Source organism: Miscanthus floridulus, chromosome 18 (assembly GCF_019320115.1).
Source record: "Miscanthus floridulus cultivar M001 chromosome 18, ASM1932011v1, whole genome shotgun sequence".
In the NCBI taxonomy this organism is placed as follows: domain Eukaryota; kingdom Viridiplantae; phylum Streptophyta; class Magnoliopsida; order Poales; family Poaceae; genus Miscanthus; species Miscanthus floridulus.
In genome coordinates this window covers 118,405,653-118,549,831 of record NC_089597.1, presented here as the reverse complement: position 1 = coordinate 118,549,831, position 144,179 = coordinate 118,405,653, and the positions used below count along the sequence as shown (strand labels likewise).

Sequence of the window (144,179 nt, the reverse complement as noted above, 5' to 3'; positions counted from 1 at the left end):
GAAAGACTGGCACATCTCTTAATTTGCACTGAATACGGTTAATACCAAACTAAATACTCTTTTGTAGATGGCGTCGTGAGAGGCAATCAAAGTACGCACTGTCAGGCCTACCCACAAAGGTAGCATTACCGGCGAATGCTGCTTGCAGCGACGTTGGAATCGGCGGCACGTCCAGGATCACGACCCCCTCCAGCGCCTGGACCACCTGCTCCATCGACGGCCGGTGAGCCTCGTCGTCCTGCACGCACCAGCAGGCCACCCTGCACGCGCGTTCCAGCTCCCGAGCGTCCGCGTCGCCGTGCAGGCGCTCGTCCAGCAGCCCAACGAGCGCCTCCCCTTCGTTGACCTTACTCGAGGCCACCAGCGGGAAGTACCCCGACAGCGACGCCTCCTGCTCTGTAGTCGCCCAGCCTCGTGCGTTTCTCCGGCCTGAAATGATCTCCAGCAGCACCATGCCGTAGCTGTACACGTCGGCCTTGGCGGTGATGGGCACGCCGGAGATCCACTCCGGCGCGAGGTACCCGATGGTGCCCCGCACCGTCGTCAGGACCCTGCTGAAGTCCCTCCCCAGCAGCTTCGCCATGCCGAAGTCGGCGACCTTGGGCACGAGGTTGACGTCGAGCAGGATGTTCTCCGGCTTGATGTCGCAGTGGATGATGCAGTCCCGGCACCCCTCGTGAAGGTACAGCAAGCCCCGGGCGGCGCCCAGCGCGATCTGGAACCTCACGCGCCAGCTCAGCGCCGGCGCCGCCGTGAAGAGCGCCCTGTCCAGCGAGCCGTTGGGCATGTAGTCGTAGACGAGCAGCCGCTCGCTGCCGTGGGAGGAGAAGCCGCGGAGCCGGACGAGGTTGATGTGCTGGATCATGCCGATGGTGCGCACCTCGTTCCTGAACTGCTTGTCCCCAACGCAGAGGACGCCTTCCAGCTTCTTCACGGCGACGGCGGCGCCGACACCGGACAACGTACCTTTGTACACTGAGCCGAAGCTGCCACCGCCGAGCTTCTCCGAGAAGTTCTTGGTCGCCCTCCTCATGTCGCTGTACTTGAACGCCACGAGGTTACCGCCTTCTGCTGCAGCTTGCATGAATCTTATGTTCCTCTGTCTTCTCCTAAACATCTTAACAAGCACGGTCACGATGACAGACAAGCAGGCTAGGATCGACGCAGCTGAGGCAACAGAAACGAAGACGACGACCGTTCTTTTACGACAGCCATTCGAGGGCACATCCATGGCAGACAGCCGGAGGTAAAGGTCATCCGTGCTTGCCGTGTCCATGGCAGACAAGCCGAGCAGGTCACCGTACCAGAGAGCACAGCGACTGCCGTAGGAGTAAGCGTTGCAGTCACAACTCCTCAAGCACGCTGACCTGCAGTCTTCAGCGCTTGATGATGGTGATGCTGCTGCAGCTGCAGGCGACGAGTTCCTCGGCAGGGAAATACCTGGCGCCAGCAAGAAGGCGTCGCCGCCGTCCTTATCGCGCACCGAACTGTTGTGACACTGCAAGGGATTGTTCCGGCGGCAGCCATGGGAGTGGTCTCCGAGCTCCCAGTCCTCCACGGAGGAGGGATGGAAGCCGGCGGGGCAACTGCAGAAGGGCTCGCTCTTCTCGTCGCAGACGCCGAACGCACCGCAGGTAGCGTAGACGTCGCAGAGCTTGTGCGGCTCCTCCCATATGATCATCCACTCCTCGGTGGACGGCATCCACATGATCTGCCTCGCCTGGCCGGAGACGTCCACGACTAACCTGGAGATGACCGTGGGATCTTGCTGGGAGTAGTAGAAGTAGCTGGCGTTCGCGGTTGCCACGAACTCGAAGTTGTACTTGTCGTGCGACGTCATCTCCGGGACATTGGCAAATATGCTGCCTGTCCACTCTCCAGTGCTCCAGAAGTTCACGGTCCTGTTCCAGGACAGGAAGAACTGGCTGGTCCCGTTGGGATCGATTCCCAGGGAGTACATGCCGGGAGCCGGGTCACTGGAGCTCCTCCAAGAAGTCACAGCCTGCACGTGGCCGGTGATCTTGTTCATGCCGAGACGGGCTCCCGGGAGCCACGTGTCGGTGGGGTGCTCGATGCTCTGCCATACGACCTCGCCGTCGTCGCGCCGGAGGACGAGGTTTCCGCTGTCCAAGAGGACAGCCACGGTGCCGTTGAGGCTGCTGCCGGAGATGACGACGTTCGAGGACCAGACGAGCTCTCCGGCCTCGTTGGTGAGCACGAGGTTGCCGTCCGCCGCAACGGCGAGCTGAGAGGACGCGGGGTCGGAGACCGGTGCGGCTCTGTTCGCGACCCACACGGGCGTGCACGGCTTCACGGCTTTCTTGTACCAGATTCCCACGTAGTAATTATGAGAAGAAGCCGTGTTGCTGTCACCACCTCCACCTGGTGCTGCTGGACGGAAGAAGCCCAGCTCAAAGTTGCCGCCTCTGGACACGACGGTCCGGCCGCCGGAGATGGCGGAGTTGGCGGTGATGGTGTCCGCTGCGAAGCACCTTGCACTGCCGATGATGGCCACGGCCGTGACAAGTAGTAGCGTTGTTGAAGCCATCGGTGAGATGAAGATGGAGGGGAGAGCAGCTGTATGTGTACGTACTGATGATCGCTACTGAGTTGGGAGTGAACTCATCTGGTACCTACCTATTCGTTGATAGCAAGTTATTACATATACAACAACTAAACTAGCCCACGAAAACCGCCCTGAACCGGTTTTGACAATCCGATGCTAATTCAATAATTTTTTAAGCTCAATCGATCTTATGGAAACGTATAAATTATGTGCGAAATAAGTTTTATTTTCAGATAACACCATAGCCCGTCTACTCACCGCTCGGGTGTTGTAGGGGCACGTGACAACAGTGTTGGAAGCCACCTAAAACACCCGATTGACAACAGAAACAAAAATCGAGTGTTTCTTATCAATGCAACACTCAGTTGTCATGACCATGGGATCTGTGGGGGTACGCCCCTAAGACATGGGCCGCGCCGCAAGGCATTATACAGTACCAAATAGACTACTTTACATATAACCATACCTTCTCCAAAGTATATAAGAAGAGGTAGGGGTCCCCTAACGGATATGATCTATCAGATCGGATCTACATATAGATCAATATAATACACCAAAGACACAGGACGTAGGGTATTACGTCGATCAGACGGCCCGAACCTGTCTAAATCGCTGTCTCTGCGCCTTGTCACCATCTGGTTCCTGATTACACGTATCCCCACCGACAAATCTACCATCGCGGGATACCCCTCGGTGGACTGTCGAGCATATTCTGTCGACAGTTGGCGCGCTAGCTAGGGGTGTGCGCTTGATCCATGGCGAGCCAGATGGACCTCAAATCAACAACGCGTTCTCGTCGTCAATCTCGTGGAGATCCATGCTGGTCCACGATGATGATTCATCGCTGGCTACATCAGCCCCCACGACAGCAGATCCGATCTCGAAACCACCTCCGAGGTTGTCTTCACCAACAACTCACCGCCCGCCAGCTGCTCGTCGTCAACGCCGACCAGATAACGTCATACGTCGCCAACCAGACGCTCCGTCTAAAGCTAAGTCACGCTTTAATATTCTTCTAAATATTCTCCAATCTTCGTATATCGCCATAATGTTTCTCTGAACTATTTTCTCCATATTTGCTCTCCAAACGATTTTCCGAACCCCCGAACAGTCCTGCTGATGCTCGGACGCCTCCAAAGACGGCCCTGTCTCCGGCTCCTCCCTACACGTGCTACGGGCTCCGCGCTCTGCGTTATGGGTGGTCGGCAGTGGCTCCTTGGTCACGCCTATTCCTCCTACACGTGCACGGGCTCCGCGCTCGACGTTATGGACTATGGGCTAGTAAGGGCTGAAGACTCAGCTACACACTAACTGTTCGGACGGTTTATATTAAACATAAATATATTTTCACGCCAACTGATCACCGAACTGCATACGTCGTTTCATCACCAATGCTGGTTTTTCTCCAGAGTTCATTTATTTTTACATCATGTACTACCCGTTCTTCATGTTTATATTGCAGGATCATCGTCCAGGTGATCGAATCACCTGGTGCTCGGGCTTTCCCACCGATCAACTAGTTGGACCGCTCGGTTCATGGACTCCGTCGCCGATCAGTTGATCGGACTGTTCGCCGGTCGCTTCTACTTAATGCTCACTTCGCCGCCGACCAGTTGACCAGACTGTTCGCCACTCGTGCTTCGTCGCCAGCTACGCCGGGGACTCCTCGGCGCTCGGTTTCTTCGTGCTCGAGGAGTAAGTGGGCACACTTCACTGCACGGACGTCGCCAGCTACGTCGGGGACTCCTCGGTGCTCAGACCTCGCCAGCTTTGCCTGGGACTCCTCGGTGCTCGAACATCGCCGCCTACATCAGGGACTCCTCGGTGCTCGGTCATCGCCAGCTTCACTGGGACTCCTCGGTGCTCGGACATCGCCGCCTACGCCGGGACTCCTCGGTGCTCGGTCATCGCCAGTGACGCCGCGGACTCCTCGCTCCTCAGTGCTCGGATATCACCAGCGACACCGAGGACTCCTCGCCCCTCGGTGCTCGGTAATCATCAGCGTCGCCTATGACTCCTCGCTCTTCGGTGCTCGGTCATCGCTAGCGACGCTGGGGACTCGTCGCTCCTCGGTGCTCGGTCATCGCCAGCGACGCCGGGGGCTCCTCGCTCCTCGGTGCTCGGTCATCGCCAGCGACGCCGGGGACTCCTCGCTCCTCGGTGCTCGGACATCGCCGCCTATGTCGGGGCCTCCTCGCTCCTCGGTGCTCGGTCATCGCCAGCGACGCCGGCGACTCCTCGCTCCTCGGTGCTCGGATATCACTAGTGACACTGGGGACTCCTCGCTCCTCGGTGCTCGGATATCACTAGTGACACTAGGGACTCCTCGCTCCTCGGTGCTCGGTAATCGCCAGCGCCGCCTACGACTCCTCGCTCTTCGGTGCTCGGTCATCGCCAGCGACGCCGGGGACTCCTCGCTCCTCGGTGCTCGGTCATCGCTAGCGATGCCGGGGGCTCCTCGCTCCTCGGTGCTTGGTCATCGCCAGCGACGCCGGGGACTCCTCGCTCCTCGGTGCTCGGACATCACCGCCTACGTCGGGGACTCCTCGCTCCTCGGTGCTCGGTCATCGCCAGCGACACCGGGGACTCCTCGCTCCTCGGTGCTCGGAATCGCCAGCGACGCCGGGGACTCCTCGCTCCTCGGTGCTCGGTCATCGCCAGCGACGCCGGGGACTCCTAGCTCCTCGGTGCTCGGACATCACCAGCGACGCCGGGGACTCCTCGCTCCTCGGTGCTCGGTCATCACCAACGACGCCGGGGACTCCTCGCTCCTCGATGCTCGGACATCGCCAGCGACACCGGGGACTCCTCTCTCCTCAATGCTCGGACATCGCCAGCGACGTCGGGGACTCCTCGCTCCTCGGTGCTCGGACATCGCCAGGGACGTCGGGGACTCCTCGCTCCTCGATGCTCGGACATCGCCAGCGACGTCAGGGACTCCTCGCTCCTTGGTGCTCGGACATCACCAGCGACGCCGGGGACTCCTTGCTCCTCGGTGCTCGGTCATCGCTAGCGATGCCGAGGACTCCTTGGTGCTCCCTTGGTGGTCGGATCTTGCTACGTCTTATCGGTGTGCTATCAAGCTGCTCCATGTTGTTCGGACCAGGATGCTGATCTTGGGCAGCACGTCTGGGGTCTTGATACGCGCATGTCAGACGACGTCGGTAAGCTTTCAGACTTCTTTGACCCTGCTACAAGATTCATTCTTCATCTTCCAGCAGGCTCGGGGACTAAGTGGGCACACTTCACCTTGCGGTGAATGTGCTTGTTCTCATCTCGAGGCTACGCTTGGGGACTGGCTGCCTGCTTGGCTGGTCTTCTACTTTATGACTCTGGCACCACGTGACTACATCACATACTGTCAGGCTCGAGGACTAGCTGTGGGGGTATGGCCCCCAAGACATGTGCCGTACCATCGGAGGTGGCCCAGCTCATAAGATCAAGGCGTGCACGGCGCTGCTCGGCGTGCACCACAAGACATTGTATAGTACCAAATAGGCTACTTTACTTGTAACCCTATCTCCTCCAGAGTATATAAGGAGAGGTAGGGGTCCCCTAGCGGATAGGATCTATCAGATCGGATCTACATACAGATCAATACAATACACCAAAGACACAGGACGTAGGGTATTACGTCGATCAGACGGCCCGAACCTATCTAAATCGTTGTCTCTGCGCCTTGTGTCACCATCTGGTTCCTGATTACGCGCATCCCCACCGACAAATCTACCATCGCGGGATACCCCTCGGTGGACTGCCGAGCATATTCTGTCGACAGGATCCAAAGCAAATGAACCAAAAAAATTATCGAAATAATATAAAAATATTAAACAAACAAAAAAATTAGCCACATTATTTCTATGAGAGCCAAATTGAAAAAATTCAAAGGGGAACCAAATAAAACATAGAGAAAATAAAAAACCCCAAAAATGATCAAATGACTGTTCAGATAATTCTAACAATTCTCATTTATAAATAATCAATTTATATCCATTGAACATAAAACTTACACCAACCGAAATAGTAAAATATGGTATAATGAGATGTAACGTGCACATGCTAAAGGAATGAATCTGCATGGGTGCATGCAAGGGGCGAGGTGATGCGAGGGCGACGGGTCAGCAGGTCCGTGCACCTGCACCTGCAGCAGGCGATCGACGCTCTATATCTTTGGGCTTGTTTAGCTGATAAATCATGACTAAAAGTACTGTTGATTGATGTGATAAAAAATACTATTTATTAACTGATAAGTCATGACTTATAAGCTAAATACGACCCAGGAACCATGCTGCTAACTCGCAGCAGCATGCACATGTACCTGCTGTCCGCGTCTCCACCGGCCGTCCCGGGTACGCGCCCGACGGCGACCACCCTGGCCCCCGCGACCGCTTACTGCGCTTCACCGGCCATCGCCTCCGTTGAAAGCGCATCATCCGATGGCCACAAAATCAAGCGCAGGCGGATGCTGGAACACTCGAGTGTCCTTTAGCTTTACCGTATATTTAATTACATGAGAGAATAATGACCGGTTGAAAGAGATCCATCTCTCTAACCGATCAAAAACTAATCTATTTAACATTTTACCTCCAAATGTTAGCTGTTTCAACTCTCTTGCTGTCCAACATGTTTATTGACTAGATTTGTCAATATTTTAAGTGGCATTATTGATCATATATCACCTTTGTTGTGCATCTCCCTCCTAAAACTTCGTGGGAGGCACTCGTGAGTGTTTTAGGTGAACGAGGAGGGTCAAATCAGCCTCGTTGTTTTTTCTGCTGCGTGTAACGACCGCGCGCGTGAGATTCAGACGTTCAGGTTGTAACTAGTGCGTGACCGGAACAGAAATATAATGGCCCTTCTCCGTCACCGATGGGTTGACGAACCAGTCTATACGGCATCGAAGCACATCACATCAATCGCACCGGCTACCAAAAAAAAGGTGCTACAAGAAGATGCATACAAGAAAACGAGTGAACCAGAGCAGTAGAACACTACCGCTACCATGCCTGACCCGTGCGGCAGTCCACGACCCTGGTCCATTGCGACGCCGACCCGCGGGAGCTGGAACGCGCGTGCAGGGTGGCCTACTGGTGCGTGCAGGACGACGTGGCGCACCGGCCGACGATGGAGCAGGTGGTCCAGGCACTGGAAGGGATCGTTTCGCGGATTGATAGAACAAACGAGTGAACGACATACATGTACTTGTCCGCTAACTTATCCTATCCGCAAAGCTCACTCAACTCCGCGCTGAACTATGCTTGGGGCGTGAGGGCCATCTACCGGCGTCAAATGCTCCCTTGCCGTCACCCCGTGTGGTACCCCGTCGGCCCTGAACTTGGCCGACCGTATCAGCCCGGTCTAAAAATTAGAAAATATACTATCATTTCAAGGTACGGGAACATGTCACGGGCGGCAAGACGTGGCTAGTGAACTTAGTCTCTCGTTAGGGCGCTAGTGAACTTAGAGTAAAGTCGTTGCTAGACGTTAGTTAAACTCCACATTTAAATTGGCTTAGCATTCGCGATTAACTCTTGTAAACGACTATGCACCCCCTCTAATCTGCCTACTTGATCCTTACAAACGTCAATGAGAACACAACCTCTGACGAGCCACATTTTAGCCTCTTCGCGAGCGCGCGGTTAAAACATGGAAGAAGAGGCGGCAGGATCTCTGTATCCACCTGCAGGAAAGGAGAGGAACATGTGTGCAAACCCTACCTAGTGGTGCGCGCAAATGCTCCGAATTAAGAAGAATCAATTCTCTCAATGTCATTAGAAATTTTACCTCTTCTCTCATTGTCATTGAAATTTTCAAACTTTCCTCACTGCCATCGGAATAATTCACACTTTCCTTATTACCATTTCCGTCAACATCTGTTAAGTTGTTGTGGAAATGACCATTTTACCCCTCCTAAACAAATGATGTGAAAATTACCCTTCTTCTTCCTTCCCAGTTCCCCCTCCCGCGCCTGACGGTTGCGCAGCGCCCACCCGCGGCCAAGCGGCCGGGCCACCCGCACCTCGCTCATCCGCATGCGCGCTGACGAGCCGCCACCCGCACGTGCCGCTCCCGCCCGCCGGTGAGCCATCTCCCGCCCATGCCGCTCCCTCTCGCGCCGCAAATCGCCGCCTTCCGGTCACTAGGGTTCGGGTCAGCGTGCGAGCTCGAGCTCATGATTCTAGCCTGCGAGGCCAGCATGGTGTCACCGGTGGTGGTCGCAGAATCACCCATGCAGCAGCTCCCGGACAGCTTTGCCGGCTTCGGCCCCACGGACGCCGAGCTCAGAGAGTTCCCCGACGACTTGGAAGCCCTTCTTGGCCAGCGCCTGGAGATTGTCTTGCCGGAGCTCGCTCCGCCCCACCCCTTCTCACAACCACGGTGCCCCCTGGGCGCGCAGCCTCGCTCGGCCAAGCTGCTCAGACGAGACAGATACGTCACATTCTGTGGACTGCCTTTAGACATTGAAAGGTGGGGCCATGGTGTCACTGGAAGAGGGCAAGGGAGGTCATTTTGTAGTTTACAAAAATACACTGTTCATGTGAGTCCCACTAGTCAGCGAAAGAAACTTAACAGGTGTTGATGGAAAATGGCAATGAGGGAAGTGTGAATTATTCCGATGGCAGTGAGGAATGTTTGAAATTTTCAATGGCAATGAGAGAAGAGGTAAAATTTCCAACGGTGCTGAGGGAATTGACTCAATTAAGAAGGGGCACGGGGTTTGGGCGGTAACCCAATCAATGGGGCGCCTACAAAGCAGGTCTAGACTCAGCTGGTGCAAGGAACTAGGTCGTGACTTCGAGTGCGGATGCAAGCCTCCTTGCATAGTTGGATGCGCCAATTTTCATCGAGTAGTGGGATGCAGGTCCAGGATGCTTTGAGAATAGTGCTACGTTGCATAAAGACTTAGGTAACTAAGCATATCCCATTTACATTACAAAGGTTTGGATAAGGAGTTGTACAGGTTACCAAATAGACCCACTTGATAATGAATAATGGGAGAGCGCTAAAAATGAGCTGAGCAGTAAAGTCATAGGCACATTATTCTGAACTACTTCTGGATGCTATTCTCAATACATGAGAATAAGTTTACCATATGCAAGAACGTATTGTACACTACTACAGATTGAGCAATCACCATCGCTAGTTTCATTGCCCTAGCATACAGAAGCGACAGTGTGCTACTTCCACCGTCGGTTGCTCGATAGCAAGGCCTGGAAAGAAATCAAACCGGCAGATGAAACTTCTAGCACCGACGGTTCAACCGTAGATGCGGCGGTGCTAGTGGGGTTGCATTTACTCAGTCGTATGGAACGCCGAGACATATGTGATACGTGTTATGGCCGCCGGCCCTACACGATCGTTTGGTCTACCGGCAGTAAATGTAGCGCCGGTGTTGAATGTCCCATCTACCTACAGAGTTCCGCTTCTCCATCTTCAATGTTGGCCTAAATAACCCGGGTCTGGGTGCACCTCTTGGGCAATCCATGCACTCCTTCCTCCTTAAACACAGACAAAGCTCTTCAGCCAACCATCTTTATTTTCCTCATCACCATGGCACTCCTTCTGCAACTCCTCCTGTGGCAGCATTGGCGTTAGGAGAAGGCCTTCAAGATTGGGTACTACCGGCATCTAGGCGCAACAGGGGCTGCTCGATCTAGGTGCTAGTGGAAATTTTACGATTAAGGGGGGTCGCTGCTGGTGCCGGTTCATCAGTTCTAGCGCCCTGGCGATCCTCCTTCCTCTGGAGCAGCGCAGCGCTTCTCTCCCATGCCTACTCCTCTTCTTGCCTCTCTTGACCATGAGTGCAAGGAAGATAAAGCATCTCACTGAGATGCAAGTGGAAGTTTTGTGAGGTGCTGCCTCGTCCTTGTTCTCCCTGTCTGCGGCCTAGTACTTGATAGGTCTTTGTTATTGTACACCCAGTAGTCTTCAATAGGTCTTTGTTATTGTACAACCGTGGAATGTAACTGAAGTTATCAATGAAATTTTTCCTCATGTGGTTATGATGCTTGTTACTGTTTTGTTTATATATAGTTTGTGCCTTAATAAAATAATTAATAACTGAATGGGTGTGATGCTTGTTACTCCTTTCGTATTTTGGAAGTGTCATATTTGCCTTGGCTACACAGACGTGAGTGTTGAATGTCCCAACTCCCAACTACCTACACAGTTCCGCTTCTCCATCTTCAAGGTTGTCCTATTTAAGCCGAGTCTGGATGCACCTCTTGGGCTCATTCCACACACTCTTCCTCCTTCAATCCTTTAGAATAGATACTCTCTTCCTCTAAGGCTTGAGATGCTAAACAGGAGAGCAACCTTGATGATTGCAGATCTTCTCTTAACAGAAGATCAGAAGATCTGCAATCATTAAGGTGCTCTCCTATTCAGGGGCTCCGATCCATACTCGACAGGTCATCAATCGACTAAGATTGGATGCTTTATATTCCATCTTGGTGCCTTTAAGGTTGGAGATGCAGATCTGCATCCCTCACTGAGATGCTAGTTCAAGTTTGCGAGGCGCTCCTTCAAGATTAGGTGCTTTATATTCCATCTCTCCTCTCATGGTCAAGAAGTAGATCTGCATCCCTCGACCGTGAGGGGTGCGAGATGGAAGGTAGAGCACCTCACTAAGATGTTGCTCAAAGTTTTGTGAGGTGCTGCCTCATTCTTGCTCTCCAGGTCCGCGGCCTAGTCCTTGTTGAGTTTGCTGGTGGAGTGTTTCTTTGTATCTGCAAACAGCCGTATGATACGGCTTTGTTACCGTGTAGACCTAGAATCATCGCGGCGGTTCCTCCCACAAGAAAACTTAATTGACGAATAAAGAAAGACAAGAACGAAGAGATCCATGCGTCGATACAGTTACAGGGGCACACATACGATAACTAAAATGATAGTAAAGCAATGGACATGCATGATTATTAAGAAAATTCTCACTATCATAATAATTAACATAACAAAACATAATTACATGTCTGCTACTCAGGCTCCCTTCTTGTCAGTGACATCCTTGGAGGCGGCCTTCGTCTTGGAGGCGGCATTCAGGGGCACACATACGATAACTGTCATATTTATCACCATGTTTGTTTAGGCCTAGTGTTTAGTGAGGTTTGCATACCTCTTACCACTCGGTGCTTGCACGCACCATTGTTGTACATTGGATGGGCTTGTAGTCTTACGAGATCACACCAACCGTGTTTGTGGTGTGGCCGCCACCGTATACCGGAGGGAACAAGGCCCGCGGCGTTTCGGCTGGAAGCTTGATAGTGAAGACATCGGGGAGCATCCGGGAGAGGCTTGCTGGAAGGCACGTTGAAGATCCACTTGCGCATGGGGAAGGCCCGAGGCTATCCATGAAGTTACCCGACCGGGAGCTTGGCCCTTACGAGGGATTCCTTGCGAGGGGCTCCAACAAGGACTAGGAGGAAGCTTGTGTGCTTCTCGATACCTCGGTAAAAATACTGGAGTCATCGATGAGAGTTTGTATATCTCTACCTTACTCTTTAGCTTCCGCATTTACATTAATTGTATTACTCCTTTTAAGGTAGAGATAGCAACACACTAGCAAAACCATAGTTGCACATTTACATAGTTTATCTTTTGCATAGGTTTTGTTAAGGTTAGAAAAGGAGGCCATTGTTTAGAGTTAGAATTTTAAGTTGCCTAATTCACCCCCCTCTTAGGCGTTACAGTCCCCTACAAGTGGTATCAGAGCCGGTTGGCTCAATTTGAACCTTTGGCTTAACCGTCGTTGAGCCGATGCTATTTAGAGTGGTTGGGATGGATACCTCTAGGCCTTCGCACTTTGATGGCACTAACTTCCCTTATTATAAAGCTAGAATGGCTTGCCACCTTGAGGCGGTTGATTTGGGTGTTTGGAGAGTCACTCATGACAGGATGAAACCCATTAAGAATCCAGATAAACCCACAAAGAGTGAAGAAAAGGAAATGCATTTCAATGCTAGAGCTAAGAATTGCTTGTTTGAATCTTTTAGCATGGATGTGTTTAACCAAGTGTTCACTCTAAATACGACACATGAAATTTGGTTAAAACTTCAAGAGCTCCATGACGGCACATCTAATGTTCGTGAGCAAAAACATTGTCTAGCTAAACAAAATTATGATTCCTTTACAATGAATGATGATGAGCTTATTCGTGATATGTATTCTCATTTGAATCTAATTATCAATGAGCTCCATTCAATAGGATTAACAAAGCTAGATGATGCGGACATCGTGAGGAAGATCATCTCCGTGCTACCACAAAAGAAATATGCAAGCATCATCACCATCCTTCACAACATGGAGAACTTGAGCACCATGACCCTGGGCATAGTCATTGGCAAGATAGTGGCATTTGAAATGTCACGTAAGATGGGTCAAGACGAAGCCTCTTCATCAAGCAAAGGCAAAGCTCTCACATGTAGCGAGAAAAAGAAGATGAAGGGCAAGCAAGTTGAGACAAGCTCAAGCTCAAGCTCCTCAAGTGAAGATGAAGATTCAAATGAAGATGATCAATCCTCCTCCTCCACCTCCGACCTTGATAAAGAATCAATCAAACTAATCAACAAGGTGGAGAAGATGATCCAAAGGCTCAATGTTAAGGATGTGCCCATCCAAATCCAAGATCTCATTTTCAGCAATCAAAGAAATGAGCAAAGAAAGAGAGGATGCTATGATGCGGCAAGTTGGGACACTTTGTGGAAGTTTGTCCAAATAATCCCACACCCAAGACAAAGAAGAAGGCATGCAAGAACCAAGCCCTCACATCAATAAGGTCATGGGATGATTCTTCAAGTGAAGAAGAACACCATCACAAGAGGCGAGGGCACAAGCACTCGTTATCAAGCTCTTCTCGTATGTGCCTTATGGCACGAGGTAACGAAAGCTCATCCTCTAGTGAGAGTGATAGTGATGATGAAATGCCTTCTTATGATGAAATTGTGCAACAAAATCTTAATTATGCTAAAGTTTGCACTAGTCAACAAAAGAAGCTCAAAAAATTAAAAGAAAAGCTAGATAGTTCACAAGAAGCATACAAAATCTTGCTTGAATAATATGAGAACTTTGCTAATCTCAATGTTGAACTATCTACTAAAATTGAGCAACTTGAGGCTAGTGCAACAACAAATGCGTGCACAATCAATGATGAGCGACTTGTAAAGAAAAATAAAAAATTAAAAGAAAAGTTAGCTAGCTCACAAGATGCTTATAAAAGTTTGCTTGCTAAAATAGAAACCATGTGCAAACATTGTGATGAGCTAACTAATAAAGTTGCTAATCTTGAAGCCGCTAGTACAACCCCCACCAAGGCATCTAAAAAGAAAAGTTCTATCTTTAACATGTCCAAAAAGGATGCCTCTACTTCTTGTAATGATTTATGTTTAGACTCATCTTTGTGCAACCAAGTTTGTGTTGAGAAAGTTGTTGTAGATACATGCACACAAGTGGTTACAAATGGAGAATGAGCAACTCAAGCAAGAAGTAGCTCGCCTCACCAAGGACTTGACTCAAGTGAAAGGCAAGGTGAAGCAAGCCCAACTTCATCAAGATAACACCGTTAAGGGAGTGAAGAAGCTTGATGAAGGACAAACTGTGGTTTGCTACGTGTGCCATAAGGAAGGTCACAAGTCCTATGACTGCAAGGTGAAGAATGGGGGAGGAGCAAAGAAGAAACAGAAGAAGCAAACAAGCAAGCTCTCCAACACCTACACCAACAAGGTGGACAAGAAGGCCTCCACACCATACTTGTTAAAGAAGAAGAAAAATGATAAGGTGGTGGCCATCAAGGTGAACAAGCAAGCCAACAATGGGGTCAAATGCTTTTGGGTGCCAAAAGAAATCATTTTCAACATGAAGAGCACTAAGAAGGTTTGGATTCCAAAAGGAAAGTGAGAAGTCCGATGGACTTTCGGGGAATTTGGAGACTTGGCAAAGTGTGGATGCATTTCATGGGGTGCATCATGATGGACAAAAATATTACCAAGTGGGTTAGCGAATACTAAGGACCCAAATACTCCTTTCCATGTTAGGTAACTAGATTCAATTTGCTTCCAATGGTACTAGATTTAATTTCCTACGAGTGGCATCTTTAAGCATCTAGTTACTCTTCATGTCTAGGTTTGTATTTGCATGCTTATATCTTTTGACATGTATACACTAGGTATATCTTATGGTAGGCTTGCTCGGTTTCATTCTTAACCCTTGGAGCAAACCTACATGGTTTAAAATTGTTTAGGAGCACGGCACATAGCTTGTCTTTCGATTGTTCATCTAATATGTGCCAAAGTCCAAATTGTAGATAATTTCTCCTGAATATCGCCTTCGAAAATGACTCTCACATTCATGTGATGTCATCTTTCAAGTGGTATCTTTGATTCTAAAATCAATGTGCATGTTTTCTACAAGTACTCCATACTTGTGTGCACAAATTTAGGGAGAGGTTACTCTACAAGTTGGATGCCTTGAGACAAACACCTTTTTAAGCTTATTATGTGTAGAGTAGTCTCATTGCAAGGAAAATGGAGTCCCCGGAGTTAAGCATCATACTTCAAATATCCACCACCTATTGCAAGTGGTAGAAATCAAATTGGTTTCCACATGTGGTATTTCTAAACCAATATCATCATGTTGATTTCATTTTGATATTTATATGCTTTCTCCATGCATTATATAGATTAAATTTCCTTGAGCAAAAGTTTGCCAACTATGCATACGCTTTGCCTTCTACCATATGTATGCATATATTTAGGGGGAGCTTAGTCTATATAATGTGAGAGTCAAATTTTGTGACCTATTTCACTCTACATACAAAGGATCACAAAGTTTGACCCTCCCTTGTGCTACTAATGTCTTCCTTTTCAGTGTTTGATTCCAAAGGGAAAGAATTTAGAGGACCAAAAGCAAGCATTAATTTGTAGGACCAAAAGCTAGATCATAATAATTTATAAGTGGTAATGGTCTACAAGTGGTAATGGTCCGAGAAAGTGAGGATAGTGGATTATGGATTAGCCTATGTAATGGGGTAAATTTATAGGAAGCAAGGCTTATATCCATAATACCACATGGGGATTTTTGCAAGGGCAAGATAAGTGTTCAAGTGGTATCTTCTAGTCTTACAGGTAGTATCTTTAAGCATCATATAACCTTGTCCCTTGCATTGCATCCTAGCAAGCAGGTACTTTTTAAATTTGAAATTTTTATTATTTGCTTGCTTTGGTCGTGTTGTCATCAATCAGCAAAAAGGAAGAGATTGTAAGGAAAATGGACCCTAGGCCCATTTACTTTGGATTTTGGTGTTTGATGACTAACACAATCAAATTGGACTAATGAATTTGCAAGTGATTGTTTTGTAGTTCAATAGGGTGTAAGACATGACTTGGACGAAGGCGACGTGATGATCCAATGATCAACACCATAAGCAAGACCTTAGAAGCACAAGAGAAGACCCAAGATATCAAGCAAAGTCCAAGCATGAAGATAGGAACCAAGCCGGACGCAAGATTGCGAAGAAACAAGCTCATAGAGGTGACCGGACGCTGGACCAAACGCTGATAGCACAGTGACCGGACGCCCCGATCAAGAGACTCGACAGCAGCAGCGACCAACACTGAACAAGCAAATCGACCGGACACAGGACAACAGAGTTCGATCGAGTACAGAGAGGTTCCAGAGCGGTGAAATTGCGACCAGACGCGTCCAGAGGCATGTGACCGGATGCTGCAGCGTCCGATCAGTTGATCGCGGCTCTAACGGTCGGGACGACTAGACGCGTCCGATCAGGACGACCTGAGTGTCCGGTCAGTAGCAGAAAAGATGGATTTCGTCCCCAACGACTACTTTCTTAGTGGGGCTTATAAATACAACCCCCAACCGGCTAAATGAGCAGAGTGGAGCTGAGTAAACATATCAAGGGTGTTGATACACTATTTAGTGATCTCCACTTGCATAGTACTTAGTGATTCATTAGGTGATTAGCGTAGGTGCTTTGTGAAGTGCTTAGGTTGATTAAACCACCGCTTATGCGCTTGCTCTAGGTTTAGGCCTAGTGTTTAGTGAGATTTGCATATCTCTTACCACTCGATGCTTGCGCGCACCATTGTTGTACATCAGAGGGGCTTGTAGTCTTGCGAGATCACACCAACCGCGATTGTGGTGTGGCCGCCACCATGTACCGGAGGGAACAAGGCCCGCGACGTTTCCTACCGGAAGCTTGATAGTAAAGACGGCGGGGAGCATCCGGGAGAGGCTTACCGGAAGGCACGCCGGAGACCCACTTGCGCGTGGGGAAGGTCCGAGGCTATCCACGGAGTTACCCGACCGGGAGCTTGGCCCTTGCGAGGGGCTCTAACGAGGACTAGGGGGAAGCTTGCGTGCTTCTCGATACCTCGGTAAAAATACCGTAGTCATCGATGGGAGTTTGCATATCTCTACCTTGCCCTTTAGCTTCCGCATTTACATTGATTATATTACTTCTTTTGCGGTAGAGATAGCAACACACTAGCAAAATCGTAGTTGCACATTTAGATAGTTTATCTTTTGCATAGGTTTTGTTAAGATTAGAAAAAGAGTCCATTGTTTAGAGTTAGAATTTTAAGTTGCCTAATTCACCCCCCCCCCTCTTAGGCGTCACGGTCCCCTACAATCGACATGCTTAATGGCTAAGGCCACTAAGATACAATCCGATGATGAGAGTGAGAGTGATAGTGAGGATGAGGAAGAGTACTCTAAGGAGGAACTCTTCGAGATGTTGCAAGAGGCTCATTCTCTCATGAACAAGAAGAGAGAAGAATACAAGGAATTGTGCAAGAGAAACAAATTTCTTAGTGTTTACCATTTTCTCACTAGTATGCATAGGAGCTCCCTCGTGCTTGCTTGAGTTCTACTTGCTTAGGTTTGTGTGACCACTCATACTAGCTAGACTTGCATACGTGAGCTCTCACTGGCTCGGCACCCTAGTTGCTATATTGTGTAGGATCTTTGTAGGGTGCTTGAATTTAGATAGAGGAGTATAGTCGTGGCTAGACGATTGATTAGTTTAGTTTCATATTTGTTTCATCTAGCCTTAGCACTTAAGTTTTAAAAATGACTATTCACCTCTCTCTCTACCTGGGCAGGAGCGAAACGTTGCGTGTCTGTGGCGCCGAACGCCATGGGAAGATGAGCGCGGGCTGCCATAGAGGAGGGTAGACGCGTCGCCACCAGTTCCCACCACACGTGCAGCTGCGCTTGAGGAGTTGACGTACGGTCGATTTATTTGTTCCCTAGTCCCCACCTCATAATCCACAACGTGTTCTGTTCCGATTGTGGCAGGAGCAGAGTAGCCTGTCTTAGTGCCCATTTGGTACAACTTTTTCTACTTTCGGCTGCTGGACCAGGTTTACTGTTAGAGCTAGAGCTGTTTTAGAAATATGTTTGGTAAAAATTAGCTTCTTCTTGTTATTGAAAACAAAGAAATGACTATAATACCCTTTTATTTTTTTTGTTTCCTTTTTCTTGCCTAGCCTATTAAAATAAACCCATCTTCTTGGTCAGCCCACCATCCGTTTCTTGCTCATCTTCATCCGACCACCACCATCCGTTCTTCCACCCCGCTTATACCACGACAGCCGACTACTCTGCCCTCACGTGCCTTGCCCCCGCTACTTCGCCCCGACAACTCCCGACACCACGCCTCGCCTGCAGAGTCGACAACTCATCTCCGGCCCATCCGCACCCACCCCGACGACTCCTGGCGCTTCCCCTCCACCGCACAGCCCGGCAACTATGGCCTTGTTTAGTTCCAAAAAGTTTTCCCAAAAAGAGATACAGTAGCCATCACATCGAATCTTACGCTACGTGTATGGAGCATTAAATATAGACAAAAAAAACTAATTACATAGTTTAGTTGAAAATCGCGAGACGAACGTTTTGAGCCTAATTAGTCTATGATTGAATACTAGTTGCCAAATAAAAATGATGCTATAATAGCCAAATTCCTAAATTTCACCCAACTAAACACAGCCGCTCTAGTTCGTGCATGCCGCGATTCAGGTCAATGCTGGGGGCTTTGGCCCACCTCTGCTACTCCGACCACGCGCCGCCACCCTACCATGTTTGCCTACGAGCTCATTGCAGGAGGGCAAAAGGGGATCGTCTGACACCAGCGTGATTGAGAGCGTGATTTCAGGAGCTCCTCGCGAGGAGCACTTCCTGTTTTGACCCGTTTGGTAAAGAAAGCCGCAAAATAGCTCCAGGAGCTGCTGAAGAATCTCTACCAAATGGGAGGGTCTGTGATCGAACTAGCCTACAATCAAGGAACAGTAAAAGCACAGATAATGAATGTCTCGTGTGTGCGCGACAATCTTAATTAATACCGTAGATATAGGATCGATCATTCTTTTAGCTTATGTGCGCGGCAATCTTAATTGATACTGTAGACATAGGATCGATCTTTCTTTTAGCTTGATGACTTGATGGCATTATGATTTTCTCTGGCGTATTTCTGACTTGATGACTTGCAGTTTTCTGCATCAAACACAGCCCTTTTCACTGACACTGACAGTTGTCCGTTGGACCGAATTTACACGGCATTAAGAAATTTTGGGGAACTTGTGAGAGACTGAGTTGATGCATCGGTCAACAGACTAGGCTGGCATGAAAATGAGTTGATAAAGACTCAAATAAATTTGCCAGTGATAAGCAACCATGACTTTTCCAAGTTTCATGGTTGTGCACAAATACTTTGAATGAAGGTCACTTTGAGTGACTGTGGAATCAAGTTCAAAAAGGTGCCATTGCTATGTGACAATGGGAGTGCAATCAAATTGACCAACAATCCGGTTCAACATACAAGAACAAAGCACATTGATGTCCGCCACCATTTCATAAGAGATCACCAATAAAAAAGGGATATTTGCATTGAGAGTGTAGGCACCGAAGATCAACTTGCCGATATATTCACCAAGTCATTGGATAAGAAAATGTTTTGCAAGCTAAGGAATGAGTTGAATATATTGAATTTCTCAAATATGTGTTGATGCACCCCCACTCATATAACATGCCTCTCCTTCGAGCAATCCAAGATAAAAGTTGATTGACATGGCATATATCCTTGATAAGGACATGTTTAGTGCATCTAGACATCTTTCATATTTAATAGGCTCATTCATGAATATCAAATGAATTTGATGATTGTATGGTACCACTATTGCTTCTATGCTTATTTTGATCTAGTGGTAGCATATGACATGTTTGTGGGCTTGTAAACTTAGTGTTTGATCTAGAAAATGAGCTCTAAGTGTTTAACTCAACATGGTACAATATAACCCTTATTTGGAGGTGTGAAGAAGCTTGTCCTTGGATCAAACCGAGTTAAATATCTTTGGTAAATGATCTAGATTGGACCAAATTTGAGAAAATGATTCTCACCCCATTGATTGACATTGGTAATCTCAACCTATCTATAATTTAAGCCTTTGTAGTCATTAATGACAAAGGAGGAGAAATAGTGCACAAATATAGTGAAAAAACAACACAAAGGGTAGAGAAATAAAGATACAAGTGATGGGAGGAGAACTTGACATAAGGGGAGAGACATAACAGAGGAAAGGGATCAAGAAAGGGATCAATTAACAATTAAAATTTTGAGCACACAAGTAGGGGGAGCAAGCTCATGAACTTATATGATGCATTTGAATGTGCATTTCATATGTTTGCTTGCATGGCACAAGTTTTAAATTTCAATATTCATGCTTGTGTGGTGTATGCTAGTTGTAGGTTTGAATGATAAAATGAAAAACTAGCATGCATAGGATATCTAATGATTTCATTTCCAAGTATTTCCAAGTGGTATCAAGCTAACCATGGTGCTAAGGATGGTATAATGGTGCACTCCGATTCGTATCACGCTTCAAAGGTCCATCTTTTACACCTTAGTATCATTTGGTAGACATTGTCTCCTATATTTCCCATCTAAGCATATGTGCAAGCTACAATCCAAACTCTTAGCACATATATAGGGGGAGCAATTGCTACCATTTGGGATTCATGAAACTTGTCCATATCCTTTTACAAATGGTAAAAATGCTTGGGCAAGCAACATGGATTCAATTGAATTTCAATTCATATCTTTGTGAAAGTGTTGTCATCAATTACTAAAAAGAGGGAGATTGAAAGCTCTAGTTTGGTTTTGGTGAATTGATGAAACCCTAAGTGCTAACCTAGTTTATCAAGTGATCATGAGATAGGTAGCACATTCTAAGTGGTGAAGCAAATAAAGATCATGACATGATGATGGTGGTGCCATGGTGATGATCAAATGCTTGGACTCGAAAAGAAGAAAGAGAAAAACAAAAGGCTCAAGGCAAAGGTATAAATGGTAGGAGCTATTTTGTTTTGGTGATCAAGACACTTAGTGAGTGTGATCACATTTAGGATCGATAGCCATATTATTAAGAGGGGTGAAACTCGTATTGAAATGCGGTTATCAAAGTACCACTAGATGTTCTAACTCATTGCATATGCATTTAAGATCTAGTGGAGTGCTAACACCCTTGAAAAATGTTTGTGAAAATATGCTAACACATGTGCACAAGGTGTTACACTTGGTGGTTGGCACATTTGAGCAAGGGTTAGGAACTTCACCGGCGGAGTGTCTGCCCGTAGAGTGTGGACAGTCCGACGGTGCCACCGGCGCCCTAGATAGAAAAGATGGAGGACACTGTAAGTGACCGGACACTGGTCTCTGAAGGACCGACGCGTCCGGTCAGTAGCAGCAGAAAAAGCGCAGCATCGGTCATCGACCGGACACTGGCGCTGAAACGACCAGACGCTGGCTGGCTGCGTCCGGTCACACTGACATGGTCACGCACAGAGGAGTCGTTGAGTGACCGGACGCTGGGTGTGTCTAGTCGAGCATGACCGGACGTGTCCGGTCGTGAAAAGTCGTCTCTGGATGCTTACTGGAAACGACCGGACGCTGGGGTTCAGCGTCCGGTCTCTTTGAGCTGCTGCGTCCGATCATCACTTGACCGTTGAAATCGGGCTATCAACATTTGAAGAGAGGGGACACGTGGCATGCATGTGTGATCGGACGCTGAGGTCCAGCGTTCGATCAATATGACCAGAGCGTCCGGTCACCCCGTGTTGTGTCCAGTGAAGTTGTACAACGGCTCTATTTCGTGGGGGCTTCTATTTAAGCCCCATGGCCGACTCAAGCTCACTCTCTTGGCTATTTGTATTGACATAGCAACCTTGTGAGCTTAGCCAAAGCCCTCCCACTCATCTCCATCATTGATTTATCATCTTTGTGAGATTGGGAGAGAATCCAAGTGCATTGCTTGAGTGTTTGCATCTAGAGGCACTTGGTGTTCGTGTTTCGCTGCGAGATTCGCTTGTTACTCTTGGTGGTTGACGCCACCTAGATGGCTTGGAGCAGCGAGGATCATCGAGCAGAGGGTGGTGATTGTCTCTGGCTCCGATCGTGGTGATTGTGAGGGTCTTGACCTTTCCCCGGCGGAGAGCCAAAATGTACTCTAGCAGATTGCTCGTGGCTTGTGTGATCCTCATCTTGTGTTGGTTGTGCGGCACCCTATTGAGGGTTTGGCGTGTGATGCCAATTAGTGCGTGAACCTCCAAGTGAATGAATCACCACAACGAGTAGCTTGCCGGCTAGCAAGTGAACCTCGGTAAAAAATCATTGTGTTCATCATTTGATTCCGAGGTGATTGGTCTTCATTGATATTTATTCTTGTGATTGATTGGCTCCTTCCTCGACACGGCGGTATAAACAAATTGCTCACTCTCTTTACATTACTGCAAACTAGTTGTCAAGCTCTTTAGTGTAGCTAGTTGTGAGAGCTTGTTAGTTTGGTTAGTGTGACTCTTTAGTTAGCCTTTGAGAGCACGCTAACTTAGTGTAGTGACATAGTTATTGTGTGGATAGAAACTACATAAACTAGAATTGTGGTAGGTGGCTTGCATTTTTAGTAGGCTAGCGCAACACTCGCTTCGTCTCATAATTGTCTAACCGGTTTGTTAAGTGTTGTTGTAGAAATTTTTAAATAGGCTATTCACCCCCCGTCTAGCCATTAGGACCTTTCAATATCACAGTTTCAATGATCTATTGCGTCTCTTGTCATGGTTGCTCCCATAGCTGAACTTTGTTCCCGCCAACACACACAAAAAGAAGTAGGTTATAATTCCATTGACAATATTGAAAAAAATCCATGCATGCCCAAACAACTATATCCTTTACCGTGGCGTTCAAGTCATTAGATAAATGCCCTAGATGTGGCGCCAGTCGGTACAAGAACAATGACCTTTACACCAGGGATAAACCCGACGGTATTTCCTCCGCTGGGAATAAGAGGAAGAAGAGTGGGCAAAAGGTGGCACATGATTCTCAACCCCAAAAGGACACTCCTTTAGGCAACGATGCGAAGCAGAGGAGAATTCCTATGTTGGTAATGTGATACCTACCAATCGTCGATCTCTTGAGGCGTATGTTCCTAAACCCTAAACAAGCTGCACTCATGACAGGTGGGTAAGATTCGACACCTAACTGATGTTGCCCAATGGCAATTGTTCGATGCGAAGCACACCAAATTTTGTTCTGACCAAAGGATGTATGGTTCGGCTTGAGCACCAATAGAATGAATCTCTTCAACGAGAGGACCAATGACCACAGCACATGACTAGTGATCTTACCATGTACAACATCCCCATGTGGCAGTGACAGAAGCAAAAGTACCTTATGTTCACTATTCTCATTCAATGTCCCAAACAACAAGGCATTGATATAGATATGTTCCCTTGAGGCATTGATGCAACAAATGGAGATGCTAGGGAGGAATGGGGTACCGATGTTTGACGGTATAGTCCTGTGTTGTTTGCTTTGTCGAGACAGATCAAAGGGAAGACGGGATGCTTAGTATAGTTGCATGCTACTTCATGGGTGTACCTGGATGCATCCAAGAAGACTATTTACCTAAGAAACCGACGCTTCTTAAAGATAACTCACAGATACCACAGCAAGATGTCAGTGGGGAGAGCACGCTGATGAGGTAGCAACATGATCAGGGATGGACATGAGCATGGGATCTCGTCACGCAGGCACAACTGGGAGGAGATGTTATCGGCCTTTAGGGTTTTGTAAGAGAATGGCAGAACGAAAATGAGTTGGATTGGAGAGACCGATACCAAAGGATTTTTTTAATTTAATATGGTGCTGAAAATTTATAGTATCTTTTGAGCATGTTAATGACCCCAACTAATAAACCTCAAAAACTAGAAAGCTGTAGATCTCATCGATTGCTAAAATTTTCATCTATAACCATCTTCATCCGAGGTTGTGTGGAAACTATACGATTTTTCTAAGGTGGCGCATTGTCGCGCCAGTCCAGATGGTGTGGTGCTACAGTACTACTGCACCAATGGGAGGCACGACAAGGATTTCCACATGGAAATTGCTATCCAGCATGGCAGATCGTACCACACTAATGCATGGATGTGCCAACTTTTTTTTGCCATGGCGCTGCCAAAAGGTTAGAAACAAAAATAAAAAAAGTGGGTGGGGTTATTTCTAATTTAAGATATTAAAAATAAAAAAATCATGAGATACTAGTACTGTTTTGTAATACTCCATATTCCAAATTATAAATCGTTTTGGATTTTCTATAAACATAGCTTTTGATATGCACTTAGATAGACACTATGTCTACATACATAGTAAAATTAATATATCTAGAAAAGACAAAACATCTTAGGGAGGAAGTAGTTACTAAGCAGCCAAAGTTGACCAGTACAAAAGTATGCTTATAGAAAAAAATAATTTGACAACAACCTTTGCCTAAATCCGGTCCGACCATGTAGTCACTGGAATTGACTTAGGGCTTGTTTGGTTGCATACAAATACACCCCAATCCACGTGGTTTGGGAGGGATTGAGATGTGTTTTAAACTAAATTCTATCCCAATCCCTCCCAAACCACGTGAATTGAAGTGAATTTATGTGCAGCCAAACAAAGCCTTAGTTGGCCCGATTAGTCCTATATGTAAAGGCAGAGAAGTTCATTCGTTCGGACTGCAGACCACACATTTCATAGAAAAAGTTATAATCCAAGCCTAGAGAGAAGAGCACCGGTGGCGGTGGAGCTCATGTTTCCATTGCTGCTGCGTGCACTGCTCGGCATTCAATTGGTGGCGGCAGCATCCTCGGAAGTCGTCCATGGAAGCCCCTCCATCGCCACCCTCGCCGGTTGCAAGACGAGCTGTGGTGACATGACCTTCACCTATCCCTTTGGCATCGGTAGTCATTGTTCCCGGGGTCCGGATTTTGCGCTCACCTGCAACGAGTCCGCTCAACCCCCAATACTCCTCTTGCGTGATGGAACCCAGGTTGCAGAAAATATTGGCATACCTACGTACGACTATTATGGGGGAGGCACCCAATTTTTGTATATCAATATCCAATCGACTATCCCCGTGAGTTACGGTGTCAATGTTTACAATATGGCATGGAGTTCTGGGAATTCATTTGTGCTTGCAGCCATCTCGCTAAATGTCACTGGTTGCAACGCGCAGGTCAGAATAGCAATGGGTGGTAATTGTACATCATTACATGCCTTTGTATCCTATTGTTGGTTAAGATTCGAGGATCGTAAAAGCTTCAAGTTACGTGACTGTTATGTCCAAAAAGAGCAGATGTAAGTGTGCAGAACAGCAATATATTGTTGGAAGGTCACCTGTAAATGAGTCAAAAGTAGATAGTGTTAGCTTGGTGCACAGCACAATGCTTCACGGTTTAACACTAAATTTCACGGTGACGTGAGGTAGCACACTAAATAAAGATTATATTTACTAAAAGTAACTAAGCTGAACAGGATGAGAGTTCACCGGATCATTTTGACAGTGGTCTAAGGCTTTGGAAATTAAATTTGTATAATAAATGATGAGGTATGTACTGATTCAATGTTTAGCAAGCGAAAGTGATAAAAAACAGAGCAAAATTGGTCACATCATAGGATCATGGCAGCTCAATGTAGCAGGCTACCTTTTTAAGAGCACATCTTATGGTGGTACAATTCCATTTCCTTTAAATTTGAGATAGAAGCCTTCATACTGCACACTAAAAGTAGAGATACCGATCTTTTATAAAAAGTTTATTTACGGAGTGCAAAGGAAGGAAATATTCAGTACTAATCGGCAAGCACGGACATGAACCTTTTACCTGGATTCTAGATACTATGGAATATACGTTGCCCTTCCATGTTTGTGACCATTTTGTCCAAGGAATCCTGCATAGAAATGACACATATTAGTTGTATCGGGGACCTAATATCGGGGTACTCAATGAGGTGAAACTAATAATCATCGAACGTTGACGCTTTCGGTCAGACAAGAACGCTACTACGCTTCTTGCCCGAACGACGGAAGACTGGCTCCGCCTCGCCCGACCCCCGAGGGCTAGCTCCTCCTCGCCCGACCCCCCCACCCCCGGGGCTGGCTCCACCTCGCCCGACGTCTGAGGACAGGCTCCGTCCCGACCGATGGCTGAGGGCTGGCTCCACCTAGCCCGATGACTGCACCCTGCACCTTCATGCTGACAAGCACAGGTGTTGTAGGCGTCGACTTTTGTCCCACAGTGTTGTAGGCGTCGCCATCAGCCCTCGGGTGCGGATACTAGCACAGGCATACGACAACCGCTACGGTCCAGGAAGAGACTCGCGCCATCTACAGTGATGGACGTACAGTCACCGCGCCGTCCGCTCCCCACAGGGCCATAGGCCAACACCCTTGTCCGACACGCCACCCGGAGGGGCGGGACGGGACACGGCCACTTGCTGATCCGGTAAGGGCATGGCATCGCCAGGACACGGGCACCCGGCGAACGTGCCACTCCCTGACACCGTCTGGCCGTGTCAGCAAGGCTGGCTCAACGGAAAAGGAGGGCTCAACACCTTCGGAGGGGCTTCTTGGCCCCTGGTTTTTCTCCTTTCTCTCATCTGCAACCTCTGCTCCCCCCCTTGGTCTATAAAAGGGAGGGCAGGGCCCCCCACTAAGGGGAGCGACTCTTGACGCATAAGTTAAACACACATAACACTTCACACACAGCTGAGCAGCGACCCAAGCTCTCGGCAACCCTTTCGACCATTCCATCAGAGACTTGGGACCTGTCCCTCTCTCGATCGTTTGTACCCCCTGCTACGAATCTTTTTTCGGTGCTAATAACACAAGCAGCAACAGACTGGACGTAGGGACATTCAGCCCGAACCAGTATAAACCTTGTGTCCTTTAGCGCACCATCCGGGCCTAACGCGCATCATTTATAAATTTACTAGCCGGTGTTTGTTCGAAACACCGACAGTTGGCGTATCAAGTAGGGGACCTTTGCGCGTTCCAAATCAGGCCTCGGATGGCTAACCATGCAATCAGCTGGGTCCCGGGCGCACACGTGCGTTTCGGTGACCTAGACTTCATTGTCACACTAGGAGGAGAGTTGGCGCTGGCCCACGCGGCCGTCGAGTCTTCCCCATCCGCCAACTTTAGCTACCGGAGGCTTGAGGGCTAGCCGGGCATCTCCCTTGGACCCCAGCCGTCCAGGGAGGCCCCACGTCGCATCACCCTCTCTCCGGAATGCTCCACTCGGTGCGCCTCGACGGCATTTCCATTCGGTCTCCGCAACGCCGCGGCGACCGTAAGCCACCTTGTGGCCCAGCGCGCGATCCCGTTTCTCACGAACGAGTTCGTGGGAATGATCGAAAGCGTCACTGAATCCCTCCACGGCCTCCTCGCAGAAGGCCTAGGGTTGGACTCTGGTTCTGACTCCAGTAGGGGGAGCCATCATCCCTCCTGGAAATGCTTCATGGCAGAAACCTCCAAGGGACGCGTCGAAAGCGCCTCCGAGGAGGAGGTTACCCCGGCGACGGAGCCAAAGGGGGAGCAGCGACCCCACCTCACGTAGGGGTGGAGCAGCTGAAAGCCCAAAAGTGGGAAATAGATGAGGCCGGACAGCAGCTTGTTTGGGAGTACAAAAAGATTGACGAGGAGATCAGGCGCCGCGGAGATGGAGGGCACGCATGCGTCATGGCCCACGACGTGAACCAAAGGATCATCGCCGATGATGAAACCCTTCCCCGCTTTGCTTGTGCAAGCCAGAACATCACCGCCACGATGGCCCTACTTCATGGCCTTCCAGAGGCCGCGACGCCCGAAGATCGCTGGGTCCACCGCGAGATTCGCACGCTACTTGAGCGTGCGGAAGCACAGCAGGCAGAAAGCTCGATGTCTCGACGACACGAGCCCAATGCCAGCCAGCGTACCCCCTCAGTGCGTCCCATTGGGGACGCGTTGGTCCACCAAGCGCCATAAGGCGGTGGGCAGCGCGCTGCGATCCCAGTACATCAACATCTCGCCCACAACCGCGACGCGCGCAGCACCATTGACGCTCGTAGGCACACCTACGATGACCCAAGGGAAGGGGCCCGCCATGGCTATCATCCTCGATGCAACGGACGCTACGACAGCGGCGAGGACCGGAGCCCGAGCCCTGGCCTGCCGGGCCCTCAGGCCTTCGGCCATCACATCCTCAACGCGGCATTCCCACCAAGGTATCGACCACCTACCAACATCCCTAAGTACTCCAGGGAGACAAACCCTAGACTTTGGCTTGAAGACTATCGGCTTGCGTGTCAAGCCAGTGGTGCGGATAATGACAACTTCATTATCCGCAACCTTCCACTATTCCTCACTGATTCGGCACGAGCGTGGTTGGAACACCTTTCGTCTGACGCCATCCAGGGTTGGGCGGACATGAGGGAGATCTTTGTGGGGAACTTCTAGGGCATGTACAAACGTCCTGGAAACCCCTGGGACCTCAAGAACTATCGCTAGAAGGCCGGCGAAACCCTTTGCGGGTACATCCGGCGCTTCTCCCAATAGTGCAACGAGCTCCCTAACATCGCCGACGCCGACGTGATAGGAGCCTTCCTGTCCAGGACAACCTGCGAGTCTTTGGTCCACAAGCTAGGACGTAAGGGCCCGCGAACCACCAAGGAGCTCCTGGACATCGCCACCAGCCATGCCTCCGAAGAGGAGGCGGTCGGAGCGATCTTCGATCGCCTCGAGGGCAAGGCAAGGCGGGACGAGGGTGCCGGCGAAGGCACCTCCAATCGTTCCGCCAAAAGGAAAAACAAGAAGCAACGGCGTGAGGACCCACTCATGGCTGCTGCTGACCGCAAGGGTGGTCGGAAGCCCACGGAGGGCGCTCCGAACCACTTCGAGAAAATGCTCGAGGGGCCAAGCCCGAACCATGCCTTCCCCATAAAGCATCTGCTCAAGGACTGCGGCCTCATGCGCAAGTTCTTGGCCAAAAGCACCAACAAGGGGGAGCAGGGGAAGGAACCTGCCCCCGCCGCCGATGATGTCGAGGAGAAGGATGATGGCTTTCCAACGCCGGATGGCTGTCTCATGATCTTAGGAGGATCAACGGCCTATGACTCCAAACGTCGTCAGAAGGTCGCACGCCGTCAAGTCTACACGGCCCAATCGGCCACACCTCTCTTCCTCCGGTGGTCAGAGTCCGTCATAACCTTCGATCGAACCGACCATCCGAATGCCATCCCACATCCGAGAAGGTATCCGCTTGTCGCCGACCCGATCGTTGGCCCAAAGCGCCTCACCAAAGTCCTGATGGACGGAGGCAACGGACTCAACATCATGTACGCAAAGACGCTCGACGTAATGGGCATCAACCGAACACACCTTCGCCCAGTCCAAGCGCCTTTCCACGGCGTCATCCCTGGAAAACAGGCCACGCCACTCGAACAGATCGATCTACCCGTTACCTTTGGGAATCAGTCCAAACACAGGACTGAGACCCTCACCTTCGATGTGGTAGGGTTCCCCAGAACCTTCCACACCATCTTGGGACGACCATGCTACGCGAAGTTCATGGCCGTCCCCAACTACACATACCTCAAGCTGAAGATGTCGGGCCCACACGGGGTCATCATAGTCAGCACCTCCTTCCAATGGGCCTATGAGTGCGAAGTCGAGTGCTGCGGCCATGCCACAACAATCGTCGTCTTTAGGGAACTCGCCGCCCTCAGGGAGGAGGTCGTCGAAGAAGCGCCCGACGCAAAGAAATTGGTCAGGTCGTTCAAATCGGCAGGGGGCTCCAAAGAGGTCCTCATAGACCCCAGCAGCTCCGAGGGTAAAACGGTACGCATAGGTACCGCGCTCTCCTCCAAATAGGAAAGTGCACTCGTTGACTTCCTTCACGACAACAAAGACATCTTTGCGTGGAAACCTTCGGATATGCTAGGCATCCCGAGGGAGGTCGCCGAGCATACCTTGAAAATTCACCCAGGCTCCAAGTCGGTGAAGCAACGCCTGCATCGCTTCAACGAGGAAAAGCGCAAGGCCATCGGTGAACAGATAGCAAAACTACTTGCCGCCGGATTCATCAGGGAAGTACACCACCCAGAGTGGTTAGCAAATCCCGTTCTTGTATGAAAAAAGAGCAGGAAATGGAGGATGTGTGTCGACTACATGGGTCTCAACAAGGCGTGCCCAAAAGACCCGTTTCCTTTACCACGCATCGACCAAATAGTCGATTCCACCTCAGGGTGCGAAACCCTCTGCTTCCTTGACGCGTACTTCGGCTACCACCAAATCACAATAAAAGAGTCCGACCAACTCGCGACATCTTTTATCACCCCTTCGAATCGTTCTGCTACGTCTCAATGTCGTTCGGTCTGAAAAAACGATGGGGCCACTTACCAGCGCTGTATGCTCAATTACTTTGGGGACCTCATTGGGCGTACCATTGAGGCCTACATCGACGACATCGTAGTTAAGTCCAAATGGGCTGATCGCCTTGTCGATGATCTTGAGCAAACCTTTGTGAAACTCCGAGCAAATTGCATCAAACTCAATCCCGAGAAATATGTTTTCAGGGTCCCGAGGGGCATGCTGCTCGGCTTTATCATCTCTGAGCGTGGCATCGAAGCCAACCCAAAGAAAATCTCAGCCATTACAAGGATGGGTCCGATCCAGAACATAAAAGGGGTTCAACAGGTCGCAGGGTGCCTCGCCGCCCTCAGCCGATTCATCTCACGCCTCGACGAACGAGGACTCCCCCTTTATCGACTCCTAAAGAAAGCCGACCGCTTTGAGTGGATAGCCAAGGCCAAGGAGGCACTTGACATGGTCAAGCTACTTCTAACAAAACCCTCGGTCCTAGTCCCTCCAAGCGATGGAGAATCTCTCCTGCTATACATAGCGGCCACCACGCAAGTGGTTAGCGCCGCCCTAGTAGTAGAATGGGAAGAAGAGGGGCACGCCCTCAAGGTACAGTGCCCAGTGTACTTCATCAGCGAGCTACTATCCGACTCCAAAACCCGCTACTCCCAAATCCAGAAGCTCCTATACGCCGTCCTCATCACCAAAAGGAAGCTACGCCATTACTTCGAGTCACACCATGTGACAGTAGTGATGTCGTTCCCCCTTGGCGAGGTCGTCCATAGCCAAGATGCCACAGGAAGAACCGCAAAGTGGGCACTTGAGCTAATGGATCAAGGCATCGGGGATGCCCCTCGAACAGCGATCAAGTCCCAGGTGCTGGCTAACTTCATCGCGGAGTGGACCGAGGTCTAGATGCCACTAGCGGTCGTTGATCAAGAGTGCTGGATGATGTATTTCTATGGGTCGCTGATGAAGAAGGGTGTCGGTGCAGGGCTGGTCTTCGTATCACCCCTCAGGGTCTGCATGAGGTACATGGTTTGGCTCCATTTTCCCTCATCAAATAATGTGGCCGAATACAAGGCACTCGTCAACGGCCAACGCATCACCATCGAGCTGGGCATCCGATGCCTCGACATTCGGGGTGACTCTCAGCTGGTCGTTAACCAAGTCATGAAGGAGTCTAGATGCCACGACGCTAAGATGGCTGCGTACTGCCAAGATGTCCGACGGCTGGAGGACAAGTTCGATGGCCTCAAACTTAATCACGTCCCAAGGCGCCTCAACGAGGCGGCCGACGCACTCGTGAAGGCAACGTCCGGTCGAGAGCCAGTGCCAATAGGTGTCTTCGCTAGTGACCAACACAAACCCTCGGTGTGCTACAAAGGGTCGAAATGGGCCGAGGATGGCCCGTCTGATCTGGCCCCGAGGGCTGACCCGCTGACTATTCTGTCCAATCCCAAGGTCACGGAGCTTGAAGAGGATCTGGCTGCAAAGCCCGACCCTCTAGATGACTAGAGAATGCCCTACCTCGACTACCTCCTCCGTGACACACTGCCAACGGACAAGACGGAAGCTCGACGGCTCACACGACGCGCCAAGTCCTTTGTTCTTGTAGAGGGCGAACTATACAGACGGAGCCACATCGGGATCCTGCAGCTCTGCATCCCCGGTGAATAGGGAAGACTTTTGCTGAGCAACATCCACGATGGGGTCTGTGGTCACCATGCCATGCCGAGGACCTTGGTTCGAAATGCATTCCAATAGGGCTTCTACTGGCCCACTACAGTAACCGACGCTGAGCAAATCATACGCACCTACGAAGGGTGTCAGTACTACGCTTGGTAGACTCACATCCTGGCCTAGGCACTCCAGATGATCCCCGTCACATGGCCCTTCGTGGTCTGGGGGCTCGATCTAGTTGGGCCACTCAAAAAGGCGCCCGGGGGCTTCACCCACCCACTTGTCACCATAGACAAGTTTATGAAATGGATCGAAGCTCGACCGATCTCCACAATCAAATCCAAGCAAGCTATGTTGTTCTTCCTCGACATCATCCATCGCTTTGAAGTACTGAACTCCATCATCACAAACAACGGCATGCAGTTCACCGGTAGGAAATTCATTCGATTCTACGATGAACAACACATCCGGATCGATTGGGCGGCCGTCACGCACCCTAGACGAACGGGTAGGTCGAGCACACAAATAGAATGCTCCTGCAGGGCCTTAAGCCTAGGATCTTCAACCGGTTGAATAAGTTCAGCGCGCGCTGGGTCACCAAGCTCCCGGCGGTGCTCTATAGCCTAAGGACAACTCCCAACCGGGCCACGGGCTATACACCTTTCTTCATGGTCTACGGTTCTGAGGCTGTTCTCCTAACGGACCTTGACTATGGAGCGCTAAGAATCAGAGCATACGACGAACAGGGGGCCAAGGCATCCCACCAATACACCATGGACTAGCTAGACAAAGCCCACGACATCGCCCTCCTCCGTTCAGCCATGTACCAGCAGGTGTTGCGATGGTACCCCGGCCGACGGGTGCGGGACCGAGCCTTCAACGTCGGAGACCTTGTCCTCCGCCTCGTGCAGAGCAACAAGGACCGCCACAAGCTCTCCCCACCCTGGGAGGGGCCATACGTCGTCGCGGAAGTACTCTACTCAGGCGCCTACAAGTTGAAAACCATCAACGGCAAGGTCTTCTCCAACGCCTGGAACATCGAGCAGCTACGTCATTTTTACCCTTAAATAAACACATACTTCTTCTTATCAGTTCATGCCTTTACAAATCCCCAATCTTTAGTGACATCCGACCCCTGCAAATTGCGAGGGGGCGGACCTCACTCGAGGGCTGATACAAATGATACAAGTATGTTTATCTTGCAAACACTTCATGTGTTACCTCTACAAACATTCTCTAAGTTTTCCACTCTTCCCGTAACAAGTCCTAAGGGCTAGGATTTCGGGAGCAAATTCTGAGTACAACTGGTAGGACTGTGGGAAACCCACGCCCCAGCGGCTACGACCTCCTTGCTCACCAGCGTAATCAGAATTAGTTCACCCACACTCCTAGTTTTTTGCAACTTGAGCCATGGGAAGGGTCGGAGAGCATCAAAACCTCTTCTACAAAAAGAGGAAGTTGAAAAACTGTTTGCCGTAACAAAAGATGAAAATTTGTTCATTCTTTGCACAAATTCGCCACTTACAAAGTGATTTCATCACAAAAAGGACTAATGTGCTCTTAAAATTCAAAGGACTATTCACTCGGGGGCTCCCCCACAAACTTATTCAATTACAGTCTCTACCTAGCTTTGCTATGAGTACTATTACGGCCGCCGCGCCACGCTCTCCATCGGCAACGTCTGGCCATGTACATAGGCCAGTTCGTCTACTGTGGCCGCTGCACCATGCTCTCCATCGACGACGTCCTACCGCTCCATGAGATCCTCGAAGGCGCCGTCACCTGCAACATCGAGCACCACACCGGCGACTGCGGTGCCCCTCCGCTGGGGCGTCCAGGGACTACGCCATCGTCATCAGCCACAACCATGACAACAGCATCTAGGCGGGGGCGCCTCCCGCCGAAGGAAGGCCGCAACACACAATGGCAAAACCGATGACATTCGGCACCCTCCAGTGCTCCTCCTCCTTCGGCAGCAGCAAACCCCTAATCAACACAGGCGACCCACACCATCTCATCTATGTTGGATGACCTCTAGCTTGACATCACGCTCTAGATTCATGAGCGGATCTGTGAGTTTTTCTCTCCCTGGCATTACCCTCTCTTACATAGGAACTGATGCATTTGGTGGAAAGGAAGGAGAAGAGGTGATGGCTCAGAGGCTGGCAAGGAGGTGGGACGAGAATTCCTCTTCCCCCCTATTTAAAGAGGGGGCTCAGCAGCTAAGGAAAGGCGAAAGGTTGGGATGAAAAACTCTCTGTCTTCCCCTATTCAATGCAAATGCGAAATCAATGCTGACAGAAATCTGAGGGAATGTGACGGAGCCGGAGGGACGCGCTCTGGTCGACAAGACGTCGCCTGGTTAGACAGAACGTCGCCTGGGCATGGCCCGCCGCTAATGCGCCCCGGGCATGAGGACCGGGGCACGCTCGCATGCAGGCAACTCTCCGCTTCCCCTAGGCAGGACCGTGGAACGACCTAACAACGGAACCCCCCTCTAGGGGGAGCCCAATGGGCCACCTGGGTCGATCGGGCGGCCCAGGCAAAACAACGAACGGACGACCATTGAAAGATAAGCACCTCTATTTACATACTTTGAGTGTTAATTTCTTTACCGAGCCTCCGACCCCAGCAATAGCAAAGGCACGGACATTGCTCGAGGGCTGTCGAGGGTGTCTATCGCCCTCTTCACCCGACCCCTCCTTACGTTTAAAACCAGAAGCACGGTGTGTGGGTATAAAACTATGAATACAACTGGACGAACCATCGAACCCTACGCCTCAACAGCTACGGTGTTTTTTGTTCACCAGCATAAATCGAACTCACAGTTCCCCGCACCGCAAGCCTCGACTCCCACCTTCCCGAGAAGGGTTTGGAGGGGTCCCCCTGTAGAACCTCCTTCGAGGAGAAGCTGTCAGGTCGACTAAATCAATTGAGTGGCTCGAATTACCGCCGAGAGACAAAAACAAAAAATAGCGACTCTTATGCAGGTTACACCAACCTCGTCGCAAACATCGGGCCCAAACCCAGCACGAACACATATGGTAGGAGCTTCCCATCGCTCATATCACAAAGGTAACGTTACCAAACCCCACTTTCATTTCAATTTAGTGATACATTAAAACCATACATCCAAGCATTGCATATGCAAATCTCTGCATCTCAACGCTTTGTGTCGCGTCACAAAGTGGCAGTCGCCTCATTCAATATGAGCGGCGACCGACCGAGGTTTGAAGGCTAGCCCATGAAGGGCTCGAGGCTGCCTTGCATCAAACAGAGCTAGGGGAGAAAAACATAGACGAGCCCCAGTAGCCTTGCCCGACCTCACTCAGAAGCGGACAGGGACGCCTCGACCTTTCTTGTTCGATTCTAACCCCGAGCCAACCCCACAGAATCTCCGTCGAGGAGAGGCCAACGGGCCACCTAAGCCTATCGAACAACTCGAGCATCTGTCGCGAGGCGGGTTAAGAAGTAGTGAAATGCCACATGAGGGCTCTACCGATCCCGTCAACGAATGATGGACCCGGATTTCACATGAACATACTCGATAGTGAGCTCATTAAGCGCGACACTCGAGCCATCGAGGCAAGTGTCATCAACTCAGCCCCTCTGATTGTGGAAATCGAGGACGGGGTAACGCGCAAAAACATGGCTGACCCCTATTAGACCCTAAAGGGCTCAGGGGTTCGAGCCGGACCGACAGACCAAGGTTCGAAGGCTAACCCGCGAAGGGTCCAGAGCTGCCCTGCGTCGAACAAGAGCCAGGGAAGAAAACGCAGATGAGCCTCAACGGCCTTTGCCCAACCCACATTAAGGCGAATAGGGTCATCTCAACCTTCTTGTTCAATCTAGCCTCTAGCCGAGCCCATAGAAACCCCATTGAGGGGGAATCTGTTGGAAGGCGGGCCAAGGAGCAACGGAACGCCACCCGAGGGCTTTGTCGACCCTGTCACGAAGCAAACAGGATCAGATTCCATCCGAACATCCCTGTTAGCGAGCTTATAAAGCTCGTCACTCGAGCCATCGAGGCAAGTGACGTCGCCTTAACCCCTCTGGTTGTGAAAAACCAATGATGGGGCGACAGTCACGAATGAGACGGCCCTTGACTGAATCCCCACCATGCGTGGGGGCTCGAGAAAGGCCAGACCATCAATGAGACCGAACGTACAGTCACGCAGCGATCGCCAAGTAAGGGAAACGTGTGAATACAAAACATAAGTTTGTTTCTCTCGCTCTGGTCTCTAGTAACATCCGACCCCAGCAACCACAAGGGATCGGATCTCACTTGGGGGCTGATAAAGGTACGGGTACCACCTTTCCTTTTTTGAAAAAGTCTTTACAGCAGACCTCTTCCTCGCACTAAGACTAGCGGCAAAATTCAGGGGAACAGATTGGTAAGACTATAAAAAGCCCATGCCTAGATGGCTATGGTAATTTTTGCTCATAGCACAATCAAAATCTCCCCTAAATACCTCGGGCCCTACAGTCTTAAACAAACGGAAGGGTCAGATCACGTAAATCTTTTCTCATTGTAAAAAAGGAAGAAGGTAGGATCAAACAAATAAAACAAAAGTGCGAAACAAAGTCATGAATCCGCTTTCGGACACAAAAGTACCGACACTTGTTCACATATTATAGATAAGTGTTTATCAAACTTATTCAACTAACTACTTCCGCGGAGGGAGAACCGATTCTTTCAGCCTGTTCGACAGGTCCCGCGCAAGAGCAGTCACCGCCTTCTCCATCTCGTCCCGCTCAGCATCTTCATAGACAGGCGTGAAGCCTTGGCTCATTACCTCCAGGTTGATCTCCCGATCATAATGGGAATGGACAATAGCGAAGGCTTGGGTGATCCTAGTGTGAAAGGCGTCCTCCTCAAGTTGTCCCACCCGCGCCGTGATACCCGCGGCACGAGCCGTGAGCGAGCTGGTTTCCACCAGCTGCGCCACCCTCAGGGCATCGATGACCACCCTGATAGTGGCTTGCAGAAGGTTGTGCTCATCACTCTCGGTCTAAAGGATCCCTCGCACTTCAGTAAGCTCCTTGTCCAGCCTAGCAGCGACGCTCTCGGCATCCAACCTTCGGTTCATCACGGCTCCAAGATCTGCCTAGAGGGACTCGACCACCCGACGCTCCACGTCGTGCTCCCGGATGGCTCAGTCATGATCCTCATGGGCTGTGCCACACTCCGAACGAAGTCTTTCCTCGGTCCGGTGTAGCTCATCGCTCCTTGCGCAACCGGGAGATCACCTTGGCCTCCCGGTCCACCCTCTGCTGCAACACCATGGACCTCTCCTCAGCCTTCAGCTTGAGGTCCCGCTCTGTCTCCAGCTCCGCTAGGAGCTCAACGACCTGCACACTAGCCGCGACATCCTTCTGTAGCAACTCATCCTGCTCCTTTCGAAGCCTGGAGGCCGCCTCCTTGTCTAGCTTCACCCTCACCGATAAGTCCTCGAACATCCCATGGATCTCCTCCGCGTCACAACACGCCTTGGCCTCCCGCTGCTGGGCGACAGCCAGCTATGCTCCCACATCTCCTCGCAGCCGGGCCTCCTCGGTAAGGCGGTCCCATTCCGCCTTTTGCTCACGGAGGAATTAGGACTTGTTCTAGCTACGAGCAACAATACACTGAAAAGAAGACCAGTATCAAAAAACACAAAAACACAAAAATACGTGAAGAAAGAAAAAAACGAGGGAGAAGATCAAGCGGATACCCGGCCAGTAGGAATGAGGATTTTGCGCAGGGCACCACTAGCCTCCCTCAAGGCATCCATCATAGCTGAGAACCCGAAGTCAAGATTTTCCCACTCCAAACTCTCGGTAGCATCGTCAAGCGAAAAAAGAACCAAAGTTGGGTCCTGAGCGGCCATCCACTGAAGCGACGGCTCGCCCCGTGCAGGGGAGCGGCTGCCTCCCAACAACTGGGCCAAAGGTAGCTCCCTTCTGGTCCTCCCCACCACTGTCACAACGCCTGAAGACCCTCCGGCCATGTCCTCCTCCATTAGGCCCATCTCGGGCGCCGCGGCCTAGGCCGCTGGTGGCATGGATTGCGCCACTCCCTCAGGCGCTGCCATGGCGATGTCCAGCCCCACCGGGTTTGCTGCGGTCATGGGCACCACTGCCTGGGTCTTCGGTGGCATGGACTGCACAGCTCCCATGGACACCATCGCGACTGCATCCGGATGCGCCTGGCTCGTTGGGGTTGGGGACCATTGGGCCGCATCCCTCTTCGTCCAGCCCACGTCGAATGCCGTCGTTTGAGCCACCGGAGACACGGACTGCGTCGGCCCCTCGAACACCACCATGCCTACGTTCGGCGGCTCCTGGCCAGGCACGATCACGACCACATTCGTCGGTGATACCAAACTCTTGGCTGGTGGGGTCGCGCCCCACCATGGAAGACGTCGCCTGCTCGGCAACCACCGAGGGCACGGGCTCCGCCGGATCGGCCAACGAGGCCGCAGCGTCAGCGCCGCTCCTGCCCGAAATAGGGCAATGTCGAGCAGCATGGTCCATCCTGCCTGGAGGGCAAGGCTCTTCTTGGGCGCCAGCCCCAGAGAATGGCCCGTCCGCAAGAATCTACACGAAGGTGAAGGGCGTAAGGTCAAAGCGGGAAAATAAAAACAAGAAAAAATAGGGGGAATCAGTGGCTTACTCTAGCGCCTTTGGCCTGCTTTGAGCCTGCCCCCTGCTCCTGGGCAGGGGAGTTCATCTCCCTTATCTCCGAGGGCACGACAATAGAGCCGCCCCTCTCCGTTAATGCCTCGGGCGGGGCGGCAGCACCACCCACCTCCATCATCCCGTGGGGCGCGGCAGTAGAGCCACCTCCCTCCATCAGCACCTTGGGAGTAGCGGCAGGTTCGCCTCCTCCCACCCACCGATCCTCCGCCGGCACCCCGTGTGAAGCGGCGGACTCTCTGGCTCCCATCGGCCCTGAGGACGGGCTGGAGGTTCAGCCCACCTCGGCTAACCTCACGGACTCACTTCCCTCCATGTGGAACGAGAAGGGCCCCTGCATGGATGGGTGGGCACTTGTCAGCGTGTCCTCATCCTCCAGGACGTCCCAATCCACGTCGGCAGCTACCTCGTCATCATCGTCGTCGTCATCACTGCGTACCTCCTCTCCTCGATCCCGTGCCTGCTGCTTCTATATCATCTCCATCTTCATGAGCTCCCTTGTCCTCTTCTCCCACTCGGCCACAGTGCGATTCGCCACTGCTAGGACCTGGTCCTTCGGCACTGGGGCCAGACTCTCCTTGAAGGAAAGTCCCCTCGGCTGGTCCCGCCATCCCAAAGTTAGCATCAAGGGATCAGAAATTCAAGCGAAAAGAGGAGCGCGGGGAAAGAAAGCTTACGAAGTCAAAAAACCCCGGTTCCGACTGCATTGGGGGATGCCCCGGCACCGGATACACATGATCGAGGACGATGCTGACGGAGTCCTTCGAAGGCTCCATCGCCTTCTTGATGCGTTGCGCCACCTCAGAGGGAGGAAGTGCTTCATCGACGAGCACCGTCCCTTCAAATGACACTCTAGGCACCATCCGGTGCAGGGGAAGCATGCGCGCCATCAGTGGCGCCACCCTCCTCGCATGGTAGGCGCCAATGATCCCTGACCCTTTCATGACCTGGTCCTTCAGAGCGTGCAGGGCAACAAGAAGGTCGGTGATGTGCTTCTTCTCCTTAGTCAGGACGCCCCACTTCCACGACTCCGGGGCCTCTTCGATGAGGCACCCTGAATACTTCGGCAGGGGGGCATTCACGTCATCCCTGATGTAAAACCACTGCAAATGCCACCCCTTGTTGGAGGTCGACAGATGCATCAACGGGTAGCCACTCGCCTAGGTATGGCGTAGATGAATGTTGGCACATCCCATCGGCACACTCACCTCCTTTCCCCCAACCCGCCTCTTCGACTGGCTGATGGTGAAGAAGTGCCGCCACAAATCAAAGTGGGGATCGATCCCCAGGAAACCTTCACACAGGGCAACAAATGCCACCATATGTTGGACCCCATTAGGAGTAAGATGCTGCAACTCCACCTGGTAGTAATCCAATAGCCCCCGAAGAAATCTATGCGCAGGTACGGTGAATCCCCGCTCGTGGAAGATAGCAAAGGACATGACATACCCTTCGGGCGGCGATGACTCATCCTCATCACCAGGTAGTAGGCACCCCTCAGTAGCGGCCAATGGGCGGAGGAGGCCGCGGCAGACGAGGCCCTCCAAGCGCTGAGGGGTAATGCCGGATCTGCCCCATAGCTCCATTGAGGTGTCGCGAAAAAAGGTGGGTGCGAGCTCGACGGCGGCTGCGACGCGGGCGTGAGCTTGACGGCAGTATGGATGCAGGAGGCTAAGGCGATTGACGACGGAAGAGTCAGACGCGAAGACGAGGAGGCCGAATACGGAACCCTGGGGGTGAACCCCATGGTTTTATAGGGGCGATGGATGCGAGAAGAACAACCGTCTACCTCGATCTCTGAGCCTGCCACGCACACCGTCACATCACCTCACGGGATACACGCCCGCAATCCCTATCCTTTCCCACCAAAACCGCGCTGGACGGTTCGCCTTCCCAAGCTGACTGGACTCCTTTCCCATAGAGGGAATATGGGTCAGAATGCTTCTTCTCTGGCCCACCTGGGCCTAGAACATCTAGGGATCGGCCCAACAGTCTCAACGACCAACCCAACAGAGGATGGGCCTGTAAGCAACTGGGACCCAGGTACACTAGCATCAATTGGGCCTCGATCCGAAGTCGAGCCCCAGCCAGGCTGACCCTAGACAAAATCCCCACGAACGAGACACCAGAGTTCCCTTAAAGCTTTCCGGTTGACGAAACCAAACCTCATAGCCTTACCCGCGAAGGGTCCAAAGCAACCCCCGTGCAATTCTGCCCAAATCACCCAGGGGCTCGGGGGCTACACCCATCAGGTGCGCTCGCGCGCACCCTCTGGCAAATCAAAATACCCCCGGGCGATTCTGCTTGAATCACCCAAGGGATCAGGGGCTACTGTCGGGGACCTAATACCGGGGTACCCAATGAGGTGGAACTAATAACCATCGAACGTTGACGCTTCCGGTCAGACAAGAACGCTACTACGCTTCTTGCCCGAACGATGGAAGACTAGCTCCGCCTCGCCCGACCCCCGAGGGCTGGCTCCTCCCCGCCCGACCCCCGAGGGCTGGCTTCGCCTCGCCCGACCCCCGAGGGCTGGCTCCGCCTCGTCTGGTGTCCGGGGGCGGGCTCCGCCTTGCCCGACGTTTGAGGACAGGCTCTGTCCTGACCGATGGCTGAGGGCTGGCTCCGCCTCGCCCGATGACTGCACCCTGCACCTTCATGCTGACAAGCACAGGTGTTGTAGGCGCCGACTTTTATCCCACAGTGTTGTAGGCGCCGCCATTAGCCCTCGGGTGCGGATACTAGCATAGGCATACGACAACCGCTACGGTCCAGGAAGAGACTCGCGCCATCTACAGTGACGGACGTACTGTCACCGCGCCGTCCGCTCCCCACAGGGCCACATGCCAACACCCTTGTCCGACACGCCACCCGGAGGGGCGGGACGGGATGCGGCCACTTGCTGATCCGGTAAGGGCATGGCGTCGCTAGGACACGGGCACCCGCGAACGTCCCACTCCCTGACACCGTCTGGCCGTGTCAGCAAGGCTAGCTCAGCGGAAAAGGAGGGCTCAACACCTTCGGAGGGGCTTCTTGGCCCCTGGTTTTTCTCTTTTCTCCCATCTATAACCCCTGCTCCCCCCTTGGTCTATAAAAGGGAGGGCAGAGCCCCCCACTAAGGGGAGCGACTCTTGACACATAAGTTAAACACACACAACACTTCACACACAGCTGAGCAGCGACCCAAGCTCTCGGCAACCCTTTCGACCATTCCATCAGAGACTTGGGACATGTCCCTCTCTCGATCGTTTGTACCCCTGCTATGAACCTTTTTAAATGCCCCTCTGTTTATGATACTCTGATTTAGTTAGCCAATTGTTATGATACTGTAGGCTCATTAATTTAGGGGTATGCAGCCAAGTGTACATATGCAGAAGTGAGACATGATTTGTTTCCTTTTCAGATCTATCCTGTATTTATATTGCAGAAATGAGACATGAAGTTAGGCAAAGTATTCAGTATTAGGTGCAACTGTATCCTGGCCGCAAACGAATTGTAGCTTGTATGCATAGATCATTTCTCTTGGCTGATAACTCTGATAACAGAGCACAAAAATAAAGGAATAATCAGATGATTATATATTAATTGCGTTTAACAGTTCCTGTTTTCGTGCCTAAATCTGAAACGTCAGTTTGGAATCTGTAATTTGGTGAATTGTTTCATTTAGCTATAATACTTCTTGTATGGTTCTGAACTATGGCTATTTGTATGTCTGTGATGTGATTCCCTGTTATTCTACTCTGAAGTCATCCATCATGCCATAAGAACTAATGGTTCGTGATGTCAGGAAAGCTGTCCTAATTGTTAGACTATGTATGCATTAATTCTACTACTAACTCTGATATTTGTTTTTTTTTTTTTTGCGAAAATTATGGGTGCTTTTCTAGGTCCACCTCTGATGAGCACCTGGATTTCGTGTTGTTTGCCATCTTCTTAGCAGTAGCAGGCTGTAGAAAATATGCTAATTTACTTGTCTACAATATGACTGTATAAATGTTTCAATTTTGTCTCAGATTTCTTAAAAAGAGTTTCTTAGTTTAGTTCTTGGCTAAGTTTTTTCTGTATAAAAAGAAACATTTTACTGATAATAATGTACCTCTATATTCTTATCAGCAGGTGGAAGATTTGTCTTCATCTTTCCAAAACGCAAATTTGCGTGAGTAAGAAACCATTCTTATCAGCAACTGCGTGGCTCCTCTCTCTCTCATTTGGCATTCATGTTCACTGTTTCGGAATAGCAGGTGTGAGTTTATTGGAGCAAATCTATTCGAAGTGCCAACTTGAAAGGTAGCAATGCTCACATTAATCCTGTTCCTTCATTACTTGGTTCTTGACAACTGTACTATTGTTGAATATATTTGTCAATGGTACTATGTCTCTAGCACTGTGTATGAATTTTGATACTTCCGTATTTTTGCAAGAACCATCATTGAGTTGCTATGATAAAAAGAAAAACATATGCTCTGTTTATTTTGCAGATGCATGCTTAACACGATGTAGCTTCTTTGAAACGGATCTTCATTATGCCCATTTACAGGTATGCAAACCATTGTGCACACTACTCAGCATATTGTGTTCCTGTTCACATACACTATACTCCATGTCAAAATCATTATAGACAGTGGAATAAATCATAGTGTATTTTTTTTATTATTTTTGCTCTGTTGTTGGATGTTAGTGCAGTGATACTATGTTTATATATCAGCATCCAAAATGTGGCAGCAGAATTCAGTGTTTGCTGAAGTGCACTCAAGAGACATGCCTGTTTGTTTTCCTTCATAGGGATAATGCTATATTATTTACCTAGATTGGTGCAAATAAAAGATTCATATCAACTGGCTTTTAGTAGGCTGTAAACCATAAATATTGAAATCGTATTTTTACCTGTGCATCTTATTGCCCATGTCAAATGGATTTTCAGACTGCTAAAAGCCTACACAAGCCAACTTAAGAGGAGCTAACCTTGAAGCAGCCAATCTCAAGGTAAAGTGAATCCTCATGTAACACGATTTCCTAGGAAGGTTGATTTTTTAGCCTGTTAAAACTTAAGCAAGTTTGTGACGGTATGATCTCTAACCATCATGGTGAAGGCTTTAGCCTATCATCATGTTCATACCGTGATATATGGCAATGCCTTGTTTTTATCTCTGAGTTCATCTCAAGTGACTTTGAAGTTTATTTTTCCTGCCATTCTCTGGTGTACGCGCTTGCAGGACTCGAGCATGGACATGGGGTGGCTGGAGCACCACTCCAGCAGGAGCACCAGCGCAGGCGTCGCCATTGGAACAGTCGGTACTTCACTGCTTTTCCTTTCCCTTCTTCCTTTCTGAGAATACACGCTCTTGATTCGTCCCGGTGTCAACTAATGAGGAATTAGATGTAATATGTCAAACTCAAAATATGTCTGATTGTGTTATTTCTCTGTACAGGACTGAATTCTGATGATCCTGAACATGTGCTGTGACTTGTGTTTCCTCAGGAGCATCGAGTAAAGACGAGGCATGGCCCTCTATCGGTTTCTGTATATGGAGACGAGGACAAGCCCGCGCTCGTAACTTATCCGGATGTAGCCTTAAATCATGTGCCTTTGTTGCCTCTAGATTTTTTTTGGTAAAGGTAGCAAGCTTGGCCATAGATACAGCAACTTAATACATTGGGGAAATTCTTCTTGTGTGGTAGACATGTCTTGCTTCCAAGGACTGTTCTTCTGTCCAAAGGCTGCCTCGCTGTTGCTTCAGCTGATGTGCCTGTGCCATTTGTCGATGACCTTGCAGATCAGTTGCTGATGTCCTTGATTTTTTCAGGTACCATATCATGACAATTGCTGAATTCTGTATTACTACTTTGGTTTCGTATGGAGGTGGTCCCCCTGATGTTGTAATCTTGGTTTCTTCCCTGCAGTTTAGGGTCTGTAATATGTTTGGGTGTCGCTGCTGGTGCCTATGTTCTCACCCTATTTGCAGTAAGTTTGCAGTAAGTCTGTAAGTGTGACCATGAGATGACTAGCTTTTGTAGTGTGCCTATGTTCTCACCCTCTTTTGTATTCTAATATTATAATATGTGATCGATGATTTTTCAAAATCACTAAAGCATATACATGATTTTGCTTGTTTAATTTGTGTTATCCTAAATCTCACCATAGCGTTAGCACGGGCAATATACTAGTTTTAATGAAGGAGCCTGAAATATTTCGGTTCCGATTCTAGGGGCAGTAACTCGTTTGGATCCGTTTCAGCCGATTCCCTTCAGAAACAGAATCGTTTCTTCCTACCAAACGGGCCCTTAGACTAGGAACACCCCTCCTAGCTAGGTGTGAAAGTCTCGTGAGTTTCTTCTCTGATTAGGAAGGTGAAGGGTGGAAACAATGGGTTCCCGAGAAGCCTCGTGTGTCTTTCAGCCTTCCTGCCAGTCTTCACTAAATTGGACATTACTCCTTAATGGACGGTCGAAAAGACGAGCCGTTTGTTGGAGGTGAAAGTAGACTTGATGATGTTTCCGTCCATATGCATCTTGTACGGTGAATCTTCATCAGTTGGTGTGTGTAGCTCTTGGAACTTTAGTCTTCTGTCAGCATGTAGTGTGCCGGTTCAGCTTTCATGTACAAACCATTTTCTCCTTGGTGTGACTCATCTCCTTTGGTCCAGCAGCGCCTCCTTCTTGTGTAAACCTTAGTAAAACATATGTACAACATTTAGGTAGTATAAAATTCTCATTTTTAATACATTCATATTCAGTAAGGAAAGAGTTCACCTCTTTGTTGTAGTTTCTTTGCACGACTTCGCGTAATCGGTCCTTAGCTTTAATTGGTGTAGTCGGTGCGTGGCTTGGTGCAAATCATTTTAAGCAGAGTGGATCTCTTCAGATTTTAAGCAGGTCAGTTGACGTTCCATCATCTCATTTCCTATTGGATTGTAGTAAATCATTTTGTGAAAATGAAGCAACCTTATTAAGCAGCTAATATATGCAACTCACGGTCAAGTAGTAGGTAATACAATGTTTTTTTCTTAAAAAAACTGAGAACTGTTTGACTAAGCGCCACATGCATATAAGCTGTCGAAAATCGGCGTGACTGCATGCAGCCTGCAACAAAGTTAGAAGGAAATCAAAAGGCCAATATTAAATGGGCTAAGAGGTACGTACATTCTGGCCCATTAGTCTTTGAACATTCAGAAGGAAAGAAACTCCTCCAATCGAAGGCCGTACCCTCTGAAGTCGTCAGCCGGTCCGCTAATAAAACTAACACCATTCTCTCTCAACTGATTTCCTTGTCGCGGAATCTATCCACCCGGGTTCACGGGTGTCCGTATTTTTTTGAATTTATTTTAGGATTTAACGACGCCAGTGAGGCACATGGAGTGACTTCGTCAATTTCAAGATCTGTCGGCTTAGTCCTTCGGAGGTGCTAAAAAAAGTAGGATTTGCGTACGTATGTCCATAAAAATAAATATGTGTGTTATGAACGTCTACGTTGTACTGTGTAATTTAAAAAAAAAGCACCGTTCTCTCCGAGCCCTGCCGTGCCATGCAGTTGCAGAGCAGCGGCGAGTTCCCAGCTCCCAACGACGGTGCCGGCATGGTCGGAAGCTGCCGCTACCGTCTCCCGAGCCGTCTCTTTCGGCTAAAGTTTCGTCTCTCGTGTGCCCAGGTCGTGGCAGACTGGCAGCCTAATCTTCGCGGCATAGCCTGAAACAAATGGAGCCGTTCTGTGATTAGTTTGTTGGTACGTTACACTAAAAACTTGAACAAACGTGTGTGTGACGGCGCAGATCATGAGGGGATCGATCGTAATCGTCTCGAGGATAAGAACAGTCCAGCGAGGCAGCGACGCTGTCTCGGGGTCTGGCTGGACACTACTGCAGTGCAGAGATGAGAGACGATAGACAGATCGGCTGGATTCGGATTCTTTTCTCCGTCCGTGCATGCAACACGATTCCGAAGCGGAGCACGCTGCTGTCTCTGCCGGTTCTTTCAATCTTTCATCCTCCGCACAGCTCTGACAGCAGCGTTGGCAGTCAGCAGGAATGAAGGGCACAGGGTACGCAGCGCAAGTTGGGCCTTGTTCAGTCGGGTGAAATTTAGGAATTTAGTTACTGTAGCACTTTTGTTTTTATTTGGTAATTAGTATTTAATCATGGACTAATTAGGCTTAAAACGTTTGTCTCACGATTTCTAATAAAACTGTGTAATTAGTTTTTTTTCGTCTATATTTAATACTCTATGCATATATCGTAAGATTCGATGTGATAGTTACTGTAGTATTTTTTGGGAAAACTTTTTGAAACTAAACGTGGCCTTGCACGCCAGGCCAGAGCACCAATTGCTACTGATCAGGATTCAGGAGACAAATTTTGACAGCGACTGAAACGTCACCGACGGCGGCCGGTGCTCAACTTGCTGCTGTAGTATTGCTCGATGTCTGTCAGATGCCACTACCGATCCGGATTCAGAGGACAGCAGCAGGAACACGGAGACGCGATGATCTAGTAGGTGCGATGACGTCTACACGCCCACACGCACGCAGTTGGAAACCATCCAAAGCTCGCGATCCAGCGCCCTCGCGGCACCGCAGGATTAAGGGGTGTTTGGAACGTGGCTACAGTTTAGTTCTGGTGATGTTAGGAGGCTAATTAGGAGCATTAAATATGAGCTAGTTATAAAATAAATTGTAGAAACCGTGGCTAATCCTCAAGGCGAATCTATTAAGTCTATTTAATTCATCATTAGCATATGTTTACTGTAGCACCACATTGTCAAATCATTGACTAATTAGGCTTAATAGATTTGTCTTACAAATTAACCTTAATCTGTGTAATTAGTTTTGTAATGAGCCTATGTTTAATACTCCTGATTGGCAAACATCTGATTTGACAGAGACTGAATTTTAATCTGAAGAACCAAACACCCCATAAACAACGGCAACATGCGTAGTCATAGGATCAGCAGCACCAGCACACACATGGCGAGTTGGCGACGGCCGGCACGTCGAGGGAGAAGAATCCGAGAAGCCGTCGACGCGCAGCCCAGAATGTCTTCTTATCAAATTGAAATTCATTACAAAGTAAAAAACCTGTGATACAAAATAGTACTTAGGACTAGATTTTTTTTCTCAATCCGGAACCATGACTCCATGAGATTTAGTTAGGGAAAACCCTGTTATAAAACACATCGCCAGCGGTTAGGACATTTCCCTCTTAGTCTCTCATAATCAACATGGTACATGAAAGTAAAACACATAGACACAAGAAATAGGGAGACTATTCTTTATTCCTCTGAAAATCGATGATTACAACATAGAGCTCCCACGTATATATAGTCATACCAAGGCCTAAAAGTTTGGTAAAGAGCCCACATATAAACGGATTAGGATTAGAAATCATCATTCTCCTTTCTCTAGGATAGAGCCCGTATGTTTTACAACACTCCCCCTTATACGATTACCACGATATGCACATGCCTTTAAAAACTCCATCCGAAAATCCAGTGGAAAAAACGGTTCTTGGAGAAAAAAGTGCATCGCATTCGTTAATTGCATTGCACATGTTGTCTCATTAAAAACCTTACGTGAGAAACCTTCAAGTAAAAACTTACATAGGAAAAAAAAAGTGCAATATTTAACCTTCTTGATCATGTATTCTTCATAATATTCTATTCTTCGTAAATAGATATTGATCTTCACTATCTATGCATCAAACTTCAATGTTTTAGTAAATATGATCTACTTGATATTTGTAATTTTTGTGGTTTACCTTCAAGGTAGATTCAATCAAATATGCTCCCCCTTATAAAGCCATACTTTGAACTTTATTGTTCAAATCACACTTTTCATAAATATGTGCTTAATTAATGGTATACAGTACCACAATACTATATCTTTCAAAAAATTGGCTCGCAATTCTTCTATGAATTATAATATGAGTAAACAAGAGCAATATGCTTCATGCATAAATAACCACTTATTAGTTGTGCAAAATAAATAAAATTTATCCTTCAGGCTAATGAATCCTTTCAGAGGATTATTGGGTAAATAAGTTGAAAGCTCTAGTTTGGTTTTGGTTAATTGATGAAACCCTAAGTGCTAACCTAGTTTATCAAAGTGATTATGAGATAGGTAGCACTACTCCAAATGATGAAGAAATGACGAAGATCATGACGATGGTGATGGCATGGTGATGATCAAATGCTTGAACTTGAAAAGAAGAAAGAGAAAAACAAAAGACTCAAGACAAAGGTATAAATAGTAGGAGCCATTCTGGTTCGGTGATCAAGACACTTAGCGAGTGTGATCACATTTAGGTTAGGTAGCCGTACTATTAAGAGGGGTGAAACTCGTATTGAAATACGGTTATCAAAGTGTCACTAGATGCTCTAACTCATTGCATATGCATTTAGGATCTAGTGGAGTGCTAACACCCTTGAAGATGCTTGTGAAAATATGCTAACACATGTGCACAAGGTGATACACTTGGTGATTGGCATATTTGAACAAGGGTTAGAAACTTCACCGGCGCCCTATACAGAAAAGACAGGGTCTTACAGAGTGGATCGGACGCTGGGGTCCTGCGTTAAGTCAGTGGCAGCAGAGAGCGTGTAGGCGTCGGTCTTCGACCGGACGCTGGCGCTGGAAGTGACCGGACGCTGGCACGGTGCGTCCGGTCAGGCTGACATACAGTGACGTAGGCGACGTAGAGAAGTTGGAGAAGGACCGGACGCTGGTGCTGCGTCCGATCGTGACCGACCGGACGCGTCCGGTCGTGAAATTTCACGTTTGGAACCTAACTGGAAACGACCGGACGCTAAGGTCCTGCGTCCGGTCACTTTCTAACTGACGCGTCCGGTCATCAGTTGACCATTGAGATCGAGCGATCGGCGTTTGAAGCCGATGACACGTGGCAAGCATCGGGCGACCGGACGCTGGGGTCCTGCGTCCGGTCGAACTTGGTGTTCGTGTTTTGCTGCGGGATTCACTTGTTGCTCTTGGTGGTTGCCACCACCTATACGGCTTTGTGCAGCGGAGGAGGATTGGCATGAGTCGGTGATTATTCATGGCCATCTTCGATGATTGTGAGGGGATTTGTACCTTCCCCGGTGGAGCGCCGAAAGGTAACTCTAGTAGATTGCTCGTGTCATTGAGTTACCTCACTTGTGGGTAGGTTTTTGTGGTGTCCAAATTGTGTGGACGAGGTTTGTGCAACACCTCTTAGCCGCCGAACCATCAAGTGTTGGTCGACACAACGGGGACGTAGCGTGTTGGCAAGCACGTGAACCTCAGGAGAAAATTGGTTGTCTCTTGCCATTTGGTATTCTCCTAGTGATTGATTTAATATTCACCTTGTGATTGGTTCACTCCTCTATACGGCGGTATAATCATCCTACTCACTCATTTATATTCTTGCAAACTAGTTGTGGCAAGCTTTTTAGTGTAATTAGAATTGAGAGCTTGCTTTGTTATTTTAAATTTATCTAGTGGAGCTCTTTAGAGTAGCAAAATTGAGAGCTCTTAGTGAGTAGTAACATTGCAAGTTATGTGCCTAGTAATTATTGTAACTAGAATTGTTGGATAGGTGGTTTGCAACCCTTGTAGAGCTAGAGCAAGTTTGTATTTCGCTATTTGTCATACAAATCAAATTGCTCTAGTTGATTTGTAGATTTTTAAATAGGTTATTCACCCCCCCTCTAGCCATATTAGGACCTTTCAAGTGGTATCGGAGCTGTGGTCACCGTTTGATTGAAGGCTTAACAACCTCGGTGTCAAATTATGGCTCAAGTTGTGTTCAACCATGTGGGGGGCAAACCACCGTTCTTTGATGGCATATGCTATAATTATTGGAAGAGAAATATGAGGATGTATCTTAGTTCAATCAATGATCAAGTATGGGAGGTGACCGAGAATGACTATGCTATCATTGATCTCGATGACCCCACCAACCAAGACAAGACCAACAAGCAATGCAATACAATGGCTCTCAACACCATATACAATGCCATTGATTCCAAGGTATTTGAGCAAATCAAGGATTGTGAAAGAGCAAATGAGGTGTGGAGGAGATTGTAGGAAACATATGAGGGCACACCGGTGGTGAAGAGTGTTAAGTTGTACATTCTCAAGGATAAGTTGACAAGCTTCAAGATGAAGAAAGATGAGAGCATTCTAGAAATGTTCCATCGGTTGCAAGTGATTGTAAACAACTTGAAGGCCTTGGGAGAGAAGATCAAGGTTGATGATGTCTCTCATTGGTTCTTGATGTGCTTACCTCCAAGATTTGAGATGTTGAGATTGCTTATCATAAGAGGAGGATTGAAGGAGATTACCCCTAACCAAATACTAGGTGATGTTATGACCCAAGAGACATACCGTGTGGAAAGGGAGGGGGATGACAAAGATGACAAGAAGAAAGAAGAAGAAGAGTATATTATTCAAGGCCAGCTCATCATCATCCAAAAACAAGGGCAAGTCCAAGAAAGAATCAAGTGATAATGATGATCTTAGTGATATTGATGATAAAGCTATGGCCCTCTTTGTACGCAAGATGGGAAAATTTATGAAGAAGAAGGGCTATGATGCAAGAAAAAGAAGAGATCACACCAAAAGCAAAGAATATGTGAGAAGATGCTACAATTGCAAGAGTCCCGATCACATTGTAGCAAATTATCCCTACAATAGTGATAATAATGAGGATGAGAGGAAGAAGCACAAGAAGGATAAGAAAGAAAAGAAGGAGAAGAAGGAGAAGAGAATGACCTTCCAAAAGAAGAAGAAGGATGGAGGCTATGTGGTCACTTGGGATAGTGATGGATCTTCGGATAGTGATGACTCTAGTGATGATGGCAAGAAATCTATCAAGAAAGCACTAGTAAGCATCGCCATCAACAACAAGCCCTCCATCTTTGACACTCCTTCGACATGCCTCATGGCAAAACCTACCAAGGTAAAATATGATGTGAGTGATGATGATGAATGTGAAAGTGATGCTTGTAGGAGTGATGATGATGATGAGGAGTACTCCAAGGAGGAGCTCATGGACATGTGCGAGCAAGTGCATACTTGCTTTGAGATGAAGAGAAAGGAGTGCAAGGAATTGAACAAGAAAGTCAAATTTCTTGAGCAATCCCTTGATGAGCTCAATGCCACTCATAAGAGGCTAATGAAAGCTCATGAGAAGCTTGGCAAAGCTCACTCTAAGCTTGAGAAAGCTCACTCCTCTCTCATCGAGCAAGTCAAAGAGGAAGCCAAGAAGGAGCAAGTGATTGGATTATGTGATGTGGGACTAACATGTGATCTTATTGATGAATATTTTTATAAGCCCACTATAGTTGCTCCCACTAACACTTCTTGTAGCACTACTACTTCTACTTCACCTTTGAGTGATGGTCTCACTTGTGATGCCTCATTAATGGTGGAAAATGAGACCCTCAAGAAGGAGGTGATGAGCTCACTCGTGCCTTAGGCAATGCCTATGGTGGAGATGCCCGCTTGCTAAAGTGCTTGGGCGGCCAAAGGTTTTCTCTCAACATAGAGGGATTAGGCTATACCCTCAAGAAAGGCAAAGCGGCCTTTGTCACTCCCAAAGTTAACTTTGTGAAGGGCAATGGTTGGTTTTGCAATAGATGCAAGCAAGTTGGGCATGTAGAGCAATATTGCAAGATTAACAAGAACAAGCTACCTATTATATCCTCAATTAAATTTGATTCTTATTACATGCTTGTTAAGGGTGCCAATGGTGTGAAGGCTAAGTTCATTAGTACACCAATTGTGGGCCCAAAGAAGAAGGCCATTTAGTTACCAAAGACCTTGGTAACTAACCTTCAAGGACTCAAGCAAGTTTGAATACCTAAAAAGAATTGATCTTCTTTTGTAGGTCAATTATAAAGCCGGAGGAAGGCATTGGGTGCTTGATAGTGGGTGCACACAACACATGACCAATGATCCAATAATGTTCAATTCAATCAATGAAAACAAGAGCAATGGGATTGATAGTATCACATTTGGTGACAATGGCAAAGGCAAGGTTAAAGGGCTTGATAAGATTGCAATATCCAATGACTTGAGTATTTTAAATGTGCTACTAGTAGAGAGCTTGAACTTCAACTTTTTGTCGGTAGCTCAGTTGTGTGATCTTGGTTTCAAGTGCATATTTGGTGTGGATGATGTAGAGATTATAAGTGTAGATGGCTCTAACTTGATATTCGAAGGATTTAGATATGAAAATCTATACTTGGTTGATTTCAATGCTAGAGAAGCTCAATTGACAACATGTTTGATCACTAAGTCTAGCATGGGTTGGTTATGGTATAGAAGGCTTGGTCATGTTGGAATGAAATAATTAAACAAGTTGATTAAGCATGACTTAGTTAGAGGTTTGAAAGATGTCACATTTGAGAAGTATAAGCTGTGTAGTACATGTCAAGCCGGAAAATAAGTTGGTAACACACATCCTAAGAAGAGCATGATGAGCACATCTAAGGCATTTGAGTTGATGCATATGGACTTGTTTGGACCAACCACATACACAAGCATTGGTGAAAACAAATATGGATTTGTGATTGTGGATGATTTCACTAGATACACATGGGTATTCTTTCTTGTTGACAAGAGTGATGTGTTTGCAACATTCAAATCATTTGTTAAGGGCATTCATAATAAGTTTGAAACAACCATCAAGAAAGTTATAAGTAACAATGATAGTAAATTCAAGAACACTAGAATTGATGAGTTGTGTGATGAATTTAAAATTAGACATCAATTCTCGGCCAAGTACACTCCTCAATCAAATGGCTTAGTTGAAAGGAAGAATAGAACTTTGATTGACATGGCAAGATTAATGTTGAGTGAGTACAATGTGAGTCATTCATTTTGGGCCGAAGCAATCAACATGGCTTGCTATTATAGCAACTGACTCTATTGTCACCCCATGATGGAGAAGACACCTTATGAGATTTTGAATGGAAGAAAGCCCAACATAGCATACTTTTAGGTTTTTGGTTGTAAATGCTACATATTGAAGAAAGGCACTAGATTGAGTAAGTTTGAAAAAAAAATGTGATGAAGGTTTCTTGCTTGGTTACTCCACTACTAGCAAGGCTTATAGAGTTTGGAATTTGGTTAGTGGTACTCTTGAGGAGGTTCATGATGTGGAGTTTGATGAAACAAATGGTTCCCAAGAGGAAGATGAGAATCTAGATGATGTAAGAGACACTCAATTGGTCAATGCAATGAAGAACATGAACATTGGTGATATAAGGCCTAGAGAGGTGATTGATGTTGAAGATGACAAGAATCAAGTGCTCTCTAACTCAAATGTGCAAGCTAGTGGTTCTTATGATCAAGTTCAAGCAAGAACTAGTGATGACAAAGTGCAAGATCAACAACAAGTGGCTAGTTCATCAACTTAACCAAGTGATCTATCAAATGCAAGCAATCAAGTGCAAGGGCTTCAACCAACCAATATTGCAAGAGATCATCCCTTGGACACTATCATTGGTGATATTTCAAGAGGTGTGTAAACTAGATCAAGATTGGCTTCATTTTGTGAGTATTTCTTATTTGTGTCATCCATTGAACCTAAGAAGATAGATGAAGCTTTGAAGGATATTGATTGGGTCAATGCTATGCATGAAGAGCTAAACAACTTTACAAGAAACCAAGTATGGGAGTTAGTTGAGAGGCCTGAGGATCATAATGTGATTGGAACCAAGTGGGTCTTTCGGAACAAGCAAGATCAAGATGGAATAGTAATAAGGAACAAAGCAAGATTAGTGGCTCAAGGTTACACTCAAATTGAAGGTCTTGACTTTGAAGAAACATATGCCCCGGTTGCAAGATTGGAAGCAATTAGGATCTTGTTAGCCTATGCTTGTGCCCACAACATCAAGTTATATCAAATGGATGTGAAGAGTGCATTTCTCAACGGGTACATCAATGAGCTTATGTATGTTGAGCAACCTTCCGGTTTTGAAGATGACAAGAAACCCAACCATGTTTACAAGTTGAGAAAGACTTTGTATAGATTAAAACAAGCACCTAGAGCATGGTATGAGAGATTGAGAAATTTCCTACTCTCTAAGGAATTCAAGATGGGAAAGGTTGACACCACTCTCTTCATCAAGAAGCTTGGAAATAATTTGTTTGTAATTTAAATCTATGTTGATGATATCATTTTTGGATCAACAAATCAAGATTTTTGTGAGGAGTTTGGCAAGATGATGGCAAGTGAGTTTGAGATGTTCATGATTGGAGAGCTTAGCTACTTCCTTGGTCTTCAAATCAAGCAAATGAAGAATAGCACATTTGTGAGTCAAGGCAAGTATATCAAGGACATGCTCAAGAAGTTTGGAATGGATGATAGTAAGGCTATCAGTACACCAATGGAGACAAGTGGAAGCTTGGATAGTGATGCTAGTGGCAACATGGTGGATCAAAAGATGTATCGGTCTATGATTGGAAGCCTACTTTATGTGACCGCATCAAGACCGGATGTGATGTTTGGTGTATGCATGTGTGCTAGATTCTAAGCCTCACCAAGAGAAAGTCATTTGAAAGCAACAAAGAGAATATTGAGGTACTTAAAGTATACACAAAATGTTGGATTGTAGTATCCTAAAGGAGCAAGATTTGAGTTGATTGGATATTCGGACTCTGATTATGCGGGATGCAAAGTTGAGAGAAAGAGCACATCGGGCATATGTCAACTATTGGGAAGATCACTTGTGTCTTGGTCATCAAAGAAGCAAAATAGTGTAGCACTTTCAACCGCCGAAGTGGAGTACATTTCGGCCGGTAGTTGTTGTGCTCAATTACTTTGGATGAAGGCTACTTTGAGTGACTTTGGAATTAAATTCAAGCAAGTGACATTGCTATGTGACAATGAGAGTGCCGTAAAGCTCACCAACAACCCGGTTCAACATTCAAGAACAAAGCATATTGATGTCCGCCATCATTTCATAAGAGATCACCAACAAAAAAGAGACATTTGCATTGAGAGTGTGGGCACCGAAGATTAAATTGTCGATATCTTTACCAAGCCACTTGATGAAAAGAGGTTTTGCAAGCTAAGGAATGAATTGAACATACTTGACTTCTCCAATATGTATTGATGCACCTCCTATTATATGACATGCCTCTCCTTTGAGCAAAGCAAGGTAAAGTTGATTGACATGTCATCCATCTATTGCTAAGGACTTGTTTAGTGCATCTAGTCATTCCTATCATGTCCTAGGCTCATTCATTAAAATCAAATAAATTTGATCCTTGTATGGTACCACTATTGCTTATATGTTTGAAATGATCTAGTGGTAGCATATGACATGTTTATGGGCTTGTAAACCTAGTATTTGATCTAGAAAATAAGCTATAAGTGTTTAACTCAACATGGTACAAGATAACCCTTATTTAGAGGTGTGAAGAAGCTTGTCCTTGGATCAAACCGAGTTAAATATCTTTTGCAAGTGATCTAGATTGAACCAAATTGGGAAAATGATTCTTATTTCACATGGTTTCACCTCAACCTATCTATAATTTGAGCTCACCTTTTGTGCTAATTGTTGACAAAGGGAGAGAAAAATTCGCAAAGATAGTAAGATAGGAGGAGCAAACAAATGAAAACAAATGAAATGACATGGTAAGGAGATCAATAAAAAAATGCACACAAGTAGGGGGAGCAAGCTCATAAACTTATATATTGTATTTGAATGTGCATTTCATATATTTGCTTGCATGGCACAAGTTTTAAATTTCAATATTCATGCTTGTGTGGTGTATGCTAGTTATAGGCTTCAATGATGAAATGAGAAACTAGCATGCATAGGCTAAAATAACTAGACTTATGTTCATTTTATAGAAACTAGACCCTTGCTTGTAATGTTGATCTCATGGGGTATTCTAGTTTTTGTGTGTATATAGTTACTAATGGTGCTAAGGATGGTTTATTGGTGTACTCCGATTTGTATCACACTTCAAAGGTCCATCTCTTATACCTTAGCATCATACGGTAGAAATTGTCTCCTATATTTCCTATCTAAGCATATGTGCAAGCTACAATCCAAACTCTTAGCACATATGTAGGGGGAGCAATTGCAGAAACCGTGGCTAATCCCCAAGGCGAATATATTAAGTCTATTTAATCCACCATTAGCACATGCTTACTGTAGCACCACATTGTCAAATCATGGACTAATTAGGCTTAATATATTTGTCTTACAAATTAACCTCAATCTGTGTAATTATTTTTATAATTAGCCTATGTTTAATACTCCTGATTGGTATCAAACATCTGATTTGATAGAGACTGAATTTTAATCTGGAGAACCAAACACCCCATAAACAACGGCAACATGTGTAGTCATAGGATCAGCAGCACCAGCACACACATGGCGAGTTGGCGACGGCCGACACGTCGAGGGAGAAGAAGAATCCGAGAAGCCATCGGTGCGCGGCCCAGAATGTCTTCTTATCAAATTGAAATTTATTACAAAGTAAAAAACCTGTGATACAAAATAGTACTTAGGACTAGATTTTTTTTCTCAATCCAGAACCATGACTCCATGAGATTTAGTTAGGGAAAACCTGTTATAAAACACATCACCAGCGGTTAGGACCTTTCCCTCTTAGTCTCTCATAATCAACATAGTAGATGAAAGTAAAACACATAGACACAAGAAATAAGGAGACTATTCTTTATTCCTCTGGATATTGATGATTACAACATAGAGCTCCCACGTATATATAGTCATGCCAAGGCCTAAGAGTTTAGTAAAGAGCCCACATATAAACGGATTAGGATTAGAAATCCTCCTTCTCCTTTCTCTAGGATAGAGCCCGTATGTTTTACAACACTCCCCCTTATACGATTACCACGATATGCACATGCCTTTAAAAACTCCATCCAAAATCCAGTGGAAAAAATGGTTCTTGGAGAAAAGAGTGCATCGCATTCATTAATTGCATTGCACATGTTGTCTCATTAAAAACCTTGCGTGAGAAACCTTCAAGTAAAAACTTACATAGGAAAAAAAAGTGCAATATTTAACCTTCTTGGTCATGTATTCTTCATAATATTCTATTCTTCGTAAATAGATATTGATCTTCACTATCTATGCGTCAAACTTCAATGTTTTAGTAAATATGATCTACTTGATATTTGTATTTTTAGTGGTTTACCTTCAAGGTAGATTCAATCAAATATGCTCCCCCTTATAAAGCCATACTTTGAACTTTATTGTTCAAATCACACTTTTCATAAATGTGTGCTTAATTAATGGTATACAGTACCACAATACTATATCTTTCAAAAAATTGGCTTGCAATTCTTCTATGAATTATAATATGAGTAAACAAGAGCAATATGCTTCATGCATAAATAACCACTTATTAGTTGTGCAAAATAAATAAAATTTATCCTTCAGGCTAATGAATCCTTTCAGAGGATTATTGGGTAAATAAGTTGAAAGCTCTAGTTTGGTTTTGGTTAATTGATGAAACCCTAAGTGCTAACCTAGTTTATTAAAGTGATTATAAGATAGGTAGCACTACTCCAAGTGATGAAGAAATGGCGAAGATCATGACGATGGTGATGGCATGGTGATGATCAAATGCTTGAACTTGAAAAGAAGAAAGAAAAACAAAAGGCTCAAGGCAAAGGTATAAATAGTTGGAGCCATTCTGGTTCGGTGATCAAGACACTTAGCGAGTGTGATACATTTAGGTTAGATAGCCGTACTATTAAGATGGGTGAAACTCGTATTGAAATACGGTTATCAAAGTACCACTAGATGCTCTAACTCATTGCATATGCATTTAGGATCTAGTGGAGTGCTAACACCCTTGAAGATGCTTGTGAAAATATACTAACACATGTGCACAAGGTGATACACTTGGTGGTTGGTACATTTGAGCAAGGGTTAGAAACTTCACCGGCGCCCTATACAGAAAAGACAGGGTCTCACAGAGTGGACCAAACGCTGGTCACGTGGTGACCGGACGCTGGGGTTCTGCGTCCGGTCAGTGGCAGCAGAGAGCGTGTAGGCGTCGGTTTTCGACCGAACGTTGGCGTTGAAAGTGACCGGACGTTGGCACAGTGCATCCGGTCAGGCTGACATACAGTGACGTAGGCGACGCAGAGAAGTTGCAGAAGGACCGGACGCTGGTGCTACGTCCGATCATAACTGACCGGACGCGTCCGGTCGTGGAATTTAGCATTTGGAACCTTACTGAAAATGACTGGACGCTAGGGTCCTACGCCCGGTCACTTTCTAACTGACGCGTTTGGTCATCACTTGACCGTTGAGATCGGCGATCGGCGTTTGAAGCCGATGACACGTGGCAAGCATCGGGCGATCGGACGCTGGGCTCCAGCATTCGGTCGAACTGATCGGAGCGTTCGGTCACACCGTGTTGTGCCCAGTGAAGGGGTACAACAGCTCTATTTCGTGGGGGCTTCTATTTAAGCGCCATGGCCGGCTCAAGCTCACTCTCTTGGCCATTTTGCATTGACATAGCAACCTTGTGAGCTTAGCCAAAGCCCTCTCATTCATCTCTATCATTGTTTCATCATCATTGTGAGATTGGGAGAAAATTCAAGTGCATTGCTTGAGTGACTGCATCTAGAGGCACTTGGTGTTCGTGTTTTGCTGTGGGATTCACTTGTTGCTCTTGGTGGTTGCCACCACCTAGACGGCTTGGTGCAGCGGAGGAGGATTGGCACGAGTCGATGATTGTTCGTGGCCATCTTTGATGATTGTGAGGGGATTTGTACCTTCTCCAGCAGAGCACCAAAAGGTAACTCTAGTGGATTGCTTGTGTCATTGAGTTACCTCACTTGTGGGTAGGTTCTTGCAGTGTCCAAATTATGTGGACAATGTTTGTGCAACACCTCTTAGCCGCCGAACCACCAAGTGTTGGTCGACACAACGGGGACGTAGCGTCTTGGCAAGCACGTGAACCTCGGGAGAAAATTGGTATTCTCCCGGTGATTGATTTAATATTCACCTTGTGATTGGTTCACTCCTCTATACGGCGGTATAATCATCCTACTCACTCATTTATATTCTTACAAACTAGTTGTGGCAAGCTCTTTAGTGTAATTAGAATTGAGAGCTTGCTTTGTTATTTTAAGTTCATCTAGTGGAGCTCTTTAGAGTAGCAAGATTGAGAGCTCTTAGTGAGTAGTAACATTGCAAGTTGTGTGCCTAGTAATCATTGCAACTAGAATTGTTGGATATGTGGCTTGCAACCCTTGTAGAGCTAGAGCAAGTTTGTATTTCGCTATTTGTCATACTAATCAAATTGCTCTAGTTGATTTGTAGATTTTTAAATAGGCTATTCACCCCCCTCTAGCCATATTAGGACCTTTCATAAGTTACACTATTTAATCTTCTAGATAGTACATCAAATCTTATACTAGAGTTTGAATACTTATATTTTTTTAGTGGACTTTTAAATTATATGTTCTACAAATCTTCGGGATTTTGATTGTACCACTAAATAATAAATCTAGTCTTGCATTTGGCATTTATGGGATAATTCAATTGCTAAAGTCACTATTATTCTTATATCTTCTATGGTATTTAGAGGATATCAACACTTTATTGCTAGCCTTGCAATATACATTTTTTCAGTGTTTGTATGACACCTTCATGGTGTTTAGGATTCCTCATTTTTTTCTCTCGGGTCTATATTCACTTCAGGATTAATGGTGTTTATTCTATAATCAACTCGTAAATCCTACATGGATTAATTCTTTTAAGGATGTTCTTATTTTTCGGTGAATAATATTTCTCTTCTAAGAGATATATTCTCTACTACATGAGAGATTATTATGTGATATACACAATAAGATAGTGTTATTCACTACAAAGTCGTCCGATGACTCTTTTCCTTTTAGGACATGTTGTTCTTAAGACTTCAATATTCATAAAGGAATATATTCTACCTTAGACTTCTTAATACATGGTATGAGATTTAATTTTTATATGTTGCGATTTATATTCTTCAGGAACTATATGGATCTTCATAATCCATTTATTTATTGCATATTTTATATTCATTCATTTCATTTGCTAGAGACATAGCAAAAAATTTATTTCTTCTTAGTAGGAGATTCAACCTCAATTGCTTTCTTCATTGACCTGATATAATCGCTACAGGCAACTTTGCCATGAACTTTCTTTTCTGGATCTGGGTTCCCATAAGAGAAACATTTGCAATTATAGAGGTAGCGTTATCGACAACTATTATTTTCTCCCAATATTCTCATAATATGAGATTATTCCATCTCTTTGTTATTTTCCAAACAAGAGATGATTTGTTGTTCCACATACCCAACACTAATGATGCGCGTTTAGTGTGTTGGATTTCATCTTCGTGATGATCCTCTTCATGAGGTGGTTAACCTTCTTCATGAGGTGTTCTCTTCATGAGAATGGAGGAGTTTGTTCTTATTTTATTTAACAAGTATACACTAAACTAGAACCCACAGGCGTCCTCATATATTTTAGCTTGATAATATACAATATTTAGTTTACTACTTATAAACACAACTTCTGGTTTATAACTTCAAGTTACTCCTCATATTTCCAAAAATATCTGGCATATGCTCTGCTTCATCCTTCATAAGAGCATTAGTCAAACTATTATTTGATTTAGTGTGTGATACTATTCCTACTGTAAGCTTCTAGGAATATTCTCTCAAGATCATTTTCCTTCTAAGAGATAATATTTGGCATTCAAAATAATAGGTTGTCTCTCCTCCTAATGTCAATATTAGATCTTTAATAGCATACTTCAAAAGATATCCCCTATCATGAACTTAAAATAATGGAAATTTAGATCCATGTATCCCCAACTATAAGTGGAGGCCCATTGCTATGATAAAGTTATATGGAAAGTATTCACGCACATATTTTAACATGGGGTTATTATTCATTAAATGCAATGAGCTAGAATATATAAAGTTCACTTGAGAATGTTCAGCATTCCTATAAATTCAGAGATATTCTCCCCCTGATTTGCACATATTATAGTTTACAAAACTATTTCATTGTCTAGCTTCTTTATTGTTTAGCCTAAAAAATTGATCCAAGTACTCATGCATTAAAAAAATAGACCATACACTTCAAATCAAATGTATAGAATACGCAACTTTCAAATCCACATGGAATTTCTTCTAGAATTTTCTAATTGTCATTAATGCAAATTTCCCCAACTGCCTTTTCTTCATAAATCCCAAATCATCAGAAGTGTTTTATCTACCATCTTCATTCCACAATTATTCATCCCATCAATTGGGTTAGTCACCATTGAGTTAATTTCATATTAACTCACTCCCCTGATCTTAGGATGATTGGCCTTAGATTAATCATATTGCTTACGCATGCAATGCGTTAAAAGCAACATATTCATTACTTCAATAAAAACTATTTTGGCATAACATACTAGCTAACCAATTTGATTATGAGGGGAAAAGTAGTAGCTACAAGCTATGAATATAGCTTCTATGCTAATATTCATGCAGGAGTGGAGACAGTTCCAGCTCAACGAGAGCACAACATAGTGATACGCATTCATGTGTAATATGAAATATTGGTATTCAATCCAACGTAATAGATAACAACAAAATACAAAGCTACAAGCTTGCTTGCAATTAGTGCAATGTAGAGAAAAGTTAACTCGGACGGAAGGGACGTGGCTAGGACTTCAAGTCCTGATACATGCACTTAAAGATAGATTTAGGAAGGCTATGCCTATTAAATATATATTACCCACATTTTCTTATACCTTTATCCAAAATTCCTCTCTGTTTTCATGCCATAATTACTTCAAGTAGTAATAAGCTGCATGCGACTATGAATAATCATTTCTAATATTTCATAGAATCCAATCATACTTCTAGTATTCATTGGTTGTGGCATGAAATTCACATATCCAATATACTATTTAGTGTACAACAACAGATTCAGGGTAGGACATAAACTTCTAGTTTCAGGGCTGAAGTATTCAATACTTAGTTTATGGATTATACTTGGCTAAATTGGTCCTTCTAAGATCAATTCATATACAAGTATAGTCCAATTGTTCATATGCTTATAGGAAATTCAATTTTCCTTCCACCTACATGGTAGTAGTGCACAAAAAACTATAACCTTTGTGGTTAACGGAGGCTTCTTTGTGGATAAAATTAATGCAAAACCTATTTAGATAGGCAAATAGTCAATTATTTATATGTAAAACATATAAATCTAATTCATTCCATGCAAGATTAATACATATTACTGCAAGTAAGAATTGTAACTAAGAATATTAAATGCTTCATATTAGTCTTCAAGCTAATAAATTAACCATTGACTCTTCTGTGAGTATATGAGAACCACTTAATTCAACGGGAATTAAAACTTAATGCACCACCGCTACTACTAATACTTCTAGATAGTAATTTTAAAGACAATATAAGTCTATAAGCACATAATTTAAGTTCTTCTTCAAGAAAAAACTTAAATGTTCTAATTCTTATCGATTCTTACATATCTTAATTTCTATGCTTGACATTTAGCAGCTTCAAGCATGCTCTATTTTATAGTTGTGATATGTAATCATGATCCTTCTAGGAATATAACATATGCAAGTCATATATCCTGATTCATAATGCTGTCTAAACATTCTAACTCAATTTCTGCTTGATATTGAGTAATTTTGGATGATAAATTTGAATACTTCTAGTACTTCAATGCTCTCGGTCTTCTGTTTCAAGAAATATTTCTTCTGGAATTAGACAAAGTCTTATCTATCATGTTGTCTTCTAGGACTTTTAATCACAAAGCTTCAAGCTAATTGTATTTGCTTATAGAACAACATTATTCTCATATGGTCATATAGCTTGAAAATTTAATTTTCAATATTTCTGATATTATGCAATCACAATATAGGATATCTTCTAGAACTTATCATGCAGTGAGTCCCATAAGACCTTTAGGATTTAGCTTGATCATATACTCATTCTTTGAGAGTAATATCAGGAATTACAATGCTTAAAATTCACTCCACTTCAGTGGTTGTAGAATATCCTACTAGGATTTAACGATGACCATGCTATATAATTCGGCCATTCAGGGCAAAGTCCAGGATATTCCTTCTTCATGCATATATCATTATAACTAATCATGTGCATATAGGTTTACTGCATGTAAACAAGTAGCAAGGTGCAAAAAAATAGTGGACGGTTATGCAAAATATTCTTAGAAGCATCCTAACATTTTCATGATTATGGTATATGCAAATTTTCAGAATTAATACCAAGTATTCAATTATCCCCAAAATTCATTATGCTAGAAAAAACAAATATGAGCCTCTCAAAGGTGACAAGTCTAAAATCTATAGGATTTAGAGAGCTCATATACCTTATATCATGTTTCTAATATAATCATTCAAAAAATTATTCTTGCAATTACATGGTATAAAAATTCATAATGATATTGTTCTAGCATTTTTTTTCAGAACTAAATTCAAAGTGTAGAAATTTTTTCAAAATTAATCTACTATTTAATTAGAAAAAGTAAATAAGCTAGGCAAACAACAATAATTAAACTACAGGTTTAATGTTATATATACAAGTTCTTATACATGCTGGTATAAGCATTACAACAGATATGCATTGATAGAGGGTCAAAGGATAATTAATCAGAAAACTGTTGTAAAAACTAAAATTCTCGAGGGATTGTATTAAAAAACACCTCGATTCCATTAATTCCCAGAAAGTAAATAATCGACTCTTCAAGAGTAGAGGTCAAATACTTATTCAAAAACATGAGCCTCTTTATAAAAAAAAATCAGATTTATTAGACCTTTTCTTATTTTCTGGAAAATTTTACAGATTTTTCGGACAGCCCAATTTCTGCCCAACCGTGTATACTTGCCCTGAGAACTGGTCGTTCTTTTCTTTTGTTCGGCCCATGACAATCTGCTTCGCTTGTCACATGGGACGGCCACGGACAAAACCATACGCCTTCTCCTTTTTCCCTGTCTCAGCACCACCACGAGGCGGAAGCGGTTGTCCGTGGCTGCTACTTGCTGCATGTAGGGTGGCCGAGGGTGACCTGTTCTCTGCGAGGAGCGACGGCATGCAGGCCGTGGGTCTGGGCTACCGGCCGGGTAGTCGGAACTACTCCTACGTATTTGTATGAGTCACGTGGCTGGGGGCGACTTCAGGTTACGATGAACAGCGTGACGGCGTACGGGCCGGCAATGCGGGTGGCGATCTGGTCGGAGCGTGGTGCTTTCGCATGCAGTCGAACTGGAGGGCAGTGACGACTTGCGTGCAAGCAGCCGGTGGCGGTCGCGCGTGTTCAGGCAGCATCGGTCACGTGCATGCAGCCGGGATCATGCCCAGACAGCGGCAGTCACTTGCTGGCGGCCTGCACGGGTGCTGATGCTCACCTGCATGCGGGCAGTGGCCCTCATTGGGATGTGCCGATTCGGCGGCAACTTTCGGCCTGTTCGCTTGTTGGTTTCAGCCAGCCCAAACCAACCAGCCAATAGTGTTTTCCTCTCACAAAAAACCAGCACCAGCCAGCCCAAACCAGCACCAGCCCCAACCAGCGAACAGGCCTTTTTCTGTGAATATTAGGCATTGGTGAATAGAACTACTGCTAGTAGATCTAGATCTACGTGAACTGGTCTTCGTGCCATGTAAATTTTGTAACAGTTTTTTTTATTAATTAACCTTAGATGCATACTCGGTAGATACAATTGCTTTTACACGTTATATGCACGTACTTCTTGTACATATATCCACTTCGTGTAGAAAAAATTAGTGCAAAATATTAGCCTGACTCGATGGTCGGGACATATGAAATATGCAAGAGATGCGGTTCTCATACCTCACAGAGGATGCTAATTTGATCTACCTCACGTGCCACGTAGGGCAGTGGTTAGTACATACATACCATGTATGATGTTTGGCATTGTCGTAGATCTGCCTATTTGACGGTGATGGTACATGTTGATCCAGTGCAGATTAGTTGCAGGTAGAGGTAGCAGATCCGTTCCGCTAACAACGTCGGGGACGTCGACGTCGTCGAAGTAGTCGCGCCAGGGACGTCGGCACAAGCATCGGCGTCGAAGATCGGCGACGGCTTCAGCGGCGATGTCAACGCCTGTTCGGCTGGTATTAAAGTCGACTGATAAGCCAGCCTTGGCTGATTTGTTGTGAGAGAAAATGGCTGTAGATTTTAGCTGATAAGCCGACTGATAAGTTCAAGCGAACAGGCCCTATCGTACTGATAATGTGTTATAAAATACATCGCCAGCGGTTAGGACCTTCCCCTCTCACTCTCTCATGATCAACATAGTAGATGAAAGTAAAACACATAGACATAAGAAATATGAAGACTATTCTTTATTCCTCTGAATATTGATGATTACAACATGGAGTTCCCACGTATATATAGTCCTACCAAGGTCTAAGAGTTTGGTAAAAAACCCACATACAAACGGCTCGGATTAAAAATCATCCTTCTCCTTTTCTTCTAGAATAAAGCCCGTATGTTTTACAACAAAACCGACTGCATACTGGGGATGGCACGAAGTTTCTCGGTGAGGATTTCCAGACAATACCAAATATCCCATAGAATTCTTGTGCCTCCCGCAGTAGTGCACGGGTAATTGTATCGCTTTTAAACAGTATATAATACAGGATCAAATTCGAATTATCATTGACATTATTTTTTCTCATTGCCACGCACGGGCACGATCATAGTGTGAACCAAAAATACAAGATGTAGTAGCATACTACCTTATTCTCTCTGGGCAGCAGCATGCAAGAAATCTTGGAATGGATGTTTCTGAACAGGAATACGCAACTCCAATAATAGCAGTGCAGGCTGCACAAAGAAAGTATGCATATATGCCGATGCACAGCCTCAGAACAAACAATTCAGATAACAAATATATTTCTAATCGAACTAGGAGTTAAAAGTTGTATTTACAAATCTAATTGAACTAAGCCCACGTAGGAAAATCCGCTGGTTACAAATTATGAGTGATCCAGACCTCAGACGGAATTATTCCGTAGAACAATTCGTTAACATCGCAAAAGGGAATAGCACGCTCAAATTTTCTTCTTTCCAGGTCGTACGTTCTTACGCCTCCCCAAACAGGTAGTCGAGAAAGGAAATCAACTGCATGTCGTGTCATCCCAGGAGAAGAGAAATATATACAGCGAGGTCGTGTCCCACGCAAATTCTGGGTGGGTAAGCATGCGGAGTGATTCAATCCAAGGAATAATGCATGATCCATTAAAACATTCTCTTGCACCACCACCATCTTGCGTGCATCTGGATCAACCTTGCAGATTCTGAATTCAATACCATCCGGGTACCAGAGATCAAGACCTGCACGAACCTGCAGGAGATCGCCCCACGGCCTCGACACCAGATGCCGAGATGCCTAGTGAGGACACGTCCTGGGAGGCTTGCCGATGCGGCAACAACCACTTCCCTTGTTGCTCCATCCTCTCCATCAAGATCCCATTTTTCCACCATCTCACGCAATGTCACCGTGTAGAAGCTCCCTTTGTGGTATACACAGTCGAGATACTTGTCTCCACCGCTTAGAGTTGAAGCCACCTGCCACTTTTTCTGCCCTGCCTTAACAAAAGAAAGCCATCCACTATTCCACTATCACGGTGGATGATCATTACGACATAGCCACTGCCTTTGGATGGACTGCGAGACAGCACCGCCTTTTGGTAGAACCATATCCCAAAACAATGCGCTGGATAGCGTAAACCGCCTGTTCCCTTGCGGTAGTGTTCCAAGTTCCCTTCGCTACTATAGACCGCCTCCACGTCTGTGAAATCAAGTGACTGGTGGGAGGGTGATCCTGGCCAAGGTGACAGGGTTGTAAAGCACGAGACTGGCGCGGTTATTCGCCAAAATAAGCCATCCGTGAGAAGCTCCACGACATGCAACAAAGCAGCCCGTTGGAAAACTTTTTTTTTAAGATTTGTCAACATCAACAGGGTGGTACAGGTTGCATGTCACGGCTGGGCTGCCCACCTGCATTTCCTCAAGGTGGTTACCCCAAGACAAGATCCATGGTGTGGAAGGATGTGGAACGCCGGCAGTTGTGGCGGCAGCTCTCCAGGTTGCGCAGACTGATGCGAAGACAATTGCTTGGGGAAGCTCAAGGCGTTGCAGGATGCTTAGGAGGATATCAATTGGGAGATCAGACCAACTGGGTTTTGTAAAAGGTCCTGCCATATATAGCACGCAAATATATTGCGAGTTAGTGATTCTTGGGGAAATTTGGAGTGTTAGAACCAGACCCCTACACCCGTTAGAATAAATCTATAGTCACACAACAAATGTTTGCTCCACAGTCATGATCTATGCTACATCCACACCCATGAATGCACCCAGAAAATATAACACCATCAAAACAGATGCACCAGATTATCTCTTAGTCATTCTCTTTCATTACTCATTCAAATCTGACGGCTCATGTTTAATGTGTCTGCTCTCCGTTGCCCTCCCGCATACCTCCTAGCCGCACCCTGCGACCACGGTTGGAGCCCTCCAGGTTTATCTTTTTTTTTCATTGCGCACTGCCTAGCCGCAGACTCCTCCCCCGCTAGGGTTCCCTGGATCGGCCGCCGCCCCGCCGGCGCTTCCCGAGGTCGCCCGCCCTCCTCCGGAACCCGCTCTCGACGCTGCCCCTCCTCGGGCACTCCCTCTCCGCCCTCCGCCCTCTGCCCTCCTCCACCCCTCCCTCCCAGCCTCCGACCTCGCCTCCTGTTGCCGGTCCACGCCGCGGCCGGCCCGTGCGCGTCGCCCCCCCACCCTCCTCCTCCTCGATGGCCTTGAGCAGGCCAAGGAGATGCACGCGGTCAGCCTGCCCATCCTCTCGTCTCTGGGGATGTCACCCTCCCTGTCGACAGTTGCGCCGGTGAGGCGAGGTCGGCCTCCTGCTCTCCCCTCTTTTTTGCCCCAGATTTGCTGCGATCGGCTCCTGATCTCTCGAACGTTCTCTGTTGCTTGTCGCTGATCTTGCAAAGAACCCCGTGGAGCACGGGTGCAAAGATCCAAATCACCAAGGACGTCGATGCGGACACAACTGCCCTCCTACACCCGTTGCTTGAAGGTTTGTTTTTTCTGCACTCTAATCCCTGTCCACGTATGTGCAGTTTTCCATGCCAATGGATGATTGAAGTGTACAGAAAATGAATTTGCACTATGTCAAATTGTCAATCTTCAGGTTGGTAGCACGGTTTCTGTTCACTGATCTGTTGCAGAGCTCGCCCACAGGCTTGTTTTATTAGTTCATTACGAGATGTGATTACTTTTATCAATTTGCAAATAGTAGCACAAAAGAGATGTAAATTTTTTCTTATGTTTAATATGAGCCTTTTTCTGTCAAATGTCTGACTTTCTATCAATGGATTTAGCAATTACTGGACCCAGTAATCATGTTACTGATGTATTGCTCATTTAACATGCATGTGTACAATTGTAGATGGAAAACGGCAAAGCAATATGGGATGCAGTCTAGGATAATATTTTCGTAGATATTTGCCTGGAAGAAATAGCTGCTCATGATATTGTATCCGCGAGAGATATCTGAGTAGAGTTGGATTCACTAATAGAACATGGAATTATGGGACTCAATTGTTTAATTTCCCAGCAGCCGTTCAGATCCAGGAGTGTGGGATCTTGCTACAATGCCAATATTTCAAATTATGCCAGTTCCATCACACCAGGTTTGATCCCTTCATGGTCGGTGTTTGCTCCATTCATTTTGCTAAACATATAGAGAAATTTCCATTACTTGTGCTTATTTTGCCATATGTGGAAACGTGAAGTAGTGTCATGTCATGCCATTGTAGCATTGATGGCATTGACACAGGGCATTTCCTGTGATTAATATTGTGTGTCGTTGTTGCCATTATGTATTAAAATTCATGGGCGATGAAAGTTCCTCATAAACAAATATGGGTTATTCTCTGTTCCAGGAAGAGTGCTTGCATAGGATGCAGAACCGGAAAAGGTTACTTAATGTGGTATGTAGCGTAGTATACAACTTAATTGCCCGCATATTTGATTTGATGGAACAAAATGCATTTAATATTGGCATAGATAACACAATTTGTCTTCTAATTTTTCTGTCAAAGATTGATGGATTTTTTGTGTTACACAAACCCTGATAGGATAGCAGCCAGGTAACATGTTACACATCATTTTCTTTCTGTTGTTACACATTTTTACACACATGAAAATTGTATTGTCTTATAGCAGCCAGGGAAAAATGCTATCTTTTATCTACCCTACCATATAATACATCAGTTAGAATAAATCTACAGCCACACAACAAATGTCTGCTCCACAGTCATGACCTATGCTACATCCACACCCATAAATGCACCTAGAAAATATAACACCATCAAAACGGATGCACCAAATTATCTCTTAGCCATTCTCTCTCATTACTCATCCAAATCCGACGGCTCATGTTTAGTGTGTTTGCCCTCCATCGCCCTCTGAACGATTGCCCACCCCGCGTGCCGCCCGCGCCCGCCGCGGTTCGATTCCTGGCGGCGGCATATCAATAAAAAAAAGAAAACAACCTCCCGATGCTTCTCCTCGCACAGGGTCCGTCTGTCCAGAACGCCGCCGCCGCCCTTGCCCCCGTCGTGGTGCCTCCTCCCTCTGCCCCCACTGCTTCGAAGCTTCCGGCGGCCGACTTCACCTTCCTATTCCCTTCCTGCTACGGTGCGAATCTATTTGGTTAGTTGTGTTCAGATCTGATCCATTTATAAGTGTATATCCTTGTGTTATGCCTACTGAGGTGAGTTGCTTTCCCCTTCGTAATGGATGTCAGTTCATGGATATATGAATGGATCGATGGAGGGTGTTTCTATTGTTTGGAAATCATGGATGGATATATGAATAGATGTCAGTTTAGTTTGGAAATCATGGTCTTGAATTAGCATTGTATCTAGAATTGGATTGTATCGGAATAAAATTATTGTGGTATGAATATTGTGTCCGCCACTGATGTTCTCTTTTTTCCTGTGGTTTTTATTTGTTGATCTATTTGCCTTTTTTCTTCTGGATGGAGCAAGGGTACAATATGAATTTTGGAAGAACCTCTTTGATTTCTTAGATAGGAGGTGATACATGTGATGACTACTAAATAGTAACCTGCTCAAATCATGCCATATATAGCTACATTTCACACAATTGCTAAAAGGTTCAGTCTCGCTATGAAACTGATAAATTCTAAGTGGGACGGCAATATTTATTACTGGAAGCGAATATTCCATGCATATGTTACAAAAGTTCCAAAACATAAAGACCGGTAATCACCTATAATATGTTTCATCTTTCTTATTATCACAAAATAGTTATTTGATTTATGTACAATAAATCAAACAAATGCTCATCTCCAGAAAATTAGGAGGCTTCTTTGTATACAATTTCCATGAAGTCATAGAATGGTGTAAGATTGCCACCGATCAACACTGTAAGCATATATTCTCTAACTATATTCCGTACACTACATATAAAATTAATAACTTAACTTATTATATCTACCCTGCACTGCTATCAAATTCACTGAGGATGGAATTTTTGGAGGACATTTTTAAGAGCCATGCAAACGAATGTTTTGACAACTTTCCTAAAGATCTCCAAGTCATGATTAAAGACTTAGACAGAATGTAACTTAAAAGGTTATATGAGAAAAAAACTTTACTATGACTTCTTAGTTTCGCGGATTGTATACATGCTCAAAGATATTGTATAAAAGTTGAACTATAAAAAAAACATCGATTGTTTTCATATGCGTCTCCAAAATAAATCCATTGGAAAAAACTTTACTATGACTTTTTAGTTTCGCGGATTGTATACATGCTCAAAGATATTGTGTAAAAGTTGAACTATAAAAAAAAACATCAGTTATTTTCATATACGTCTCCCAGAAAAATCTATTGCGTTAACACGGGCATTATACTAGTCGTCTGGAAATTGACCTGCTTCATGCAACTGATGATATGGACGAGTAAACGTCGATAAAAAGAACGAGCACAGAAGGAACGACAAAAAAAAATGCATTTTTTTAAGAAGAGACCTAGAAAAAATTGCATCTTTACACAGGAAAAAAAGAAGCCACAACAAACATTGATTTTGCAAGTCCACAGAATCTGATCTAGCCTGGTTCGTATTATTGCTGGTTTATAAAAAAAATACTGTTGACTAATTTGTGTGAGAGAAAAATACTGTTCCGGTTAAAAATTTACGATCATTTGCGACGAGCCACATGCTCTGATTTGATATACGTGAACCAATCTAGTAGAGTTGCTGACAATCGGTTCCAGAGCCGTCGATTCTCGGTTCCTAACACCCATGAATCCCCCTGCCGAGATCTCTTCTTCTACCCAACTCCTCCTCGACGAAATCCGCAAAATCTTCCACAACTACGAAGCGAAGTGGGATCGGAAATTCACCGAGCAGGACGGCGCACGCGAGGCCTCTCCGGGCGTCCTCGTTCTGTCTCCGTCTGCTGCGGACGGAGTCGAGTTGGTAGCCGACAACTGCGGCGGATTCTTCGAGCAGCCCGCCGACATCCCCTTCGCTCCGACCCAGACTGTTGCCGTCGTCGTCGACAACTGGGGTGGGCTCTTCGAGCAGCCCCCCGACAACCGCTCCGCTCCGACCCAGGCTGCTGCCGTCGTCGCCGACAACTGGGGTGGGCTGTTCGAGCAGCCTGTCCACATCTGGGAGGTGCGCGACCTCGAGTCCACCGACCAGATCCGCATCGAGAGCTGCCTCACCTCCACCGTCTGCATCGCGCCCGCGCCCATCGCTTCCGCTGCCATCAGGGAGATTGAGCCCGAGGAGTCTCTCCCCGCGTACTACCTGCACCAGATCCAGGAGCCCGAGGAGAAGCTGCAGGACACCGACATCACGACCCTCGAGGAGGCACTCTCCAAGCCAGAGGCTGGGATGCAGGCGCTCGCCAGGCCGCCCCGCCTCCGCGTCTCACCTGTTGCGCCCGCGCACGACGCCGTTTTCGACTCCGAGCTCTCCGGTACTGCAGGCAAGGCTGCCCCACCGACGAGCCTAGACTGTCGCTCATGTACCCGCTGCCCCAGACCGACCTCGACCGACTCTACGAGCTCGGTGCGCGGCGGGAGCTGAAGCAGGGCGTGGTCCCCATCGAGTGCGTTCCGGAGGAGCTGGCGCTGCACATCCCGGATGGCAACCGCGACGTGGAGCTGCAACACGCCACAGGGATGTGCAACTCGCGCCTTACGGCGTTGCTGGCGGCCCTCAACGCGCCCGGCGGAGGCGGCGGCGGCGCGTCCGTGTTCGTCGGCATGGACATGTAGCGGATCCACAACGGCTTCGCGCCTGACGGCCCCGACCTTCTGCGCTGCGTTCGCCTCACCTTCCGCCTCGGCCCCGTCGAGTGCACGCTCCGCACCACCCCGCTCGGAGGCTACGACGGCTCCCTCGACGATGACCCAGAGTCCGGCTTCCCCCAGGTCGACGCGCCGTTCGACCGAGCCGTCGGTCGCGTTGGCCAGGCGCTCGCCGCGCCCACTGCGCTCCACGCAGATGCCATAGGCGCCGCAGGTGGTGGGCAGCTGGCATGGGTCGTGGCTGCGGGGTCAGCGCAGACTAATTGTTCGACGGTTTGCCCAAACAAGCTCGTCGACGCATGCCCATTCCACAGCATCAGCCTCCTCGCCGAGCCTGACCTGCACCACCACGTCGTGTCCAGCGAGGACCAGCTCCGCTACATCGAGGTCCGGGGCTTCCTCTGTGAGGTTTCGATCTCGTTGCCCAACAGATTGCTGTACAAGCGGCACAGCCCATGGCCTCCACCTACGGAAGCAGCGCAAGAGTTTACAACTGTCATCGACTCACACTCCGCTCTTGGGCCTGCTACTGTGGTATCCCAGGACGTGGCAGAGCATTTCCAGCCAAGGTATTTCACTGCTAATCTCACCCATGCATACTCAGTTGATGGTGCTCCTGTTCGGCTCTGTTCTGCAACCAATACGACTCATGCTGTTCAGAGGGTGTCTGAGGGAATTTTTGCTCAGCATCTAGTGCAGTTAAGGCAACCATGGCCTCCACCTTTGGAGTGCTTGGGTAATGGAGTCGAACCGTGCTTGTTGTTTGGATTCACCTAAGGTGTCATGGTGCCCAAGCGTCCATGGCCACCACCACAAAGCAATGGGCTATCACCTTGGTTATATGCTCGTTGGGTAGTTATCTGCTCAGTGAGCGAGTGTATGCAGAGGTTCTTCTATTGTGCGGCCTGTGGGGTGATTAAAGGATTGCAACTGGTTACATCACACGGTTTGTCATGTGCATCTAATTTTGTTGTGGAGTTTCAGCTACCTATTTGCAGAACCATGCTGCAATCTGTTGTGTTTTGTGAGGAACTCTTGAGAGATAATAGTGCTAGCTCCCAGTATCACAACTGCAGATAATCTGTTTTATGGATACAGTTGACAATCCCTTGGTTACCACCTATACAAGCCATTATAAAGGACTGCTGCACACTCCTCTTTCACCATGCCATCTCTTTTCATGTTGAATGCCTTCAAGGGATACATCTTGTTTCAGCTAGTGTGGTGGATATTGGATTTATTCAGAGTACATTTTTAGGCTGCTCTTGTTAATGGGTTCGCACTGATGATCACATTCTTGCTACAGAACTGCGCATGGTAAATTTAGTCACTGGGTCAGCACTGCAAGTATGCTACACCAATGCAGTTTTGTTGTTGGTTGGAAAGGTTTTTATGCCATTTGATCCAGGAATTTGTTGCTGCCAGAGTTGCCTCACGTTCAGCACTTATCCCATAACTACAATTGAGATGCTTGCTTCTCATTTTGCTCAGCATCCTTGTTTCTATCATACTCAAACTGGAAGTGATCATGTGATTCATCACTCAAGGATGAAGAAAGGAACTGGACAGCAAACATTGTGGCAGCAGCGGGTTCAAGTTGGCTTCATTTGGTCACACTGTCCAACCCCCTCAGGCGCCTACCAAACAATAGTTCTGACAAGAGGAAAGACCATAGCTCATCCATATCTAATGTCAGAGATTCAAACACTAGCTCCATTCGCTTGGCTGAAATTGGCTAAAAAACAAGCCAAAGCTGAATTGTTGTGAGAGAAAAGCACTGTTCCGGCTAAAAAAAGAAACCGAACAAGTCGGCTTTTAAGACAGCTCTAAATGGGGAGCTGCGACTTCTATGGTCATGTTATGATGGACTGCCAACATGTGCCATATATCTGTTTCCATTGGACCAAGGTGCAGCCAAAGGAAATGCGATATTCAATCCTGCCACGAAGCTTCTCCATTTAGCTTCTTCTATGGGATAAAGATCACATTTCTGAGCCGGAGCCAGTGCTTGCAGTTCCTTGGGATCCCGGTGGTTCCATAATTCTCCACCGGCTTGGTGGCAAGCCGAAGCTTAAGAAGGGGGGAATGTCAGGGACTGTCCACGGTTGGGCCTTCATATGGGCCGTGTGCATGGGCCTCGAGCAATTGCCTGTGGACCACTGGAAGTCACCTACAAGAGAGCGCAGGGCAGCAGCGGGTGAGGGTATCGAATATTCAGAAGAACAGAACCCCTCTCCTCTCAAGTCTACTATTCATCTTCTTCCTTGAGTCTTCCCTCTCTGTACCCAGATTTCCTTCCTCCAGGTCTTCTAGATCCTTCTAGTACCTTCCTCCTAGCACCTTATTCCCCTGCTTGCTGATTCCGACCTCCCTTTCCCCAAGGTCATGTACTTTCCTTCCTGAATCAAGCTATCTGTGAACCAATCTAGTAGAGTTGCTAACACAAAGGTTGGCAGACTTACCGAAGCCGGCCTTGGAGAACTCATTGCTGAGGGAGGAATCAGGCCCAGGAGGCAAATCTGGAGGGGTTCCTCCTATACAGCTCAGTGCAAAAAATCAAGAGGTAAAGACGAGAGGGAGAGGAAAAATCATGGGGATATATATCGTGGCAGAGCTGGTGAAGTTTCACGCCTAGGACCACTAGTTAAGCACCTAATAAATTTCTTAAACCTGATCCGCGTATCGATTGTTCACAAAGACGAACAATAAAATACATAATTTAGTAGATATATCTCGGTTTCACATATAATTGTGCAACAAACAGATTCAAGTTGCATGACATTTCCATTACTAGTCGTTCCTACTTCCTACTAATTATGGTTCTTCTACAACTTTTCATTGCACATTTTTACTTAGACAGACAAAAGGTTGGCTTGGTTGTAGGCATAGGATGTATTTGTCCACTCCTCACTATCGTGTAAGTTTACGAAATGCAAAACAAAAACAAAGTACAACAACGTGACTGCTAGTTGCTACATCCTACAAAACACACAAAATATTGAACAATGGAACCATGGAAAATTAGAAACCAAAGATTGGGTTATCTCATATTTGGTTGGAGACTTGGAGGCTTGGATTAATCAAATTAGAGAACAACCTGTTGTATTGTAGCCTGTGCTGTGCGGGGTGTCTCTATTGCTCCGCAGTATTGCAGAAGGGAAGGGGCCAAGCAGCACAGAGGCACGCAGTCGTCAGCTCGCTGCTCGCCGGCCAGGCGGCCGCCAAGCCGCGGATAGCCCCTGGAGGCTATTGCAGAGGACCTGCTCTGGCGACGGGCGGCCGCAACCCCTCTTGCCGAGTTGTCGGCCGCCAGTGGCACAATGGGCGGCGCGCCGGTGCAGCAGCGGACGACTGGCAGCAGCGGCGCGACAGCTAGGGTTAAGCAGCACTGGCCGGACTGGCAGAAAGACGGCCGGACGGGGATGGGAATCGCGCTGCTGGTGATGGTCGAGGAGGAGCTCCTGCTTTCTCCTCTGTGTCTGGACCGGTTGGGGTAAGAATTTGGCCCAACAGACCAGCGTTACCTCAGACTGGGCCGAAAATTCACGTGTAGTATAAGAAGTACTTTGGGCCACGTCTAGGGCTACGGCCCTAGTGCCCTAGGCCCATATCCACTCAAAGCGAACAAACCCAACTATACTTCGGACAGTTCCCTCAAAAAAAAATTTACTTCGGACAAGGAGTCTCTTCTAATAATTATTAGGCCCATAGTAAAGAAATTGCGAATTGAAATCCAACTCGGACAAACAACCTGTCCACCAAGAAACCAATACAGAACCAAATCGAATAGTGATTCTGCATGGCAGAATAGCCATTGTAGTCTCTCAATTATTACTCAAGGCACAATTTCATCCCTAAACTTTCAAAACGGCCGTTTAGGTCTCAAACTTTAGTTTTAGGCTCAATTTCATCCTACAACTATGAAGATGATCGTTTCAGTCCTTAAATTTTGCATTTTAGGCTCAATTTCATCCATAAACTATTAAAGTGCATTTAACTTTTATTTTCAAATCAATTTTGTCTATTAAAAAAGAAAACTTTATATTTTAGGCACAATTTCATCCATAAATTATTAAAATTATAGATCTGCTATTATTTCAATATATCCATGTATTCTTAAAGAATAAATAGTGTTCGATGCAACTGTAATTGCTCCCACAAAAAATATCATTTAGTCGAATATATATAAATGGTACCATTACAAGGTAACACTAAAAATAACAGCTTGAAATTATTAATGGTCACGAAAGAGTTTTTGGATGAATATTATTTTTCTATCTCCAATCGCTGGTGGTGTTGGAGCTAACTATGTGCAATAGTGCAGCGTTCCACGTACAATGTAAACAAAGTTGAGTTGAAAATATAAGTTTAAAGAACAAAATACACTTTGATAGTTTATAAATGAAATTGAGCCCAAAATACAAAGCTTGAGGACTAAAACGATCATCTTCACCGTTCTAGGATGAAATTGAGCCTAAGAGTAGAGTTTAAGGACTAAAACGACCGTTTTAAAAGTTCAGGAACGAAATTGACCCTCGAGTAATAGTTGAGGGACCAAAATGGCTATTCTTCCATTCTGCCGAAGAGTGGTACTGTAAGAATCAGAGCCGGACTCCTAATCTTCTCGAAATCGATCTGCGTCGATATGGACGAGTAAACGTCGATGGAGAGGACAAGTACAGAAAGACCAGGCGATCATCAGGTGGTGTTATCTAGCAACGCAGATCATCAGGCGATCGGTCGTAACCGTCTCAAGGATAGAGAACAGTCCAGCGAGGCAGCTCCACGGTCTCGGGGTCTGAACACCAACAATGCACAGATGACGGACAGAACAGTGTTCTCTATCCTTGAGACGATTACGATTGGTTTACGTCTTGTTCGACTTCTTTTTTCAGCCATGTTTTTCTCTCGCAACAATTCAGCCAGAACAGTATTTTTCAGCCAGTTTCAACTAAAATTCTGTCAGACGAACGGGCTAGATTCGGATTGCTTTCCCCTTGCACGCAACACACGATTCCGAAGCGGAGCTACATGGAGCACGCTGCTGTCTTTGCCGGTTGCTTTCATCACCCGCACAGCTCTGGCAGCAGCGTTGGCGGTCAGCAGACAGGAAGGGCACGCGCGAGCGCAAGTTACACGCCAGAGCACCAGTTGCCAGTTTGATCAGGAGACAAATTTTGACAGCGACTGAAACGTCACCGGCGGCGGCCGGTGCTCAACTTGCTGCTGTAGTATTGCTTGTTGTCCTCCAGCCTGTTCGCTATCGTAGATTATAAGTCGTAACAGTATTTTTCTCTCATACTAAACCGGCCAGCAGTAATAATCCACGATCGTTTCAGCCGAAACGAACAGGTTGTGTGTCTCGACAGCAACAGCCTTGTTTACTGGCACTTCCGATCCGGATTCAGAGAACACCAGGGACACGGAGACGCGATCTAGTAGGTGCCATGACGATGACGTCTACACGCCCACACGCACGCAGTTGGAACTCGCGATCCAGCGCCACCGCGGGATTAAACAACGGCAACATGCGTAGTAGTCAGTAGTCACAGGATCAGCAGCAGCACCAGCGCACACATGGCGACGGCCGGCACGTGGAGGGAGAAGAAGAATCCGAGAAGCCGGCGCGCGCCCAATGCGTCCTGCCTGCACAGCTGTGCCTGCCCCCGGCTCTCCGTGACCGCGCGGTGGGTGTGGAGGGGACAGCTCATCAGGATCGCCTGGCAACTGTCACGCTCGGCTACGCGATCTGACTCGCTGCCAATTTGCAGGAAAAAAAACAGTTCAACTCACAGGGATCCTCATCGAGCAGCCGAGTGAGCGAGCCTCACGTGTGCATGCAGCAAGCGTCGACGGATTGCGTGGGCAGAGAGCTTCAGATCGATCGGCCGGGCGATGGAAACGAGACACGAGACCAGCGTGCGCATCGGATTGACCAGACGACCAGCCAGCCACCGGGGCCTCAGGCCGCGGCCGGCAGTTGGCGCCCCGCCTCGGCGGGCGCACACGGATGCCGCCCCTGCGCCCCGCTGCGACCTGCGACGGCTCCGCCGGGGATGCCGCTGCCAACGTGCCGTCGCCGCGGCCGGCAGGGGAGACAGCGTGCTGCGAATCCATGGCGCAGCACGCGACAAGACCGGGTTTGTTTTTTCCAGACGCAGCTGGCTGTGCTACGGCTGCCGCTACTAACCGGTGGTTGCCTTTGCCGTTACCGATCACACAAGAGGACTTCTTCTTGCGTGCGTTCGTGTGTGTACAGCTCAGCGGCAATCATCGGGTTAGTTAATGCTACTGCGTCGTCCGTCTGGTGGCATGGGGCGGATCAACGTGCTGCAAATGGCAGTAGACAAAAGAAGCTACGAGAGGCAGGCACGAAGGTTACAGCTTGGCCGTGATCTGGCATCTGGCTTACAGTTCACGCCCGGCGCATCGGCTAGCATCTCGAGTAGGAGTACCAAAGAATCTTACTCAACGATTTGTATTTCCATCAGGGCCGCGTTTAGTTTCCTCCAGACTCGGCGCCGCCGGAATTGCTCGATACTGTAGCTACACTGTAGCATTTTGTTTTTATTTGATAATAATTGTCCAATCGTTGACTAATTAGGCTTAAAATGTTCGTCTCGCAAAGTACAACCAAACTGTGCAATTAGTTTTTGATTTCGTCAACATTTAGTACTCCATGCATGTACCGCAAGTTTGATGTGACGGAAAATCTTCTTTTTGCATAGTGCCAAAGTTTGGATTTCGGTCAAACTAAACATGGCCCAGAACGGAACCAAGAATCTGGCGCTCGGACGTGCATCGGGCCAGTTCGACGAACCAGCGACTGTGCAGAGATTACGACGTGTTGGAGTTTGACAGATCCGAGAAGCCCCCAATGATTTGTTATGGGGCCAACCAGACGAGGCGCCTGCGCGTGCACTGAACAAGGGCGGCGAGACCGACCGCTGGTTCATGCATCTCTGTCAGATTCAGATCAGACTGTCCCGGCGGCCCGACTTGATGACGCCGGGCGTTGGTTGCATCGTGACGACGCGGCACCAGTCACGTCGGTTTCAGCCCAGCCGGCGGCCGGCGCGGACGCAGACGCACCATAACAGTGGAAGAGGTACCGTACGGCGCCCAGGAAACGGTAAGAGTCAGCCCGGGAAATTGGGTGCGAAGCTCAGCTCAGGCCGGATAGGCGATCGGGCACGGCAGTGGACCAGAGGTCGCTGCCGCCGACGCCGCCGCCGCCATGGTCCAGATTCCAGGCGGTGCGTGGATCGGGCGAATCGCAGCAGTGACGTCACTGACGTGGAGAGCTGGAGGCTTGGACGCTGACCTGGAACCGAGGAGGAGGAGGGAAAAGAGAGAAACGCCTCGAGGGCACGTCGCTTTCGGTTGCTTTCCTTCCTCGGGTCCCCCTACCCCTCGAGCATCGCTTTTGAAGCTTCCGGCCACCTTTCCGGAAGCTCCCGCTCCAGCTTACATGCGACTCGTCGCGTCAGCCCAAGAACGTGTATACTAACAAAAGGCAGACGTGTTGCGCCCCGTTTAGTTGCCCGGAATAGGCGCCGCCGAAATTACTGTAGATTACAGCAGCGCAATATAGCATTTCGTTTGTATTTGATAATAATTGTCCCAGCGTTGACTAATTAGGCTCAAAACGTTCGTCTCGCAAAGTACAACCAAACTGTACAATTAATTTTTGATTTCGTCAACATTTAGTACTCCATGCATGTACCGCAAATTTGATGTGACGAGAAATCTTCTTTTTGCATAGTGCCAAAGTTTGGATTTTGGTGGAAACTAAACATAGCCTTGTCATAAAAAAAAAAAAAAGAGGCAGACGAAAAGCGGCTCGGACGTGAGAGAGCTCCAGTTCCTGTCAAACAAAAGGACGACGAAACGAAACCAGGCCACCGGGGCCGGCTTCCGTTCCGTTTCGTGACGAGGACGTTGGTGCGGACCGAGTAAACACACCGAGAAAGTGATCAGCACTCACGGCCGTCTCCCCTGCTTGGTTCCGCCGTGTCCAACTGGGGTTCCGTTTCCGTGCCTGCGGCTGCTCGTTTTTCTTTCCCCTTTCCTCATCCAACGCCCTTCCCGCGAGAAGCACTCGGCTGCGCGGTCCCGCTCGCTGGCGCTGACGTGATCTCGGGCAGCACTGGGCACTGGCTACGTCCTGGCTGCTAACGCTTGAGGCTTTGACCAAACAAGTGCTTCTGTGCCGCCTCCATTTCCTTTTGGTTGTGCGCATCACGGCACAAGGTCAACCGAAACTGCCGCTACTGTTCAAGAATGACTTGGGGGCCGTAGCTGAATGCAAGATCATACAACGTACTACATCATACTGATCCATATCCATCTCGACCCAATCTGATTTGTTGTGCCCCAAAAAAAAAATCCTCTTTTTTTCTTCTTGTTTTCCTACGAAACAGGAGTAGAGAAACTGGAAACCGCATAGTTAGCGCACCATTCGCAGCCGTGTTGCCAAAAGGTCCGGAGAATTTCCTCTGTACCCAATGCTAAGCTCGATTATAAGCAGCAGAGAAGCAATGTGCTCCGTGTCAATGTGATGGTCAGAAGGGGAAGCATGTTATGTTAATTAATTAATTCAGACTCCATTGGGAAATGGAAAGGAAGGAAGAAGGAACAGCTGATGAGTACACATGGATGGAAATCCATCGACCAATCAGCAGTCCATCCCTGCCTGATGACCCAGCTATGAACAACGGCAAGAAGAAGAAGAATTTAAAAAAAAAGTGAAGACGACGTCCACAATTAATTTGGGTTCCTATCCATCTCGACCGACCGATCAGCTGGTGAAGAGGAAGCGGGACGCCTGGTCGACGGCGTCGTCGAGCCACCTGCGGGGCTCGTCCATGAGCTCGGGGCTGAGGCGCACCATGAGCACGCAGAACTCCATCTCGCTGAGCGCGCCGTCGCCGTCGAAGTCGCCCTCGGCGAGCATCCCGCGGAGGTCGTCGTCGGACATGCCGCCCAGCCCCAGCAGCGGCGCGTTGCGGCGGAGGCTGTCGAAGGTGATGAGCCCCCGCGCCGGGTCCATGAGCAGGCGGAACCCGCTCGCCAGCTCCCGCATCAGTCCGTCCTCGCCCAGCCGCTCCGCCATCACCGGCAGGTAGTCCTCGAAGTCCACGGCCGCGGCCGAGGACGCCGCCGCCGCCGCTCCCGCCTGCTGCCTCTGCTGCTGTTGCTGTGACGCCATGTGTGTAGATTGTAGAAGGTGGATGGACTCTCGGTGCGGCTGCTGCTGCTGATTGTGATTCTGTGAGCTCCGGTGGCGGCTGCTTGTTCTGGTTCGGTGTGGAAGAAGAGGAGGACGACGTGGGGAAGCGATGGATGATGGATGGAGGGGGGGTGGGAGGGGGATGATAAATAGGCGGGGGACGGGGACAGCTGGCGCCTGCTGCCGGGCCGGGGCTTCAGGGAAGGTGCCTGCCCTGCCGCGGGGCCGCCGTGGCCACGCGGGACGCGGGGGCGGGGGGGTCACGTGTGCGCGCTGCCCGCACTGCGGATCGAGCGATTGATACCCGACGCGCCCCGGTTGGTTCGCGCGGGGTGGCTCTGGCTGACGAGAGGGCCAGGCGGACACGCACCGACCGGGACAGGTTGGCCGGGCGTTGGGTTGGCTGGCCCTGGGCTGGACGGCGGACGGGCGGACCGCGCGCGCGCCTTCCTGCGCGCTTCGGCGGTTCGCCCTCCCCTCCGCGCGGGCTCGCTTCGCCGTGTGGTGTGACGGAAAACGGGTACTTTTGCGCGTGGCGTGTCATATACTGACATAGTGTCATGGCGTGCGTGGCCCCACGGACGCCGATTGTTGTTACCGTACCGTACGTTATCCACGCACAGAGATGTGGAAAGATATTTATTGTGGCGCGTACCTGCTGGGGCCGTCCACGGGAGATCCTGTCCGAGCGTCCAGATGATTGGTACTCGCAGTAACTGTCACGGTGATATCTTGGGCCTCGTTTAGTTGACGTTTTTTTTGAAAATGGTACTGTAGCACTTTTATTGTTATTTGAAAATTAGTGTCCAATCATAGTCTAATTAGGTTTAAAGATTCGTCTAGTGAATTTCGTCTAAACTATGTAATTAGTTTTATTTTTTATTTATATTTAATGCTTCATGCATGCGTTCAAAGATTCGATGTGACGAGGAATCTTGAAAAATTTTACAAAATTTTGGGAACTAAACGGTACATTGCTCTCTGACGCTGTTCCAGCTCCATGGCACCGTAGCACCAAGGTGCGTAATTGTGTACTCCCTGGGTCCTTGAAAAATATATGTCTTCTAGCAAATTTAGGACAAATTAGCAAACAAAAGAAAATACGTTACTACCCTTATTAAGCTTCTTAACTTGAACGGTACTGATCAGTTACCGAGAGCGAGAAGCAGAAGCAATAAGTTTTTGGTGTTTCCAATAACATATTAAGGGCCTTTTTGGCATGGCTTATGCCGGCTTCGGCTTCATCTATTTTGCGTAAATCGAGGTGCTGTAGCGTGAAGCTGTTTTGTAAGCCGGGGTTAAAATGAACTAGAAGCCGGAAAAAGCCAGTTTTTCTGGCTTCACCGGTGAAGCCGTTTTGAATGAGCCGTACCAAATGGGGCTTAAATGTTGTTGCACCCATTACATTAACCATTGGAGAATGATGTCGAGGAGGAATATAAATGTCTATGTTGACTGCTGAAAACTCCGAGAAAACAAATGCGTTTGATGAATGGTGAGGACCTAGAAATTTATTTATTTTAAGATAAAATTTCAGCTAGAAATCTATTCTTCCAGAGACCGGGGACTGGGGACTGGGGAGTATACCAAAAGGTAATGAAGCACACTGGATTCGTGTGTATTTGATGTTTGGGAAGTTTTGTGCTCCTACACTGTGTTGCTTTGCGTGTAAGTGTAACTGTCTATAACTAAAAAAAGTGAAGCGCACAGGATTTGTGCGTTTTTTAAGGGATTTGTGCATATTTGATTGGAAAGGTCTGTGCTTCATGTTTCACACTACTACTGTGCTTCCTAGCAAGGGGTTCCTGATATCTATTTCTTCCCTCCGTTCTAAAAACAAATACTCCCTCCATTCTAGTATCTTATAAAATATTGTGACTTTTCTATATACATTATTTTACTATATATCTAAATATAGTGTATATCTAAGGACATAGCAAAGTTATATATCTAAAAATCAAAATGCCTTGTAGTTTGGAATAGAGAGAAAGTCTTAGATTTGAACCAGCTTAAAGTTTTAAGTTTAACTAAGTTTATCGAAAATATTATTGACATTTATATATTTAAATATATTTATCATAAAAAATATATTTCATAATTAATCTAATTATACTTATTTGGCATAAACATTCGTATTTTAGATTTAATTAAATTTGAAATTATTTGACTTATCAACAAGTGAGAATTGTGGCCGTGTTTGGCCGGGCTCCGCCCGCGGTGCTCCGTTGCGGGAGCCGGAGCCAAAGCTGCGAAGCCACAAATCCGGGGTCCTCCTCCGTACATGCAAAAGGGCTTCGGCTCCTCTAGTGGTCGGGCAGAAACGGCTCCTCCGGCCAGCGCGTTTGGTGTGGCTCCTTCGCCGGAGCTGCCGCGGAGCGGAGCCGGAGCCCGGCCAAACACGGCTGTATTGTTATTGGGTGGACGGAGTAGAGTAGCAAGCGATCCTGTCTATATTTTCTAACGCGAGATATCTCGGTACTCCTATGTGATTAGAGATGGCTCCAGGAAAAGTTGGATCAGATCGAGCAAGTGAGCAGGAACCTCACCAGCTCGCATCCTGGATTATCTTAACGTCTAGTGAACCGTACCTGTCTTACTTATCTGTCTACTCTACTTAATTATCCATAAGAAGTTTCCTGCCCAACTTTTGGTGGCGCGTGGCAGCCGTGCTGTCGCAAGAGTGAGCTACAGCATCTGCTGTTGCTGACTTTCAGACACAAAATTTCCGTCGAAGCTTCGGTCAGAACTCAAGCAGCATGTTCGCTGGTCGGTTTCTGGGTTGGTTTGGATTGACTGGTGCTAATTTGTTGTGAGAGGAAAATACTGTTGGCTGATTGGTTTGGGCTGGCTGAAACCAACAAGCGAACAGGGTGAACGCCCGACGCTGTATTATACAAAAATCCCGGCAGCGCAACGTGTTTGGCCGGTAGACTGCACAGTGGATTTCGGATGGTTTCGGATGATTCAATAGTATGCTGTGAGAGAGAATAAGCTGAAACAAGCTAAAACAAACCATTACATGACCGGCCGAACACTCAGTTCTCTGAACCGCTTTGTTCCGGTTCAGCTCGCTACGGTTACGGTTAGCAAGCAAGCAAAGCTTTCCGCACGAGGATCTCGTACGGTTCGTCCCCACAATAGCTTTGGATTCCGGCTTCGAAGCTTGGGCGCGGCTTTTTGGGGGGTTTTCCACCGCCTCTTTTGCTCGCAAACAGCATGGTCCATGCGGACGCGACGGACAGTCAGCTTACCCGTACCTACCTGCCCTTTTCCCCATCTCTCGCCTCGGTCTCCACATTTTCCATTCCTTCTTCCTGTGCAGTTGCCTCTTCTGTCGAGTGGTTTGGTTGGGTACTTGGGGTCAGCTGCAGACTGGCACTGGAAAAGCAACGGAGATGCAGTGCCATACTTGCTGAGTTGCTGGGAAAAGATGTCCGGCAGACAGACCACAGACGGCAGGCACGTCTGTGTGAAATTGCGATGGGTTTTACGCATCGCCCGCCTCAGACAGAACAGTTGGTGCAGGGAATTTCAGGGGAGGGACCATTTCTGACCTCGATGACCCGGATGCTGCAAAGCCTTTGCCCTTCACTGAAATTTCAGCATTGGTGGTACCATGAACATACAGGATGTGACGCTGCAATCTCATTCTCGTTGATTTCTGTAGCATAAATCAATCAATGTACAACAAGCATAACGACACATTCAACTGTGCGGTATCCCCATTGTTCTCCTGGCTTTGGGTATCCAACAACCTTGGAAAACATAAATTCTTCTTCTGGTTACTTATTAGAGACAGATTGAACACAAGTCGGCCTGTTCGCTGGTTGGTTTCTGAGCTGGTTTAGGCTGGCTGGTGCTGGTTTGTTGTGAGAGGAAAACACTGTTGACTAGCTGGTTTGGGCTGGCTGAAACCAACAAGCGAACAGGCTGAAGGAATCTATTGAGGTGGAAGAACAGGGAACTTGAGGATTACAACTGTGTTTTATGTAATGAAGGACATGAAGAAACCAGCTTCCACCTCTTCTTCGAATGTGCCTTCAGTAAGTCTTGCTGGAACACCATTCCAATTGACTGGAATTTGAATTTGCAGCCACTAGATATGTTGATTGAAGCCAGAACAGCTTTCGGCAGCATCATCTTCAGAGAAATCTTTATCACTGCATGTTGGATTATATGGACAACCAGAAATGGAGTCATTTTCGACAGTGGACAGATTGACCTCAGTGCTTGGAAGAGGCTGTTCAAGAACGGACTTGGCCTTGTGTGCCATAAGGCTAAACCAGCAAGACAAGCTCTTCTCAATCAGTGGAGAGACAGTTATTCTTAATGTTTCCTCTCTTTTTGTTTTGGGCCTAGAGGCCTTGTAATCTTTTAGTACCTTGTACATTATATTCTTTCATTTAATTGAAAAGAAAAAAAAAATATAGATAGGGGATTCCCCTGCTGATTCGGTCAAAAAAAAAAAAAAAAAAAAAAAAACTGTGCGGTTGAAGGTCGTCCAAATGGTGGGCTATATACAACGAGAATAATCACAATCTAATCCAAAGACCAAAGCTATGTATGCATGTACACTTGTACAGATGGTAGTCATATACGGGGCACTTAGCTAATGGCTACTGTAGAACTACTGTACTCCAAATTAGCCGTCTTCTGGATCAAGACCTGCCTGAACCATTCCACTGACGCCTTGGGTATCCTTGTCAGGTTGTTGTTGTAGTCAATGTAGTAGAGTCCAAACCGCTTCGTGTACCCGGAGTTCCACTCCCAGTTATCCAGCAGTGACCATACGAAGTAACCGTGGACGTTGCAGCCTTCCTTCCTGCAGTGATTCAGATTCAACAGCCGTTGAGGGGCAAGAACAAAGTATTACTGATGAACAGCGTTGGCTTTGGCTATTCCAGTCAGACGCATGGGCATGCAAGTGGGAGCTTCACCTTATTGCATCTAGGAGGTTAGACATGTAGTCGTTGTGGTACTGTATCCGTTTATCATCCTGCAGATCATTCTCCAGTCTCGAAAACCGATTGTTCGCGTCATCCATGCCTGCCATTTAAACCTCTTATGCTAGTGATTTTTTTTAGGCAGAAACTTCTATCAGCTATTAATAGTAGAATCTCTTTAGCCACTCACCGTTTTCAGTGATGATCACTGGCGGATTTCCATACTTTTCTTTGATGTGCTTCATCAGTTTGAACATGCCCCAGGGTACTATGTGCAGCCATCCTGACGCTGCCTGTAAGTTGAAAGACACAGCTATCAATCTGACATTTGATGACTAGAGGATGGAAACTAGAAGTAGAACAAGTTAGCTGCGGAAATTGTACCGTGTCTCCTATTTTCTTTCCATGTCTATAAGCTGTAGAGTGGAGACAAAGGAGAGTTCAGTAACTGAAAATAGGGGAAAAATGGGGGTAGATTTGTTTAAAATGACTAACCAGTAGGTATGATCACAGCATCAGTTGAAGCATCATTCATTACAAGTTTCCTGATCCGCATTCTGTCGTTCCTAACATACAATGTGGTATAGTGGTTTATGCCCACAAAATCTAATGAGCCTGATACTAACTTCGAAGCCTGAGTTGAAAACTGAGGCAGCCTATCCCCTGCAAGTTTTTGCATAGAAGGAGGATAGTGGCCAAACATTAAGGGATCCAGGAACCTGTATTCACACTTGGAAAATTTCATAATTAATATTATGAGCAACAGCTATGTACTGCAACTACGCAGGAATTGAAATGACGTGGTTATACAAAAAATTGTGGTAGATGTATCACCATCCAAGCTCAAAGTCCATTGCTCGTGCTGCTGCCTCTGTGTCCTCATCAACATCTGACAATGGTTCATACCACTTTGAATCAAGTGCAATGCCTACGATACCTCCTTGTTCTTTCTGCATTGAATACATAAAACCATTCTTTTTTTTTTAACTTTTTGATACATCTCGTGGATGTGTTTATAGTAAATTACCTTGAAATGCTCCTTATAAGAATGAAAAGCACCAGCATGCGCTAAGAGTATGTTGTGAGCTACAACATACGGTTCAGTTGACGATTTTCCCTCCCTACAGAATATATGAGACAGAATAGAACACCTCCCAGGTGCCTGGATGCCAAAGTCATAGCCATCAATCGCAAAATTATGGGGCTCATTGAAAGTGATCCAGTGTTTCACTCTATCTCCAAATTCCTTGAAGCAAGTAGAGGCAAAGTGAACGAAATCATTCCTGCATAATTTAGCTGCCAAACATCAATAAAACCACTTTCCCTCAATCTAGTTTTATACTATATAGACAGTGCAAGCGATGGTACCCTAAAAAAGAATACCAATATAATAGTTGCTTACACAATTTGGGAATTTAACCATCCACCATATCTGTCTTCTAGTGCTTGCGGAAGGTCCCAGTGAAAGAGTGTTACATATGGTTGTATACCTGACCCCACAAATATAGAGGAAACCAAATAAAGATAATAAAAAGCTCAGAGTTGGCAACAATTCAGATTTAACGCATCGAAATTTAGAATATGAAATACCTTTGTCTAATAGAACATCTATGAGGCTGTTATAGTAATTCAATCCTTCTTCATTAGGTTCACCAGTTCCATCTAGCAAGAAAAATGATAAACTACGTAGTATCTAGTGCTAAAAGAAAAATAACATATTTTACAAAGAAATTTCTTATTGCATACTTGGAAAGATACGAGACCATGAGATAGAGAACCGGTATGCATCCATGCCAATGTCCTTAATCAAGTCCACATCTTCCTGCTAGTCAAATGTTAGGCTTGTTGTTTCTGGATAGTATTCAGTGTAACCAATATTCTTATTCAGTTAACTACTTAGTCATAGAGGTTAGGCTAATCTGAGAAAATAGTAAAATCTTTATGTATGAAAACTTTATCGTTGATCCAAATGGCGCTTCATATTAAGGAAAACCTCTGGTCACTATCCTACTTTTGGCAGCAGCATGCCAGAGAAGTGGACTATCCTTTTTTTTTTGGTAACTAAAATGTCAAAGCACTAGAAAAAGGAGGAAATTACTAGAAGAAGATGAAGGTAGGATAATTATGTAAAATAATAAATAGAATGATTCTTACAGACATGAAAGGAACAATAAAACGCACATGTGATTTCAATTCTTACAAATTAAAAATTGCCAGAGGATGGCCACATGAAAGGTAGACAACTTTTCAAACAAAAATGCCAAGAAATTCATTTATGGAGGGATTTTATGCTTTCAAGAAACAGAATTTTCCAGCTTTAGTAGAACAATCGAATTAATTAAATCAAACAGAAGATAACAGAGGCATATATGAATAATTGACAGGTTACCTTATAACGATGGTAGTGATCAACGGCAACATCTGCATTGCTGAAATCTATCACCCGACCTGCAACATAAATGCTAATTGAGTCACAATTCAGGACAGATTAGCATCTCATTACTGCACTATTTGCAACATAATCCTCATTATCTCACCAGGTCGTCTTGTGAGAGTATCCCATATTGTAGGTCCACGTTGACCCTCGTTGACAGCGCCTTCATACTGATAACATATTGGCCAGAATCAGACATCGAACTAAGAGCACAACGGTTTAAATCAAAGAGGTCACACCTGGTAAGCTGAAGAAGCAGTGCCAAAGACAAAACCTTGAGGGAAGTCTGCCCTCCTTAGAGCTTCAGCACAAGCAGCAAAGCTGACAAGGATATGAACCAGTGTCAGAACACCCATGGCGTATCCTTCAGTAGGTTGCACTGACTAGTAATTTTCTTATTCTAAGAATAAGTACAAGGTAGGATCATATGATATATATAAACCTTGTTCAGTTGGTGAAGCGTGGGAAGCAACTGAATGCTGAGCTAGTGAACTTCACTTGTCTTGGAAGCCCTTCCAACATGCGTCTCTACTAAATAACTCTTGTGGAGGCCATAGGGTGCAAAATCTCTATCACAGTGGCCAATTAATCAACAAGGGAAGGAAACTAATTGACATGCCCAGCTCCGAAACCTATCAAAAAATGGGTCCACATCTGAAGGTTCACAAGCAAGTAGAGCTTTGCTTGGGTGCAACAAATTCAGTCAGATTGAGGTTTGCCCAGCACTCCAGCATCCATGCCTTAAAAAGCTACAGTTCGAGAGGAAGAGGATTGCTGAGTCCTTACCAGTTAGCCACATAATGAGAAGGCCTTATCAATTATTATTAGATCATGACTTTTCTTTTCTTACAAAATTATCAAAGTGCAAAGCATTATTATGGTCATGAGGAACAGATAGCTACGATAATGAAACTATCGCAATTATCCTGGAACAAAGCCGCACCTTTCCTTATCCATTTCGTTTGGTAGCGCCACATAAAAACAAAACTCCGTGTCATGATTTGTATAATGATCTCAACGTGTGCGGTGAATAGAAAAGGAGAGAAAGAGAAAACAAATACGAGATTCTTATAACCATGATAAGGTACAATTTGTCCCAAAACATTTGCATAGTCACATGCTTATCCCATGGGGAACGTTGATGGTTTGCTTGCACGGCAGGACCATTCCTGATTCCCCAGATGGTAGTTAGATGACAGTGATAGGAGCGATTGGGGGATAGTGATCCTGAGTTCCTGACTGCAGCTTAGACAGGCCCAACTGCCCAGTGATGTATTGCACTGCACGTGTTGTCTATGTGATGTGTCATGGATATCCTACTATGATTCAAGGATTAAGGATATGCACATAAATTAAGGCCCCGTTCGGCTTGCTGAAACTGGCTGAAAACTGGCTGAAAACATTGTTCTGGCTAAATTGTTGCGAGAGAAAAACACTATTCTAGCTTAAAAAAAACAAGCTGAATAGTGCGGATTATAAGATAAGCCGGGGCCTAAAAGTCAAAGAAAGACATATTGACTACGAGGGGAAGAAATGTAGTCCACTTTGAGAAAAGATATACCCAATGTCTCTGAAGAAATCTTAGGTAAAAACATCGAACTTGCAACCATGATTCGCACTAGAGAAATGACATCCCACCCTTTCTCTGTGTAGAATGGGTCCTGCAGCAGCAAAAGCGCAAAGCTTCGATGTCACCGCTATCCACCTACCCTCCACCCGTCCACCGTCCAAACTGTCGCTATAACGCGATTTCTTTTACACAACAGGAAAGTGAAAAAACTATGCGTAGAGCAGCAGTGGCATGGCATCAGCAGTAAACTCAGTAGCTTCACAAGATACAGGTGGAGTGGAGTAGAGTGGAACAGAGTAGAGTAGGGGGTTCGCTTGCCTCAGCAACCGTCGCGTGGCTTGCGCGCCTCGGCGCTCGAACGGGGGATCTGGAGGCGGGCACGCATCTCCCGGGTAAGCAATCTTGCGTGGCCTCGCGTGGCGTGCGGGGAGACACGCAGACAGAGACCCTTGACCCCCGCCGTCCTCGTCCTGAACTCCCTGATGGCTGATGCAGCGATGCTGACGCTGATGCGTGCGGCGTAGCTCGCTGGACGGAGACGAGGCCCCAGCCTCTCACGGCGGGGGAGAAGACGAGCAGCCCATGGGCCTCGCTGGATAACCTAAGCGTCTTTCAGGCCCATCTGCGCCTCACCTGAGGCCTGGCCCATTTAGTGTCGAGGCCCATGTATAATGCAACCCACAAGTGTCAGAAGATAGAAGAGCACGTTATCCTCTTCCGGCGAACTCGACGAAGGCGTGTGCGTTATCCTGTGAGCAGTTTGGGGGTGAGAGAGTCCAGTGAGAGAGGGAGAGGAGAGCGGCGAGAGGATGGCTGGGATGGCGGCGCTGCAGGGCGCCATGGCGTCGCTCTCCGTCTCCGCGCCCGGCGCGGCCAGCACCAGCAGCTTCTGGGGCAACCGGCTCGCCACCTACTCCGCGCCGCAGCCTGGGGTCTGTTCCTGCTTCCCAATTCCGTTCCGTTCTGCTGCTCTGATGGAGTGATGGTTTCGTAGATAATAATAGCTGTTTAGGCGCAATATTCTAGTGTGGAGTAACTGGATAGCGTAACAAAGCATGGTTGGATGGAATTGTTCTTGGGACATTCCAGCTTGCATTGTGATTTGGAGGTTTTGGAGCTAGTCTGTATGGATTGGATGCAATGAAATGGAAAATTACCAACATTTTGCGCTTTTATTAATTGTGCATTTTCAAGGTTGAGAAACCAGGCTTACTAGTATGACTATATTTTGATTGCAGCTTAGCTGCAGTGAGTTTCCTTTTGCTCCCCACCCCCACCACCACAAAATTTAGACCATGGCGTATTGAATTTCCTCTAGCTTCTTTTTTTATCTTGTATCGAAGCTTAAATGATAAGGTTTGAGTATACTAAAAAGATTAAACGATTGAGATTAATTTAAATAGGACAATTTCCTTTGTCATTGGAACTCAGGTACTGTCCCTTTTTGCGTATACAACTACATGTGCTTTTTACTGCTAATATAGAGCATGCTGTGTTGGATGGGCTACAAGTTGTTCGAACACTCTTTATGTATTATGTTAACTGAGTAAATTATGTTGTTTTGAAAGACGTCAAAACGTCAACTGAGGAAATTTTGTTGCCCTGGTGTGCCACTGTTTTAGTTTATATATTTATGCCTGAAATTTTTTGTTGTGCCAAAATATGCTCAAGATTGAGGGCAGTACTTTTCATGTTTACTCTTATTTTCTTGTAGATGTTTTTTTTTCCTCACATCCACCCCACGTCACATATGACGAAACCAATTTGGCGCCAAATAGTGTATTATGAGCATAATGTTGTTTGTATTTGAGCCCTGCCTTCTTTTCTGTGTTATCTTCATTATGTCTTACCTCTATGTACTTGTGCCTGGAAAATTCCCAGCTGATAAGAATTGGAAGAGGACAAACCTTTCTGTTAAGCAGCAAAAGCAAGTGAAGATTAGACAGTGAGGTTAAGTAATCATTGTTGAAGGAAGTGATAGAACTACTGTATTTTAAGGATATCTTATACTCAAAGAAACATCATAAAGAGCAGCCCTGAATCTTGTTGTGTCTTGATCAGGTCAACGTGAACCACGACCACTATGTTTGAGTCATGCCATATCTCAAAAGCATCTGATTAGTGTCTCTTTTATTTGAAATGGAATCTTATGTCTTTAGCATGTGAAGCTCTGACAAGCCGTATAATATGTTCAATATGCAGGTAAGATTTATGGTCAAGATATGCCCAATTGAAATGAGAGTGAGTAAAAATTCTTAGTCCAAGTATTTGATCCATTTTTATCCAATAATGTAAATGTCCTAAAATTTCACTTTCCACTGCAGCTTAAGAGATGGGAGCGAAAGAAGTGTAAACCAAACAGCCTTCCTGTGCTGCACAAGATGCATGTTAGGATTGGGGACACGGTACAGGTCATCGCAGGCCGTGAGAAAGGAAAGGTTGGAGAAGTTACATGCCTTTTCAAGCACAACAGCACGGTGATTGTGAAGGACCTGAACTTGAAGTCGAAGCACAAGAAAGGCACAGATGATGAACCCGGTGAAATCGTCATGGTCAGCAAAATTTCTATTGAACTTGTTTTTGGGCCTCACATGATGCTTTGCATATACTGATTTCAAGAGCATATATGTAGTTTTAGGTGCTTAATTGTTATCTCCTGATCAAACTTAAAAAATTCCTTTGACCAGATTGAAGGCCCCATTCATAGCTCAAATGTGATGCTCTACTCCAAGGAGAAGAGTGTGGCAAGCAGGGTTGGCCACAAATTCCTCGAGGACGGGACCAAGGTCCGATACCTGGTCAAGACCGGTGAAGTAATCGACAGTGTTGAGAAGTGGGTAAAGGTGTTTAAGGAAGGGAATTCGGAGTAACCATTCTAGCATGAAAAACCTGCAACTTGCTCTGAACCCTGACTGCATTTTGCATGCCGAATTGAGTCTGTTTATCCCTCTATGTTGTTTATGCCAGCTTGTTTTCCCTGTAAATTATACAGTTATCACCAAATTTTGCAACGCAAGTCAATGCATGTCAGCATTGTTTCACCAGCCAGAATTTTATTTGGAACAGGGCCCACTATTTGGAGTATCGCTTCTCTTATAATCCGTCTTTTTCAGCTTGTTTTTTTAGCCAGAACAGTGTTTTTCTCACAATAAATCAGCCAGAACAGTATTTTGGCTTATTTTTTCAGCGAAGCGAACGGGGCCAAAAACCATGAACGGGCTTGTGCGTGTGGACAGCCCGTGCTCGTTTGCAAGCCTAATTTGGCCCACTACTCTCCATCTCGTTCTCCACATAAAGATCCGAGGCCCACATATATCATTTATTACTCGCCCCACTTACCCACCGTTGTCTGTCTTTGCCTCTTTGGGAGATGATGAGGCGCTCGACGGCTCTCAAGGCGGCGGCGGCGGCGCTGCTGCTGCTGCTGCTGTCGCTGGCGGCGGCGTACATGTCGATCATGTCGTACTGGGAGAGGAGCGAGGAGGAGGAGACCCACCGGATGTTTGTGGAGTGGATGGCCAAGTGCAACAAGACCTACAACTCCACCGGCGAGGAGGAGCACCGGTACGCGGTGTTCAAGGAAAACTTCCGCCGCCGCGGCCCCGTCCTCAACATCTTCGGCGACTGGACCGACGAGGAGCTTCACGCATGGCATTCCGGAGGATGCCTCGGAGAGGGAGACTTAGCTGAGCAGCAGGTACCAGATCGCCGACAACGAGGACCTGACGGGCTCCGTCCACTGGAGGAAGAAGGGAGCGGTGGGCCGGTAGCCGAGGATCTGTTTCTAGTTTCTTTATCATTTTTACATGTTCACTGCAAGCCTGCAACATACCATTTGCATCAAGCGGGCAAGATTAACCAAAATAGAGGATGTTCCGCTTCATCGTAAACGCTGATTTACAAAAAAAGTATGGACTTTTAGTGGTCAAGTGCATTAGTTTCAGTATCCATACAGAACTAGATGTTTATCTTCTAGCTGTAGTTTCCCGTGCATACTTCAATGGTTCAATCGTGGAACCAATTTTGTAATACGGATTCATAGTTTCATACATAGAAAGAACCATGTGCCGTCACGAGTGTCGAGTGGTGGGTGGATTATAGATGAACAAGTACGGAAGGACATAGTAAAATTAATCTATTTTGATCTTGGTATGTGGACAATTTTTAAGTAACCTGGCTCTGAGTATGATTGGCCTCACAATCAATTCTTATTACTACTGTATGGCAACTGTGGGACGCCTTTGATTTACATGAGAACTTATTGTGTGACTTGGGTCACTTACATAATTGAGTGAGTATATTACCTTGTGATGAAGTGCAGGATGGTAGACAATCAAGAGTTCGGTTTTATGTTCGATTAGTGTTGTAGAAAAAAACATAACTTCCAAGTAGGTTCATCAAACATGGACATTAAGTTTCTCTGCGTTTGGGGCAAAATAAGTTTAGCTGAAGAGGAAAAGAAGAAAAAAAATCATAGTGTGCTAATGGTTGATAACACTAGTAGACACATGGGCTTCAGTCCCGGTTGGGAATAGCCTTTAGTCCCGGTTTTTTCAACCGGGACCAAAGCCCATCCTCGAGGAAAAAAAATTATACCCCGGAAACCTCTCTTGTGGTGCATGAGATTTGAACCTAGGACCTCTTTCGTGCGTAACTTCCTTACCAACTCAACTACACAACACATATAACAAAGTTCTGGGCGCTGTCATTTTGAATTTACCCGTGAGAGACCTTTAGTCCTGGATGAGAGACCTTCAGTCCGGGTTGGTGACACCAACCGGAACTAAAAGGTCACCCTTTAGTCCGGGTTGGTGTTATCAACCGGGACTAAAGGTCTTCTAACATCCAAAAAACTTAGATCCGGGACTAATGCTCACGTTAGTCCCGGGTCCAATTCTAACCGGGGCTAATACGCTGAATCGACACATGGGCTTCAGTCCCGGTTGGGAATAGCCTTTAGTCCCGGTTTTTTCAACCGGGACCAAAGCCCATCCTCGAGGAAAAAAAATTATACCCCGGAAACCTCTCTTGTGGTGCATGAGATTTGAACCTAGGACCTCCTTCGTGCGTAACTTCCTTACCAACTCAACTACACAACACATATAACAAAGTTCTAGGCGCTGTCATTTTGAATTTACCCGTGAGAGACCTTTAGTCCTAGATGAGAGACCTTCAGTCCGGGTTGGTGACACCAACCGGGACTAAAAGGTCACCCTTTAGTCCGGATTGGTGTTATCAACCGGGACTAAAGGTCTTCTAACATCCAAAAAACTTAGATCCGGGACTAATGCTCACGTTAGTCCCGGGTCCAATTCTAATCGGGGCTAATACGCTGAATCGAAAGTCCTTTCTCTACTAGTGCAATATGGTGGACCCATATGTCGTTTTTCTCTGATGGATGGCCGATCTTCACCATCTGCTGTCAATTTTTTTTTCTTTGAAAGAACCATCTGCTGTCATTTGATATGATGCTAAATAGACTCTTGGAAGCATCTGAAATCTATGCCTCATTGTGGGTGTTTCACATTCCTATTGGTAGCATTGCTTCCTCTGCATAGTCAACACTGGCATAAAACCTCCCTGTTATTTTATTCATTACAAAAGTTTCTTATCTGTTCTCATCTGTTACTTCTAACCAGTTAGGTGAAAATAAAATCTGGAGTGAGCACCGCTCCACCATTCCTGAAGACATGAAGCATGGGTGGATCTGAATATGGCACTTCTATTTGTTGCTTGAAGTCTGTTGTCTTTGATAATTTTAGCATAACATTGGGTGAAAGCCCGTACGTTGTAACGAGGGCCAAAAATCTTTTTAATGATTTGTTGTTCTAAACATGCTTTCTAAGCTAAGATCGTGATAACTTTGAGCGAGTAAAGTCTGATTTGTCTTCCTGAACTTGTTGCTAAATTTTAAAAAAAATTCTCGAACTCAATTACCGTATCGATAACCTACCTATTAATTTTCAAAACCAGACAAATTATCCCTCTAAAATAGTTCAGAGTGCTTTACGGGTGTTTATCCAATGTTTCAATGGTTAGGGGTTAGGGCCTTAGGCCAGTCTCAGTGGGGGTTTCATCTCCCAGTTTCCAACACACCCATATTTTGGAAATAGTGTAGAAGAGTTTCATCCCCATGAAACTCTTTCTACTCCCATGAAACTTTTATCTTCTCTTTCTTCATCAAGACAGTACCATGTCAGCATATTTAATGCCCATAAAACTCTATGAAATCTCCATTAAAACTGACCTTAGGGGTGCTTTCTTCCTCTTGCATTTATTATTGACCACTACTATAAAACCCGGTTTCTTCTCAAAGACTGTACGGCATTGTCTCTGTAAATAAATTATTTTTAGAGGCAGTGGCCTAGCTAGCCTCTGGGTTTATTTCCAAAGACGGCAGACGGGCCACCTAATTCTACGATCTTTGAGAAGAGCATTTGTGGAATAGCATCAAGATGTCTGTCACTAGAAATGATTTTTCAAAGGTGCTGTTCTTTCTTTGGGCATTCTTTTTCAGAGTTGACTGGCTGAGCTTTCCATGACGAATTCCCCGGCGTAAATATCCCTAGAGGCTCGTGCCGGTAGGTTACTTGTGGCACTACGTGATGAAATATATTAATGACGATGAGCCAACAATTAATGAGTTTATTGCCATTTCTCTATGTGACAACATGTGCAAGACATCAAGAGTCATTCAATTAATTAATTAAATTGCATACGACAACCGTGCAAAATACTCTAATTACTAATTAGCATACTAGTCATATGAACCAAGGATAAAATCAAAGTATACTGTCTGTGAAGCGGGACCAATGCTAATAAAGGCACCCGCGACCCTGTGGCTTGGATCCCATCAAGCCTGCTCAATGTAGCCGATCAGAAGTTGATGCAGTGCAACGAGGAAGTCATGTAGATGTTCCCTGCACACTTTTGTACTAGAACACTAGGAATTAGTTATCCTCATCTTATTCAGGAACAAGCTGCCACAGGAAGTAGGCGATCACCAGGAAATGGGAGCAAGCAATCGTGTGAGGATGTGCACTACCAAAACCTATTCATGCAGATGTCACCACGGACATGGTTACAGAGGCCTGCTCTCCCAACTGCCTGGGTGCAGGAGTCCATAGACTTGGGATTCATTTTTTTGTAGTGGTGGACAGAAAAATATTTTTTGGCCAACAATCAACTATCAACCTTCTATCTTCAAGGCTTTGCTGCGAGAAAATATTCAATAGCGCATTTCCATCTTTAATTTTTTTGGAAGAAGATATCACATTTCCATCTAAGCTCGCTCTTTACAATTTCTCAAAAGGGAACATGGTCTTCATTCTGGCTATAATTTTCCAAACGGGCCAAGCCCGCTGGGCTGACACGGGCACGGTACGATTTGGCCCGGTCCGAAAACGGCCCGGGCCGGCAGCTACCGTGCCCGTGCCTGGGCCACGATGCCAGCACGATGGCACGGCACGGGCACGGCCCGCTTCAACGGCCGGCACGGCCTCGAGCCATTGGATGGAGCCCCCCGCCTGCTGACTGTTGGATCTAGGGTCGGGTGGGACGGCTTTATAAGCCAGCCGCCGCTCCTGGCTCGGAGCCTTTCCAAACCCTATCTCATTCCGTCCCCTGTCCCCATTCCAGCGGTCCAGCTGCATCGAGCTCTCCGCCTCTCCCATCGACTGAAACCCTAGCCGCTCTCCTCTCTTCTTCCCGCCGTCTGGTGGTTGGCTAAGGCGGCGGTTGCTGGCACGGGCACACGACACTTCTACACCACTCTTCCTTCTCCCTGACCGTCGATGTAGCTTTCTCGTCGAGATCCACCACCGTTCGTCTTCGTCTCTGTCTCGTCGATCTCATCGACGTCGCCGGAGTCCGGCATCATTGGGGCTCCGCTCTGATGCGTTGAGGTACCAGGGTGTCGGGTCTCCGCGACGTCGTCGTCGCCGTTGTCTCTAGTGCTCCGTCAAGAGAGGTGAGCCGTAACCCTAGATCTGTTCGTTTTTGTTCTTCTTCTTGATTTCTTCATGATCTTCTATTAACCCTAGGTGTTCTTGTTGTTCTTGGTTTTGGTAGGCGTTGGCGTTGAGGGACCGGAGTCCTCGACGCCGTCACCATGGAGTCTTCCGGCGGGTAAGGGGTCAGTTCCGGTGGCCAGTGGTTCCCTCTTCTCCCTCTCCGCCCTCAATCTCCCTCTTCTCCCTCAGATCCGGTGGTTCCCTCTTCTCCCTCTCCGCCCTCAATCTCCCTCTTCTCCCTCAGATCCGGTGGTTCCCGCCCTCAATCTCCATCTGTTCCCTTATTCTTCATCCCTGAATGTCGATTGAGCCTCGTTCTCGGCATCCTTTTCGCATCTCCGTCATCTGTCTATTGTCCACATCGCTGGCTGCCGCCACCTCCGGGGCTCCAGTCTCCATTGAGGTACCGGGGGCGTGCAATCGTTCTGTCTCATCATCATCGTTTATGAGGCTCCGGCCGTAGAGGTAAGGGTAAACCCTAACCCTAACCCTAACCCAAACCCTAACCCTAACCCAAACCCTAATCCCCAACATAACCCTGCTTTTATCTGTTGATTGTGGCAGCCGTCGAGGAACCAGAGACGGCAGAGATGGCCCTAGGCGCCGGGCGACACGACGACGGGGAGTTTGACCACTCCCAGAACGATGAGCTGCGTATGTGTGGGATGGCCGGAGATGATGAGGACAATGATGTCCGCGAGGACGCTGCCATGCTCTTCGGCCGTTCTGCTGCTGATCCCCTTCCCGTCGACGACTCTGACCCCCCAGTCGACGTGGCTGATGCCGACGGTGGCCAGAGGGAGGTTAGCCCTGTTGGTTCTAATCGCCCTTCCACGTCTGCTGTCTGGGAGGACTTTGAGAAGCACTACAAAACTAAGAAAGGTAGAAAGATCAGGTTTGCTGCCACTTGCCTTCATTGCCATAAGCGCTACTCTGCTTATTCTGCTCATGGCACTAGGCATCTTACTCGACATCTTGCTAAGTGTCCTAAGAAACTTGAGAAGACCCAGGGCATGACTCAGACTCATATTGCTTTTAATTCTGATGGTTCTGTTCGTCGTTGGGAGTACAGTGCTAGATTGGACCTACCTCTTATGATTGGTGAAACTGAGGCATTTAAAGATTATATTAAAATTGCTCATAACCCTAATTTTTCACCTATCTCTAAGCAAACCACTGGTAGAGATTTGTTTAAATACTACAATGAGAAACGTGATAAACTGATGGTCTGTTTAAAGGATAATGTTGTTTCATCTGTTGCTATTACCTCTGATATATGGTCTGGAAAGGCTAAAGAAGATTATTTATCTGTTGTGGCTCATTTCATTAATGCTGATTGGCAATTAGAGAAAAGGGTACTTGGTTTATGGTTGATTGATGTGTCCCATAATGCTGAGAACATTGCTGAGCGTGTTGCATCTGTCCTTGCTGAGTATGGTATACTTAACAAGGTTTTTTCTGTAACTTTGGATAATGCATCTGCAAATAAAAATGCTATGGATAGACTGAAACATATACTTAAAGAATATTTGGGTTCTGATCTATTTTTGCATCAACGATGTCCTTGTCATATTATTAACCTGATTGTGAAAGAAGCACTGGCTGCTGTGAATCCTCTCATTGAGGATTTTAGAACAGCAATCTCTTTTATGAACTCCTCTAATCAAATAATTGCTGCATACAAGAGTTATTGCATTGCTAGTGGTGTTAGACCTAGGAAGTTTGGATTAGACATGGATGTTAGATGGAACTCTACCTACCTAATGTTTAAGCACTTGCTGCCTCACAAGAGTACTTTCAGTACTTTCATTGAGGCCAATTACCCTAGAGGTTCAGGTAGTGGTTTCCTTTTGACTGATGATCACTGGGCTATGGCAAATAAAATCTTAGAATTTCTTGAACTGTTCTATGACTCAACTGTTGATTTGTCTGGTGTTTACTGTCCTACTTCTCTACTTATGATTCATCATCTTGTTAAGATTGTTATACACCTGCATAGGTATCAACATGATGAACATCTAAGATCTATTATCCAACATATGATTGACAAATACAATAAGTACTGGAAGAACATACCTGATCTTTATTCTATTGCATTCATATTGGATCCAAGAGCTAAAATTAAGGGATTTGCCAAAGTGCTTAGGAAGTTACATTCTCTTTTTAATATTGACTACACTAATAAGTTGCTGGACACCAGAGCTCTTCTGTTTAAAATGTATAACAGGTATGATGTAATGTATGGCTCTAATAGGCTGAAAAGGGTTGTTCCTCCATCCCTGTCTGGTAAGAAAAGAACAGCTTGGGCTAAAATTTATGATGATGAGGAGTTGGATGTTGGAGCTGGCTGTTCTTCCCTCCCTTCTAGTCTTGATCATTCTAGGATTGTTTCTGCCACTTCCTTGCTGCAGGCAGCAACTGCTAGTTCTAACTCTAGTGAACTTGCATCCTACCTGGACTGTGACACAATAAGCCAGTTGGATGATGAGTTTGACATCATGCAGTGGTGACATGAGCATAAGCTTACTTATTCAGTACTTTCTGTTCTTGCTGAAGATATTTTGACAGTGCCTGTATCAACCATTTCTTCAGAGTCTACTTTTAGCTTAACTGGCATGATCATCGAGGAGCGGCGACGGAGGCTGAACCCTGAAACTGTAGAGGCGCTTACCTGCATCAAGGATTGGAAGAATGCTGAGACAAGACTGCAGCACATGGTGGAGGACAAGGAGCTGGAAGAGGCCTTTGCTGGTCTTTATCTTGATGTCGACTAGTTCACTTCCCATTTATGTAATGGTTCTATAATAACTGAGACTTGAACTTGTGGTGATAGATGTAATGAACAATTAATCTAGGAGCTGACTGTACTCTTTTCCTGTTTAGGGTTTCTCACAAGGGTGAGTTTTACCTAAATAGGTTTTTAATGAGACAGCCATTGCACAGCTCCTACTTAAATTAGTTTTAGTTTCAAAAGTTTGTGTTCTTTGCTGTGCTGTGTTTTGATCTGTTTTTGATCTTTTGTGAACTTAGTCATTTTAGATCTCTTTGAATTGCTGTGCTGAGTTCATTGAGGAGTTTTGCCAGTTTAGTGCCTAGGCCGGCACGGGCATGCTGAGCCTGGAGTCGGCACGGCACGACACGGCACGCTCCAGGAATGATAGTGCCGTGCCTGGGCCTGGAGTCGGGCACGGTGGCACGACACGGCACGGCACGGTTCATCAGCCGTGCCTAGCGTGTCGTGCCCAGACGTGCCGTGTCGGAGCGGGCTAGTGCCGTGTAGTGTGCCGGTACATTTGGAAAACTATAATTCTGGCGGTTCAGCCAGCAGTGGTCCCATTGAAAAGGGCTACCTCCTACCTGCATGTAGTTGTCTGGTTGTCCCATGCACACACCATAAAGCATTCAGCTCCATCGGCCACCACAGATGATGTATAGATGTTGCGTTCGATCTTGTAGTTGTAGTTGCTGGATGAAGTAATTGTCCGGCCCAACAAATATTTCCAAATTCCAATGTGATCGCACAGGTGTACGTGGACGTGTTCTGTGGTACACATGATATATAAATCTAACAATTCCTTATATATTCCAAAGATGTGGATATATAAATATATCAAGATAACGTGTGATAACTCCGGTGTATAACAATTTAGCAACAGGACCTGGACCTCTCATAAAATTCAACAGCGTCTAGCTAGACCACAATTCCTTATATATTCATATACGTATATTCATTAAAAGTGCTATAATTTCTTCCTTTATTCACTACAAGTAGTTAATAAAAACATATATTTCATTTTCCATTTATGTTATAATAGAAAATCATAGCCAAAAGGTATATTTTGGAGCTAGATAGTGTTGTCGTCTAAACAGCGAGAATTATATGGAATCAAATAGAATAGTCATGAATCATGACCAGGAGATAGTTCCTAGCCAGTTCAGAATCGAGCAACTTTTGGAATCCATCAACCCTCTTATCAATTATCATTGAAATTATTACTAAATAGAGACCTGATGGGACTTCCGGTACATCACTACTGGTTACACAAGAATCGGTACTGACCGGAGCATCACTGCTGCAGGTTTTTTTTGGCGAACGTGCCCGCCTTGAGACACCTGTTTCATTAAGTAGAAGATCACTGCTGCAGGTTCAAAGGCTGCAACACCGGAGCATGTTCTCTCTTCGTCCCATACATGTTGGGTTGTGTAGGTGAATGTTTATGTGGTAGAGTTACTTCACCGAAAATAACAAAAGCTAAATAATTACAAGATTAGTAAGGACCTCATATGCTACTCCTGACAAAACATTTCTTCTCGTCTTAGATTTGTTTGGCCGCACTTGTATCCAACTCAATCGACAAAGACAAGACCTCGGAAGACAGTACAGATTGCGTAAACCCGTGCATGAGGATGGAGCCTAGGAGCAGCGCTCTGGCTGAACTAGCTACCAAATTCATGCTTATGGGTGGATGCAGGGAAAAATGAATACACCCACAACAAAGTATAGTTAAGCGCCTCAAAATTAGATGAAGAAGACTAGAATACTTCAGCTCAGCTCAGCTCTCACTCTCGGGGGCGTTATCTTGCTATTCCAGGTCAAATCATACGTACGTACGTGTACCGTGTACGTAGGTTTAATAAGCCAACAAGACTGCACCACCACCAGCAAATATTAATGAACAAACGCTTCCTGAGATGGATATTTGCCGTGTTAGCTCGGTTGATAAGTTATCTTGCTATTCCAGGTCAAATCATACGTACGTACGTGTACCGTGTACGTAGGTTTAATAAGCCAACAAGACTGCACCACCACCAGCAAATATTAATGAACAAACGCTTCCTGAGATGGATATTTGCCGTGTTCGCTAAGTCATGGCTAAAAGTACTGTTGACTGATTTATTATGAGAGAAAAATATTATTTATTAGCTGAAAAAATACGGTTTACAGGCAAAACGAACAGGGCAATATACAGCCAGCTGAGCCAACACCCAACAGCACACTATTTAAGTTTCAGTGTGCGCGCGCGCCTCGGCCTCGCTATAGAGCTACAAACCACCCCACCAGGCAACTACCATGCCGTCGTCGTCGCAAAGCCGCAGCCGCCTGTGCTGCAGGCTGCTGCTGCTTCTTCTCGTCTTCCATTTCTCCGGCAGGGCCGTCGGCGGCGGCGGCGGCAAGGTGCCGGCGCTGATCGTGTTCGGGGACTCGACGGTGGACGCGGGCAACAACAACTTCATCCCCACCGTCGCCAGGGGCAACTTCCCGCCGTACGGGCGCGACTTCGACCGGGGCGTCGCCACCGGCAGGTTCTCCAACGGCCGCCTCGTCACCGACTTCCTCTCGGAGGCGTTCGGCTTGCCGTCGTCGGTGCCGGCCTACCTGGACGCCAGCTACACCATCGACCAGCTCGCCACCGGCGTCAGCTTTGCCTCCGGAGGCACCGGGCTGGATGATTTAACAGCGGAAATCGCAGTAAGGAAACTTCGTTCTATAGCTTCTGACGTGCCATGTTTTTCTTTATTTTGATTGCCTGGTGTCCCATGCTGCTGCTTCTCGTGATCTTGCAAAGTTTACATATATAGGAGTGAGCCAACGTCTTTTGCTCTCTCAAGAGTGATGGTTTTCTGTCACTTTATTTTGACTCTGCCCTATATTAGGCCACCTTTGGTTCACGTTAATATGATAAAAACAAGGCAAAATTTAGCCATGACAAAATGTTGGTAAAGTACAAGATGTTATATTTTTGCGAAGGAAAGTACAAGATGTTTGGATTGGAGCCAAGTCAAAGTTCAATTTAAGCAAAGAAATAAGATGCCTGGATGATAACCATGCATGACAAAGTGTAGCCAAAGCTACCTATGAACAAGACACATAAGGTCCATGTTATTAGGTTTTTGAAGAACTATAATATAAGGTGTGTTAGGTTGATTATTCAGTGTCATCCCCTTCTGCCAACTTCGCTTTAGCGATTCTAGGCTAGAAAACGCGTCCAACAAACTCTCTTTCTTCATTTTTTTTTCTGTTCCTATCCTAGAATTCTCGCTCGGAAGAATCCGCGAGTCATCATCACTCGCCATTCGCACGACGGCGTAGGAGTTCCCACACGCGCCTCCCATCTCCCGCAAACGGTATTTTCTCACGTGATGCTCCCCGACGCTCTTCATAGCCACCGCCACCGCAAGGCCATGCGTGCAGGAGGATGAGGGTTTTTTCTTGCATTTCCCGTCGCCGTCTTGGTATCTTGGTCCCTCGGTGCCATGCCAACACCACGGAGTAGTGGCCGAGTAGCGGGAGGCCGGGAGCTACACCTAGTTTAACCTCGGGTTAATTCTATTGGTGTCATTACAACTTTCATTCATTGGAGATGTACAACTAAAATTCACCTATTTTGAATTATGTTATTATATTTTCCCCTAATATATACCACTTTATATGTTCTAGACAACATTGGACCCACATGCAGGTCATCATGTTCTCGTATTGCCCAAAGTCCCCTCCACTCCCTTGTCTCTCCATGTCATTGACGTATGAACCTCTTCTTCCTCCTTCCTTTCCTCCCCATGACCAGATGGACACCGTTGGCCTGGCACACCCACCGCCGATCGGCGCGCTCATCGCCTCGCCCGCCATTGGCCCCGCTCCTTCACCCACGCAGCCGCACGCCCCCTCTCCCCACATTCGCGATGACACTCATCATCGCTTTGCACACCACGGCCCCACGCACCAGTCCCCTCACGCCCCCACCAGCCCAAACTCGTGCCACACGCCACACCACAGGCCCTACTCCTGCACCCATGCACGTAGTTGCATACCTCCCGCCCCCCGTCCACGACAACGCCCACCGCCATGCTGAGCCGACTTCGCTGCCCTCATATTTGTGGAGCTGGTAGTGGAGGCATTAATTGCACACGGGTAGGCATCGGCGGGCACCATGGTTGGCGGAGGGGGGGAGTAAGAGGGCGTCGACGACGAAGGAAGGCAAGGAGATGTCGAGCAGTGCGGGCGGTCGCCGACCATGGGCGGCCCGAGCTCGCCTCCCTCAATGCGGACGTCGGCGGCGTTGGCCAAACACATGCAAGCTGGGCAGACGAGCGATCGCATGAACGGAGAGTGCTTGATGACGACAATAGCCAGTGTGCTGCATTCAAACGGATTGGGGAGAGAGGAAGGGGGAAGACAATAGCCAGAGTGCTTGATGACGACAATAGCCAGTGTGCTGCATTCAAACGCATTCAAACGTTTTGCTACAGTAACAGCGGGTCTGCTACAGAAACGGTATGCTTGCTACGGTAACGGTGGTTTGAATTTTCTTTTTTCGGTGAATCTTTGAAAAATCACAGTAAATCATATAAAATCATAAAATAAAAAATCTAATTTTGTTGGACTCCACATGAGTAGATCTACATAGTGAATATATAATACGGTATGCTTTAGTACAAAATTTTTACTGTAGCCTTAGATTAATTGGAAAATCTAATTTTGTCTGTAATTAATTAGAATAATTCATAGCTGCAGCTTCTATGGTCTAATTGTGGTGAAATTTTTATGGTACGATAATTATTGTATGCTTGAACTATAGTAAAAATTTCGTACTCATTGGACTATGTATAACTTAGTTATAGATAAATTCTAATTAATTACATACAAAATTGAATTTTCCAATTAATCTAAAGCTATAAAAAAAATTTGTACTAAAGCATACCGTATTATATATTCACTGTGTAGATCTACTCATGTGGAGTCCAATAAAATTAGATTTTTCATTTTATGATTTTTCTATGATTTTTCAAAAATTCACCAAAAATAAATAAAAAAAGAAAACGCAAACGCACAGTTACTGCAGCAAGATTACCGTTACTGTAGCAGCCCCGCTGTTACTGTACCAAACCAACCGCTTAAAACCGCCCAGGGGGTAAAATTGACGGTTTTAGAAAGTTCAGGGGGTAAAACAGACGGTTTAATAGTTGGGGGTGAAGTAGACCAAGTATGAAAGGTGGGGTTAAGTAGACTTTTTCCATTAATTAACCCTTGAACCTTATTAGATCGTGTTCTAGCTCCCGGCCCAAGTGGCATCGCAGGCGACAAACTACAAAGGTAATCGAGCTCGTGCAACTAATGAAGTTGCCCAGAGCAGTCGGGCGTCCCTCCGCCGTAGCGGTGGCCAGTGCCACGCCACGTTCGATGCCTATGATTGCAGCCCCTTTATGCTTCGTGCCATCGTCGCGTACGTCTGCCAACCGTGCATCCTCTCACGGAACCTCTTCACTGCTATACAACTGATGACGTGCCATGTTCAAAATACAGGGGACTGGTTTTAGATGATCTGCGGTAACTAACACTTTTGAGTGGCTAAATTGATTTGGAGAGCTGATTTACTTATTTTTCAATTGTCAAATTTACATAATTTCTTATTATTGCTCTAAGAATCCAAAAACTATGTTTCCTACTTTTTAAAAAAATGTCCTCCATTTAGTTGGATGCCAAATATTTGCTTGATAGCCACCTTTTATTTGGTGACCAATGTTGCCAAAAAAAAAAACCTTGGGCACCAATTTGGTACCTAAAATTTGGCCATAACAGATTTTTTTGGTAACCCTAAAATAATCTTCTACAGTAAGTAGTATTCAGCAACTTACTTTGTTGTTCGAAACCTGTTCGAATCTATTCCAGTCAGTTATCCCCATGAGCCAGCAGCTGGAGTACTTCAGGGAGTACAAGGCGAGACTGCAGCTCGCAAAGGGGGAATCCACGGCGAACGAGACCATCGCCGAGGCCGTGTACATCTTCAGCATCGGCACCAACGACTTCATCGTCAACTACTTCACCGTGCCTCTCCGGCGAGACCAGTACACCCCGCCGGAGTACGTCGCCTACCTCGTCGGCCTCGCCGAGGCGGCCGTCCGCGACGCCTACGGCCTCGGCGCGCGCAAGATGGAGTTCACCGGCCTCGCGCCGTTCGGGTGCATCCCCGCGGCCAGGACGCTCAACCATGACGAGCCCGGCGAGTGCAACGAGGAGTACAACCGCCTGGCGGAGATGTTCAACGCCGGGCTGCAGGAGGTCGTGAGGAGGCTCGACGGTGAGCTCGCCGGCGCGCGGGTGGTTTTCGCGGAGACGTACGGCGTCCTGTCTGACATCGTCGCCAATCCGTCGGACTACGGTTAGTGAACCAAAATCTTATCTTCAGTTCTTCACAACATACACTGATTCTTGCATTGGATCAGCTCTAGAATCACACTCGGGGGTTTTCTTTGCGATCGATGACCTGCAGGATTCGACAACGTTGAGCAAGGCTGCTGTGGCACAGGACTCATCGAGACATCTGTGCTGTGCGGCTTGGACGAACCGTTTACGTGTCAAGACGCTGATAAGTACGTGTTCTTCGATTCAGTTCACCCGTCGGAGCAGACATACAGGATATTAGCTGACCATATTTTCAACACTGCATTACGAGTGTTCCTGTGACATCATTTGTACCTCTTGAGATTTTTTTGGTTTACACAAGAGAAATATATCTGTTTTTTTAAAGCATACAAAAGTCTTAGAAACCAAAATGAAAGAAAGCTTGGATACCTATAGCTTCAGGTACCCGTTATAAAAAAAACGGTTCTGCTAGAGTCCCGGCGCTCGCGGCGGCAGTCCATTTTCGCGCATCCACGCGTGGGCCCGCGCTGTCCGGACGTCGCTCGCCCGCGCCGAGCATATGTGGGGACCGCTCATGCCTCCTTCCACTTCATCCCATATGTAACACCCAATCTACTTTTGAAATATATAGATGCAACATTTGCAACATATAAAAAAGACCGATGAAACACTTGGCATGCATTTGAAACACTTGCAAAAACACTTACGCAACATCCAGATAAAACACTTACAACACATGTGTGAAACATATGCAACATCCAAATAAACACACTGGCACATACGTCTAAAAAAATAGATGAAACATTAGGGACAGACGCTTGCAACATATACAACACCCCGATCTAGTTTTGCAACATCCATATGCAAACAATTGTAAAATACCTCTAAAATATCTAAGGCATTTGAAATGCGCGCTTGCAACATGCATCGTATCCTGGTGCGGCATCCTCCGTCGTCTGCATCGGGGCGCCACAGCCGTAGCAGGAAGCGAGCCCGAAGGGCTTCCGCGCCAGGGCCCGGTGCTTCTCCATGCACTGGCAGCGTCATTGGGCGGGGCGGGCAGGGCAGGAGCAGCAGGATGGGCGACGGAGCAACGCCAGGTGCAGCGAGGTGGGCACGCGAAGCAGCGGTAGGAGCAGCGCGGAGCAGGTGCAGGAGCAGCGATGGCGGAGCAGGAGCAGGCGGGGCGGGCGGCAGGAGCAACCGAAGGGACGCGGGGTGCGGTACCAGAGCAGGATGGGGCCGGGTGCGGCGCCGCCACGCTGGAGAAGCCCGCGGCAAGTGGACCCCACGATGGAGGCTCCCGCGACAGTAGCATGCATGCGGCACGATGGAGGAGCTCGTGGTGGTCGCATGCCTGCGGCAGTGGGGAAAAGATCGCATGCGTGTAATGATGGGGAAAGGAAATATCGCTAGCCTTTTTTTCTTTTTGAAGAAACTGTGCTGACGATGGAGCGGAGCATACCTATTGGACTTGATCGCTCCACAGGTCTAGAAACCAAGCGTCCGAACGGATGCGTTTGGACAGACGTCCTCCGTGGAGCATTATGGTTAAAAAAAACTTCAGCTACCGATGCAACAGAACAGTACCAAATATAAAGGGGAAATATAAAAAAGATAAAAATGGGAAAATAAAAAAGATAAAACTTCTAAAGTGTGGGACCTACTTATCCGGGTGAAGTTGGTACCAGGCGTGGAACAAGAGCATGGACAGAGGACGGATGGTGGGTGCTGCCGCCGCACCACAGGGAGCTCGAGGGACAACCGGAGGACACTGACCATCAGTCCATCACCTGTAGCGGCACGGCCTCACCGTGCGAAGTTGAATGGTGCGAGGCCTACATTTGCTAATGTAGTTCGATCGAGTGCCACTAGAATGGCTTCTTCTAAGACCCATTTTCATTCGAGTTGCATTGGGTGTCTGATCTGATCTTCGACACTGGTACGGTGGTCAAATGCAAAGATGCGAGTCGATGCAATTTTGAAATGGTAGCCTCGATGAGGTTGCATAGGAGGGATTTGGGGAGAGGGCAAGGCGGCAAGACAGAGAGCAACTACAACAGTGAGAGTGGGCGGTGTCGCCCTAGAGACAGCTGCTGCCATGCAAGACAAGCTCTGGCGGCAGCGACCGCGTGTGGAGTAAGTTGATGACCGTTTTAACAGTGAACGGACACATGTAAACAAGTTTGAGGACGGCAAAGAGACCCGATAGAACTATAGTGAGAATCGAACAATGTATAGGTATCTATATAAGAATTTTACAAGTTTAAGGGGCTAGGATAACACAACAACACAAGTTTAGAGACCGGTAATGGACTTTACCTTTTTCTCATTTCACCCTCCAGAAATGCATACATTTTTAACTCAAATTTATTACATGCAACAGCCATATTCAGGTCCAACCTATGCTTCATCTCTCCATGAATGGTGTGCTACCTCCAGACTTCATTTGCCTCAATAACTGGTAAAAAGTAACGAATGAGAATATATACAAAAATATGCCAGGCCTGTTCGCTTGTCTAAATTCTGGAGGAATTTGGATGGTTTGAAAGAATGCTGGAGGAATTTGTGAAAGAAAAACACTGTTCCGGATGAAAAAATAAGCGAATCAAGCCGGGTTTCATGGGAGTGGCGATGCTACCAAGAGGCTATTTGGTATCATGTCAAGTGAGGCGGTTCTCTCAGAAAATGTTGAGAACGTCCATCACAGGAAAATGAATATGTGTGCACCGGATCATCAACCATTAGCACAGTATTTTGCCCTCTTCAGCTAAACTTTTTTTGATCTGGATGCGGAGAAACCTAAAGTAAAGCTACTTGAAAAATTTGTTTTTTTTCTATTAGAGACCAATTATTAATCATAAAACCGAACTGTCTTGGATTGTCTTCCGTGCCTTACTTCACTCAGTACTGAGTAGAATCACTCAATTATGTAAGTGACTAGACACACAACGACTTCTGATAAAACCATGCAAGTACCATTAGTAGTGATAAGAATGAATTCCTAGGTTAATCATATCCAGAGGTTAATAGAAACCATGACATACTTGTGGTTTATGGTTTAACTATAGAATATTGTATAATCAGCTAACGTAATCTTCCAAGATGAAAATAAGATTTATTATTATGTCTCTCTGTACTTGTTTAACTGTTCCCTGGTCCACCCACCACTCATGAGCCATGAGGGCACATGGTTCTTTGAACACACATCAAGCCATTACAAAACCGGTTCCTCCATTGAAACATGCACTGGAGACTGCGGGGATTTTTTATTTGACCTGCAGCCCTGCAGGGAGAAGATAAACATCCTCTACTTCTGTTCATCCGTATACTGAAACTAATGCACTGAACCACTAATAATCAAGCATCAACATCTCTATTTTCGTTAATCTTTCCCATTGCTGCAAATGGTATGTGTGCAATCAACAACATGTAAAAAAAAGTTACTATCTTTTACCCAACGAAGTAATTAAAAAAAAAACTGAAGATGCTTACCTGGAAACCGCTCACCTCGGCCATCCCCTTCTTCCACCAGCGGAAGCACTACCTGCTGCCGCTGCTCAGCTAATCTGTCGTCTTCGGAGGGTACTTCTCCGGGTTGCCATGCGTTAAACTCCTCGTCGGTCCAGTCTCCGAAAATGTTGAGGACGGGGCCGCGGCGGCGGAAGTTTTCCTTGAACACCGCGTACCGGTGCTCCTCCTCGCCGGTGGAGTTGTAGGTCTTGTTGCAGTGGGCCTTCCACTCCATATATGAACACCCGGTGGATCCCCTCCTCCTCCCTCCTCTCCCAGTACGACATGATCGACAGGTACGCCGCCGCCAGCGAGAGCAGCACCAGCAGCGCTGCCGCCGCCTTGAGAGCCGTGGACCTCCTCATCTCCGCAACGACGCGACGCGACGCGGCGACGGTGGACAAGTAGATCTGGACAGTGGGTCACGTCACCGTCTAAGGAAAGAAGGGGATGAGATGGGGAGCGTGGGCCCAGAACCTGACGGCTGACTCTTCCGATTTCTCATGTCCCGTTCCCACTTCGGTTCATGTTCTCACAGTCAATGTTTCAAATATATATATATAGTAAATATTCTCACAGTCAATGTCTCCGAGAACATCGCGCAAAACACTGCATTACGAGTGTTCCTGTGACATCATTTCATTTGTACCTCTTGAGAATTTTTTTTTGGTTCATAGACGAGAGAATGTATATCTGCTTTTGTTGAAAGCATACAAAAGTCTTGTAAGTCAAAATAGAAGAAAGCTGTGACACCATAACTTCAAGTACCGACGCAACAGGACACTACCAAATACAAAGGGAAATGAACGACATAAACATTAGAAAATAACATCCTCACTTTTCTTGTTGAGCCACTCTCAAAGGACACAGTGCCTTAGGAGATGTCCTTCTTTCTTACAAAAGAAGCACTTAATCATTTCATCTTCTTAGTCACAAATGCCTATTTTGTGTCCTTTTTATCCTTCAACAATAAAAACATCGACATTTCAATTGAAAAACATTGATATTAATAAATTAATAAATGACAACAATGTGCATGAAAAGAATCCTGTGTTGGTATAATTAAAGGAATGCGCATTAAGCTTAATTTTTTTCGAAAGATCATTAAGCTTAAATTTACAGTTCTAGTGTACATCTCGCCCTTGGTATTGAGGCTCTTGGTGGCATCCTCACAAGTCTAATTAATAGGAACACCATAATTCCAACCAAGAAGATAGCCATTACTGCCGTATATAACTAGCGACAGGTTGGAATCAAGGTGCTTCAGGGGCGAGAGGGAGATGCCTAAAGATAACAAGCTCCTTGACGAATTCCAGCTTGAAGGCATTCCACTAGCACCAAGATCTTATAGCTCAAACACCAAAAATGTAAAAATTGAGCATTGTGTTAATATCTTGTTTGATCGGTACAATTTCTTAAAAAACTCTGCGTGTAAGACACTTATACCAACATAAAGGCATAAACCCTCTATCTCTATTTTGGCTTGGCAAAGATCCTCGTAAGATTTTGTGGCGTCCGTGGATTTTGTATTTCAGAATTTTTTGCCTCTTGTATGCATCACCACTGTAGCATCATAGTACGGCTGTGTTTTTCTCTTTACTGGCTTGAATTGATTATTTAGTCCAATTCACATAGATTCTGAATAACACTACTAGAAACTCGAATTCTTCAGTCGGGGTAAAACCGACAGGGAAATAGCAAATACCGACAGAAAAATTGATAAATTAATTTCCCTATCGGTATACCGATAGGAAAATACCGACAGAAAAATACAATTTTACTGTCGGTGAACTAATTTCTGTGTCGGTTTAAATTCGTCACTTATGGAAATGAAAAGTGTCGGAGGGCAAAATGACCATCTAATCTAAGAAATTCGTTCACATCCCCATATTATTCTTTTTTCCTAGGAACTATGGCACTATGCACAGTTTACAATAGCATTACAGTTTGCAATAGCATCACAGTTCATAAAACTTATATACCATGGGAATTGTATATACCTCTTAGTTGCTGTTGTGGATTACAAACTGATTTGCCAAAAAGATCTACAAAACCTGCAGTGGAACATTATACCATTAGATTTTACAAGCAAACACTCCTCTTAGGTTTGACTGAAATGCTTATGACTATGCAAAGCAAGCTGCCCAGCTTCACTTGAACAAGTGCAAGTTCAAAGGTTCTAAGTAGAACTTAAAACCAGCCCAAATCATGTATCAGATTCAAATTACTAGGCACCTGCTGAACAAGTTTCAGTATAGGCAGCTTATCATATGGACCAAACAGTAGAATCTAGATCACCTGAGCCGTGCTTATTGTTTTGATTCACTACTACAAAAAAAAACGTTTGTAGCAACGGGGCAATTTTTTTTGTAGGGGTGGCTGATGATGGAGCCGCCCCAACAGTGGGCGTGCTTGGGACCCACGAGACCAGCCGCCCCTACAAATGGAACAGTAGGGGCGGTTGGTGATACGAGCCGCCCCCTATAAATGGGTTGATTTGTAGGGACGGCTCACTCACCAGCCATCTCCGATGTTGCGATTTGTAGGGGCGGCTCACTCACCAGCCTCCCCTACAAATGCTCCACGTATAAATACCTGCGATTTGTAGGGGCGGCTGGGCGGCTCAATCACCAGCCGCCTCTACAAATGACCAACGTATAAATGCCTGCATCCCCTTCTTTCTCCTCTGGTCACTCACTCCAACCCGTGAAAAAAAGGTAGGAATGCCTTGGGCACCTCCCAAAAATTGCTCTACTAAGGAGGGAAGATTTTAGTCTCAAATTCTTTGGTGGAGAGGTCGTAGAAGGTAAGAAAATACTATTCCACACTTTTTTTGAAGTTTTAATGGTTATTTAGTGAGTAATTAGAGTTTTGCTTTTCTCTCTCTTCTATGGTGCTTGAGCTACTTATAAAGCAAATTAAACCTAAGTTTTGAATGTACTATGGTAAATTAGGTAGGGAAACAAAATCATACCCTTATTTGGTCTATGTTTCTTGATTTTAGTGAACAATTAGTTAGTTTTATGGATGTTTCATGTGCATGTAGATCTAGATCTAGGGTTTGGTTTTTTTATTAATTTCATTTTTATAAATTTATGTTTGATAAAATTGGACTAGGGTTTGCATGAATGATATTGAGTAAAATATAATTGTTGCTAATTGTTATCTTTGAAATTATTTATTGTAATCAACAAATATGTATTTTAATTATTTATGGATAAATAGGCCATTAATTAATTTTCCTCTACCATGGTGTGTTTGTATGCTTCATGTAATTATATTTGATTTATATTCATATATATCTGAAGTATATACAATTATTCTCAAGTAATTATTAATTTGATTCATTTTTATATATATCTGAATAAGTAGTCCTTTAATATTTTGTTGTTATTATTGTAAAAGATGGAGTACAAGAACTCTTGGATGTATGGTTCGTTATGGTTCAAGGCAGGTTTCCGTGAAGAGGTGGATAAATTTATTGAAGCCGTAGAGAAGCATACAACGACATTGACAGAGAATAAGGATACAATTATTTGTCCCTGTAAAGATTGCAAGAACCGTATGGCATGAACAAATGTGACTATCATTAGATCACATTTGATTATGTGGGGATTTGTTGAGGACTACACAGTATGGGTTCATCATGGTGAAACAGTTATTGTTAACGACGATGATGAGGAGGAATACGACGATGAAACCCTAAAATCCTTGTCCTAATATTCAGCAGAGCTTGATGCACGAATGGATCCCGAGTTTGACAATGAACAAGGTGGTGATGCTGATGGTTGGGATGGTAATGACGAAGGTGGTGTCAATAATGATGGCGGAGCACGTGTCAGGGATAAAGATGATTTGAAGGACATGATTCGAGCCCTTGTACCAGAGATTTTACTAAAGAGCCCGAAAGGTCTAGAAAATTTGAAAATGATAACAAAAGCATCAAAGGAGACTATGTATGATGTTGAAAAGGGTTATCCGACACATTAGACATTGCTACGTTTTGTGCTTGAGCTACTTATCCTGAAGGCTAAGTACGGCTGGTCATACTGTAGTTTCAATGATCTATTATGTCTCCTGTCATGGGTGCTGCCACAACCAAACTCAGTTCCCGCCAACACATACCAAGCGAAGAAGGCCATAAGTCCATTGACAGTGGGGTTGAAAAAAAATCCATGCATGCCCCAACCACTATATCCTTTTTCATGACGAAACGTTCAAGTCACCAGATAAATATCTCCGGTGTGGGGTCAGCCGGTACAAGAACAATGACCTTTACGGTGGAGATGAAGCCTCCACGGGGAAAAGAGGAATTAGAAGGGTACGAAAAAGATGGTACAAGAATCTTAGCCCCTAGAGGACACTTCATTAGACAACGATGCAAAGCAGAGAAGAATTCCTACCTTGGTAATGTGATACCTGCCAGTGACCAACTGCTTGAGACGTATCTTCCTAAACCCTAAAGAAGCCGCACTCATGACATGGTGGGATGATGAGCGCAAGGTGGATGATGATAAGATTACACACCCGGCTGATTGTAGTCAGTGGCAAAGGATCGATGAGAAGCACAAAGAATTCTACGATGACCTAAGAGATGTAGGCTTGAGCACCGATGGAATGAATCCCTTCAATGAGAGGATGAGCGACCACAACACTTGGCCAATGATCTTGACCATGTACAACATCCCAACGTGGTTGTGTCAGAAGAGAAAGTACCTTCTCCTCACTATTCTTCTAGCCCTAAACAACCAGGCATTGATATAGATGTGTTTCTCGAGCCTTTGATGCAAGAAATGGAGAGGCTATGGAGGCATGGGGAGCCAATGTACGATGCGTTCCAAAAGGAGGACTTCATATGTAGAGCAATAATATTTGTTACTACCAATGATTACCCCGCGCTGTTTGCTTTGTTTGGATAGATCAAAGGGAAGATGGGATGCTTAGTTTGCTTGGATGGTACTACATGGGTGTTCCTGGATGCATCCAAGAAGATAGTTTATCTAAGGAACCGATGCTTCTTAAAGACAAGTCACAAGTACCATAACAAATTATTCTTTAGATTTTATGACAACACCCTGAATACTGAACCCCCTCCAGAGAGACATCATAACAGAGAACACGTGTATAGAATGGTAAAAACATACGTGTCGTCTATGGAAAGAAGAATCTAGATACGACGAACAGAGATAGAAGCACACCTCCTGTCGAAGACGTACCTTTCAAGAAACAATCGATCTTCTTTTAGTATCTGCCTTATTAGCCAGACTTATTGGTTCCCCATGCCATTGATGCTATGCACGTGTAGAAGAATGTCTTTTGAGAGTCTCATTGCTACCTTGATGAACACATGCAAGTCAAAGGATGGTCTGAAATCATGGAAAGACATGGTGTAGCTAAACGTGATGCCACAGCTTCACCCGGTACCTGAGGCTAATGAAAAATACACTCTACCCGTGGCGTGCTTCAACCTAACACCAGAAGATAAGAGAGCTATATGTACTTTCCTGAGGGGGGTCAAAGTCCCAATTGGGTTTTTAGCGAATGTGAAGAAGCTAGTGTCGATGAAGGACTTATCAATAACACACTGTAGGGCTCACGATTGTCATGTGATGCTGACCGTGTTTCTACCTATTGCAATCAGAGCTATAAAGCTAGAGTTCTTAAAAATGGCCATCACCCACATGTGCTACTTCTTTTTGAAGATCTCACAGAAGACGATTGGTAAGAAAGAGCTGAGTGATCTACATGAATTTGTGGTGGAGACACAAAACTAACTAGAGATGTGTTTACCTCCTACTTTTTTTGATATAATGCCACATCTCATGATTCACGTGGTTCATCAGATACAGGCACTGGGCCCTTGCTACTTGTATGAAATGTGGTCCTACGAGTGGTTCATGTTGGTTCTAAGCCGATACGTGCATAATTGAGCATACCTAAAGGGCTCCATGATAGAGGGTTATAGTACTGAAGAAGTCGTCGAGTGCTGTCAAGAGTACCTAAAAGTATAGAACGGGATTGGTAAACCTGATTCTCGTCACAAGGATAGGCTGGCTGGGATGGGCACCAGTGGTAGAAAAAGTGTTCATCGACCATGATTACAAAGAAGTGAGTCGGGTGCATTACAGTGTCTTACAGAGTACACAACTGATGCAACTGTATATTGATGAACACTTGGCTATCATTATGGTGGAGAGAAATGATCGTTCAGATGATTAGGTCATGAAACAGCACAAGCAACGACTAACTACATGGTTGAAGGACCAAAACATACCGCATGAAGAAACCATAGACTCTATTACCATCAATAGGTTAGCGGAGGGGCTATCGAGACAAGTGACATCTTGGAAAGCTTATGACATCAATGGGTACACGTACTATACCCACGCATATGATAGTAAATATATGAACTAAAACAACGGCGTTCGAATAGAATCTCTCGATGGAGTGGGGTGAAAGATCCAATACTTTGGCATCATTGAAGAGATATGGGAACTTGACTATAGAAGGGATATAATAGTGGCCCTATTTCGATGCCGCTGGATCAAACAACACCAACTGAATGAGATCAGATTGAGAGTCCTGCACCTCGAGAATCTAGGCTACCAAGATGATCCTTGGGTGCTCGCTTCACGGGTCGCACAAGTTTTCTATATGCCTGACCCACAAAGTAACCTCCGCCTGAAGAAGAAGACAAAGCACATGGTTGCCTCCGAGAAACAACACATTATCAGAGTTGATGGCGTGGATAATGTTGAAGCTTACAATAACTACGATGAGATGTCAATATTCACAGACTTTCCTAAGAAGATCAGTGTTGTGAAAAAGTACCTAGTCAAAGATATATTGCCATGGGAACAAAAAGATGTCAAGGAAAAAGTCGTTACAACGGGCTAGCTAGTTGTTGAACGTGGAGTGTTTGTGTAAGTGTGTGTGTTTGTAAGACTTTATTTATGAATGTGTGTGAGACTATATATTTATATATGTGTATGAGACTATATATTTATGTATGTGTGTGAGACTACATTTATGCATGTGTGTGAGTGTCGATACGGGACCCACAGGATACCCCGCAAGAGAGAGAAAAGATCTAGTTCAACTAGGATTCTTCCCATGTAAATCTTAGTAGTAGAACTATTAAGTAATCCTACTAGGAAATCTCATTGTAAACCGACTAGGACTCTGGCCTCCTGACTATATAAAGGAGGGCAGGGCTCCCGTCAGAAAAGAAGAAGATAGATCATAATCAATCCAACGCAAAGGCCTAAGGCCGACTGGACGTAAGGTTATTACTCGATCTACGATCGAGGGTCTGAACCAGGATAAATCGGCTGTCTATTGCGTTAACCATCGAGTTCAGCATACGCCGAAGCCCGAACATACTGCCCCGGGTACCCCCGTGGCAGGCTATCGGTGGTCAAACATCGACAGCTGGCGCGCCAGGTAGGGGCTTTCGGCGACTTTGCATTCGAGAGCTCGATGGACCTCGACAACATAATCTTCCCGACAGGATCAACTTTCATCTTCGGCTCATGGATCTGCGAGGCAGACAACAACGACAAGCTTCAAAGCCATCTCTTCGAAGATCCAGATCATCTAAAAGAAGTTCCTATTTCAACAACTGCAACGGATCAGCTCACCAAAAGATTCACGCAGCTCATAGTATCCGATTCAAATCAGATTTCACGACCACTCGTATCCGATTCGAATTCAAGCTCCAAGGCGAAGTTTTACCCGAGTGCTTTCAAGAAACCGAGTTCTTTTTTGGCAAGATTCTAGAGCACAACTCAAAACAACTCGGATTACCCCCAGAGTTCTCTCAAGAAGTCGAGTTCTTTTCCATTTGGGCTCGACAACATGGCAAAATCCTATCAGAGACAGTTCGAAAGATCTTTCAATCCTAGATTCGGGATACCACTGATAGGAGCTCAGGAGGGTCTCGTGCTAACGATAACATCGTAGGACTGTATCATCCACTGGCCAGATTCCGTTCCTGAGGTAGCGGAACCCAACTAGTCGGCACAACAACAACATCTATTCTACCTTACCAAAAAGGAAACTCGATCTACGACACCGAGGCATCTACTAAAGTTATCAGCGACTCCGACAGCATGAAAACTAACGCCAATAACAGAACGACTCACGCACGAGAAGTGCTCATGGTGCGGTGTCCGCGGTCACCATTAAATCCCCCGAAAGCACCTGATGTCAGATCATCAGATGAATCAGAATCCAACATATCACCCTTTGCCTAGGGCTACGATGGAGAAACCGATAGTCAGAAACAAGCTAGAGAAAGAAAAAACAAGTTGAAGCAGGGGCGCCAACACCGTGCTAGGCAGTGTAGGGAAGCTTGGATCAGATACGAGTCCGAATTAGCTGAGTATGATAAAAGAAAATCGCAACGAGAAGCTAAAGGAAGACGCACGGCCAATACGCCTTACGATAAGATTCGAGAAGCATTAGAAGAACTCGGAGCAACTTCACATCCTGGTGAGAAGTATGAACAGCTCCAGGACTTGCTCCGATCGACGATCCTGAGAACGCATGAAGAGAAAGCTCGATCAAGACTACCCGCCAGATCAACAACCCACCGGCAAGAAGATCAAAATCAAAGGAAATCCGCTTTCGAAAGACTTGGGCCGGGTGGAAGCCATGACGGAGGAAGTAGGAAGGAACATAATCAAGGCCACCGATTTGAACAACTAAGGAAGACTAGGAGTAGGGTACCTACCCAGACAACCTCACAAGATTGTTCCCATCAGAACAACAGTTGGCCAGAAGAAGGAGCCAAATCTGAATTTAAAGAAACCAAGGCACACGACAGGTTCCCCTGTTTCGCGAACAGGCTTGCATTGGTACGATTACCTCACAAATTTAAACCGTCTAACCACTCCAAGTATGATGGCAAAACTGAACCAAGGCAATGGCTCAGGATATATTCACAATCAATTGAACTAGCCGGAGGAGACGACGATATCAAAACCCTTTTCTTTCCCATGGCACTGGAGGCCATGCCCCTCCAATGGTTCGACAAACTGAACCCAGGATCTATCAGAAATTGGGAGGATTTGCAAAGAGCTTTTTGTGAGAATTTCGCAGGAATCATTACACACCCAATCACTCATGCAGAACTAAAAGGACTCAAGCAAAAGGGAGGTGAAAGTCTTAGAAATTACTATCGACGATTCGGCGAACTACGAGCTCAAGTGCATGACATAACCGAACGAGAAGTAATTGAAGCTTTCTCTCACGGAATCATGGCTAGATGGCAATTTCAAGACTTCTGCAAAGAAAATCCGAGAAACAATGAAGAATTCAGACGTACAGTAGAAAAGATGATTACTACAGAAGAAAAAACACGAGAGAGGTTCCCGGACAGAAGCAACCAGAATAACTCGGACAAGCAAAATCACTGAAATAGTAGACATCAAGAAAGAAAACGTAGACCAGACAATACTGTGGCAATGGCCGACAAATCAAAGAAGTTTCCCAAACCCAGAAGATATGATGACATTGAAAACATACGTTGCCCATTGCACCCTAGTGGGAGGCACACCATCGGAAATTGCTACACTTTCAATGATTGATACACAAGAAAAGATAGTAAGGAAAACACCAAAGAGGACAATCAGAAAAAAGAAGAAGACAACCACGAGGACAAAGGATTCCAAAAACCCAGGGGAACGGTAGCAGTGATTTTCTCAGGGGCTCCAGATTGCAGAAGCAAACATCAAGAAAAACTAGCACTGCGGACCATTATGACAGCAGAACCGGCTACACCAAGATACCTCAATTGGTCATAGTATCCTATCCAATTTACCAGAGAAGACCAATGGACTAGCGTGGGAAACGTAGGCCATTATCCACTAGTTCTAGATCCGACTATTGCTGGTATGACCGTCACCAAAGTACTAATCGATGGAGGAGCTAGACTCAACATCATCTTTTCAGAAGCTCTAAGGAAAATGGGACTACAACTCGCCGGGATGATTACGCCAACAAGCACACCTTTTTACGGAATAGTACCTGGCAAAGCAGCCATGCCACTCGGACAAATTACTTTACCTGTTACCTTTGGAACTCCTTCAAACTACCGAACATAGTTTATCAAATTCAAAGTCACCGACTTCGATTCGTCATATCATGCAATCCTCGGATGTCCAGCACTGGCCAAATTCATGGCAATACCACATTATCCATACTTACTGCTTAAGATGCCAGGACCCAACGGTATCCTTTCTCTTCGAAGCGATTTAAAGCGCGCTTTTGACTGCGACATTCAGGCAATCCAAATTGCAGCTAAAGCGCAAGCCGACAATGGAAGAAAAGAAATAGCCACAATCGCTGTAGAGACAAGCCAAGAAGAATTAGAAATACCGGCTAAAAAACCCAGCATCATCGCACCACCAAAAGAAGCCAACGTCAAGCAAATCGACTTAGGCACAGGCGATACCTCCAAGACAGCAATCATTAGTGCTCACCTCTCGGCAAAATAGGAACTCGCGCTCACCAACTTTCTTCGGGACAACAAAGATATCTTCGCTTGGAAGCCGGCCGACATGCCAGGAGTCCCAAGGGAGTTGGCTGAGCACAGAATTGATGTTAACAAAAGCTCCAAGCCTGTAAAGCAACGGCTACGACGATTCTCACCCGACAAGAAGGCAGCAATTAAAAAGGAAATAACAAAACTGATGGCAGCCGGATTCATCAAGGAGATCCTTCATCCAGATTGGCTAGCAAACTCGGTCCTTGTGCAGAAGAAAAACATGGACGAGTGGCGTATGTGCATCGATTACACAGATCTCAACAAACATTGCCCAAAAGATCCGTTCGGGCTACCACGCATTGACCAGATAGTTGACTCAACAGCATGATCTGCGCTATTATCTTTTCTCGATTGCTATTCAGGATATCACCAGATCGCACTAAAAGAAGGGGACCAGAGCAAGACATCTTTCATCACCCCGTTTGGTGCCTACTGCTACAAGACCATGTCGTTTGGACTAAAGAACACTGGCGCCACGTACCAAAGAGCTATCCAGACTTGCCTTGGGAATCAAATCGGTGAAAATGTGGAGGCATACATGGACGATGTGGTGGTGAAAACAAAGAACCCGGACACTCTAATTGAGGATTTAAAGCAAACCTTCGAAAACTTGAAGAAATGGAAATGGAAATTGAACCCAAATAAATGTGTATTTGGAGTTCCATCAGGACAACTACTCGGATTTTTGGTCAGTCAGCGCGGGATCGAAGCCAGCACCAAGCAAATTCGAGCTATAATAGAAATGGGCCCACCTAGAAGTGTCAAAGATGTGCAGAAACTAACAGGATGCATGGCGGCCCTCAACCGTTTCATATCAAGATTCGGCGAAAAGGGGTTACCTTTCTTTAAACTACTAAAGAAGACAGACAAGTTTGAGTGGACAATAAAGGCCGACGAAGCTTTCAAAAAACTTAAAGAATACCTCACTTCGTCGCCTATCCTGACACCTCCAAAGAAAGATGAAGATATGATGCTATATATTGCGGCAACTCCTACCGTAATCAGCACAGCAATAGTCATAGAAAGAGAAGAACAAGGGCGCGTGTATAAAGTGCAACGTCCCGTATACTACATCAGCGAAGTACTGTTAGAATCCAAAATCCGGTACCCGCATGTACAAAAACTACTCTACGCTCTACTCATTACCTCACGGAAGCTTCGCCACTATTTCAAAAGCCACAAGATCACCGTGGTGACAGATTTTCCACTCGGAGACATCCTACATAATAAAGATGCCACGGGGCGCATATCTAAGTGGGCAGTTGAAATTGGAGCTCTTGACATCAATTTCACCCCACGGAAAGCAATCAAATCTCAAGCCCTCGCCGATTTTGTGGCCGAATGGACAGAGATTCAACAGCCTTTATCAGATACAATCCTTGACCACTGGAAGATGTACTTTGATGGATCACTCAAACTAGGCGGGGCCAGTGTAGGCGTTCTCCTCATTTCTCCAGAAGGAAAACAACTCAAGTACGTCCTTCAGATATTATGGCAAGCTACAAATAACGAAGCAGAATATGAAGCCCTCATCCACGGGCTATGAGTGGCGATTACCCTCGGAATAAAAAGATTACTCGTATACGGCGATTCAGCAGTAGTCATCAACCAAGTCAACAAAGATTGGGATTACACCAAAGAAAACATGGGTGCTTATTGGGCTAAGATATGGAAACTTGAAAAACATTTCCAAAGATTAGAAATTTTACACGTCCTACGCGATTCCAACATTGCAGCAGATGTCCTTGCCAAGCTCGGATCAGACAGAGCAAAGGTTCCACCCGGCGTATTCATAGAAGAGCTATCAGTTCCCTCTATAAAACAACCCGGTGAAACAACACATGAAATTCAGGCTAAAGGCGTTCAGATCTTGGTAATCAACATTTCATGGAGCCAAGTTTTCATCGACTATATCAAAGAAAATAAACTACCAGCAGATAAAGCAGAGGCCACCCAAGTTGTTCGTAGAAGCAAAAACTACGTTCTAGTAGGGGATAAACTTTACAGAAGAGCAGCATCATCAGGAGTACTACTAAAATGTGTCTCATTTGAAGAAGGCAAAGAAATCCTAGATGAAATACACTCAGATTGCTGTGGAAATCATACCACTTCAAGGACATTGGTTGGCAAAGCATTTCGCACCGGTTTCTACTGGCCAACCGCTTTGAAGGACGCAGAAGAGCTTATCAAAAAATGCAAAAGTTGCCAAATGTTTGCAAGACAAGCCCACGTACCAGCTCACAATCTTATTTGCATCCCACCCGCTTGGCCTTTTTCCTGCTGGGGGCTAGATCAAGTAGGATCCCTGAAAAAAGCAAAAGGCGGCTTCGAATACATCTTTGTGGCAATCGACAAGTTCACCAAGTGGATTGAATACAAACCACTCACGAAATACAGTGCAACCAAAGCAATTGAGTTCATCCAAGACATTATGCACCGCTTTGGCATGCCCAATCGAATCATCACAGATCTAGGCTCCCCCTTCATAGCTACAGAATTCAAGAGCTGGGCACAAGACTGTGGTTTCAGTATAGACTATGCGTCTGTTGCATATCCAGAGGCCAACGGACAAGTAGAAAGGGCTAATGGACTCATACTAGCCGGATTAAAGCCAAGATTATACGAAGAACTAGTTGACTATGGGTCCAAATGGATTGAAGAATTACCAAAAGTAGTATGGGGACTACGAACTCAAATAAGCAGAGCAACAGGCTACTCACCCTTCTTCCTAGTTTACGGGTCAGAGGCCGTACTGCCTGCCGACTTGATCTGGACATCCCAAAAGATAGAGCAATACGACGAAGGAGAAGCAGAACACACAAGAAGATTAGAACTCGATAGCTCAGAAGAAGTCAGAGTAAACGCTACCCTCCAATCAGCCAGATACCTACAAGGTTTAAGACGGCACTACAACAAGAGTACCCGACCTCGGTCACTACAAGTTGGAGACTTAGTGCTAAGAAGGATACAAAAGACTAACGGACGACATAAGCTACTTAGTCCATGGGAAGGCCCGTTCATTGTCACAAAAGTCACCAGACCAGGCACATACAAGTTAATGACCAAAGATGGAAAAGAAGTCAGCAATACATGGCACATCAGCCAGCTAAGAAGGTTCTACGCGTAAAAACAACTCAAGAAAAAATAGATATGCAAGCCACAAGGGACCTACGTTCACAATCAATGAAAGACAATACTCTTCAACAACATATGTATCAGTTTATACTCATGCTCAATAAAGATGATATTCATCCACAGCATGTCTTGTCATGACTTTCAACGAGTTGTTTTCACGAAACAAAAAGCAAAAATGGATGAAAACATGCCTGAGCATCCCGGCCGAGAGCAAAATAGCTGAAAAGACGCTTGAGCCTGCCGATGAGGGTAGCTAAAAGCTAACACCCGAAGCAAAAAGCAAAATGGCTGAAAACATGCCTGAGCATCCCGGCCGAGAGCAAAATAGCTGAAAAGACGCTTGAGCCCGCCGATGAGGGTAGCTAAAAGCTAACACCCGAAACAAAAAGCAAAATGGCTGAAAACATGCCTGAGCATCCCGGCCGAGAGCAAAATAGCTGAAAAGACGCTTGAGCTCGCCGATGAGGGTAGCTAAAAGCTAACACCTGAAACAAAAAGCAAAATGGCTGAAAACATGCCTGAGCATCCCGGCCGAGAGCAAAATAGCTGAAAAGACGCTTGAGCCCACCGATGAGGGTAGCTAAAAGCTAACACCCGAAACAAAAAGCAAAATGGCTGAAAACATGCCTGAGCATCCCGGCCGAGAGCAAAATAGCTGAAAAGACGCTTGAGCTCGCCGATGAGGGTAGCTAAAAGCTAACACCCAAAACAAAAAGCAAAATGGCTGAAAACATGCCTGAGCATCCCGGCCGAGAGCAAAATAGCTGAAAAGACGCTTGAGCTCGCCGATGAGTGTAGCTAAAAGCTAACACCTGAAACAAAAAGCAAAATGGCTGAAAACATGCCTGAGCATCCCGGCCGAGAGCAAAATAGCTGAAAAGACGCTTAAGCTCGCCGATGAGGGTAGCTAAAAGCTAACACCCGAAACAAAAAGCAAAATGGCTAAAAACATGTCTGAGCATCCCGGCCGAGAGCAAAATAGCTGAAAAGACGCTTGAGCTCGCCGATGAGGGTAGCTAAAAGCTAACACCCGAAACAAAAAGCAAAATGGCTGAAAACATGCCTGAGCATCCCGGCCGAGAGCAAAATAGGTGAAAAGACGCTTGAGCTCGCCGATGAGGGTAGCTAAAAGCTAACATCCGAAACAAAAAACAAAATGGCTGAAAACATGCCTGAGCATCCCGGCCGAGAGCAAAATAGCTGAAAAGACGCTTGAGCTCGCCGATGAGGGTAGCTAAAAGCTAACACCCGAGACAAAAAGCAAAATGGCTGAAAACATGCCTGAGCTCCCGGCCGAGAGCAAAATAGCTGAAAAGAAGCTTGAGCCCGCCGATGAGGGTAGCTAAAAGCTAACACCTAAAACCAGTCGACCGAAATATAACTTCAAAAAGACCCTCCAGCTCCTCGTTCCGAAAAGCAAGAGGCTCGGGGGCTACATCCAGATAGGAATACTTTTTCCTTAGAAAAGCACAAGCGCCACTCAAGAAAGCACTCGGATGTCGAAGTTTGTCAAAGCAACTTTCTATGCCGAGTCGTTTTACGTAGCGCAGGAGAAAGGTTGTCAACACAAAGATCTACATCTAACAAAGTCATAGCGTGGACAAAGCACTCGATGGATCACAAAGGAGGAAGAAAAGAAAAGTACTCGACAAATCGAGGGGTCTCATCAGAATAACGCACAGAGTTGTTTTGCGGAGCAGAGACAGGAACAGGACAAAATACTCAGCAAGTCAAGTAACTTCAACCGCACCCAGGCAAAGAATACATCAACAAAAATAAAGAATCTTCATTTAAAGAGGAGTGTAATATTACAAGGGGATGCTCAATCGAGTCAGGCGTTGTCATCAGAAAGGGAGATGTCAATATTTAGACTGTCTACAACCCTACTGGCTAGACCTTCGACCTCGGGCTCCATCCTCTCAACGGCATCAAGGTATTCTTGGCTTTCAGCTTCCTCTGCTATCTTGGACAGAGGCGCCTCTGGAGTAAGGACCCGGACCTGGGCCAGCACATTCTTGGTACATACTTGGGCACACTTCTTCGCGAACTCTTGGAAATGAGTCGGAATCCAGGGAATGAACTGCGCCCAAGATTGCCCATCATCCGTTGGAGTCCGGAGGACATCGGCTACTGAACGAAAAGATTTCCACAAAACATTCCAATTTTCAATAGCCGTCGCCAGCTTCCCGGACAAGCCTTCAATAGTTTTTTGGGCCTGCACAAGATCTCTGTCAGCTCTGCGCCTAATCAGCTTAGCAAGGGTGAGTTCTTCCTCAGCATGAGTAATTACCTCCTCAGCTTTATTATGACTAGAACGGACAAGGGCCTTCATTTCATCGATACTCTCCGAGAGCTTCTGCTTCTCAACCCGGAGAGCTAGACAAGACACCCAAGAACAAGTCAGTGGAAAAAGAAGTCAAAATACAAGAAGAAACAGGTAGAACCCGCGGCACCTTTGCATTCATTCTTCGCAGACTCCACCGCAGCATCTCTCTGTTTGTCCGTCTCCACTACCCGGGCGCGAAGGGTCTTCTCCTCCTTTTGGTGCATTTGACGCTCCATCTCCAACTTAGCCCAGAGGAGGTCAAGATCGGCTTTCAGAGCGTCCACCTCCGAAGACAACTTCCTCTCATTTTTAGATGAGAAAAAGAAGCCAGAATGATCACGAGAGAAAGACTGAGCAAAAAGAGGTAAAGAGAAACAGGGCGTAAGAACAGAAGAAAAACAAGCATGCAAAAGAGGAGTGGCAATAAAACCTACCTGGAGCTTTTCACCAAAAGAAGTCGCGAGGGTCGACAAGCTCCCCCAGGCTGCGGTCAGCTCTGATAACCGATGAGTGGCATCGAACTATAGCACCACGTCACCGGAAAAAGAGGGGCCGCCGGAAGCAAGAGAAGGGGAAGGAGAGGCTGGCTGGGGCGAAGAAGGAATGACCAAAGCAACCTCCAGGGAAGCCGGAGCCAAACCCTTAGAAGGACCCGGCGCAACGGCCACAGTCACCTCCGGAGCGGCCAAGTCTGCAACTCCGCCAGGTAGCTCTGAAGCCCCCGCAGCGACTTCATCAACAGAAAAATGAAGAAAGGAAGCACCATTAAGAACCAGAGGAAGGAAGATAAAAGCCAAAAAGATAAAGCTAGAATCTACTCACCCAACCACTTTCTTCTTCGTGAAGCCAAGAGAAGGCCTCGCAGGGGGAACCACGATGGCGAAGACGTCCCCACCACCCGGCGACGGGCGCGGGATAGCCGACAACAGAGCCGCGGAAGAAGCCGTGGCTGGAGCCATGGAAGAACTCCGCACCGGAGGAGCAGTAGAGCTCGGGGCAGAGGCAACCAAAGAACTCGACACCGGAGCTTCAGGAGAAGTCGGCGCGGGAGCCTCGAAAGAACTCACACCCGACCTCCGATTACTTCAAAAAGTTCAAGACTAAAAGTCAAAACAAAGAAGAGAAGTTCAATGCAACAAGAATATGAAAAACAACTCACCGCCGCATGACGAGGGGGACTTCATCATCCTCTTCTTCCTCAGCCAAGGAAACCAGAGCACCTGCTGAAAAGAGAATAAAAGTACTCGGATCAAGAGAGAGACATGAAAATAAAGGAACAAGGAGTATTAAATGTGCTCACCTAAGAGCATGCTAGCAACGACTGGAGTACCTGAGGGAGTACTTGGTTTGTGAGGCTTCTTGGAGACAGGCAAGCCAGATGAAGACCCATCCGTTCGCCCCCTCTTCGGGACACTGTGAGGGCCGCGAGGGACTAGACGAGGAACATATTCTTCATATACATCAACAAATCTGAAAGAAACCCCAGGAAGGGCTGTAAAGGTTTGAGACTTACTAATTGCAGAAGTACCAGCTAGACGATCCCCAGTCTCTGCCACGGCAGGGAGAACATCAAGGGGGATCGGATCGACAAAGTTCCACCCAAGCTCCTGCGAAACAAGATAAAACACCGAGACAAGGAAAAGCTAAGCAAGAACGGATGCAGCAAGAGTACATAAAGAACTCAAACAATAAGATAGACAACTCACAGCTGGGGGCGGGTTGATGGCCGAGAACTCAGAGACGGCAGGAGGAATGATGCTCACTCCTTTCAGCATCTTCTGGAGGCGCTCGAGTACCTCCTCACCGGTCAGCTCAAGAGCTGGGACCATGCGTGAAGGATCCTCGGCCCCAGAATACTCAAAGCCGAGATGCTCCCGCTCTTTCAAAGGCTGAACCCGGCGACGAAGGAAGCTTGAAACAATACCAAAGCTGGTCAAACCCTACTGTTTTAGCATGCTAATCCTATCAAGGAGTGGCTAGATCGCTTGAATCTCAGCAGGTGACTCAAGCTTCTTGTCCCATCGGTCATTCACCATAGGACCAGATCCGGAGTGGACGACAAGGGAAGGGATCAAATTGGCGGCGTAGAACCACTCGGCACGCCAATCTTTGACAGAATCGACCAGGTCATAATCAAAAAACTTAATTTTGAGACCCTGGCGAAACTGAATCCCACAACCGCCGAGGGCGCTGGTTTCTTCACGGTGGGGTTGAGGTTTCAGACGAAAGAAAAAGCGAAAAAGAGATAGAGAAGGAGGGATCCCAAGGAAGGCTTCACAAAGGTGAACAAAAACAGAAAGATGGAGAACGGCATTGGGGGTTAGATGGTTCAGACTAACCCCAAAATAACCAAGGAACTAATGAAGGAAGGCGGAAGCAGGAAGACAAAGTCCAGCGCGGACAAAGGAAACAAAAAGGACAATCTCACCAGGACCCGGAACCCGATGCTCGCTCGGAACCCTCCATTCAGCGATGACTTTGCTTTGGATCAAGCCGTCGCTAACGAGCTCGCGCAGCTGGTCTTTGCTTGTTGTTGGAGCCGACCAAACCTTCTGAGCTGCCCTCATGGCCACAAACTCCTAGTTTTCAATCAAAGAGAGGGATGACTCCTCGTCCACGAAGGTCGCCTGAGACTTGCTTGCGGTTTTCTTCTTTCCCATGAACTGGCGGAAGCAAAAAAGGCACTAAGGAAGATGAAGCTAGGATGATGGTGCTCGGGTGATGGCGACAATGACGGCGGCGAATTTCTAAGAGCTAGGGTTTAAAGGCAAGAGCTGGGCAGCAAGGGAAAGAAAGATAAAAGGTCTTTAAATAGATTTTTCAATGATACAAACGGCCCACAAGGCCCATTAAAACACAATGTGGGAACGCAACGGTCCATTTACTGATGCAGCTAAAATGACGGAGGGCACGAATCCACACAACGGTACAAACCAACGGGCAGATTTCAGACTTATCCATCCAGCGCCACGGCAGGGTTATCAGATTGATACAAGAACAACCCGTCAAACCAAGAAGAAAGAAAGAAGAAAGAAAGGGCTACCTCATGAGGAACAAAAGAACCCTGTTATGTAAGAAAGAACCCGGTAGTCTCATGAACGACAGGGATCACAACAGAAAAGTCAAAGACAGCTCAGAAGACAAGATTCGTCACATTACAAGCGACTTCAAAAATAGAAGATTACAAATCTTACAAGACCCAACGAACTCGGCACCACGACAAGCAAAGTAGCAAAGAGGAACACGGACATGACTAGGCTCTGGAACGACTACGTGTCCCAAATTGCTACCCGAAAGGACAGACCGCCATCAGCTACGCTGTTTTCTTCAAAGGACGGACGCAGTGCATCCAAGGCGGAAATCAGCAGTATGGTAGGGCAACATGGAGCAGAGAAGGCCGGCGGGCATCTGTCCACCCAAGACCGATGTGATGCTGGATATGGTGTTGATCTGCACCGGACAGTCTCAAGACAGGCGATGAGGATCAACCCAGAACTGTCGGATGAAGGAACGAAGCCCACATCACAAGACTTCCTCCAACTACCACCACGTACATCCTGGCACAATGCTATCGCGGGATTAGCCTACCTCTAATCCCTATCACAAGACTTCCTCCAGCTACGACAAGACACACAGGAACTACAAAATACGCCCAGGGGCTGCTCTACTTCACAAACTACCATGTTCATGACCACCAAGGTTTCAACAGAATGTCCAATGGATGAAAACAAGCACTCCAGACAGTATTTATAGACCAAAGGATCGGCGCACATGGACTAGGAGTACTAATGAAATAAGCCTAACAAAGGACATAGTGAAAAGACAGGACTCAATAATAGATGACTCAGGCGAGAGGAAGCAGTACTCGAAGACGGGCATATTCGGAAGAATATACCAGCACAGTACAACCCGTGAACAAAAGGCATTTACACTCAACCACCACCATACAACTACATCTGACAACAGCAGACCATCAAAGAATACGCCAAGACCTCGCATCCGAGTTATTCCCGAACAAAACAACACGGATATACGCTCGGAGGCTCGGCCAGCACCATAGCTTAATCAACACTAAGCTAGGGAACCCGGTTTTCATTTCAACTACTCCCGGAGGCTCGGAACCAAAGACAAAGGACCAAGAATACAAGAAACTCAAGACTACAACGACAACGACACATCAAGACTCTTCATCCGACTTCTTTTCTAAAGAGAAGAACTCGGAGAAAGCGTGGACCCAAAAGCACGAGGCTCGGGGGCTACACTCAGTGAGTGCAATTTCACCCAAAAGGAACCCGGACATAAGCTCGGAGGCTACATGCCGCGAAACTACTCGGATGATGGTTTAATCCAAGACTAAAAGGCCGCTTCGGAAAGATGCCGCGAAACTACTCGGACGATGACATAATCCAAGTCTTGGAGACTACTTCAGAACACAAATTTTCAAACAACATAAAGGATCAAGACCCTCCAACTTTTTGTTCCAAATAGCAAGAGGCTCGGGGGCTACACTCAGTGAGTGCACTTTTTCTTCGAAAAAGCGCACGTCACCAAAAGACTTCCTCAACGCAGACCATTTCAAGACATTACGACAAAAAGAACCCGGAACGAGCCATATTTGAGTTCTTTTTGATAAAACTTCGACGAACAATCAGAATAACTTCAAGACAAGATCCTCTAGCTCCTTATTCCAAATAGCAAGAGGCTCGGGGGCTACAACCAGATGGATGTATTTTTTCTTCAGAAAAGCACTCACCACACTCAAAGATCCTAAGAAGCGCTACAAGGTTTCACTCCAGAAAGCACTCGGATGACATCTTGTTCCTACTCAACAAGACTTGAAGGGGCAGAGCGAGACTTTCAGAGCTCAACCATGAAGTGCTCGGGGGCTTGTCGATACGGGACCCACAGGATACCCCGCAAGAGAGAGAAGATCTAGTTCAACTAGGATTCTTCCCATGTAAATCTTAGTAGTAGAACTGTTAAGTAATCCTACTAGGAAAATCTCATTGTAAACCGAATAGGACTCTGGCCTCCTGACTATATAAAGGAGGGCAGGGCTCCCGTCAGAAAAGAAGAAGATAGATCATAATCAATCCAACGCAAAGGCCTAAGGCCGACTGGACGTAAGGTTATTACTCGATCTACGATCGAGGGCCTGAACCAGGATAAATCGGCTGTCTATTGCGTTAACCATCGAGTTCAGCATACGCCGAAGCCCGAACATACTGCCCCGGGTACCCCCGTGGCAGGCTATCGGTGGTCAAACATCGACAGTGAGACTACCTTTTGCAATATCAAGATGAACCTGTTGCAACATCCACTCTATTACTACTAAAATAGCTGTAACATGCAGACACTTGAAACAAACACTTATTACTACTGCAACATGTTCGGACTACTTTTGAAACACTTAAAACAAGCACTTAACACTTTATTAAATGAAGAGATGACCAAAATAAAAGTTGAAGATCTTGACGAGTTATACAACTTTTATATTCATCACTTTTACAGTTGAAATCATTTAGTGGTTGGAAATCAGGTTTGAAGTTGTCATTTTCTGAAATTCAAAATTTGAATTATCCAAAATTAGTGACAAAGATAGATGACCAGACTAAAATGATAGAGCATGATTTTAGGAAAAAATTTAATCTCTGGGTAAAATTTGTAACTAGTTTTTCTCTCTCATACTAACTCCAAATGTGATGATTTTCCCTAAAATTTTCTAAAATCATGCCCTATCAAGTTAATGTGTTGATTGATTTGGTCATTCTTTTCGTTTGACAAAGTTTGAGCAATTTAAATTTTCAAATTTAAAAAATAACAAGTTCTAACAAGATTTTGAAACACCAAATGATTTCAACTAAAAAAAGTGATGAATACCAAAGATGTATAACTCATCAAGATCTACAACTTTTATTTTGGTTATTTCTTCATCTGACAAAGTGATAGCAAACATTGTTCACAAATCAACATGTCTCTCATATAGTTCATGAAACTATGAGTGATATATGAATTTGTAAATAATATTTACTAATACTTTGTCAAATGAATAAGTGACTAAAATAAAAAGTTGTAGATAGTGATGAGTTCAATAACTTTTATGTTCATGACTTTTGTAGTTGAAATCATTTAAGGTTTCAAAATCTTATTTGAAGTTGACATTTATTGAAATTTAAAATCTGAACTATCCAAATTTGGTCAAATGAAAAGATGACCAAAATAAAAGTTGTAGATAGTGATGTGTTCAACAACTTTTATGTTGATGACTTTCTTATTTGAAATAATTTAAGGTTTCAAAATCTTATTTGAAGTTGACATTTATTAAAATTCAAAATTTGAACTATTCAAATTTGGTCAAATAAAAAGATGACTAAAATATAAGTTGTACATCTTGATGAGTTACAACTTTGATGTCTACAAAATTTTCATTTAAGGTCATTTAGTGGAGATGAAATTGTTTTAGTTGTTTTAAATTTTAAATTTTTAAATTTTTAAATTTTAAAATATTCTTTTTGTGAAGAACAAAATATATAATTATATCTGTATATATATATATATCATGAAATTGTTTATATATATTTTTATTTATACATATATAGAATAATAAAAAAGTATTATATAAATTTACATTGTGTTCTTTATATATAAATTACAAAATTATTAATTAAAATAAACTAAAAAATATTTGTAGGGGCGGCTTACTCAGGAACCGTCCCTACAAATCGATTTGTGGGGGCGGTCGGTGTTTTAAGCCGTCCCTACAAATCGCTCCGACTATATATGCCGCCGCGCGCCCAGGCTGATATTTGGCTAAGTCCTACGCCCGACTCTTTTCACCGACATCGGCAGGCTGCTAAATCTCCCCGCCGCCGCCTCCCTGATCTTTCCGCCGCGGACGCGCTCCGCGAAGCTGCCGCCCTGACGCTGGCGCCCGATCTCCTCACCCTCGGGTCGGAGCTCGACATCCCCAGGCCACGACGGTGCCGCCCTATCTCCACGGCGGCTAGGGTTTGAGAGGCCAAGGCCAGCCGGCCCACCGCCGCCCCATCTCCGACCTCGACCTCTGTCCCTCGGCTCTGTCCTTGAGGTTGTAGCGTCGCCGCGTGGGGTCTTCCTCTGACCTATAGAGCCGCCGCCGCCCGTCTCCGTCCTCGACCTCCCTTGCTATGCCCTCCCTCCCTTGGGCCGGTCTTCTCCCGGTACGCCAACCCCCTTCTCCACTGAAGCCACAGAGCTTTCACCTTCCTCCTCAATCATCTGATACTCTGCCAAGCGTTCATTCACAATACTGTTTTTGTTGACATCAGGAATGCTATCCAAACAACATTGAAATACTTTAGTTATTTAACAGTTGTGATGACATATTCAGTAATTAATGAAGCCTATGCCTGTTGATTCGACAAGATAGCATGCTTCTTAAACAGACCGAAGCTAACAATTATGCAAGGAAAAATGATTGTACAGACATCATGCGGCCTAGGGCATGTATAAGATTGAGAATATCCTGAATTTATTTCCACAGATAATGAAATGCAAATTATATAGCTTGTGTACAACTCTAGATCAGTGTGTGATCAACTATCTAGTCCATCAAATTTTAGTCCAAACAGCTAATATAGATTAATATTGATTACACTCCAGTTTCGATAGTCATGTTACCATGATCTGCATAATGACAAGCATATTTCACATAAAAAAGAAGAAGTAACAATTAGTCACTGATACATGTGTGCCAGACCTTGCTTGTCCAGAAGCTTATTCTTCTGTTAAGAGAATCCATAGGTATGCCAAATTCTGTAGCAAGTGTCTTTGAAGTCCAACTGCAAAGTTCGATAGATTAGTCAAAAGAGTACAGATGATAAATACAATAATACAGTTCTTTAAATACCTAGAATTTTCTTGAAATTGCATTATGATTGCAGCATGCACAGGAGCTACAGTAACTGCATGATTCTTCCCTCAAATTGCAGTTCTAACTGCAAAAGCAAAGAGAGTGTTATAGCTTATACCCACTTCACATACCAAGATATGTTTTCATAGTACCCATTAACTAAATCTGTTTTTCCAACCTTGACTGCTGTTCCAAGATTTTTCTTCCATAATAGCTTTCGTGGAGTTTTTCTCTCTCAAAAGCTTAATTGACTAGTCAAAATGTGCATATGTAGTGCAATGCAATTACCACATGATGATCTACAACTACAACTAAAAAAAAAGATTAGCAAAAATATCCACCAGAATAAGAGACAAGGATGATTTCTAGAAATGATGAACCACAGTGGGGTAAATATGAACTGAACTGGAAATTTCCAAACACCGACAAAAAGGGGGCATTTTGGGATACTTATTAGGGTCACAACTTTACCTGATGACCTTTTCCCTTTGATCTCCTTTTCTGTTGTGGGTTTCTTCTTCCTAGAAAAAACCTTTGCACAATCATTGGGGCTTTCTTTTTCCTAGAACTACTTACAGCGCCTGATCAGTCCTTGCTACTTGATTGATTTAATAGTTATAATTGTTTTGTTACTTCAATGCTCTATTGCTTCTAAAAATTCAGATTAAACTCATTTTCAATGAACTGCTCATTTCAGTCAACAGTTTATATAGTTTGCTTTGTTCTTCCCCAACAGATAGCTGTAGTTTACTATTCCTGGCTACATTCTATGGTTGCTGGCTTGCTGTTGTCCTAAACTACAATTTCGTACTATTAACTATATATTTTTATTTGGTTCAGATTTTCCTCTGTCCAATGTGCAGCTTGGGGGGCCACTGCTGTTTTTTGGCTATTTTTGCCATTAGCTGCTGCTCTATGTTTGCTAAGCGGCTGTTTTTTTTTTTTGCCAAATCTCCCCTCTCATCTCCTCTCCTTTGTTTTGCCGATGATGAAATTATCCAAATCTATGCATTATATAGAATATGAGCCAATGATCAAAAACTTGTGAGGAACTTGGCATCATTACCAGCCGCCGCTACATTACCTTCTCCTCTCTTCTCTGTTATGATGCCTTGATGCTCCAAGTTCATGATCAAATGATGATTGACATATTTCTGAGGCCTCTACTACTGCTACTACTCGTTTTTTTATATATTGTTGTTTTATAGGACTACTTTGGTTTATAAACCTTTTTGATTTCTTATACCTTCTTGCGTACCTAAAGCACACTTTCTTTTAGGTTCACATTAATGTATGAAAATACTTTTGTGTCTGTGGTTCTCTAATTCTTTGAGACTACACATGTGCAGTATCTGGGAAAAAAAATATAGGAACATTTTAATTGGACAATTTGTTGTGACACTTGATTCATGGCTTTCAAACTCTAAACTGTGTTGCCAACAATATACTTGAGCAGGTTCCTTTTTTTCACCTATTTTCTAAGACTTACTTTTTTTATAAAAATCTTCTGCACACTCGTAGCCATATTGTTGCTGTCAGACCTGAATACCTGATATCATAAGGACCATTGCGCGGAGTGTGGGTATAAAACAAGGAGGGGCTAAATTTCAATGACAACTATAGCAGCTAGCAGCAATATGATGTAATAGGCTCTTCTGTGATTTTTTATTTGTTTCCTACGGCCTAGGCTTTTTACTTTTCATGCATAACTTCACAGCATGATAGAGCAGTTGTTACATAGTAATTGGATGATAGCAGTACTATATGCCGTGACAAAACATGCAACCAAGGGAGGGCCAAGAGCCCAGGTTCGCCTCCACAATGCTCTGCCAGTACACGATGATGGGTGGGGGTGCAAATGGGTGCAATAGGCTCCAGGCTGACTTTGACATTTTGGTCAATAACATTTAGAGAAAGATGAGATACTGCAGGCAGGCAGTGTTGCCGCGGCTGCCGTTGCGGATGTTGTGAGCCTAAATTAAAGCACTGTAGTATGGCTGCGCTAGCTAGAACTACCACCTGCACAGAGGTTGTGATTGTTATTCCTATTCTCAACTTCTTGGATACCCTGCAACATATAGGGATCAATAGTAGAACAAGTCGAGATTTTGGTTAAATTATCACAGTTTGTCCTGAGCAAAACTGACTCAAAGATTATTGCAATTGTATCCCTTATTTTGTTACCATCTAAAACAGTAGTTCTTCAGTTAGTTTTTTACACCAGCTCTATTAAAGCTGTTGATTGCTTGAATCTACATTTTACGTCAACCCATTCTGCTTAGCTGTCTAAAAAAATTGCAGTCCAGATAAAGTAAACAGAAAAATACAGGACCCGGGGCTGCAGCAATGTCTTTGTAAATTTATGTCTGTTGATCTCCTTCCCACAAATCTGCATTTGTAATCATTTTTTAGTCTTCAGCATTTTTGTGCTAATCACCTGACAACGACCAGTGATATGATGGCCTATACATCGTGGTTCAATGGTCTCGCTGATTGCCTGATTCAAACAAAGAGCCAAAGAGGTGGGACTTAGTTTGCCTACCTCTCAAATCTGGATAGTGTCATCAAATTTGTGCTCTTCACGCTCTGTAAAGGCTTAACAAGGTGTATGTATATCGGCTAGCTTTTTATTCATACTTGGACGAGTGGTGCATATAACATGCTGTTTCAACCAAACAATTCATATGATATTACCTTCGCATTGCATTTCAGCATATATAATTTTGCATCAAAGGTTCTGTCATACATTCCCTCCATAGTCTGTTATATGGCCAGTAATATATATGGTCACTAGTTCATCGATTTTCTGCTAATAATGAGACCAATGCTGCTGTTTTTTGGCTATTTTTGCCATCAGCTGCTGCTCTATGTTTGCTAAGTAGCTGTTGCTTTTTTTTTTTTGCCAAATCTCTCCTCTCCTCTCCTCTCCTTTGTTTTGCTGATGATGAAATTGTTCAAGTCCATACATTATATGCAATATGAGCTGATGATCAATAACTTGTGAGGAACTTGACAACATTAGCAGCCGCCCCTACATTACCTTCTCATCTCTTCTCTGTTATGATGCCTTGATGCTCCAAGTTCATGATCAAATGATGATTGACATGTTTCTGAGGCCTCTACTACTGCTACTACTCGTTTTTTTATATATTGTTGTTTTATAGGACTACTTTGGTTTATAGACCTTTTTGATTTCCTATACCTTCTCACATACCTAAAGCACACTTTCTTGCATCTATTAGAATAAAGCGCGCCAGACAGTGCAACCCGATACCCTGAGCATGATGAGCAGCCAACCTATGAGGAGCAAGCACTAGAGGACCAACTTACTCAGGAGCAGTTCGATAATGAGTTAGAAAAGGATCTAGAAGTGATGCTTACTCAGGAGCAGTGTGACGAGGAGGAAGGGGGAGCAGAAGGAAGAGCAGGAGAGGCTGTTGAAGGTGAAGAAGAAGAGGATGATGATGATGATGATGACTCAGAAGAGGGATATGTAAGTCCCGAGGATCCTTTCCCACATGAAGCCAGAAGGAGACCAACGGAGGTAGATTTGGATAAGGATTTTGACCCAAATGAGGAGGTAGGGATAAAGCCTTAGCTTATAAATTTTACTAAAGCTTTGGTTGTATTACCTCTGCTAACACTTTGACCTGTCGTATATACAGGTCCCTCCTAAAACTCGGAAAAGACGACGTCGACGTCCGCGACATCTCGCTGGACAAGATGGAGTAGAGGAAAGGAGAGCAAAGGCAACAGCCATAGAGACGGACATTGAGGCCTCTGCTCCACAACCTCAAGACACAACCACGAACACGACTACCAAGCCAAAGAGGAAACGAGGGTATAGAAAAGCAAATCAATATCCAGATAAGGCATGCTATATGATAACGGAGGTCGAGACAGCAGGGGAGATCCTTGAGCCGAAGGAATTCAGAGGATGATTCTGTAATGCAATCGGGGCCTTAGTAAGAGATAAATTGAACCTAGCAATCCCTAACTAGAAAGAGGTACCAGAGAAGAAAAATGATGAACTATGGGATAAGCAGCTGAAGCTCAATTTTAGATTTCCAGAGGATAAGCAAGAACTGGTAAAAAAATGCTATCAAGATCATGGGAGAGTCATTCCAACGTTGGAGGTCAGAGCTCAACAAGAAGTATATCCAAAAGGGGTTAACTCCCTTCAACGAGTTTGGCAACATAACTCCTAGTCAATGGGAGGAGCTTGTGGCTCAGAAGACTTCACCAGAGGCATTGGAGCTCAGTGCCCATAACACCGAGCTGGCGAAGAAGAACAAACACCACCATCATCTAGGCCCCGATGGCTACTATGCCAAGGACGAGCAGTTTAGAAAGATGGACGAAGAGGCCACAACTTTTGGGAATATCAATGTGAAGAATTTGAAGGTACGCTCAAGGAATTGGATATATGCGAGGAGTACAGAATCATCCAGCGGTAATCTTAAGTTTGATAAGCCGGAGACCCAAGAGGCAGTATCAAGGATACTAAAATATGCTGAAGACAAGAAGAGTGTCATCTGCCTATGTGGTAGTGCCGTAGGTTGGGCGCGGCAGTGCCGCATGCTGTAGCGACTTTCTACAGTTTAAGATAACATTCCATCGATGACTCTCTATTGTGGTTGGACTTGTTCACTAGATGTATTACTGATTTAATTATGATGTCACTTTGCCTATCAAATGCTCAACTCCATAGTTCTTGTTAGATATCTACTTCTGAGATTGTGTAATGGTCTAGGAGTGTATTTGAGAAGTGGTTTGAGTTAGCAAGAAGAAACTGATCATGGGCTAGGTGAAGCACCAGGTGCGACAGTGCCGCCCCTAGGGTGCGGTAGTGCCACACAACCTGACATAGTTCTGTTCAGGGTGCTTTCCTCGCTCAAGATTTGAAACTTCTCACCTATTCAAATCATTTCACAAGTATTCTTCTACCCTCCATTCATACAGTTTCTCATGTGGGTCTATATTTTTGCATAGATGGCATCCGGAGGAGATGATGAGTGGAGGATCAAGAGGAAGTTTGATGCTCCTAGAGAAAAGTCACCCTCTCATCATGCTAGAGGTGCAGCAGATAGCAGCAGAGGGGCAGCAAGTGTTGCTTGAGACAGGGGGAGCCGTGATGAGCAAATCCGACAAGAGAAAGCCTTGGAGAGAGTTGGACGTGTCATCCCTCCTGATGCATGCTTGGAGACACCACCTCATCTTGATGAGTTCAATCTATCTTATATCAAAAACTATGACGAGGATGTGGTGGAGAAGAGAGCAAATGACACTCGTTAGCATCCAGTTGTTGACTATATGGGTAAGTAGAAAGTGGTTTAGGAAGCTAGAGAAGAGAACCCATATTTGGTATCAAAGGACTTGAGTGTTGATTATAGATTTTGGAATGTCTTCCATTCCAACTTCTATACCTCAGTCATTTTGAACAACGAGAAATCCAAGATTGTGAAGATGCAATACATTTAGCCCTGGGCAAATTTAACCGAGAACCAAAACCGAACCGAAAGAACCAGAACCGAAACCAAAAGAACCAGAACCAAAAAATTCAGTTCCTTATTCGGTTCCTGATATTGAGGAACCAAAATAACCGAAGAAAATTTGGTTCCTACTATCGGTTAACAGAATTAACCGAAAGAACCGAATTACATGAATTATGCTGCACTTACTTGTATTTTATAAGATTATGTTCGGTTTATGTGTTGTGTTTTATATTTGAAATTTTGAACTACTAAATATTTGTGTTACTATATTGCTATTGTTTTCTTTTACATTATTATTATTAAAAATAAATATAGTGTTGCATAAATTTGCCTTAGAACACGTATATTTATTGTTGTCTTGAGGTCTTCGGAAAAAATTTGGTTAGTTCGGTTAGAACCAAAACCAAACCAAAATAACCGAGAACCAAAATGCTCGGTTCCTAAAATTTTTTGGAACCAATCGGTTCCCATTTTCTAGGAACTGAATTTCATCAAAAACTGAGGGAACCGAACCGAGAACCGAACGTCCAACCTGAAGTACATTGATTGGGAGGAGTTAAGAGAGAAGAATGACCCTGATTTCAATTAGGCAATTTAGGCTTGTGAGAGATTTGGTTTGACAGATATTATGGCCTTCAGGTATGATTGGAACATAGAGGTGCTAGCTTAGTTCCATGCCACCTACTTCTACAAAAGCGACATCGATGAGATACATTGGATGATAGAAGGTCGACACTATCGTGTTGATTTTGTGACCTTCAGCCGTATCCTTGGCTTTGATGAGGAGCGCCATGGGTTCTCTTATATTCATGATGAGAGGAGGGCTAAGATTAGAGAGATAGCTTTCATGTATCTTGCCAGTAGAGCTGCAGATGGCAAAGTGAAGGGCCTAAAGAGCTACTATTACATTCTCAACAGCCTGATCAGGCACACAATTAATCCCAAAGATGGAGCCGCATCTGTTCTTAATAGATATGTGAGTAATGTGCTTGCTAGGTTTGCTCTAGGTGGAGACAAGTTCAATGTTTCTCACTTAATGTGGCAAGAGATTCGAGTGGCAATGGATTATGTAAGAAAGGGGCTGCCCTATGCTCCTTACTTGATGTTTGTGATAGAGAGAGTGACTGGCTATCAGTTCTTCAAGGATAGATTGCATGAGTGTTGGTATTTATTAACTTGTCATTTGTTTAAGTAGCCACCTAATATGGTTGACATTTCTTAGCATCACTTTTACTAAGTTGTCATCCCTAGTGATGATGCCAGGTTTGCTTATTGGTACTACCTAGTGCCACCTCTAGAATGATACTAAGAAGTACTTTAGTATTTTATGTGACTAGAAAGAATGTATATATATGAAAGGGATCTGCAAGTGCACATATAATATACTATTGTAGCACTTAACCTGGGAGTATTCTAGGTATCGTTATTTATATTTTTACCACAGGGAAGATGGGCAGTTGGAATATATTGATAACTTATTCTTTTAATGGAGAAATAAACCATAACCATTACTATACTCATAACAGGGGTAAGTCAAGAGATAAATATATATGAATGGTAAATGATAACTGATCATTGATTACTCAGAGTACTTTCTATGGCATTAGCATGGCTAAGTAGAATATTAGAGGAATAATTCCTAAGTCATTCTTAATTACAAGTCAAAGCATATGTTGATTAGTGCAATTATACTTAGTAGTGATGGCTAAGATCAACTTCATATCTACACATAAGGGATATTACTAAGGAAGATTAAGAACATAGCTTGTCTTCCTTTGTAACTAGATCCTACTTGTCCTATATTTGGGGAGTGGACTATAAAGAACTCAACAGGAGTGTCACATCCGCGATCTACCACATGGCCCGGAATATAGGGTGCATCCGCAGGTAAACACGTATAAGCACCACGCTTACACAATGTCGGCCACTCACCCCTGGCACCTTAGAGCGAGCGCTACATGAACTTATGCTTGAACATGATGATAATCTAACTATACTAAGCATATAATCAAAGTAGATGATGAACTTGAAACTAGGAACATGAATAATATTAAGAACAATGTCGAATTAATTGTAGCAAATTTATGAATAATGAAGGATACAAAAGAAGATACAAGGGGCTATATCAAGCCACGCTCTTGACAAGATCTTGAATCCAAGCGAAGCTTGCCTTCCTCTAGACCTAGCCTAGCTAGCTATGCCCTAGAATATGGTGGAGCTCTGAGGATGATTAGGGTTTCTGTCTTCTTGACTGAATGACTTATGCCTGAGGGAGGGGGTAGGGGCTGGTATATATAGGCCGTAGCATCAATTCTAAGCACTCAGATCAAACTAACTTTAAAGGACGGCATAGATGCAAACCCTAAGACGGTGGAGAACCAATGTTCGAAGGAGGAGGCTGACAGTGGGGCCCATAGGCTAGCCGATCTGTAGGTGGGACCGAATAGCCCCACCTGGTGGTGTCTCATGGTCTTCTTTGGTGGTTTGGCTTCTGGTGTCCTCTAGAACCTTCTGGAGTTGTTTTCACCATGGATAAGCGCGATTACTTCTAACATCTAGGTCCATCTTGATAATTTTCTAGATAAACCTGGTGGAAAGCACAGATTCACCAAAACTTGTAGAATTTATTATTTTAAACCCCTAAACCTATGTTGGTGATTATTTTCATTCCCTTATTCAAGTTCTATTGATGGTTTATAATGTTTATAACTACCATCAACAAACTCCTCCAAGCTTAACCTTTGCTCGTCCCTGAGCAATGCTAAACTCAGCAAATGGATCAGGAGTTGCATCAATATTTTTATTCCTCAAAAGTACACCTACGTTCAAATAAGAATTCTCCTCCGGATTAGAACAAACTATTCTGACTTTCAAACTTACTCATATTA

The 144,179-nt window shown here is 45.8% G+C and overlaps 6 protein-coding genes and 2 pseudogenes across 7 annotated transcripts in view; 3 read left to right on the top strand and 5 right to left on the bottom strand.

The window, feature by feature from the left end:
- Nucleotides 1-2,726, bottom strand: part of LOC136521506 (G-type lectin S-receptor-like serine/threonine-protein kinase At2g19130) — a 2,867-nt gene extending 141 nt beyond the window's left edge. The window contains exon 1 of the mRNA XM_066515256.1: nucleotides 1-2,726. This exon is cut by the window's left edge and continues 141 nt beyond it. Coding sequence (XP_066371353.1) covers nucleotides 50-2,548 — 2,499 coding nt within the window. The 5' untranslated portion in view covers nucleotides 2,549-2,726 and the 3' untranslated portion in view covers nucleotides 1-49.
- A 63,929-nt stretch (nucleotides 2,727-66,655) lies between these two features.
- Nucleotides 66,656-67,890, bottom strand: LOC136524472 (probable F-box protein At4g22165; annotated as a pseudogene).
- Nucleotides 67,891-72,005: 4,115 nt separating this feature from the next.
- Nucleotides 72,006-75,496, top strand: LOC136520494 (uncharacterized). Its single transcript, XM_066514034.1, has 2 exons — nucleotides 72,006-73,618; nucleotides 74,356-75,496. Exon 1 carries the CDS (start codon nucleotides 72,031-72,033, stop codon nucleotides 72,823-72,825), a length of 795 nt encoding a protein of 264 aa, XP_066370131.1. The 5' UTR covers nucleotides 72,006-72,030; the 3' UTR covers nucleotides 72,826-73,618; nucleotides 74,356-75,496.
- Nucleotides 75,497-81,616: 6,120 nt separating this feature from the next.
- LOC136521280 (calcium-binding protein PBP1-like) lies at nucleotides 81,617-82,396 on the bottom strand. Its single transcript, XM_066514988.1, has one exon. It carries the CDS (start codon nucleotides 82,258-82,260, stop codon nucleotides 81,850-81,852), a length of 411 nt encoding a protein of 136 aa, XP_066371085.1. The 5' UTR covers nucleotides 82,261-82,396; the 3' UTR covers nucleotides 81,617-81,849.
- A 4,382-nt stretch (nucleotides 82,397-86,778) lies between these two features.
- On the bottom strand, nucleotides 86,779-91,744 carry LOC136520885 (beta-glucosidase 25). 2 transcript variants are annotated; one of them, XM_066514563.1, is made up of 15 exons: nucleotides 91,547-91,744; nucleotides 90,101-90,290; nucleotides 89,898-89,979; nucleotides 89,762-89,828; nucleotides 89,614-89,672; nucleotides 88,988-89,046; nucleotides 88,815-88,886; nucleotides 88,627-88,714; nucleotides 88,252-88,507; nucleotides 88,059-88,174; nucleotides 87,720-87,943; nucleotides 87,609-87,640; nucleotides 87,415-87,517; nucleotides 87,219-87,327; nucleotides 86,779-87,103 (listed from the first exon to the last, which is right to left on the bottom strand). In XM_066514563.1, the coding sequence occupies exons 6-15, from the start codon at nucleotides 89,010-89,012 to the stop codon at nucleotides 86,887-86,889; spliced, it is 1,242 nt and encodes a 413-aa protein (XP_066370660.1). In that variant the 5' UTR covers nucleotides 89,013-89,046; nucleotides 89,614-89,672; nucleotides 89,762-89,828; nucleotides 89,898-89,979; nucleotides 90,101-90,290; nucleotides 91,547-91,744; the 3' UTR covers nucleotides 86,779-86,886. The 2 variants fall into 2 exon arrangements, with proteins under 2 accessions (XP_066370660.1, XP_066370659.1); XM_066514562.1 differs by lacking the exons at nucleotides 90,101-90,290; nucleotides 91,547-91,744 and having other exon boundaries at nucleotides 88,971-89,046; nucleotides 89,898-90,048.
- A 196-nt stretch (nucleotides 91,745-91,940) lies between these two features.
- Nucleotides 91,941-94,312, top strand: LOC136521769 (large ribosomal subunit protein uL24c-like). The gene is made up of 4 exons (XM_066515544.1): nucleotides 91,941-92,160; nucleotides 93,431-93,469; nucleotides 93,553-93,780; nucleotides 93,916-94,312. Exons 1-4 carry the CDS (start codon nucleotides 92,038-92,040, stop codon nucleotides 94,096-94,098), a joined length of 573 nt encoding a protein of 190 aa, XP_066371641.1. The 5' UTR covers nucleotides 91,941-92,037; the 3' UTR covers nucleotides 94,099-94,312.
- Nucleotides 94,313-104,264: 9,952 nt separating this feature from the next.
- LOC136521828 (GDSL esterase/lipase At2g42990-like) lies at nucleotides 104,265-108,827 on the top strand. The gene is made up of 3 exons (XM_066515590.1): nucleotides 104,265-104,710; nucleotides 107,909-108,398; nucleotides 108,510-108,827. Exons 1-3 carry the CDS (start codon nucleotides 104,312-104,314, stop codon nucleotides 108,701-108,703), a joined length of 1,083 nt encoding a protein of 360 aa, XP_066371687.1. The 5' UTR covers nucleotides 104,265-104,311; the 3' UTR covers nucleotides 108,704-108,827.
- A 3,061-nt stretch (nucleotides 108,828-111,888) lies between these two features.
- On the bottom strand, nucleotides 111,889-112,260 carry LOC136520553 (oryzain alpha chain-like; annotated as a pseudogene).
- Nucleotides 112,261-144,179: the final 31,919 nt, after the last annotated feature.

Coding starts and splice junctions, on each gene's coding strand:
- LOC136520885 (XM_066514562.1), bottom strand. CDS start 90,014: ATGGGTGTTCTGACACTGGTTCATATCCTTGTCAGCTTTGCTGCTTGT. Junction 88,175..88,251: donor CTTATAAGGAGCATTTCAAG/GTAATTTACTAT, acceptor TATTCAATGCAG/AAAGAACAAGGAGGTATCGT. Junction 87,518..87,608: donor GAAAGAAAATAGGAGACACG/GTACAATTTCCG, acceptor TTCAACTTACAG/GCAGCGTCAGGATGGCTGCA.
- LOC136521280 (XM_066514988.1), bottom strand. CDS start 82,260: ATGGCGTCACAGCAACAGCAGCAGAGGCAGCAGGCGGGAGCGGCGGCG.
- LOC136521828 (XM_066515590.1), top strand. CDS start 104,312: ATGCCGTCGTCGTCGCAAAGCCGCAGCCGCCTGTGCTGCAGGCTGCTG. Junction 104,711..107,908: donor ATTTAACAGCGGAAATCGCA/GTAAGGAAACTT, acceptor AATCTATTCCAG/TCAGTTATCCCCATGAGCCA. Junction 108,399..108,509: donor CGCCAATCCGTCGGACTACG/GTTAGTGAACCA, acceptor GATGACCTGCAG/GATTCGACAACGTTGAGCAA.
- LOC136521769 (XM_066515544.1), top strand. CDS start 92,038: ATGGCTGGGATGGCGGCGCTGCAGGGCGCCATGGCGTCGCTCTCCGTC. Junction 93,470..93,552: donor TATGCCCAATTGAAATGAGA/GTGAGTAAAAAT, acceptor TTTCCACTGCAG/CTTAAGAGATGGGAGCGAAA. Junction 93,781..93,915: donor AACCCGGTGAAATCGTCATG/GTCAGCAAAATT, acceptor TCCTTTGACCAG/ATTGAAGGCCCCATTCATAG.
- LOC136520494 (XM_066514034.1), top strand. CDS start 72,031: ATGAATCCCCCTGCCGAGATCTCTTCTTCTACCCAACTCCTCCTCGAC.